At 34.4% G+C, this 140,756-nt stretch overlaps 8 protein-coding genes and 1 long non-coding RNA gene across 16 annotated transcripts; 6 read left to right on the top strand and 3 right to left on the bottom strand.

The window, feature by feature from the left end:
- Positions 1-2,697: 2,697 nt before the first annotated feature.
- Positions 2,698-18,817, bottom strand: LOC129949956 (translocation protein SEC62). Its single transcript, XM_056061705.1, has 4 exons — positions 18,657-18,817; positions 8,631-9,464; positions 8,320-8,573; positions 2,698-3,166 (listed from the first exon to the last, which is right to left on the bottom strand). The coding sequence occupies exons 1-4, from the start codon at positions 18,690-18,692 to the stop codon at positions 3,073-3,075; spliced, it is 1,218 nt and encodes a 405-aa protein (XP_055917680.1). The 5' UTR covers positions 18,693-18,817; the 3' UTR covers positions 2,698-3,072.
- Positions 16,471-17,451, top strand: LOC129949957 (uncharacterized). Its single transcript, XR_008782074.1, has 2 exons — positions 16,471-17,059; positions 17,139-17,451. It is a non-coding gene; the product is annotated as an uncharacterized LOC129949957 (long non-coding RNA).
- Positions 18,818-25,191: 6,374 nt separating the features above from the next.
- LOC129949530 (trifunctional purine biosynthetic protein adenosine-3) lies at positions 25,192-38,495 on the top strand. Its single transcript, XM_056061050.1, has 11 exons — positions 25,192-25,673; positions 32,882-33,129; positions 33,195-33,844; positions 33,913-34,135; positions 34,714-34,861; positions 35,332-35,590; positions 35,777-36,028; positions 36,093-36,893; positions 37,031-37,276; positions 37,335-38,194; positions 38,255-38,495. Exons 1-11 carry the CDS (start codon positions 25,497-25,499, stop codon positions 38,435-38,437), a joined length of 4,047 nt encoding a protein of 1,348 aa, XP_055917025.1. The 5' UTR covers positions 25,192-25,496; the 3' UTR covers positions 38,438-38,495.
- A 6,152-nt stretch (positions 38,496-44,647) lies between these two features.
- On the top strand, positions 44,648-49,841 carry LOC129949781 (mediator of RNA polymerase II transcription subunit 1). Its single transcript, XM_056061427.1, has 2 exons — positions 44,648-47,119; positions 47,174-49,841. The coding sequence occupies exons 1-2, from the start codon at positions 44,833-44,835 to the stop codon at positions 49,342-49,344; spliced, it is 4,458 nt and encodes a 1,485-aa protein (XP_055917402.1). The 5' UTR covers positions 44,648-44,832; the 3' UTR covers positions 49,345-49,841.
- Positions 49,842-51,876: 2,035 nt separating this feature from the next.
- On the bottom strand, positions 51,877-57,151 carry LOC129949662 (uncharacterized). Of its 3 annotated transcripts, none has more exons than XM_056061251.1 (2): positions 57,017-57,151; positions 51,877-53,045 (listed from the first exon to the last, which is right to left on the bottom strand). In XM_056061251.1, the coding sequence occupies exon 2, from the start codon at positions 53,017-53,019 to the stop codon at positions 51,886-51,888; it is 1,134 nt and encodes a 377-aa protein (XP_055917226.1). In that variant the 5' UTR covers positions 53,020-53,045; positions 57,017-57,151; the 3' UTR covers positions 51,877-51,885. The 3 variants fall into 3 exon arrangements, with proteins under 3 accessions (XP_055917226.1, XP_055917228.1, XP_055917227.1); XM_056061253.1 differs by lacking the exon at positions 57,017-57,151 and adding an exon at positions 53,300-53,419; XM_056061252.1 differs by lacking the exon at positions 57,017-57,151 and adding an exon at positions 53,287-53,400.
- Positions 57,120-65,872, top strand: LOC129949661 (uncharacterized). Its single transcript, XM_056061250.1, has 2 exons — positions 57,120-57,696; positions 64,454-65,872. Exon 2 carries the CDS (start codon positions 64,454-64,456, stop codon positions 65,708-65,710), a length of 1,257 nt encoding a protein of 418 aa, XP_055917225.1. The 5' UTR covers positions 57,120-57,696; the 3' UTR covers positions 65,711-65,872.
- A 5,602-nt stretch (positions 65,873-71,474) lies between these two features.
- Positions 71,475-87,366, top strand: LOC129949741 (endophilin-B1). 4 transcript variants are annotated; one of them, XM_056061373.1, is made up of 7 exons: positions 71,475-71,777; positions 71,836-72,269; positions 78,373-78,436; positions 78,772-78,807; positions 78,935-79,125; positions 85,146-85,314; positions 85,391-87,366. In XM_056061373.1, exons 1-7 carry the CDS (start codon positions 71,700-71,702, stop codon positions 85,514-85,516), a joined length of 1,098 nt encoding a protein of 365 aa, XP_055917348.1. In that variant the 5' UTR covers positions 71,475-71,699; the 3' UTR covers positions 85,517-87,366. The 4 variants fall into 4 exon arrangements, with proteins under 4 accessions (XP_055917348.1, XP_055917349.1, XP_055917350.1 ...); XM_056061374.1 differs by lacking the exon at positions 78,772-78,807 and having other exon boundaries at positions 71,478-71,777; positions 85,391-87,363; XM_056061375.1 differs by lacking the exons at positions 85,146-85,314; positions 85,391-87,366 and adding an exon at positions 79,375-79,709 and having other exon boundaries at positions 71,481-71,777.
- Positions 87,367-94,424: 7,058 nt separating this feature from the next.
- Positions 94,425-128,638, top strand: LOC129951408 (uncharacterized). Of its 3 annotated transcripts, XM_056063533.1 has the most exons (7): positions 94,425-94,935; positions 95,006-95,181; positions 122,705-122,820; positions 122,892-123,057; positions 123,117-123,247; positions 127,902-128,039; positions 128,107-128,638. In XM_056063533.1, the coding sequence occupies exons 1-7, from the start codon at positions 94,815-94,817 to the stop codon at positions 128,426-128,428; spliced, it is 1,170 nt and encodes a 389-aa protein (XP_055919508.1). In that variant the 5' UTR covers positions 94,425-94,814; the 3' UTR covers positions 128,429-128,638. The 3 variants fall into 3 exon arrangements, with proteins under 3 accessions (XP_055919508.1, XP_055919510.1, XP_055919511.1); XM_056063535.1 differs by lacking the exons at positions 94,425-94,935; positions 95,006-95,181 and adding an exon at positions 114,311-114,479; XM_056063536.1 differs by lacking the exons at positions 94,425-94,935; positions 95,006-95,181 and adding an exon at positions 120,872-120,986.
- Positions 128,639-130,757: 2,119 nt separating this feature from the next.
- Positions 130,758-137,288, bottom strand: LOC129950508 (uncharacterized). Its single transcript, XM_056062444.1, has one exon. The coding sequence runs from the start codon at positions 137,286-137,288 to the stop codon at positions 130,758-130,760; it is 6,531 nt and encodes a 2,176-aa protein (XP_055918419.1).
- Between the last annotated feature and the right edge of the window lie 3,468 nt (positions 137,289-140,756).

Raw genomic sequence — 140,756 nt, 5'->3', positions numbered from 1 at the left:
CCAACAGTTTGTTAGCACTTATCAAGCTAAGGTCGAAAGAATTGGATATAATTAATAATACCAAAGCAAAAGTTCTTAAGTTCGTGCTCTTCTAGACTTCTAGAGTACTGCAGCCTTGTTTTATTGCTTTATTTGAACTCAACATTAAAAAACTAGAATCAATACAAAAAATATTCCTATTTTTTTGCACTAATTAACTTCAATATTGAAAAAGCTAGTTTTAAGTTGAATCTGTAATTTATGTTTTGAACAGCAGAATGCTTTTTGAATTAACAAATCCTCCAAGAGTAATTCTTGTCACGAAAAAGTTCCTTTATGGTGATGGTTAGTTTGCAAGGCTGTCAGGCAAAGGGTCTGGGTTCAATCCCTGCCTGTGCCAACTAAAATATTTTGCCTACGGGCAATGCAATATTACAATTCTTACAGCAGTTATAGCCTTAGGAATTAAGGGAAGGCTTAAAGTGGAGATATGATGTTCTGAATAAACAAAAGAATGATTGTTGTAAGTGGTCTTCGACTTGTTTTTTGTACATTCATCTTATTTACTTACTTAAGGTTACGCTATTTGGGGACGGAGCTGGGCCTCAACCAACATGCGTCTCTAGCCAGCTCTGTCGATAGCTAGCTGTCCCCAGTTTCGCACGCCAAGTTGGTTGTGGTCTTCACCCACCTGAGTCGCGTTCTCCCTCTACTGCGCCGTCCCTCGGGATTGGATACGAAGACCTTCCGGGCTGGAGCGTTGATGTCCATTCGCTCTACACGACCTAGCCATCTAAGCCGTTGGACTTTAATTCAGCGTCGCTGTACAGCCCGTAAAGTTCGTTGTTATATTTTCTTCTCCATCTATGCATACGGGACCAAAAATCACCGGAAGAATTTTTCTCTCGAAGCATCCTAAGACGCTCTTATCTTTCTTTGACAAGGTCCAGGGCTCAGCGCCATAAATGAGAACCAGGATAATGAGTGTCTTATAGATGGTGATTTTAGATGCTCGAGAGAGGACTTTACATCTCAATTGCCTTCTAAGTCCATAGAAGCAGCGATTTGCAAGTTATTTTTCGTTTGATTACAGAGCAGGCTACGTTATTTGTGTGTATAGCGATGCCTAGCTAGACTAAGTCCTCAACCACCTCAGAGTTATAGCTGTCCATGATGACGTTCTGTCCAAGACGTCGTTGTTCAATATCCTTTTTGATGACATAATATACTTGGTCTTGCCCTAATTAACCACTAAACCCACCTTCTTCGCTTCCGTCGCAAGGTTCAAAAACGTTCCACTGACATCACGCTTTGATCTTCCAATTATGTCAATATCATCTCTAGTGTTGACGGCTGAGTTTTGCACAATTCTTTCCAGAACGATGTTGAAGAAGTCGCATGACAGTGCATCGCCTTGTCTAAAACCTTGTTTGACATCAAATGCATCGGTGAGATCCTTTCAGACCTTGATAGAGCAGCGTGTATTCTCCGTCGTCATTCTGCACAAAGATTTGCCATAGTGTGAATATTTGGTTGATAGTGGACTCTTCTGTTCAGAAGCCACACTGATAACTATCTATCAGGTTGTTGACAAACGGCTTCAGACGTTCACAAAATACGGCAGACAGTATCTTATACGCAATATTAAAGGGACTAATGCCTCTGTAGTTGGCTCAATTTAGAGGTTCTCTTTTCTTATGTATCGGGCAAACTATGCTGAGATTCCACTCATCGGGCTTGCTTTCTTCCGACCATATTTTGCAGACGAGTTGGTGCATGCTCCCTACCAAGTCATCGCCCGCTGCTTCGAATAGTTCGGGAGCGATGCCGTCAGATCCAGAAGTTTTTTTTTACTTTAGTTTAGATATGGTCATCTTCACTTCGTCGAGTAGGGTAGGCAGAGACTTTTGCCTGAGTCTAGTTCCAACAACAAATCCACACCCAAATAGACGCTGTCTTTGTTCTCGGAAGCAGTCGCCGTAGTATACATTGCAGCCTTTTGCATTTGCCCGGTCCATCCCATCGCACTCCTTGGATGGCGGTAATATCTGCTTCGCCGCAGTTTAGGCTTTCCGCTAATTGTTCGGCAGCACATGGTCTGTTAAGGGACCTAACATTTCACGTACAGATTCGAAGTTCGTAGTTCTTGTTTCGTTTACTTGGATTGTCAAAAGTAAGTAAATACCTTAGTTACGAAGCACCAACAAGCCTCGGATACGGATATCCGCTACAAAACTTAATCGCGCTATCACGAATTCCATCGTAGCCGGAAACTTCTTAGCTATCCAGAAAAAACTATTACCAAATGCGATTGTAGTGGAAAATCTCTTACAAATTTGCATTACTGACGGATTCCGTGATTTTTCTGGATTCGTAAAAGTTTCTGATTACGATGGAATTCGTAATAGGGCTGAATATGTTTAAGTTTCTTCTTTAAAATTTATCAACTCTGTTTTTTTGCCTCTTTCTCAAAGAGGACGTAGTTGATACTGTTAACAAATTAATCATATTCAGCTCTTAATCATATCGAGTGAAAGGAAATGGAGGTTTCTTTTACAATTTTTAGATTTAACTTTATTTTCTGGATCTATATGTTTTCCACTTTGAAATGATGCCATGTTGTAAAAATACGTTGTGTTCGCTGCTTCAAAAGTTTAACACCTCTACAAATACATCTATTTTACATTTTTGTTTGTTTGCACCATCAAATACACATAATTAAATACAATTAGGGACATCAATCCACTGTTGTAGAATATTTATTTTAAAATATAATAATTGAATTTTAAGCTTCAACAAATAAAAATGAAAATGTAAAAATGAGAAATGCTCAATAAATGTAAACAAATTGCACGGCTAGTTTGTTTAGATGCAGCGTGTAAACATGCACGGCTGTTCATGATAGATCTGCGAAAAATTGTTTGCAAAATCTGTAATATATAGAACATACATAATTACATATCTTTTGCATTCGATTTAATGTGTTTATATTGTTAGAAATTTGCCATCTCTATTTTTGTTTTGTTTTGATATTATAGAGATTGGCATTTCATATACATAATTATATCGCAGTAAAAAAAAGCATATTTATATCTAGTTGACACTCGGAACGTCTCCGGGATAAATGATTTCGTAGTCCTTTCCGGATACTTCTGAGCCATCACTTTCTTCGGATGATGTTCGTGTGCTGAAAAAAAAATATTATTACACAATTATTATTTCTTTTTATTTAGTTATTTATTTTATTTTTAACTTAATTTGTTGTATAGTACGGGTCAAACAATTCTATTACTCATTCAACCACGTTTGGCTAACGCTGCCATACAAACCAATCGCTACGTGTAAGCTTTTTCTAAGAAAAGACGCTTTAAAGAAAACATCAGGTGGGATAACATCACCACCCTTCAGGCCACAAATAATATTTACAGTATTCGGTGTCATAACCTGACACTGCCAAATAAGTAAGCACTCAACTAGGATAGGCGTATTCTCAAATGAATTTTGCAGAAGCTGTATGGATGAGGAAGAAACAGTTCTTCACCTCCTCTGTCCATGCCCTCCTCTAACTCAAAAACGAAAGTACTACCTAGGAACACTATTAGTTTTAACTATGTAGTTTGCACTCAAAAGGACTCAAGATTCATGTGCTATCACAATGGACCTAAAACTGTGTGTCCTACTCTATCCAGGAGAGCCTCTCAACCTAATCTAACCTGACAGGTCGAAAAGGAAAAAAACATTTCTTTTGACTAGATTTGTAATTTTCCATAATGCCAAGGTAAAAACTCAAAAGTAAATCTTTGAATTGTTTAATGTTCCAAAAAAGTACAATTGAACACATACATAATTCGAAGACAAAATCGAATAGAATTTAAGAATAACCCTAGTCGCCCAAGGATCTTAAACAGTAATGGTCAAAAAATAGGCGACCCAAAAATGGCCACTGAGTTACAAAGATACTTTTACTATGTACGTATGTGTATGGTGGAGGAACGCTGATAGTTTGGGCTGTATGTCACATGCGAGGGATTGGTAATTTAATTGTCATAGACGAAATCATAGACGGAATGCTCTATTTCAAAATTTTGGAGCTACATTAACCGCAAATTGCTGAATGGGTGTTCTAAGCTCATTTAATTATAAAGACCCTAAGCATAAACCTCGAATTGAACAGGTACGGTTGGCTTTATAATTCTGAAGACTTTCATATTCACCCCCCATAGAAGATTATTTTTTTAAATATCTTCTGATTCAGCAGAAAATTTGATTAATAAAAATTGTTCTTTGATTGGTCCAAAAATTTCGCAAAAATTAAACTTTTTATTGAAAAAGCATAAATATAGTTTTAATTTTTTTGTTTTGATCAAAAAAATATATCTAATACATAAAAAACTCCTGTCACAGTGTTAGTTGCCATACTCCTCCGAAACGGCTCAACTAATTTTAAAGAAATTCTGCATATACATTTGGTAGGTCTGAGAATAATTTTTATCTTTTTTTACATTTCTAAGTGCTATAGTTTAATTTCATCAACATCGTACACGGTGCAACGATCTTACGATAGTATTCAGTGACGCTATGTACAATGAAGCATTGATTGTATTGCGAAATACATCTGATCTATTAGACTCTGAATTCAATCGTGAAATACAAATCAATATTGTAAGATGGTACCGATATTTGCTCGCAATGTCCCACTAATTAAAATTCCAACGTTCAGCCTGCCAATTTATAAGCGGATCGCTTCGCACGACCCCGTCTGCGGCACTGGACACCTTGCTCTACCTTACACCTCTTGACATATTTAGCAAACAAATAGCTGCAAGCTCTGCTATTCGCCTCAATGCTTCGTCGCAGTGGACTAACAACAACATTGGCCACTCCGTACTTCTTCGGTACTTAGAATCAATTCCAAAGCACACAGACTACACCATCCCCCAACTACAATTCGACAGAAACTTTGAGATTTCTATTCCTACCAGATCTTTTTGGGAGGACAGGACATTCTTGCAGGAGTCAATCCATTTTTACACAGATGGGTCAAAAACAAAAGAAGGGGTTAGTGGAGATGTGTACTCTGAACGACTGAAATTAAGTCTCTCATTCCACCTTCCCAATCATTGTAGCGTGTTCCAGGCGATAAAAGAAGTCTTGTCTTGGCTCAAAGAAAACGTGATATCAACATCTGATATCCGTATTTTCTCTGATAGCCAGGCCGCTATCAAATCTCTGGACTCTGTTTCTACAAACTCTATAACAATCCATAACTGTCGATCATCTCTAATGGCGCAACAGTTTAATATTCACCTTTGCTGGGTGCCGGGCCATAAAGACAATCCAGGTAACTGTAAGGCCGATGAACTCAGCCCATGCTACCACGTTTGGCTAGTACTGGCATACCAATCGCTACTTGTAAACTGTTGCTAATGCAAGACGCTGTGAGGAGAGCAGGCACCAGGTGGAACAACATCACCACTTGTCAAGTCACAAAAAACAGATCGCATATGTATAAGATCGATAATAGGTGTCATAACCGGACACTGTCTAATAGGAAAGCACGCCACAAGACTAGGCATATTCTGAAATGACTTTCGCAGACCCTGTTTGGACGAGGAAGAGGAAGAAACAGTTCTTCATCTTCTCTGCACATGCCCTGCTCTGGCTCGAAAACGCAAGAATTACCCAGGGGAATTCTTCTTTAACGATCTAAATCATATCGGTATAATCAGCCTCTCACGTTTCGTAAGGGACTCAAGTTGGTTTCATTGAGATTAGGAGAAAGCCTCAAGATTCATGTGGTATCACAATGGGTAATTAAACTGGCCTAAGTGTGTCCGTTTCCATCTTGGACAGCCACTATAACCTAACCTAACCTAACCCACTAATTAATGAAGAACAGAGAACCATTTTTGACCACTTCATGCTCGCAGTTTCGGTAGAACAAGGTGGATTCTTTTTTTTTTGGATGCACCAAGTGGAATTGGCAAAACATTCCATATTTCGCTAATTCTTGCTGAAATACGATCAAATAATGGTATCGCATTGGCTGTTGCATCTTGAACTTTATTGGATAGAGGCAGACCAGCTCATTCAGTATTTAAAGTGCCACTTAATATTGAAAATAACACAGACGCGGCGTGCAATATAAAAAAACAATCATCCATGGCCAGTGCTGAAACAGTGTAAAAATATCATCCGGGATGAATATACTATGGCACACAAACACTTCCCGTTATTCCGCGTTCAACGTACGCTGATGAGATCAACGCGTGCTTAAAATCATCGCCACGGTGGAGTAATGCTGAAAAAGTAGAACTGAAAGGAAGTATGCGTGTTCAAATGCTTTAAGATCCATCCGCTGAAACATTCTCAAAACAACTGTTAGATCTAGGCGACGAAAATGTTACTACAGATGAAACTGGATGCATACAATTACCGGTTGATTTATGCACGATTATTTATTCACAAGATGTTCTCATTGACCAGATATTTTCCCATGTATCGAGACAATATACAAATCATGAGTGGCTGGTAAAAAGAGCAATTTTAGTAGCAAAAAATATTTATGTCTACGAATTGAATCTCAAGATACAACATTTGTTACCAGGAGAAATCTATTGATACAGTTTGTGATGCTACCGAAAATGTAAATTATCCAACTGAGTTTTTGAACGCCTTCAATTTCTAATTATATTGACATTTGTAATTACTATCAATAAGTCTCAAAGCCAAACGATGTCGCTCTACGGCTTAGATTTAAGCAAGATGGGATCACAACAAATATTGTACCCTCTGTTGCATTAAGGGATTGATGATGTTTTTTGTAGTATTGTCATAATAAGCTATATGTATACAATTTTAAAGAATTAATTTTAATACATTAAACAAAATTGCTGTTTTTTTATTTTAATATTTCCTCTTTCACTTATATACCACATCCTTACACACTTACAATAAGTTATTCATTTCTAGCAAAATATTCTCTAGAAATTATTTATATGACAAAAAAACGTTTGTCGGGTCAGCTAGTTATATATTATATAATTTATGTATAGTTTATAGGAAACGGAATACACATTCTACTATAGAGCCTTCGCCTAGAATAGATTAATCTAGGTAAATTATATATTTGGATAAAATGAGAATCAGAACTGCAATAGGTTTCCTTAAATGGACAAATCTGGAAGCCCTAAGGTTAATTATCATTTAAAGAGACAGCAAGAAGAAGGCCACTTTATCTCATGAATAAGGACATTATTAACACAACCCATTATTTTTTACTTTTTAACGTCAGCCAAAAATAAAAAAAAACCCTCGGTATCTACGCTGGACAACATGGTCTTAATAATGCCCAACATTATTTCCGTTATAGATATGCCCCGAGTTTCCGACAATATTCCTTAATAGTCTCTCCAAACGAAGGTTCGCGAAAGGAAGACCTTTGATGTACCTACGCGGTAACAGAATACCAACCAGAAGCGCAATTTTTTACTATTTACCAAGCCCAGCTTCCGGAATGTACAGACAGCTACACTGCCCAACTAGCTGCACTTTTCAATGCTATTTCGATAGATCTTCAAATTCTAAACGTTCCTTGATTCTAACAGAAAACCTTGATATTCTTAAGGGATTATGTAATGTGACAAATAAATGTCCATCTCTCCAAATTTTAAGCACTTGCTTGTATACCCGGACATTTTGAAATTGAAGGTACTGAAAAATGCTACTCGCTACTCACTTATCATCGAAGAACCGAAACTACACCAACTGTTGAAAAAGGAGTTTGCACATCTCCAAAGACAAAAATTGCGGCAATTGGAAAAGCTCTGAAACTTTTCTTCAAAAACGTCAATACGTAGCCATTCGTATCGCGTATAACCCATCATTAAGTAGAGAAGAATGTATAAAACTCTTTACAGTCAGAGTAGGAACAATTTTGTTCACTAGCAATCACTACTATACTCATGAACCTAGAGAGGTATGCCCAAGTCTTGGAACATCTCTTATTATATGACATATTTTTGTTAAGTGTCCCTAGCTGAAAATATCGCCGACGTTCTAAATCCTTCAAATATCAAATTAATCTGTCGAATTGAAGCAGGCACTTCCGTCATCTAAAAAACAGCACTAAAAAACGTCATCGTATGATAAAGAAAAATGAGAATCAGCACGATTCCATCTTTTTGTAGTCTTATATTAACATTTTGGTTCTCACAAGTCTACTTAAACTGAACGTCAAGGTAAAATGTCTTGCTGCATATTAAAAAAATCAAATAGCATAAGTTGTTTGTCATGTTGCTTCCTTATTTATAACATAACAAACAAATTTTGTTGTCTTACCCCTTGGAATTGGAAACTTCTTGTTGACAATCACTACTTTCTCCTCCACTGTTTTCAGCACCACTACTGCCGTTGTTTTTCCTTTGTCTAATTAACATTTCGGCATCGTTTTCTTTAATTTGTTCAATTATCTTAGGCTCCAGTGGAGGAACATCTCCAGCAGCGTCCTCGCCATCGTCGCTATCTCGTTCCTTTTTCTTCTTCTTTGCTTTTTTATCATTTTTGGCCTTTGTTTCCTCCGAAACATATTTGCTCTAAAAATATACATATATATAAGTTATTAATTATAATAATCAGTTTTTAAATTTTACTTCATAAAGTGGCCAGAAAGATGCAAAGAAGCCAACATCTTCTGTTAAATTAGGGAAAATCCAGAAATGCCATTTCGAAGCTGTTACTACCCACACCAAGGTAAATATGACAAGCCTTATTACTGTTAATGCCAAAATGAAGACGAGGAATCCTGCTGCGGCTACACTCAAATAATAAACACCTTTGCGCAAAACAAGCGGCCACAATGGAAACAGGCATATCACGATAGCTCCAAGCAACAATATCAAGCCATATATCCAATAATGAATTGGAATTGGATCATATATCCAAACATATGCTTCAGATCCATCCACAAATACCTGTTCTGGATGCATATCGAGGCGAATTTTTCTCTTACGTTTTTCCTTTCCTTGATTATCGTCAGATTGTGTTCCACCTTCGACGGTTCCATTTTCAGTGTCAGTTACTTTTTCTACGGTAGAGCCCTCATCTGACTTCTTGTTCTTGGTTTTTTCATCTTCCTTTGATTCCTTAACGTCTTTGTTTGACGTATCCTTTGGTTTTGAACTTTTACCCGATCGAAGCTCTTCAATGCAAACTGGAACTTTTTTTGCACGGTGGAAAAATTTGTGCTCTAACATATTATCGAGCAATGCAATTGCATGTTCTCGTGTTGGAAAAAGTGAGTCATCGCCGAGCGCGAATTTTGATTTCATCAACGCGTCAACAGCTTTATTTGCTGTAAAATACTCAACATTGTGACTAAGAAATTTAGTTTTTTTAGTCTTTACATTGCTGCGCATCCATTTAGCAATTTTATATTCTTGCTTAGTTGGTTGATCAGTTTCTTGTTCACCAGGTCCTATATATTCCTAAAATGTTGAAATAAAATAAATATTTATATATAACAGAATGTGATATTAGTCAAATAATTTAATTTAAGGTTTTTAGAGAATAACGATGGTTACCGCCATTTAATAAGTGCGATGGGATGGACCGGGCAAACGCAAACTAAAAGACTGCGATGTATTCTACGGCGACTTCTACCGAGAACAAAGATAGCGTCTATTTGGGTGTGGATTTGTTGTTGGAACTAGACTCAGGCAAAAAGTCTTGAGTTTTAACAGCGTGAGCGAGCGCATCACGACAATCCGCATCAAGGCTAAATTCGCCAACATAAGCATAATATGCGCGCATGCCCCAACAGAGGAGAAAGATGAAGACACCAAAGACATATTCTTCGAGCTCTTGGACAAGACATATGAGCAGTGCCCTAGTTATGACATTAAAATTGTCTTAAGAGATTTTAATGCCAAGCTAGAAAGAGAAGACATCTTTGGTGGCATAATCCGACAACGGATTCAGTCGATCGACGCACGACACTTCTCCAGTATACAGGACCATTCCGAGCGGCCAACATTGATTTGGACCACTACCTCGTTGTAGCCAAGATAAGGATACGGATATCCCGATCCAAGCCAAAACAAGGAAGTATTGTGAGAAGATTCGACGGCTACAATCGCTGCCTGCATTAAGCATTGAAAACCAGTGGCAACATTGCCTTGCAGCCATCAGAGATGCCGCCTTTGAAGTGCTAGGTTTCACATGGCCACCACAGCGAAACCCCTGGTTTGACGACGAATGACGGCAAGCGCACGCAGCGAAACAACAGGCATACAAAACGGCGCTGCACAAAAGGACTAGAGCTGCTCGCGAGCTCTACGAGCAGAAGAGGAGAGAGGAACACCGGCTTCTAAGATGGAAAAAAAGAGAGCATGAGAAGCGCGCGATCGAAGAGATAGAGGGATGTCACAACAGAAATGAGGTTCGTAAATTTTACCAAAAGGTAAAAAAAAATTCCCAAGGATACCAGCCACGAACCGAAGCCTGTAAAGACGATCAGGGGAACATCGTAGTAGAACTGCAGTCTATGTTGAGAATATGGAAAGACCACTTCTCCAAATTATATAATGGCGATGACGAACCGAATTCCGCTGTAAGGGAGATAGAACCACACAACCTAGGCGACACAGATCAACAATTCCGCCTACCAGACCTTGACGAAGTGAAGATAGCTATATCTAAATTTAAGTCAAACAAAGCTGCTGGAGCTGACGACATCGCTGCCGAACTATTCAAAGCAGCAGGCTATGACTTGGTACGGAGCATGCACCAACTCATCTGCAAAATATGGTCGGAAGAAAGCATGCCCGATGAGTGGAATCTCAGCATAGACTGCCCGATAAAAAAAGGAGACCCTCTAAACTGCGCCAACTACAGAGGCATCAGTCTCCTTTACATTGCGTATAAGATCCTCTCTGCCGTATTATGTGAACGTCTGAAGCCATTTGTCAACAACCTGATTGGTCCTTATCAGTGTGGCTTCAGACCAGGAAAGTCCACCATCGACCAAATATTCACACTATGGCAGATCTTGGAAAAAACCCAGGAGCTTCCAATCGATAACCAGAAGAGCTCTACAGAGCAATATCTAGTTTTGGCATCCCTGTCAAACTTATCCGTTTGTGCAGAATGACGATGGAGAATGCAAGCCGCTCTATCAAGGTCGGAAAAGATCTCACCGATCAATTTGATGTCAAAAAAGGTTTTAGACAAGGCGATGCACTGTCATGCGACTTCTTCAACATCGTTCTGGAAAGAATTGTGCAAAACTCAACCGTCAACACTAGAGGCACAATCTTCCAAAGATCCATCCAATTACTCGGATACGCAGATGATATTGACATAATTGGAAGATCAAAGCGTGATGTCAGTGGAGCGTTTTTGAGCATTGCGACGGAAGCGAAGAAGATGGGTTTAGTGGTCAATGAGAGCAAGACCAAGTATATGCTGTCATCAAAAAAGGACACTGAACAACTACGTGTTGGACAAAACGTCATCATGGACAGCTATAACTTCGAGGTAGTTAAGGACTTTGTCTACCTAGGCACCGCTATAAATACAGACAACGATACCAGCGCTGAAATCAAACGAAGAATAACTCTTGCAAATCGCTGCTTTTTTGGACTTAGAAGGCAAGTGAGAAGTAAAGTCCTCTCTCGAGCATCTAAAATCACCATCTATAAGACACTCATCATCCCGGTTCTCATTTATGGCGCCGAGGCGTGGACCCTGTAAAATAAAACCGAGTCTAGCAGAATCATATTTGTGTTCAAAACAAAGGTTTTCTTTTATGAGGAAAATAAGTAGTTGAGTTGAATTGAATTGAAGAGATATTTTTTAAATTGTTTGCACTTTAGTCACGCATTTATTCAAACACTCAATCTTGCACTTTTTGATAAGAATTAATAAAGTTCTTTTTGGATTCACCAATAGCCGAGATGACCTAAGTGAATCTCTACCACGAGAGATGTGTCAATTTTGGTTCATTGTATTTGTGGTAGATGCATAGCATCCATTAAAATTAATGACTATTCCACAAACTATTATTAATATGATAAAATTGGCATACGATTTAATTAATAAAAAATATGCATTACCACGGAAGATGCGGTTTGTTTTTGTACTGCTATTTTTGTGAACATGTTTAAAATATCATATTAGCTTATATTGGTCCATAATTTTTGTCTAAATACACGATTTGCATTTCTTAAGATAAGTTTAATTTGGGGTGTAGAGTAATTTGAAATTAATGGTTATATTATGAGAACACTACTATTTTTGTGAACACAACACTATATATGTAGGTAAGAACTTTGCAGCTTAAACAAACAAATATTTGTAAGTCTTATAACTTTCAAATAACATGTTGCACAAAAATTATTTCTACCTTTTGTAAAGAACATTCATTTTTTAACAATTTGAGCCTTCATTTAAATTGAACCATAGGTGTGACTTAAGAATGGTACAGTTGTTGGTATCCTAGGACTTTTTAGATATAAGCCGCAAACAAAGAAAACTACTCGTAGTTTTAAGCTCAAAATTCTGCTGGCATATAAAGGGTGTCCCAAAATTAACGCAAGATTTGAATTTGCCGCCATTTGTGCAGTGAAGTGTTGGCAACCCTGAAAAAACAGCAATTTGACAGTTAACAGTATAGGGTTATTAAAAATGGAGCGTTACACGATAGAACAACGTGTCTTCATTATTAAAGAATATTTCAAAAATAGTGAAAGCTTGGCGGCTGCAGTTCGAAAATTTCATACAAAATATGGTCGGAATAGTGTTTTAACTTCGTCAACTGTGAAGAGTATAATTGAAAAATTCATGGACAACAATTCAATTACTGCATGAGACACTTCCAGGTCGTGTACTCTCTCGTTTCGGTGATCAAAATTGGCCTCCTAGATCGTGTGATTTAACACCATTAGACTTCTTTTTATGGGGTTATTTGAAATCACAAGTCTATTTCAACAAAGACTAAAAACGGCGTTTTCTATTTAATTCAAATCTTGCGTTAATTTTGGGACACCCTTTATTTGAAAAAAAGTAATACCCTGATTGACCCTAACAACATACCCAAATACAAAGAAATTTAACCAAAAAGTTGAAGTCCAATAATATTTGGCTAATAGTAGGGTATACATTGCCAAAGAGTAAATTGTGAGGTTCTTTTGAATTTTAAATAAAATCACAGGAAGACGAATAATTTATAGATAAGACACTTTAAATATAACGTGATACGTACACACTTTGCAAATTTTGTTAAAAACAATACACTTTAAATTTAATTTCATATATTTACACATATTAAACTTTAAAAAAGAACAAAAATATGAGTTATGCCAAAGAAAGAAACTATTTACGATCGTTTAATTTTGTGTTATTTGCTTTTCATTTAACGTGTTCATATCATAAATAAATAATACCCCATTTTCTAAAGTTGTGTTTGTAGATGTATTCCAGTAAAATAAGTTGAAGAAAGAGATCAACCTCGGAATAAGAGATAGTAAGCTAGAAATTCGTTTCCATCTTCTTTTTGGTATACAAAACATTGTGTACTCTTATAAAATCTGGTACACACGTCGCAAGATATTTACCGCCAAACAGAAGTTATTCAGATAAAACGTGTTTCGCAATATTTCTCGTTCCATGATTTATGACGCAGAAATTTTTTTAGAAAATCAAACATTGTATAACAGCAAATTTCAGCTTACTTTCTTTATTTCGAAATTCTTATTTACTTTAACAAAGTTTAGTGTATAACAAATGTATGTAATCTATTTTTCGAATAGCTCAAATTTAAAAGAAAAGCTGTACTATTCTTTACTTTTCAAATAAATCCATAACACAAGTCAACAAGATATTGAAGGTGGCAATCAAATTATACTTTTTTTAAGTTTTATATAATGTCTTTAATTCGAACCCGACTTCACAATCGATCTATCAAATCGGGATTTTGAGATACAACTTTTATACTTGGAAAAAGTGTACATTTGGGTTTTTAAGGGCATGTAAATTCATGAAACAGTTTTTTTTTTCAATAAAATTCTTGATGAAAAATGTTAAGCATAATACTTATTTTTGAAAAAAACATCATAAGATGTAGGTCTTCACCTGCCTTACATTAATTAATCTTTAAAAAATACTGAAGAGATTATGCTAAAACGGTTCTTAAAAGAAAAAGGGTATACAAGTAATATTTGATATTATAATGATATGATAAATAGTATTAACGTTATAATATCAAGTTTTTGGAATATATGTATATGTAGAAACAAAATTAGAAAAATAATGTTTACAACGGTTATTTCTGAGTTTGAACACATATAATTGAAATCGAGGCTTGGATTCGGAATTCGCACCAAAAATGTACTCTAAAATAAATTATTTAAAAATATAAAGGAATTAAATTAAAGGTTTTTCAATAAATCCTTAAATCCTGGCTTTAGTCGTGCTTATACGTTCCTTTCTTTTCCTGTCCTCAACTATTCTTGTATGCGAGTACAGTTGTTAGGGATTGGGGGGGGGGGTATCTACAGTTTTAAGCCAAAATCCGAGTGTCTAATTTGAGAAAGCACTTTTCATGACAAGAAAAGTAACCGTGCAAACATAACTCTAGATGATATAAGCAGGGATTAACTTGGGGTCTTCATTGAACATTTCCGATGACAGAACTATCGGCCTGTCATCAGATAATTCAATAGAGACCAACAATCAAACATCCAGTCCATGATTCGGTCATCGCAGTTTGGATTTTTCGAGCGGATCAAAATCCTGTCATGAAATTTGACGTTTGTGTTGTATGTAGTGGTGAGCGTCCATTTTCCGCAGTCTTTTTGAAATTAAAGCTTCATTTCGTTTAAATTGTCGTCGAGTACGGTCATGGCAAGACATAATATGCCCAGTCAAGAAAAAAAAACACTGGATAGCGGAAGAGGAGTTGGATTGGATTTTACTATTGTGGAGCCTCAGGGTAAGCATCATGTCACAAGTACTACAGTTTTTTAAGAAGGTCTTTATTTTTATAATCTCCATTGACAAAAAGCATCACCATTGAAAAAATATAAAATCATTATAAGCTTTGAAAGTCCATTCCTTACCTAAACCCTAATTTTATAATATATAAATTATTCCGTCCCATTATGAATTTCATGGTAATCGGATTTTTTACGAATCCTGAACTTTTGTTTGTATTTTCTATCGAGAGGTCATAACAATAAACCAATTTTCTAATTTTCCCATTTAAAGACATTTGCATAATTGTGAGCTTATATTTTATCCGTCGTTTAGCTATTTTTAATTATTTATACATACAGTGCTGCACTTAAATGTTGGTACATCTGGATATACAAACCCAATTTTAAGTATTTAAAAACTTGTGATTTTGCTCAGTAGTTTTAATTACATTTTAATTTACACAATACAACATATTTCCTGGAAAAAGATTATTAGAATTCCTAGATTATTATGTAAAACATTTCCCCTAAGAAAGGAAAAATCTAGTTACAGTTATTTAAAAACAATCTTGCTCTTTAATCTTATTTTTTGTACTTTAATGCTCGTGAACACAATAGGACTGTCCCATAATATAATAACTAATTTAAAGATTACATCAGTGCAATTTGCTGCTTAAGTTGGGCATGCATTTGGGAAAAAATACATCTCGTGAAAGGAAGAGAATTGATTCACAGAGCCTATTACAACTATCGAGTTATGGCAACGGCCTAGTCACTCATAAAGCATCAGTTCCTATCGACCACTAATATTAAGGATCAGTGAGCGTGGTTAGTAGACAGTTGGGGGATCATTTCGAAAGCTACTGCGTGCTGTTGTCATTTGTTCTTTCTCATCTGCTCTTTTTTCTCGTATTAATGTCTTGTGTAGTTATCAACTTATATAGTCTATACGCTCAAGGTCATCATCGTTCAAATTCTGGTACCAAAACAACCGCAACATTACGGCTCACAACATATGTAATTGGTTCGCATAATATTACACACAGGCTATCACACCCACGACAATATAGGGAGCTTAATCCAATCTAACGTTTATGGCAAGAATTGGAAAAACACGTGAAAAAGGATACGATTACCAATAACTATGAACTTAAAGAGGCGTAAAAAGAAGAATGTTTAAATATTGGAAACAAATTAAAAAACAAAAAGATACAATCAATGCGAAATAGAGCGCTGTTTTTAAATAGAAAGTCTAAGCTAATAATCTATCTTTCGTTTTTAACTTCTATAAAAATAATGTTGTGTGAAATAATAAGAAGGTTTTTGTTAATTACTTTTTATCTTAAATCCATTCAAATATTTATTTATTTATTTATTGATAGCAAATGGAAGCACCAATCAAACAACATAATACATTTGTAAAGACTTAAAAAAATAATTTAAGTTGAGAAATCGTTGTGGGCTTATATTTAAGTGCGGAACTGTATACCTATGTAATTAATTTGTAACAAGATCATGCTTATTTTGAGATTCGAACGAAACGTTTATTCGAGTGACTAGATTTATTCGTTCGAATAAATTTGGTTTATTTTGAGATTCGAATGAAAAATATTCATTGCAGAAAATGAACCGAAATGAACAGTAGTTTGGAGATCAGCTGTTCTAAATGATTTGACATTTTGATTTGATTTAGTGTGACCACACTAAATTTTTATTTTCGAAAATTCTTATTTTTAATTCAGAGTTTGTCACAGATTAACAGTTTCTGGATTGAAAAATAAAGTAAAGTTAATAAAGTGATAAAGAAAAACATCCAAGACATGAAATTAAACATTTTTTCAACTAACGTAACCATTTTGGTTTGAATTTTCATGTTGTGTTTATATCGTTTAATATGTTATGTATATTCGTCACACATGGTCACACTTTCAATTGAAATGAAAACAATCAAAGTTTATAAACTTCAAATCGATGTAGATTTTCTTATTTTGGAGAAAGGAAACAATAGCAATAGTTTTGTTTCTAAATTCTAATGGCGAAGAACGAGAACATGTTCTTAGAAGAAGGATTATGGATGCACCAAATTCGTTTGCGTTTGACGATTTAAAGTAAGTACCTATAAAATTGATGTTAAATTATTCTATTGCAAAAATAAATCCTGGTGACTAAATTGATTTTGTTTTGTAGATTTGTAAGGAACTTTCGCCTCAATAAACTGGCATTTAAATATGTCTTGGATGAGCTTTCCATCGAGATACAGGGGGAACTTCTTTGTCCATACCGTAGCACCGTCTTTAGATGGAGGCCCATGGCTATTGAGCTTCACGGCAGCATCTCTTCAAAACCGGTCAACATCTATACGGTTTACAGAAAAACCTTTCGCTACCTGCGGATTCTCCTCCATCAACCTTATCAGGATTTCTTTTTATTCCCTATTTGTCCAATTTGACTGTGTGACTGTGCCCTTTATGAAATAACAAAAAAAAACTCGTCAATATAACTAATTTCGTTTAATTATCGTATAAAAATTGTTTAAACTTACATCTTTCTTCAGCTATTCACCAGAAAATATCTGAACGACACAAAAATGACATTTGATTCGAATCACTCGAAAGTCAAAATTTACTTAGTTTTTTTTTTAAATGAACTTTCGATTGAATCAGCAAACTTTCGAATCGATCGAATCTCAAAATAAAATCTTCTCGAATTCGAATAACTTTCGATCGAAAACGAATCTCAAAATAAGGGTGACTTACAAACTTATACCTATAACAATAAAATTCAAGAATTCGATTAATTGAAATTGCTCAACAACTGTTTAAATATTGAGCCACGGTTGTTAAGCATGACCTTAGTAGTTTATATAAATAGCAGCCAAAAATCTTGAGAGTTTAATCACATTCAACAAATAATATTACGATTGTAATTTTTATGGATTGATTTATCAGATACAGAAGTCATACAACATCAATCAGTTTTCGTAGATTTCACAAATTGTATCTGCATTACAAATAAACAAGCATATTGTAAATTGAGAAATTTCAAAGAGAAACTTGATATTGCCGAGTTATAAGTTTTAGAACTGGTCTAGTGACCCCTTTTAATTCAAATCACGATACTTTTCGGTTGTTTAGGAAAATGCGATCTAAAATATTTTGCTTCAACCAAAAATAAACTCGTATTTCTCAGAAAAACCCAAAGAATCCGGATTCCGAGTTTAGAAAATTGCTGGGATCTTTTGAATTGCTCATTTCTTTCCACAATCTTTTGTAGAGAAAGGCAGGTAGAAAAATGGTTTCCATTCTTCACGTTTTGTTTTATTGAGGAAAATTTGTCTCGCTCGAAAACATAAAGAGACCAAACATTCTGCGTCGTATTTATCTGATCTTTTGTGACATGGCAGATGAGGTGTCAAGCTGCCTTATCAACTTATCTCCTAGCAAATTTGATAAGAATTAATACACTGTTGTAAAATAAATCCACACAAAATAATTGCCACAAGAACTATTTTGTTACCTACAGAGTTCAAAACCAAAACATCGAATTTACATTCTTCTGTGTTCTTCAACAATCGAATGCATCAATTAACAAACTATGAACTTTACACAATGTAGACACAATCAATTTAATTTTGAGATTTTGTCTTAATATTTATTTCGTAACTACTAAATTCACTATTTAAATAAAATTTATGGGTTAACTTACATCCTTGCGACGTCTTGATTTCTTTTTCTCGGACATTTTTTCACCAAAGTTAAATAAAACAGAGGAAATTAAAAAGTTACAGCTTGATTTTGTTTTTTTTTCTGCGGAATAGAAATCGAGGTGGCAAAATGAATACCAGATGGTTTGAATCAGAGAATACAAATCAAGAGAGAGTACAGTTGAATGTCGTCATTTCATTTCATTGCATGTTGAACTGTCAATGGAATTAAAAACGAGAAAAGAGTATAAGGCTTTCTCATTCTTTCGCCAAACGGTACAAAACTAATTAAGCTCGACACAATGAACGCGCGACAGTATGACTAAATTATATAAAACTGGTTTAAGCATGGGTCAGCCTTGGCAGTCATACACAAATATTTTGACAGCTCACCTTACCGTTGGCCTTGGAATTGGGGACATATACGGAACATGGTCAAACCTATTAAACTAGGCAAAATAATCTCCGAAGAAATTAACTGTCATTTGTAAATCATTTGTGAATGTAACAATATAATTGTCTGCAGAGTGGAAATTGATCTCGTCGGAAGAATATCCATTTTGTTCAAAAACAAAAATAGGCTTAATTTTTAATAACCGTTTATTTTTGCTGCAATGATGTTTTCAATAAGAGTTACCGAAAGTCTGTTCTTGAAGGCAAATATTTTCATAAATTTTGCAAAAAGGTTAAAATTTTGTATCTTTACTTTTTGAATCTCTACCAAAAAGTCTGTATTAGGTTTTTTTCTGAACAGACTCCGAGCATATCGAGAATGGTCTGAAGATCCTCTGAACAAAGCGTGATCTGAGCGTTCGGAATTGTTTTTGAAACACACCTGAACACTTAAGCTGTCACTATTTAACATTTCAATTTATTTGTCATTTTCTTCAGAATTAAGATTCCAAGCTTAAATTAAAATGAAAAAAACTATTTAAAATCAAACAAGCATTCGGTTTTTTTTACTAAAGAAATAAAATGAACAGTCATATTTTTTCTCCATTTCAAGCCTCCTGAAATTAAACCTAGACTTACAAAAATATATTTTATTCGTTATTTTTTATAAAAACTTACTTTCTGCACTTATTATTTTTTAACTTTATTCTGAGCTCATAAAACACGCTCTAAACGCGATCAGAACAAAGAAAGAAACACAAATTTCAAGCTCTGGACGTTCAGAGGTCAAAAAGAAACACAATTTTTTGTTTCACAGTTCAGGCTCTGCTCTGAACTAAAAAAGAAAAATGCGTAATATGCCAGATAAATTTGAAGTTGGAGATAGCCTTTTTTTTAATTAATCAGAACACAACTCATGGTGTTTTTTGTACAGTCAACATTATGCACGAAACAGATTAAACCAGTAACAGTTCCAGCACCATTAATAGTAAATAGAGTTCTGCCCAAAAATATTGAACATTTGTATTTATATTAACAAATTTACAGTGCAGTAGAGAAAGGTCCATCCCTGACAACAATACTCGCACACAGGAATGGTTGAGAGTTGTCAGTCACTAGGCCGTAGTTATCAAACGGACTGTTGCGCCACCCAATTTATTTATTTTTAGAGAAAGGTCGAAGTTCAGGTGGCACGGAAAGTAAAGTCACCGAACTTAGAGTGCGCAACTGGAGACATGTAAGCCTTGATTCAAACAGGACGTAGTAAGCGTGTTTTTATGTTTACTGGGTGCTTTGAAGTTTGCTTCTATTGAAGAATGAGGCGCAGCTCGAGCTAAATTTGTCTACTCAACGTTCCTCTTTGGCTCGATTTTAGCTGAAGGTAGTGGATAAAACGTGAACTTAGTTATAACTCGAGCTGCGTATAAGTGTTTAAATATGACCGACGTTAAATTATTGCTGACCTAGGATTAGTCAATGTAATATTTACATTTGGTAAATAGCTTAAATTAAGTTTGATAGATATAGATTTTCCCAAAGGGAACTCACGACTTAAATTACTTTTTTTCCATTTCTTTCAGTTTTTATGTTTGCAGTATGGCGCCAAAATATCAAAATGAAAAGGTTGTCAGCAACTAAAAGCAATAAATTAAGGATTTAAATCTAACAACGCTGTTGATGTTGCTTCTGTTGGTTTAATATTTTGGTTTAATGTTTATTTTCTTCTAAAATTAAGTGGAGACTTGTGTGTGCCTGTTTTACAACTTGAACATTTTGGTTAAGGAACATTTGTATCCTAATTTTAGTACATACACTGCTCGTAATTAGGTTAGCACATCCCCCATAAGCTTAATAGAACTGATCTGGTCGTTGTTGTTTTCAACATGCAGCTCACATTGTGTATCCTATTTTTCTTATCTTTGTATACTATCTCACTGGCAAAGAGAACATGCAATGGAATAATCCCGTTATACGGTTTTTACTGTTTATGTTATTTTGTATGGAAAAGTGACCTTTATTTTTATGTCATCAGGTTAGAATTTGCAAATTGTTTTTAGTTTACCTTCAAGAGTTGAACGCGTAGGCAAACCGCATTTTTGTTGCTTCTAAGTGGTGTATTAAAATTAATATGGGTAGGGAAAAATCGTTATCTGTGCAAGAGAAAGCTAAAATCGAAGCCTACAAGGATTTAAGGCTGTCAATAAGTGCAATATCGAAAAAAATCGGTAGAAGTCGAACAGTAATATCCGCATTCTTGAGTAATAAGTCAGGATATGGAAAAAAAAATAATAAAGGCGGTAATAATAGGGTGATTTCTAAGACTGATAAATGAGCAATTTTGAGAGAAGCATTCAACTCTCACAACTCGGCAGCAAAGATCAGAGCAAATATAGGTGTTCAAGCAAGTTTATCAACAGTCCAAAGAGTGATAAGGAATGCTCTACACTTAAAACGACTTAAACTGAAGAAGAAACCCCCACTTAACGTGGCTCGAAAGGCAATGCGATTGGATTTTGCACGAGTGCTCATGTCATGGAGTTCTGATTGGCGCTACGTTGTCTTTTCTGATGAAAAGAAATATAATTTGGAGGGTCCAGACGGATACTATTTCTACTTTCACGATCTTTGCAAGGAGGAACACCAGTTGGATCGCCTTCATAGTCGGGTGGGGGTGTGATGGTGTGAGGAGCGATCTCCTACTGGTACGTGCGACTTACAGTTTTTGACAGCAAATATGAATGGAATTACTTACAAAAACGTACTTTAAAATGCTTTTCCCCATTTCAAAAATTTGTTTGGAAACTTACTATGGCATTTTCAACACGACAACGCTCCGATCTACACATCCCGGGTCGTTAAGACATGGATTGAGGGACAAAATGTAAGTTTTATTCACCTGACATTAATATAATAGAAAACGTGTGGGGGTTGCTTGCTCGTAAAGTTTATGAGTCTGGGAAACAATATTCGAAGAAACCAGAACTAAACGAAAGCATTAAACTCTCTTGGTCATCCATTTCCTTGGATTATATTGAAAAATTGTACGAGTCGCCTCCCAATCGAATCTATGAGGTCATTGTCAACAAGGAAGGCTCTACACACTATTCAATTTATAAAACAATGTTTTAATTACTAAATGTATAAGTTGAGAAATAAGTTTAAAGCCTAAAAGCTTTAAAAAAAATGAGAAAAGTGATATGTGCTAACCTGATGACTCAAATTGAATTGTTTTTGTATGTGTTTTTATTTTATAAAACAATTAAAACAATAGTAAAAAACGGAAAACAAAAATGTTTGTTTTCTTTAACTAAAAATTGAATCGGCATAAATAAATAATAATTGGTTGGAATCAGTTACGCGAGTGTGTGTGCTAACCTGATGACGCGCAGTGTATTTCTGAAAAATAATAAATAAAAAGACGAAGATGCTATATAAAGTGGATTTACATGTATATGATAATGTAGACAAGTAGAGCTAGGCAGATATATATCAAAACCCCAAAGTAGGACAGAATACACATGTGGTAAATCTTTTTTACTTCCAATAAAATACTAAACTAATTGACATAACAGCGTTGCCGCAAGCCTTCACGAAATTGGTAAAAGAAATAATTCAAAAAAAAAAGAAAAACTCAAAAATAGGAAAAAAATGGCATAATATTTTCGGACAACATAAAAACCTTTCATTAAAAAAAAATTTATATAATGGGGCACGGATTGGTTTCGGCTCAACTTTCCATTTCCACAGCACGAATTTTGACTCGCGGTTTTTTTTTATTTGCTAGATATGTGCAACTAACTAATAACTATATCAATTTTAGAGCGAGGAAACATTTATTTCTATTTTAAATTAATTTTCAAAGTTCACTTTTTTACATACAAACACCCAAAAATGGTTGCCCCCTTACATACTTAGCTGTTAGTATGCCGTGCAATAAATTAAAAAAACATGTTTTAGGCTCAACAAATAAAATACAAACAAAGTAGGGTTAAGTCCGAGAAAGGAATTATTGTTTTCTATGACTAAAGGTGTTGGTGTTTCTGCGCTTTAATATTTAAAACATGTTCTATTGAAATTGAGACCCCTACCTAACTGTAAAAAACAAATCAGAAGGAAATTCGTACTGCGGTAATGGAAAGTCGCCCCGACAAAAATACTAGAATTAAAATGAACATGTTTACTTCACTATAATCTTAACCTCTGCATTTATGGGATTCCTATAATGGAGAGATGAACATCTTCTACATTTTAATTTTATTTATAGCATACCTTTTTAAGCAGAAATCAAATGCAGATAAATTTAAATCAACCATTATCATCGTTTTTGAAGATAACAATTATTCTTAATAACACATACAATTCTTTTCAGAATCGGCCTGAAGAACTTACTCGAAATTTTTACCAAATTGTACAAATACAAACGTCTTCAAATATCAAAATCATTCAAAGTGTTCTATTGGTATTTTTCCCTTCTCATTACCGATAAAAAAATTACCATTAATTTTGTTTGTAACGGGTAAATTTTTGAAGCTTGTATAAGCGTTTATTGAACCTCTATTTAAAGCTGCATAAATTCATATTAAAAAAATTTTTAATTAATTGTACAATGCGTTTCAAATAAAGAAGGGATAGCATTTAAAAATACCTTTTTGGCGTTGAAAGACATTTTAATCTACGGAAACAAATCATTTCAAAAAAATCTACCTACATTTTAAAATCTAAATACCCTTTTAAAATTAATTTAAAATGTAATCGAAAGGATTCAATTACTTATTACATGTATTTGAAAAACTTCGATAATTTGCAATTTAATTACATAAATGTAATCGAAAACAAAAGTAATTATCAAAAAAGAAAAATATATTTTTTGTTTTAAATTCATTCTCAAAGGTTTTAAGCATCTCTGCAATTAAAGTAAAATTCAATGGCTTGTTGATCATTTCAATCAGTTCAAATAAAATTAAAAAATAAAATGAATGATATGTATATACATAATCTTATGTTTATATGCATATTTCAAAAAATGTTATGTAGAAAATTGAGCCTGATGATATTTTAAGGTTTTATTTTTTGAAATCACAACTATCCAAAACTAAGGTAGGTATTTTAACTATTACACTGATTGCCCTAGTCGTCGTCTGTTGATTTCAGTCCTACTTATAAAAAGCTATAGGCTTTTAGTCTATCATATCAGTCTTTGCAAATCATTAATATTATTGTTATAAAAAAATACGAATCGGAAAAAAACATGTTGTTAATAATTTATAGTTATCTTTAGGGTCAACTGATAACCGAATGATCCTCTGCTTGTGGTAATCAGCGGAGAATACAATAAATATCAACAACAACGTCAATTTCAAATTGAAAATAGAACTGAATTTATTTTTTTCGCATCTCTATCTTCTGGTAGGTTTAATGTTTGTATGTATTTTGTATTTTATAGATATAACCTATGTATGATGATGATAATATGAACAAAATAAAACAATTTTTATAACTTAAATTAAAATGTATGACGTGAAGGCATCGATTTATTGCATTATTTAAGTAAAGGAAAATGATATTTAAGTATATAATCAAATTGTTCTGAACTTTGTTACATCTAATTTTTAACTTTTTTACTCACTAGTGCATCTTTTATTTATAAACATTCTTACTAAAAGATGCCTTCCTTAATTTTTAATTTTTTGACAACTTTAAAATTAATTAAAGACATATTTTAATTAAATAATGAATAAAGGAAGAAAAGTGCGTATACGCCTTGGTGAACAACTCATGGTTTATCATCCTCAGTCACAGGAGCTATCAAATTATTAATGTCATAGTTTGTGGTATGAGTTTATATAATATGCTTCTAAATGGAATACAATTTCTATTATTTGCAGTTTTTCTAACAACTAATCAACATCAGCAACAATAGTTTGGACTTATTGAAAGACAATCTTTGTCCAACTTTATTTGTTAATGCACATACAAAGAAAAGGTATTAGTACATAATTGTTCATAAATATTTTTCTTGTAGTACACCAGAACATATCATTTTCACAAAAATAATTAAAAAAAAAAACAATAAAATAAAATTAAATACATTTGTTTTCTTTCCTAACAAAACGAGATGATAATGATGACGTCAAATTCATTTTAGATTATCGTACTCCAAACCGTACTGCTTATCACAGAATTCTCGTGCACAAAGTAAACGAACGAACCTGAAGCTGATCACTTGATCATAGCGAAATCAAATAAGTTTCAGTTCGAAACGAAGATCCAACCAACTTGGTTCTCTGCGCCGTGCCCGACAAATTTGTTTAACACGTGGGGTGCTTATTTGATATACTAAATTGTTTACTGTGCTAGTGCTCGAATTTGAGACCAAAAAAAGGCGATTATCAAAATAATTACATTTAATAAAAATTGATTAAAGTGAAACGAGAATATACATTTTCTTGATGTTGGGAAATCAAAAGGTGTTAGTGATCGGCAATGGAGGCCGAGAGCATGCAATTTGCTGGAAATTATCCAAAAGTGCAAAAGTAGAAAAAGTTTATGTGTTGCCCGGTAGTGATGGAATACAACAAGTGAATAAGTGCGAAAATGTTAAGAATGTTGATATAAAGGATTTTAAGGTAATTCAAATTATGATACAATTCTTAATTGGTACAAATCAGTATAAAACTTTGAATACAATTTTAATACATCATGCATCTCGTATATAAATTCATTCTATAAGAAAAATGTGTAGGCAGAGGCTGAGGCTTGTAGCCAGTAGTTTGAGCGGAGGTAGAACCTTAAAAACCGATATATTGTTTCTTAGTCTTACATGGAAGATTTATGTAAAATTTAGATACAAATATAATATAATATAATATAATATAATAATATTATTATTTAAATGTCTTCAGCTATAGCAATGCACAAAACACATAATCAGGCAATATTTTGAATTCATATTTTGTGTCATTCAAACATAATGAATGGAGGTAGAAGGGCATGTAATATTATGTGCACCCATATAAAGTTGTCAGTGCTACTGGTTTTATTGTATCAATAAAACAAATAGAGTTATTAATTGTCATAAAAAAATTTCATCGTCGGATCAACAAATTATATGCTGATGTAAAAAATTGTAAAATGTAGAAAATAAAATAGAATACTCTTTGAATCAATACATAGAATTTAATAATGTATATTCCAATTCATTTTGCTTTAATGCAATACAATTTGAAATACTAAATTATTACAAATCGAAAAAAAAATAAAAAAAAGCAAATAATAAAGAAAGTTACACCACAAAGAATTATTTATGTATACGACAAAATATGAACATGTACAAAAAGGCTTTGTTTAAACTAAAATATCGGTTGACTTTTTTAGAAGCAGCTACGAACATAATTTTACAATTTTATATTAGATTCACTTCAAGGGCGGATCCAGCTTTTTAATCAGGGGGGGGGGGGGGTCCAGCACTTTACATATAGACGAGTTTTTACTAACGCTTAAAAATGTTCTTTAAAGAAGGCTAACAAAATTTAAATAAAATTATGTGCATCTTAACCTTAAATATACACATTTCAAGGGCTAAAGTGACAACTTTAGTTATTTAATTATTTTAGAACGCTATTGTCCAGCAAGGTATAGGCTAACTATTTATTGTAGCAGACTTTGTTCATATGAAAGCATTCCAGGATTTTAACAGTTTTCTAAATATGCCATATTTAAGGGGAAAACACAATAGTTTTTGCTTTCTTCCAAAAAAAAAATATATTCTTTTTTGTTGCCATTTATAGTACGTTTCCACCAAAAAATAATCCGAGATTTAAGGCAAATGATTTAAAATAAATCATGAGGTGTTTCCACCAAAGAAAAAGGAGATTAATTTGACGTTGTCATAACAACCAATCGTAATTAGTTTTATTTTATTCTTGAACCTATGTATTTATTATTTTTGTATACTTGCATTTTATTTCGTTTTTGATTTCTTTCGTTTTCGTTTTTGAGTTGTTTAGTGTTTATTGTCGGTTCAACAGTTATTCTCCGAAACAAAAGTTTGTTTGATTTGACAAACTAATGTTTCCAAGTAGATTTCAATGAGTTTTATTTGAAATCTTCATTTGAGGAGATTAAATTTTGTATTGTAAATCTGTGAGATTTCAAGGAGATTTGTGACAAATCTAGCTAAATCTCGGTTTAGTGCCCGGTGGAAACGTAGTATTATATTAATGCGAAAAAACCTACACAAATTCAAAAACCCAGAAAAACTACAAAAAATCAAAAAAATGAAAATACTCTGTTGTCAAGAACTGTCTGTTTTTTTTTGTACGTAGTTTTTTCGAACTCAATTTTTGAGAGTTTATTATTACTATCGCTACCAGTCGGCTTACTCGTAAATTGGAGCTGATTCTTCATCTTTACAACATTAAAATTTAAGAGAGAAAAATGTTTGGTTCTTGAATTTAAGGAAATAGGTGCATTTAAGTACATAATTTCTCTGAATATAAAATAAAAACAAACTAAGAAGAAACTTTTGTGTGGCAGCCACAAACTACACGTTTCAGAATCTCTTTTCACTTCAGTTCTCAAGAGATTTAAAGCTTTTATATTAATAGATATTACCAATTACATAGTTTAACAAAAGTGTCACTTTTGCTGTTTTTGGGACAATTATATTCTTGAAACTCGTGTTTAAATCTGAGTTCTTGAAGATCTAAAGCAAATTCCCTTAAAAATGTAGACTTCTTTAATTTGTTACGACCTTAAAAGTTTTATTAAACAGAAAATTAATTTTGAAAGAAATGAATTGCCCGCATTAAATGCATTACAAAAAATAATGACATTTCCGATCATCAAAAATCATCATCAATTTGAAAATTTGACAATCGATAAGAGATTGCATGGAAGACGAGATTATTGAAATCTGATTAAGTTCTTGAGAAAATTTGAAAACAAAATAACGGCTTTATGAGGGGTACCCTTCTGGAGCAATACCAAAAAATGTTTTTCTTTTAAAAAGAAGCTGAAAAAATCTATCGGTTCATTTCTGAAAAAATTGAAAAATTTGTATGGGGACTGCTATTATTTTTAGTATTAAAACATGAAAGTTTCAATCGGCACAGTGGTTTATGCTTTAGGGGCCAGGACAGACATATAGACGGATGGAATGGGACTCACTTTTTTTGAATTTTCTAACATCGTAACGTCATGTTTGATTCGAATTTTGTTACGAATGCAATACTTGCATAGTTCCTATGTGTCGCAAGTAAAAATCACTTTAATGTTCACTATTTATGTGCATACAAAATAAGATGGAGTTGAAGGCTAGTTTCAGGAATTAAAAGGGTACTTAATATAAAATTGAAGATCTCTTATTCAAGATTTCTTTTTAAAAATATGAATATTTGCTCTTTTTCGTAGAAACAAATTTTATGAAAATAATTTAAAGCATTACTCAAATTACAAAAACTTTAAATGTTTTCGACAAACAAACCAATTTTTGGTGAATTTCGTTAAATTACTAACAAGTCTTTACTTACACAACCGAACTGCATAAGCTTTATGGCTCCTATGACCCCCCCTCCCTGGATTGTCCGTTGATCAAAATTTAATGAATTCGTTTTTGGAATTTTTTTCGTCTTGCATATTTCAAGAACTAGAGGAGATATCAACTTCAAATACATTTTGTTATGCAGATAATAAGATGCAGAAAGAACTTTTCAAAAAACTGTGTGATGATTTTTTTACTATTGCAATTCAAAATAAGGGAACATTTTGGTTAACCCAAAATATGTCACGAATCAATAACGCTAGCGACTTCAATCTAATTTTTACGTGATATTATAATTTTGAAAAAAAAAATTCAATCACACGTTTTTTGTATACACCAAAAACCTGAAAAAAAAATATTTCAAAAATCGAACTGACAGCTTTTATACAAAAAAAAAACCTAAAAAAAATTACTAAAAGTTGGTAAACATTTTTTTTTAATGAAATATTTTTTCAATAATTTAAGATATTGGCTTCAAACTAATTTCCTCTTATAAAAAAAACTTTCGGTAACATTTTTATTTCCAACAGTCCGTTTTATCGTGAAAATTACAAATAAAAATAATAAAAATTGGGTAGCGCAACAATCCGTTGTGAACCAGGGCCTAGTGACTTACAACTCTCAACCATTCCCGTGTGCGAGTACTGTTGTCAGAAATGGAAGGGACCTTTAAGGCCGAATCCGAACCGCTAATGTGAGAAAGCACTTTTCATGACAAGAATTACTCTTGAAGGATTTGTCAATTCCTCGCAAGAGCCAGTACCCGCGAAATTTTTTTTTAAAATTAAAGTGGCACAGGTAGGGATTAAACCCAAGACCCCTTGCATGGAAGTCCAACGCACTAACCATCATGCCGCGGGTACTATCTACGCATATACACATAATTGGAAAAAATCGATGGTCGACTGATATTAAAATCAAACTTATTTCATTATGTGCAAAGCATTCATTCTAACTTTTAGTTATTTTTTGGAAAAATTCAATTTAAAAGTCTTTTTTACAAAATAGGAAAACATACAACAACAAACTGATATGAAACGGGTTTCGATTAAAGTATAAGGAGAACTAGGAATGATATTGATTTCAAATTATGTATCTTACCCAAAATATTGTTTTTATTATTTTTTTTTTTAAGTTTTAGACAAATCGACAGGCGGGTACGGATGGGAAGTTATCGGTGTGGGTCACATCCCAACTCTTTTTCTAATAAGTATATTATTAAAAATAAAATACCTGATTGGGTCGCGGAATATTACTCAAGTATCCAAAAAAATCTATTTAACGATATTTCATGTATTTTCAAATGTACCTGCAAAAAAAAGTTTAAACAAACTTTGGTTTACTAATTTTTTTCTCGAAAAATGTTGAAGCGTTTTTTTTTTCAATTAATTTTGCATACACTTTTTAAATTTTGTCTTAAAAACACTTTTGCTATTGGGTTATTTAGTGATTATTAAATATATGTATGTACATACATTGTACATTTGAATTTCGTTTAAAAATGTTGGCCCCTTTTTGAGATATCAAATTTTGAAAAAAAAATTATATTTACTTAAGAAGATGAAATATTTGATTGTTACCAGTCGAATTGTTTTTTCCTGAACACCGATTATTTTTAATAAATATGATTTAAAATCATGAAAATGAAATTTTTATTTAAAATCATGAAAATGAAAATAAAATAAACCAGCATAGGTGTTCATATATGCGTTTCGCCCCGATGTAATGGTTGGGCTCATCAGAAGATGACCATTACACCTTGTCTTGACGCATATTTTCTCGAATAAATCGAGACTCCATATAATTTATTTTTACTTAAAAATCAAAAAAAATTTTGTTGAGAAAAGCCAAGTTAATAAAACAAATTTAATAAAATTGTATCCATTGATTTTTGAGAAATTCCGAATTTTCGATGTTTGAGAAATTTGAGAAATTGTATGGAGACTGTTAAACGCCTTACGCGAAAGTGGGCGACCCACATTTTCCGACTTCTCTACGATCGTAATGTAAAGTTTGATTAAAATCTCTAGTTTCAAATTTTGTAGGAATGTAATAATTGCCATACAGTTTTTATATGTCACAAGTAAAAATTGTGTGTACTTTTGGGAAGATAACTTATGTTTAGGAACGTTTACATTCCACCGGTATGTTATTTATTTTCAAAACTAATCATCGACACTTTAAATCAAACAATTAATTACTTTTACAACTAAGCTTACTTTGTATGCTAATATGAATAATACAGCGATACTGGTATTTTTCAAGAGTTTCTACGTTTTCAATGTTGAGTAACGGATGTTTGTTTGATCGAATAATCTGAAATGAGTAAGATCAATCGATTTGATAGTTTATTATGACTAGTTCTCTATATGTTCCTTTAATTTTCCATAGCACAATTCCAATTTTCTTTACTGTTGACATACATAAAGTGCATAAAAAACGAAAAAAAAACTATTTATTCACAATATTGTGCTTTGGCATCAACTTAGATTTCTTGTTTTTAACGACCATAAACTGTTGTCTAAGTAAGAAAAATACCTATTAACGAAAAAAGAATGTTCACATATTATCAAATTACTGGCAGAAATTGTTTTACGGTTATACCTATTTACAGAATTTAAGCTTGATTTTGTCTGCATAGGTTTTAATCGAAATTTTTTTTAAATTATCTGTTATTTTATTTTAAGCATATTTTAATTTTAAAAGAAAAAAAATATAATTTTACTTAAATGGGTAAAAATAAAAGCTTAACTCCATAAAAAAGAAAAACTCCAAAACTTTGTTAAAATAACGCCGATCTAAGATTTTACTAAATATTAGTTAAGAACGCAATTTCGATAATTTATAATGAAAAACTCCACATACAAAAGAAATGAGGATATGCTAAGGATGTAAATACACAAGATTTAGTAAAGCGGGTTCTTTCTTACATCGTTAAAAAAAGGACCCAAATGATGATGGACAAAAAATTGGGTCTCACATATTCAAATTCCTTTTTGCAAACAATTCCATTGAAATTCTAGAGTAGTCTTTTTTAAGTCCTGATTTAAACCTCTTAGACAATTTATGGGATATTGTTAAAAAGTCATTTTCTCTTTACTGTAGATGGCTGAATTATGTGTCCTTACTTACTTATTTAAGGTGGCGCTACAATCCTGTGTAAACAAGGGCCTCACCCAACAAACTTCTCCATCTAGCTCGGTCCCTAGCTGTTGGGTGAAGAAACCTTCCATGTGGGTGTGGATTCGAAGACTTTCCGGGGCGGAGCATTGGTTTCCATGCACTCTACGTCACCCAGCCATCTTAGTCGTTGGACTTTTACCCTTCTGGCTCAGTCTACGTTGCTGTACAGCCCGTACAGGTCGTCGTTCCATCTTCTCCTCCACTCCCTTTCGATGCATACGGGACCGTCGATCTGACGAAGAATTTTTCTCTCGAACCGACCCAAGGTGCTTTCATCCTCTTTTGTCATAGTCCATGCTTTTGCACCGTATAGCAGGACGGGATGATAAGGGTCTTATATAGCCATACTTTGGTCCCCCGAGAGAGGACTTTACCATTCAATTGCTTTCTCAGTCCAAAGAAACAGCGGTTAGCAAGAGTTATTCCGCGTTTGATCTCAGCGCTTGTGTTGTTTTCTGCAATTACAGCGGAGCCTAGGTAGACGAAGTTCTTGACTACCTCAAAGTTACGTTTGTCCATGGTGACGTTTTGACCAAGACGTCAAAAGCCCCATTGACATCACGCTGAGTTCTTCAGATCTTTTGAAAGATAGTGCCTCTAGTGTTGACGTGTGAGCTCTGCACTATTCTTTTAAGCACGATGTTAAAAAAAAATCACATGACAGCGCATCAGGATTATGTGTCCAGTTGGGTTATTTGAAATGTGAACAATTTTGTTTACAAACTGTGTTTTTATGTTAAATTATATTTACAAATATATTAATTATAAAAAGCAAAGAATTAAATTACTTAAACAAAGTAGTTGAAATGTAAATTTTTAAATAACTTATTATTTTTTAATTAAAAAAGATAATTGCCATTTCAGTTTAATAATATTTTACTAGGAGTTTGCATTTTTCTACCTACATAACTACTGAACCTAGATTAGCAAGATCGCCTCGGACGTTCTGATTAATATTATTTCTTGAATACTTTATTTCCATAAATAAAGTAAATAATAAATACATTCCTGCAAAGATAAAAGTAAATTCGAACAATAATTTGTTCACTACTATGTAAAAGTTCATAATCTTAGCCTTAACCTTAACTTAACTTTTCATTTGACTTGCAGGCAATTGTCAGTTGGTGCAAGACTAAAAACATTGACTTGGTCATAGTTGGACCAGAAGATCCACTCGCAAATGGGTTGGGTGATGCATTGCAAATCAATAACATTCGATGCTTTGGTCCAGGAAAGAGTGGAGCTAGAATAGAGTCTGATAAAAAATGGGCAAAGGATTTTATGATTCGGCATAGTATTCCAACAGCGCGTTTTGAGTCATTTACCGAAGCTGAAAAAGCAAAGGAATTTATCAATAGGTAATTACCTTAAATATACAATGTACATACATACATTTTCTTGAATATATAAATAAATTCAACAGCGCCTCTTACAATGCTCTTGTTGTAAAGGCAAGTGGATTGGCAGCTGGAAAAGGTGTTGTTGTAGCTAAAAATAAAGAAGAAGCTTGTGGTGCCGTTGACGAAATCTTAGGCCAAAAGAAATTTGGTAAAGCTGGGGAAGTCATTGTTATCGAAGAACTTTTAACGGGCGAAGAAATTTCTGTTCTCGCATTTGTCGACTCCAAAAATGTGTCCGTTATGCTTCCGGCTCAAGATCATAAGCGCCTTAAAGAAAACGACGAAGGACCGAACACCGGTGGCATGGGTGCATACTGTCCATGTCCGCTCATATCAAATAACGATATTGAAATTGTAAAAAAGGAAGTGTTACAAAAAGCCGTTGACAGCATTCGTTCTGAAGGAATTCAATACTGCGGTGTGCTATACGCTGGCATTATGTTAACTCAAAATGGTCCTATGGTGTTGGAATTCAACTGCCGCTTTGGTGATCCTGAAACGCAAGTCATACTACCACTTCTGAAAACTGATCTTTACGAAGTTATGAGTGCGTGTTGTGAGAATAAACTGAACGAATTGAATCTCGAATGGGAGAGTGATCTCAAAGCGGTTGGTGTTGTTATGGCCAGCGCTGGATACCCTGAAACTTCAACAAAGGGATGCATAATTGAAGGTAACGTTCATATTAAATAAAGACAAGTTCGTATGTTTTTTTTATTAATAAATGTATACCTTTTTTAGGAATTCCTGAAAATACTGCTCAAAAAATTGTATTTCACAGTGGTGTTGCTTTAAATGCGGCAAACCAACTAATCACAAACGGTGGTAGAGTGTTGATCGCAGTAGCCCTAGGCAACGATCTTAAAATAGCAGCACAAGAAGCTACTTCTATATGTCAAGGAATTAAATTTTCTGGCAAAGGATCACAATTCCGTACCGATATTGCACAGAAGGCCCTCAAATTGTAATAACTTAATCCAAATTTTGGTGAAGTAAAATTAAAGTTGTTATCATTTCGTATCATATTAGAACAAAAATTGCTTCATTTATTTTCAACAACTCATTTACAATATTGAAAACCTCTGACATAAGGAAATAAAAACGATACAAAACAATACAGCCCTTAATTTTTGTTTTGTAAAGTTATTATAATATTCAAAGATCAATACATACTTCAATTGATTTTACGTCAAAAAAGTGAGCAAGTCAGTAAAAATATTCGAGTAATTTATTTTTATTTTGGGAGAATGTAAAAGACATCTTTTTGCTAACCTTCTACTATCTTCTTAATCGTGTCGAATTTGTATGTAGCAACAATAAAGTTCTTATCGGTCGCTAGCTTTTTTAATTTGATCAGAATTTTTATAGTGATCGCGTGCGTGATATCTTCTACCGGATAAAGTCAAATCTTGTCTTCTACCGGGTAAAGTAAAGTCTAACATCAAAGTTTACTCTTCCAACCGCAAACTATCATATTTTCTCTATGCATGCAATTCTAATCAATAAAATATTATCTTTCATTTCCGATTGCGTCTGATGAAGGCAATCTCTATCGTATAGAGAAAGTGGCGTTGATATTGATGCTGGGGATGATTTAGTCCAAAGAATTAAACCACTATGCCGTGGTACCCATCGGCTCGGTGTCATTGGGGGTTTAGGAGGTTTTGGTGGACTTTTTAGTCTTAACAAGGTTTGTAAAAATTAACTTGCTTGAACACATGAACGTGATGCTCTTAGTTTTTATAATTTTTTCTATATTAATACTTTAAATTTAATATGAGTCTTTAAACACAAACGAATACCATAAGACTTAGTCCCGGTATTATGAGCGCATATAACCCATCTTTTTATAAAGATGAACTTCCTCAAAGGGTCGAGCCATAAACATGTTTTTAGATAAAAATTGACTTGGAAAGCTTAGAAGGGTCGAAAGCTTCATATTATTCTCTGAATAGAAAATTCGAATTATCGAAGTAATATCAAATTTGACCGGAACTAGTTAGAAGGAAATGTTTGCTCCTTGATTTAAATGATTTTTTATAAATTACATTTTGACTTAACTTAAACGGTTTAGTCGGCTTAAATAGTACGTCGCGTTCAGTGTGTTCAAGGACGAAAGGAAAAAAGTAAATTTATTTTTGTTTTGATATTCACTAACAGCTACCCTACAAAAACCCTGTTCTATGCGAAGCCACTAACGGTGTCGGTTCTAAAATAAAAGTTGCCTTAGAAAACCAAATGTATGAGAGCATAGGTTGTGATTTACTGGCAATGTGTGTCAATGATGTTTTAGAAAGTGGAGCTGAACCAGTAGCTTTCCTGGATTATATAGCTTGTGGAAAACTTCAAGTGCCAGTGGCCGCACAAATTGTGAAAGGCATAGCCGAAGGATGTCGAGTTTCCAATTGCGCTCTTCTGGGTATGTTTTTGTAAATCAATATAGCCTACTCTCATCTGATCCGGAACTGGCCAATAACTAAAACTTGAGAAAAATGCATTTCAGTAAATTGTTGTCACAGTTAATCGTAATCGAATCTTGATCAGATTTTGGGGAATCTTATGTCCTATCGTATTCGTTATTATTAATTGTATATTCTCTAAACAGGAGGTGAAACAGCAGAAATGCCTTCAGTTTACGAAGTGGGAAAATACGATATTGCTGGTTATTGCTTAGCCATTCTTGAAGACGGGTCGGAACTTCCAAGGTATGATAGATACGCTCCTGGAGATTTGGTTATAGGACTGCAATCAAGTGGTCTCCACTGTGCAGGCTTTGATAAAATCTATAATGCGCTACAAAATAAAGGACTGAGTTTTAGTGAAAAATCAAGCTTTGGAGATCAAAGTAAAACATTAGGTGCTTTATTCATTTTATATTTAAAAAAAAATATAAAACTAAAAGGTTTTTTTTAATCTATAAGGTCAACAACTAGCATGTCCAACACGCATCTATGTGAGTGATGTACTTCCATTACTTAATACAGGCTCAGTAAAGGCCATTGCTCACATTAACTCAAGCTTGGAAGAGGGTCTTGCAAAACTTTCCAAAGACAACTTTAATTTAGAACTTGATTTTAAAAAATTTAACATTCCTGAAGTATATGGATGGCTTACATCAAAGCTTGAAATATGTGAAAATACTCTATTGAAAAACTTCAACTGTGGCCTTGGAATGGTTTTGGTTGTATCCAAGGAATGCACTGAATGGCAGAAAATCTCATGCGCCAGTTTGATTGGCAAAATCAGTGCCACAAATTCTGCCAGTTTAATTAAAATCTTAAATTTTGGATTGGCTCTGAATAATGCATCGAAATCAAAGAATAATAAAGAAAACTTAATAGAAGTTTCCAAATGCGTGTGCACAGACATTGAAGCCGATAAGAGCAAGAGATTGCAAAAAGAAAATCCACAAAAAGCTGAATCGTTTACAACACAGGGCGGGAAACGACTTACACGAGTTCCCAAGACTTTTAAAGACCCAATATTGATAATGGGCACAGATGGCTGTGGAACTAAAATTAAAATAGCCCAAGAAACAAAACTCAATTCAACAGTTGGTATTGATTTAGTGGCCATGTGTGTGAATGATATTCTTTGCAATGGAGCTGAGCCGTTGACTTTTTCCTCATACTTTGCATGCGGAGATTTAAACCGAACGCTTTTTAATGACATAATGACAGGCATAGTGAGTGGATCACAAAAAGCCAATAGCAGTATAATTGGTAAGTAATGAGGTTTGGGTTATTTAACTAAATTTGTACATCCAATGGTATTCTTTATATTTGAAAAGAAAGTTATCTTATATAGATATGGCCACTTATACAGAAAGATGGTTTATAAATCGTTATTCTTATTTCAGACATACACTCCGTTGAAGTTCCTCTTCTATACGAACCCAATGCATATGATCTTGCTGGATTCTCACTTGGAATTGCTGAAAATGATTTAATCCTTCCAAGAACCAATGAACTATGCGAAGGAGATTCTATTATTGGTTTACCCTCTAGTGGGGTTCATAGCAATGGTTTCAGTTTGGTTCATGCAGTCATGAAAGTAGCTGGAGTAAACTTTTTTGACATCGCGCCATTTAGTGGAAAGACTTATGGTAAAGAGGAATTAATTTAAATTGTTAAGAATATTCATTTATGTTTTATTCATTTTAGGTGAAGAATTTTTAGCTCCAACGGAAATTTACGTAAACGCAATAGCTCCACTTCTCTCAAAGGGCATAATTAAAGCCTTGGCACATATAACAGGTGGCGGTTTCATCGAAAACATTCCTAGAATACTTACCAAAGACCTTGGTGTTCGTATCTGTGCGAAATCATTTGTGATACCACCCGTTTTTGCATGGATAGCAGCAAAGGGCCGCGTAACAAGTTACGAGATGTTGCGCACTTACAATTGTGGAATTGGAATGATTCTAGTTGTCGATCCAAAATACGAAGCAGATTTTTTGCAACTTCTACGTTTCACTCACCGAGCAACAAAAATCGGAATGGTAGTCAAAAAATCTGCCAATACTCCTCAAGTGGTGGTTGAAAATTTTGATGATTGCCTACTTAGCACACAACGACTTTTAGGACTTCCACGCAAAAGAGTTGCCGTCCTTATCTCAGGTTCTGGATCAAACTTACAAGCGCTTATCGACGCAAGTAGAAATTCTGCTATGGGCTTGCTAAGCGATATAGTGTTGGTTATTTCGAACAAAGAAGGCGTCTATGGACTAGAACGAGCAGCTAAATCAAGTATTCCTACCGTAGTTTTGTCTCATAGGAAATTTAAAGACAGAGAACAGTTTGATTTGGAAATGTCGAAAGAGTTAGAAAAACAAAAAGTGGATATAATTTGTTGTGCTGGATTCATGCGAATTTTATCAGAAGGTTTTGTTAAGAAATGGAAGGGCAAACTAATAAACATACACCCATCACTTTTGCCAAAACATACAGGCTTGCATGTTCAACAGAAAGCAATTGATGCCGGTGACTTGGAATCTGGATGCACGGTTCACTTTATCGATGAGGTAAGAATAAGACTGCACTTGGATTTTTTATTGTTTGGCTTATTTAAATATTTAAAACAGGGCGTCGATACAGGACCAATAATTGTCCAAGAAAGGGTTCCAATACTACCTGAGGATACAGCAGAAACATTGACACAGAGAATTCTTAAAGCCGAACACTATGCTTTCCCACAAGCTTTGAGGCTTGTAGCAACAGGTACTGTTGGATTAGACAAAAATGGACATTTAATAAGAAGAACGTAGATTAATTGAAATAAATACTATTAAAGAAAAGCAATATAATATAGCAAGTTATTAATAATGTGTTATACTTTCTTTGCTGCCTATCCAACGGAATATCGTCTGTTTGTTATCGTCTATAGGAATTGGGATTTAGGAAGGTAAGAATATCTAGATATCTGGAACCAAACGTAGTCAATAGATATTTTGTAGCTGACCAGATGTGTTTCTTTGGCCTAAACTTAAATGTAATCTTTTACATAAGGGGCCAGTTATAGCTATCAGTAAAATGCATCAGTAAAATTTGAAACAGGAGGAATTTGAAATGTTTTACTGATGAGCGATCATAGCAATCAGTAAACTTACGTCATTAAATTAAATGTCACTTTGAAGTTTCTATTTGAAGAGTTCGTTTTGTTATTCATTTGTTTGTTATCGTTTGTGCTTCTGTGAAATTAAGTTGATCTTATCATGGGTCGTGCAAAAAATAAACAAAATTTATTGATTGCAACAGCTTTGTGTATAATAAATAAAAGATCTTCTCAAAAAATACGACGCTTTCAAGTACACCCGCTTTTCCATGCTCGGAAGATACATGGCGAATATTTTTCACTTATTGAGAGACTCGAGTTGTTCCCAATTAAGTTTTTTGAGTACTTTCGGATGATTTGTTTTGCTAGGAAAATGTTGTTTACTTTCGATCATAACATCGAGCTTCGCGCCTCAGACAATTTTTTTGCTGTTGCTTTCATCATCATCATCATTTTTAATGATGTGATCGGAACAGCAAAAAATTGAAACACGAACAATAAAACGAAATGGAATTTCTTTTGACTTTTGGCAGTCAGCTGTTCAGTAAAATGAAATTTCATCATTAAAAAAATTAAAATGGATTTATAAATTAAATAAAACTTTAAATGCATTGTTTCTTTTTGAAAAAAATACTTCAATATAGGATTCATCTTATTGCATCAATCTTTTGTTAGAAATAAATCTATAACACGCTCAAAAACTAAAAACAAAAATTTTACTGATGGATTTTACTGATAGCTATAACCGGCCCCTAATACAAAAGGTTTGTTCCGAAGATTTTTGGTCAGAAATTGGGCGAATTTATTGTGACTACAGGTCAAAATTTAAACAGCTTTGTGAATGCAAAATTACTCTACAAAGCTCTAGTCAATCCGGAACTGAGAATTGAGATATTAATAAAAAATACAAATGTATAAAATAGGAAACATTTGTTTTTTGAGAACTTGAAATAATGTTTAATAAAATCAGATATAAAATTTAATATGAGTGATTAATATTTAAATACTGAACGATTCTTTTTGAATTTTTGTGTCCTTAAGCCTAGTACATACTTGTGAACCATCTCGTGAACCCGTGCATCTGATAGTGAAACTTCAAAATCAGTGTCCACTAACTTCAAAACCGAGATTTGACAGGTTCAGACAACATAGGGTAGTATTCACATGAGCACGACCAACGAATGAATTACAAAATATGAGTTTATATACGTTTGAATACATATTTCCACACAAATTCTTAATAAAACGATAGCAATATAGTTTCTATTTGATTTTTGATGCATACTTTTACTTTTCAATATCATATATTAATAAATTTATCAAAAAAAATCTATTCATCGCGAAAAAAAGTAGTTGATACGAACTGTAAAACTTTATTCGCGTTCCACATTATCCACACTCGCAACGAATAAAATAATCACGCGTACTAAACCTAAGAAAATCATTCTTGTCTTCATTCTTGTCAAAGTCAAACTTCATTCCCGAAGAATTAAAAACTCTCATATGAAAGAAATGTCAAAATCGGCGAATATTTGTCCATTCTTTGGTCGTGTTCATGTGAATGGTGCGTAAGGGACTTTATTCGCAGTCAACTGAAAAAACGCTCTATATGTACTATATATGTTTTTGGGGTACTACATTCTATAAAAGTAATTTTAAACGGGACAACTAATTAGTTTTTCAAGTGTGATAAACTTTAAATTCGGAACCTTGCTTCACTAACCTGTATTTTGAATTCATCGTAGGAAAACTACCAAAAATATAATTGTCTACAAAATGCTCTTCAGGCAAATCCATCTTGAATTGTATTTTATATTTTAAAAAAGTATTACTTGTTGCTTTTCGAATTTGACAAGGAACCCTTTTATATTAAACATCAAATCGAATGTTTCGGAAAGTAAATTGATCACAGAGTAATAAAGTTCAGCTTTAAGTTGAATACAAAAATTATATATAGCTTAATTTTGACATAACTGAAATTGAGTGTATAGATAGGGAAACGTCAAAATCAGTGTCCACTAACTTCAAAGCCGAGATTTGACAGGTTCAGACAACATAGGGCAGTATTCACATAAGCACGACCAACGAACGACGAATGAATTACAAAATATGAGTTTATATACGTTTGAAGACATATTTCCACACAAATTCTTAATTAAACGATAGCAATATAGTTTCTATTTCTAAAATTATATATAGCTTCATTTTGACATAACTGAAATTGAGTTTATAGATAGGGAATTTTTTCTTGACTAAGACGACAGTTATAGCTATCATTGAAATCCATCCGGAGAATTTTTTGAATCGACATTTGAAGGTGTTTTAATTTGAATAGAAATGAAAATTATATACTGATCGATCGTAAATAACACAAAGAATTTTTTTTTTTAAATAAAAAATGTAATTGCGCATTTAATTTTCTCTAAAAATATATTTTTCTATTTTCCGGACGGAAATTCATTTTCCTGAACAGCTGATACTTTTAGGCTAGGCGCGCACATGCAACTTTTAGTTTCGAAACTGTTTGGTTTCTAATCTGAGCACTATAGACTATAAGAGAGTCCGCGCACATGCAGAAACCATTCGGTCGCCCATTCGAGCAACTTTTTAGTTTGTGTTTTGACACAAATTAAACGATCACCCCAAACCAATTCCTTAGTTTGTGTCTCAAGGAATTTTAGGTAACTGCGCGCACTTTCAACTAAATCGTTGAACAATTTTCTTTAAGTGCAAGAGAGGAAAAAAATTAGGCAATGTTTTCCTTTCACAAAAAATTCTGAGGGAAGAGTACCACCTTACATCTCAATTTCACTAGTTTTCTCTTTAATACATTGATTGCGAAAATTTATTAGTTGCTTAAACCCATAAAAATGTCTGTACCCTACTAAGGTACACGTAACTGCGCGCACATGCAACGAAGTAGTTTCTTTCGTATGTTTGTATTAGTGCATTTCAGTCAAATGATTCTTTAAAGTGTGACGAGGTTAGTAGGATACTTCCAGACGCGCAGAATAATATATCCTTCTCGTAAGTTTGTTTTCATAATTCAATTCGCTACTTTTTAAACGTCAAATGTATTTATCTACTGAAAGGAGGTGTTTATTATTATTTGTAACTTTAAACAAAACATATTTTAATTTTTTTTTATTTTCAGATTATTATGTACTTCAATCATATCAAAGTGCGTCATCGTTTAAAAAATGGAATAAAGCGTAATCCCTCATCAAACGGTACAATTATTTCAAATGGAATTTTGCCTCTCACAAATAGGAATGTTACTGACGCTGTCGCCGTCGAATCCGAATGATATTAACCAAATTGCAAATGGAAATTTATACAATAAAAAGTAACATAAACAATACTGCAACGGAAAAGCAGCCACATGAGCAGAAGTATCAGGAAGAGGAAGATTCTATGATGATCCTAATCGGAGCAAATCTTCATTCGAACATATCTTGGATTTTACCTGTTTATGATATTGGGCTACATCAATAAATTGATGTGTGACCCAAAAGTCGCGTAAGAAAATAATCGAGAGGTAAGATGACGATTTGAATCGATTTGAACTGGAATTAGATTTGTTTTCAGGGTTATGTTACGCTTTACGATGCCTTCGAGAGCTTCCAATCACGCTACATCTATTGGAGAGCTCGAGATTGCTGGAGGTAACCCTCAAGGATCTCATAATCAAGGACTACGGTTGGACATTCGAGTTCACTGGAACAGAAACACGATGTCAGAAACTGAAGTACAACTACTTGGGAAAAGAATCATGCATCGATTATACTTGACATTCGATTGTCAGGAGCCACAACAAAAGCATTCAGAAAACAAAAACATGAAAGATTTGGACAGTGTTCTGCGACAACGTACCATTAATGGTGAGCCAAAAACAGGCAAACCATGGAAAAAAATGTTGATTATTGTCCAAGGTGTTTTCAGTATGGAGGGTTTGATTGTCCGATTGCCTGAGGTAATTGCATTAATGAAGAAATACAAAGCTTATATGCATTTGGATGCGCATAGTGTGGGAGCGATGGGACTAAATGGTCGCGGTATTATCAACCATGGGCTTTGGCAGTGCTGGCGGTTAAATTGATGAAATAAGTGATTCAATAGGCCTAAATTATTTACGTTAACCACGAGATCTTAATCTGATTACTTATTAAGTTAAAAGGAATAAATAAATAATAATAAATAAAGGAATAAGTTCATTTTATGATTCGTTAAATAAGAATGTCATTTATTAGAGGTATGAGAAGGTATAAGCATAAAGTTAGTTACTGAAGATCTATTATATTTCTATCACTAAAAATAAATAAGTAGTAATACCCGTGGCATGATGGTTAGTGCGTTGGACTGTCATGCAAGGGGTCTTGGGTTCAATCCCTGCCTGTGCCACCTTAATTTAAAAAAATTAATTTTCGCGGGTACTACCTCTTGCGAGGAATTGACAAATCCTTCAAGAGTAATTCTTGTCATGAAAAAGTGCTTTCTCAAACAAGCCGTTCGGATTCGGCCTAAAACTGTAGGTCCCCTCCATTCCTGACAACAGTACTCGCACACAGGAATGGTTGAGAGTTGTAAGTCACTAGGCCCTGGTTCACAACGGACTGTTGCGCCACCCCATTTTTTTTTTTTTGAAAAATAAATAAGTAAAGTAAAATTAAAAGATGTTTTATTTTCATTAAAAAAATTAACATCCATCAAAAATGGCAGTGTTAAAAAACGTTTTGGCAACCAAAAAGAAACCAAAAAAGGAAAATCGGAGTCGTCTAGTAGCCACAATTTCGTTGGTGGTATTTTGTTTTGCGCCAAATTGTAAAAATCCATTTCCAGAAATTTGTATTGACTATTAAAAAATATATATAATTTTGAATTCCAACAATATATCTACTCTTTTCTTACATAATCAAAAGAATGGGACAGATTTGAAACAATTTCGTTTCGTGTATATGAGATAGAAAAATGAATAAATGTTTCCTGTGTATTGGTTTATTTCGTTGATTGCTTTTGGAGTTGCTTATGTGCGCGATGTTTAGGCAACTAACGATCAAACTATTTGGTTTCGAAAAAGTTGCATGTGCGCGCCTAGCCTTATGTTCAAAAGTGAAACGAATCGTTCCACCGATTTATGTTTCAATTGCACACAATTCCAATGCCAGATTTCTGTCAGTAAAAATTTTTCGCTGGCTTTCAATCAGGAAAAATTTGTCAATGCCAGACATTTTTAATGGTGGCTATAAACGACCTGTCAGAAAAATTCCAATGTCTGTTTTCAATGATGAGATCCAATGATAGCTATAAATGGCGTCCAAGGTAGATACCATGAATTTAAATAGGTTTTAATTTTCTTAATTCCCTACCAAGCAAAAATCAACATTATACAGAATATAAATATTAACCATAACAAAACTGTTTTTTCATTGCCTCATTCATTGTTCGTTCCACATGTCGAACATAAAGGCAATATATTTCCTCTATGATGTCGAACATGCGGAACGAACTGTTTAGGAAGACCATTAAAAGATGTCATGCCAAGCGTTCCTCTTTGTGATAGTTCTTTTCAAATATATATATAAAAGATGATATAATAAAGATAAACATGTTCGTCTTCACTATAATCTTGACTTAAGCATAAATAGCATCTCTTGTTTTTGCATAAACAAAATGCAGATACATGTTATTCAACTATAAAGCATACAATTTTCACTCAAAACTATTCAATAATAGAATTTGAGAACTTTTCTAAAGAAGTCAACTTCCTAAACGAACCTCATTTTTTTGAGAGCATAAACAAACCTTTTCGAATTAAACGCCAAATATTGTAGTAACTAATTTCACCAGTAGGTGGCTTATGGGCCGCTTTTGACATTTTTGACACTAATTACTTTTTCTGTATAATTATTTTTACTTTTCTTTTTATTGACTCTAGAAAACAGTGTTATTTTTCTAATATTTGCTAATATTTGCAAATTTTCTCAATATATCAAGGGTTTTTAATGAAAATGATATTGAAAAAACTACAAACGTGATTCACTACAATACATTTTAATAATTTTCCAGAATAATTTGTGTTTTAAAGGTGAATAACAAGAACTTAAAGTGATGGATGTCTACATCCGTAAAGTGCTCCGCGTATCAGTGGCACAAATTTGCCAAACAATAGGATATAATTCTTTTCAGTCCATTCCATTGGAATTGCTTGTAGATAGTTTACAGAAATTTCTTCAAGAATTCGCAAGAGACCTTCATCGACATGTTGAATTATTCAATCGCACCGAAGCTAATTTGGATGATGTTGCGCTTTCATTGCAAAGCCTCAATATCAGTGTGGGTGATCTGCTGGAGTACATAAACCATGTCCAACCAGTGAGTTGTAACATTGAAATTCCCCACCTACCGGCTGCAAAGTCCTCCAACTTAAATTTCCTAAAACCAGGCAGCAAAGAAGTACTCACAAGACCTGTTCATATCTATGAGCATCTGCCGCCAATTCTTCGAGATACCGATGAAGAAGATGACAAATCGAATATTGCTTTGGACTCACCAAATTCAGCTGGACAAGCGAATTTAAGTCTTGGTTCTATAACCAATGAACCGACGGATGAAGTGGACAGGAAACCACCAGGACAACAAATAACCGATTTGAATGATTCAAAAACAATGGGTGAGGCAAACAACTCCAACCATCTACCAATAGACATATCGTCCAAATCCACTGTACCGAGTAGTGCAACACGGGAGATTAGTAGTGTGATGATGACTTCAGGTGGGTTTATTTCGCCTGCAATAGAGGGAAAGACTCCAGAATGCGTTATTCCCGATATTGTGGAAAAGTATTTTGGTCTAGATGCTCCTCCCTCTGCAACTCCACCAATTCCGCCTGTGAGTTCTCAGTCCGCAAGTAATCCCGAATCAGCTGTGTCCTCTTCGAAACCAAACTCCTCCCAATCACCTTCGAACCAAAACAATGACCAGAATTCACCCTCAAAACCATCAAAAAATAATCAAAATGCCGATAAGAAGAAAAAGATAAAGAAGAAGGCTTTAAGCAGTATGCCACCAAACAGCATAGGGATGCCTCCCGGCGCTATCACTGACAAGGCCCAACGCAAACGATTCAAAATGCTTCAAAAATCAATGGCTAAAAATGGCTCTGGAAGCAACATTGGAAATTTGAAGAGCAAGAATCACAACATGAGTCATGGGTCGCAGGATAAACATCTGAAGAAGCAGTATAAGCTCAAGCAAAAGCAAATTCGTCAACAATCGATCCAGAAACAAACAGAAGCTGCATTAAGTGCAGTTCCTAATGTCTTTCGTGGTCCTTTGGACAGAACTCCAATGCTCTCTCCAGAAACTGAGAAAATCAAGATGAAGAAGGAATTGCCAAGAGTTCCAGTAGTTCCTCCCTTGCCAGAAGATCTTCCTGCACCTGCAGAACCAGAGCCTCCAAGTTCTGTCTTTGGTTCGCCACCTTTCTCTCATTCCAAGGCAAATCATCAACCGCCAACATCAGGCAGTCAAGACATGAAGGTTACTCCACCACTTCCACCGATGCCTCAGAACGTAGTGGCAGGTATACCACCTTCCCTACTGCACAACGATGAGATTAAGCTAAGTAATGAACCAGATCGCAGTAAATTGAATATATTTAAAAAGATTTCTTCGTCTGGAAGGAAGGAGCGTGGAGAAGGCCCAATTCAACATCCGGATATAAAGCCAGTTACCGGTCCTTCTGGAAGCACAACAATTTTCGGTGACTCTCAAGTAATAAGTCTGCCATCGGGAACAACAATAACTCCAGCGCCACCCTCCGGCTCCGGCCGACATGTATACGCTCCACCTCCATTATCAACACAACAATCGAGTGACTTCAATTCGGTGATTTCAGTGGACGATGGCAGTGGAATCCCAGAGGGCAGTGCTGTTCTCATGCAACGAGGTGATCTTATGATTCAAAAGCCCAAAAAACGTGGTCGTAAGCCGGGTAGCAAAAATCAACCAAAAATTCTCGGTCTAAACACGAAGAAGCCCAAAAAGATGAAGAAATCCTTTTTTGGACACCATTCCTCATCGAATCTTATAGAACCCTTGAATCTTTCTCACAATTCAATTGACAACATAGCAAATATCCCATTGGGAATAGCAAGTACCTTCCCCATTGATGGTGGAGTGAGCATGAAAATGAAAAAAGAGCGCAAAAAGTCAAAGATGGCTAAAGATTCTGGCTTCATGCATAACCATAGCAAACAATCGACGGGGCCTAGTAACAGAAACATGGCTCCAACAAAAGAGGAATTCGGAACAATTAATCAAAAACTAATGATGATGAATACGGTCCTGCAGCCAGCCCCACCGTTGCCGGCGAGTGGTAGCATGTCGTTGCCTGGTAAGTCATCTGGTCGTTCAAGTTCGCCATCATTTTCTCCTGGTTCCATTCCAGTCGATGTAGATTCTGCAATGCGAGCGAAGAAGGAGCGGAAGAAGCAAAAACTTATGAAAGATCAGCAAAAGCAGGCTATGCAGCATGGAAACATGCAGTATAATAGCCATCAGCCTGGCCAACAACCCAGTGGAGTTGGGCGTAGTCCTTCTCCATTCACCCCTCAGAATTTCCCCAATTCCATACCAAACATGGAGGGTATGCCGATGTTCCCATTCTATCCATTCCCAGCCCGTCCCGGTTTGATTCCATCACACAATTTGTTCTCTCAACTACCGAATATGCATAACAATGGCTTGTTTATGCCCCCCTTGATGGGATTCCCTCCCCTTAACCAGTCTATTCGCTCATTTTTCAAAGACGAGAAAACAAGTGCCGCCCCATTACCAATGGCTCCAGAAGGATCATACAGTAAGGTTGCACCCCTGGTGCCAGATACTATGAAGTTAGAGCTTTCGCCAGGTGCAGGATCATCAAAGCCCAAGCCAATAAATTCCCCTAGAAGCGGCGGGCAGGCCTCGCATAATAACACAGAACCAATGTCTCTGTTGTCACCAGGGCATGTTGGTGTCATTCGAAAAAAATCTGACGAACACACTGCGTCCTTGAATGCAAATGTACTCAAAAATAACGAAACAATTGAAGTTTCATCCGACGATTCGGTTCAGGACGAGATGAGAAGTCAACATCAGACCTCGGCCTCGTTTTCGAACCGTCCGGCGGCGCCCTTAACTGGAATTCCTTCAGGTCTCTATCGCCAATCGAGAAACGCTCAGCCACCACCGTCCAATAACAACGATGTTAATATGGTGGAGGATGTCGATCGGTCTTCATCGACAGAGCGCCGGAACAAAGAGCATAAGAAGGTGAAAAAGATCAACAAACAAGGAAAGAAACAATCTCTTCCCGTTGGAGGAGCATTGGCTGAAATAAAAAATACTACAAGATTGGAGCCGAGTTCGGGTGTTGAACCAATGGACGTGAGTTCGGAGTCAGGAAAGAAAAATGACGACTCGGCTAACTCATCGGGCAACACACCCATGGATTATGAGTTGTCTCCAGAAAAACGGAAGGATCATAAAAAAATGAAGAAATTGCTCAAGGAAACAAAAATTAAGAAGAAAAAGGACAAGAAAGATAAGAATAAAAATAAGGAGAAAAACCTAGAGAAGGTTGTGAAAACTGAAAAGACAGAAAAAGAGAAGCGCAAAGAAGAGAAAAAAGATAAGGATAAGCTAAAAAAATTAAAAAAGGATAAGAAAAAGTGTAAAGAAGACAAAGAGCGAATTGAAGGAGATGCAACTGTATCAAGTGGTGGCATAGTGAAGTACACATCATCTGGAGGGGACGGCGCTGGTTCTTCGAATGAAGTTTCATCAGTCATCCCGAAAATTACACTGAAATTGGGACAATCAGGTCATTCACCAACATCACTCAAAGCTGGGTCCAAATCGTCTATCATGGGTGGTGGAGGTTTTAATCTTACAGAACGAGAACAATCTCCAGAACTCGCGCGAATATCCCCCCTCGTCACTCGACCACCCAAGCAACACAAGTCAGGAACTGAAGACATGGGCAGCAGCAATGCTGCCAATACCGTTTCTGGAGCAGGCACAGGTCCTTTTCATCACGCACCTTCGCTATCTGCTTCGCTTAATATCCTCAACGATTCGGTAATAGACATCGATAGCAATAGCGGCGGGCCATCCACTTTTATGCTACCAGCGTCGGCGACAATTTTGGGTGGCCTTGGGTTGCCACAAGCCAGTACAAAATCGCCAGCCAACAATAGTGCAATGGGTTCGTCGTTCCACAGTGCTGCTGGTGCTTCAAGTAATCCGCAACATGCGACGTCTTCAAATAAACACACATTGGCCGCATCATTGATTTCAGAAGCCAATCGCCCAACTTCGTATGTCGATACCTCCACCAAGGACGCTGAAGGCAATCGTGTTTGGATATGTCCAGCCTGTGGTAAAGTAGACGATGGATCACCAATGATCGGCTGCGATGGTTGCGATGCATGGTATCACTGGGTGTGTGTTGGAATTTTGGTGGCTCCAGAGGACAACGAGGATTGGTATTGTCGTGTTTGTATCGCTAAGAAAAAAGGTGTGCATGGTGGCGACAAGAAACGCAAGCGAAATAAAAAGAAAAACGCAGAGTTTTAGAATTCTGTTTCATAATAAAAAGAAATTCTGAATCACCGTTAAAAACAAACAAGTACGGCATTTCAATCGAATTATCAATTAAAAATTGTTAATCACATCTTTTCAAAATAATTATTGTTTGCTCGTATAAGTTATTTGAAACTTAAAATATCTATTCTAAAAATTAAGAAAAGACGTGTCGACAAAAAAAAAATTAAATTTTATAGAATTAGAAAATAATTTATCATAACTTTTACTTCTTTAGATTTAAGGTTAAAAAATAATGTTGCTATTTAGAAATCATCATAAAAAAAATTGTAAAGTTCCATTTGGTAAATTTTGTTTATCTGTTTTTATATTGATTTAAAAATTTGCATATATATTAATATTAAATTTATATTGAGAAATCAATTTATTGTAGGTTATTCTATTCTCCTTCTTTTACTCATAGGTAATGTAATCGATTGAATTGTTTAAAATATTCCAAATTAAACGAAAAAAGTTTTTAAATAAAACAATATGGTTAAATGTTTTTTTTTTAAGGTAATAAGATATTTTATAATTCCTGTCTTCTGCTACCATCAGACATTTGAAGGTAGATGGGTTAAGTTTGATATCATTTTAGCATACGTTAATCTGAAATGCGCGGTAAGGAAGAGTTTCTAAAATGAATACTAAAATTATTCTATATTTCGAGCTGAATGTTGTTTCTGTCCCACATAGACCTTCAAAGTAAGTACCCACTTATACCTTTAAAAGACTGGTTACTTACTTTAGGTGGCGCTACATTCCGGGCGGGCCTCGACCAACATTCGTCTCCAGCCAGCTCGGTCTTTAGATAGCTGTCTCCAGTTTCGCACGCCAAGTTGGCTAAGGTCTTTACCCACCTGCGTGCGCCACCTGAGTCTCGGTCTTCCTCTACTTCGCCGGCACTCGGGACTGGATTCGAAGACCTTCCAGGCTGGAGCGTTGATGTCTATTCGCTCATGACGCAGCCATCTAAGCCGTTGGACTTTAATTCTGTTAACTAGATCAGTGTCTCTGTACAGCCCCTAGAGTTCGTCATTTTATCTTCTCTTCCATTCTCCATCTATGCGTACGGGGCCAAAAATCACCCGAAGAATTTTTCTCTCGAAGCATCCTAACACTCTCTTATCTTTCTTTGGCAGGGTCCAGGCCTCAGCGACATAAATGAGAACCGGGATGATGAGTGTCTTATAGATGATGGTTTTAGATGCTCGAGAGAGGACTTTACTTCTAAGTTGCCTTCTAAGTCCAAAGAAGCAGCGATTTGCAAGAGTTATTCTTCGTTTGATTTCAGCGCTGGTGTCGTTTTCTGTGTTAATAGCGGTGCCTAGGTAGACAAAATCCTCAACTACCTCGAAGTTATAGCTGGACATGGTGACGTTTTGTCGTCCCAGACGTCGTTGTTCAAAGTCCTTTTTTCCCTCATTGACCACTAAACCCATCTTCTTCGCTTCCGTCCCGATGCTCAAAAACGCTCCACTTACATCACGCTTTGATCTTCCAATTATGTCAATATCATTTGCGTATCCGAGTAATGGGATGGACTTTTGGAAAATTGTGCCTCTAGTGTTGACGGTTGAGTTTTGCACAATTCTTTCCAGAACGATATAAAAGAAGTAGCATGACAGTGGATCGCCTTGTCTGAAACCTTTTTTGACATCAAATGCATCGGTGAGATCTTTTCCGACCTTGATAGAGCAGCGTGCATTCTCCATGATCATTCAGCAGAAACGGAAAAGTTTGACAGGGATGCCAAAACTACACATTGCTCTGTAGAGCTCTTTCCTATGGATGCTACGCGGCTTTAAAATCGATAGAGATGGTTGGTATTCATTTAAAGCTCCTGGGTTTTTCCAATATCTGCCGTAGTGTGAATATTTGGTCGATAGTGGACTTTCCCGGTCTGAAACCACACTGATAAGGACCTATCAGGTTGTTGACGAATGGCTTCAGACGTTCACATAATACGGCAGAAAGGATCTTATATGCAATTTTAAGGAGACTGATGCCTGTATAGTTGGCGCAATTTAGAGGGTCTATTTGTTTATGTATCGGGCAAACTCATCCACTCATCGGCCATGCTTTCTTCCGACCATATCTTACATATGAGTTGGAGCATGCTCCCTACCAAGTCATTGCTTGCTGCTTTGAATAGTTCGGCAGCGATGCCATCAGCTTCAGCTGCTCCGTTTGACTTAAGTTTCGATATGGATATCTTCACTTCGTCAAGGTCGGGTAGGCGACCATTGCAAGGCAATGTTGCCACTGGTTTTCAATGCTTAATGCAGGCAGCATAGGACTCCTGAAGAGGTTATTAGAGATTGATCGGAAAAAGACATGGCAGTCTCTTGCGATTGTAGCCTGCTACTGGTGGAAAATGTCAGTTAAAAAATTCCTATTATTTTAAGAGTGCTAAAAGCCCTAAAATGCAAATATCAGACTGTTTTATAATTGTTTGGTATGTCAAATATAAATTAAAAGTGCAAAACAAAACAAAAACAATGTAGTAAGTAAAGAAAAATCAAGTTTCTAGCTTCAGGAAGCATTTTTAATTATTATTTCTTCCATTCTACTTATCATCTCAAGAGCTATATCATATCTATTTTTACAAGTTATTTCCTTACAATCAACACATTCGCTAAGCATACTTTCCAAATGGTTATATTTTTCAGGCACCGGATAGAGAAATCCTTTCGTACGGTCCCTTGTTAAATTTTCTCGAAGTAATTGACAAACTGCAAATATATTAATATCACTTTGACCACTAGCGCAGATGTCTGTTGGTGAAAACGCAAAACAATCATTGCATTCTAAAAACTCATGTTTATGAATAAGCTTCGATTCCGATTTCTGATGGTGGTCATCAACAATGAGTACAGTGTCCAGGTCCACGAACGATACCTTGTTTTCATTTTGATTATAAACTACGTTGTCCATATTCAAATCGGTGATGTAGATTCGAAAGCCATTGAAACCCTCTGAAAATTTGAATGCTCCCTTGAGAAGATTCGATGCTATCTTTAGCTTAGTTATGAAATCACTTGAATACAGATCTGCCAGAGGAACTCCATCAAATGATTGATATATTGTAAAACCACAAGTTGCATAAGTTTCAGGCACTGGAAAACCCAAGGAATGTAAGTGTGGCAAGAGAATTGGTTGTACATTGATATTCATGTGCATCCAAATGTTAAGTTCAGTGTAGTTTTTTGCAAATAATTGTATAAACCGTTGTATTTCGGAATGGGGGCAAAATTGCATACCATCTAAACGAGATTCATTTAAAAACCGTTGCGAAAGCTTCCTAATCATTTCATTTTCATTAACTTCTTCATTTAAATCACTAAAATCAAAATCTCTGGCCAAATATTTGGCAAAAATTTTGTTACTCGAGTTTTTATTATTACTTAAAACTCGATTCTGACGAACACCAAAAAGTATGTTTAGGTTATTTGTTAGATTTTCGTCGAAATGATAGTCGAGGTGCACTCTTTTGCAAAAGTCTGATTGGTTTTCAAAACACTTAGGACAGTTTTTGTAATCGTCGAGAATGTGAGATTGAATTTTGGTGAATTCTTGGCTTTCCTTGTCGATGGGGTAGCGTAAGACTAATAGCAACAGGAGAATGTATTTTTGACTAGGATACATTTGGGTTTTTATTTTTTCCATGCCAAATTTCTAATTGAAATATTTAACTGAAAAATGAATAAGAAAACAAAATTATCAAATAAAAACAAAATAACATAAATACAAAACTTAAAATATTTAAGAAGGAAGAGCTGCAATACTTGTTTGTTTACGTATTTGGACAAAGGTTTAGATAAGTGAGAGAAAGGAACAGATTTGGTCGTAAGGCTAAAGGACTTGTTGTCATGCTTTAAGTTATAAAATATTTGAAAAAGCAAGTAGTGTCGGGATGGAGAATTATAAAATTACGTTTGTAAATTACACTTAAAATCACTCGATATATAAAAGTCTTTGTTTAACTTAAAGTTTCAACGAGGGCTTCACTAAATTCAAACCTAAGAAATCTCTAAAATTTGGTACGAATCCAATACTTGTCTTTTTTAAATTAAAAAGGTTGTCAAACCAGCTGTCACTAGCAAAGGTGATATCAAAATATCGATATTTCTTGTTGATATCGAAAACTTTGCGGTTATACCAAACTGCCATTTTAAGAAACAGATAAGCGATGAAGAAAAATCAGTGGCGCCTATCTATTTTGTCGATGTGTACATAGGGGCGACTTTCCATTACCGCAGCACGAATTTCGACTTGCGTTTTTTTTTTATTTGATAGATATGTGAAAATAAATAATAGCTACCTATATCAATTTTAGAGCTAGGAAACATTTATTTCTATTTTAAATTAATTAATTAATAAAAAAAATGTTGGACTTTGACATTTGTTTTTTTACTAACCTTAAAAAATGTCAATAGGTTATTCATATAATAAAGGCTAGGCAACGTTGAAAAGAGTTAGATTTAAGCTTATAACATATTCAACGGACACAATATAATTGACGCAAAATTTCAAACTAATAAAATAAAATTTTAAAGCAATTTTTAAGAATTTACTACTCTTAAAAGATGATTTAACTAATTTTAAACGATTTTAACATCTTAGTATCTCTAAACAATTTGCTAAAGTGAAAATCATGGAATGGCTACTTTAACTTTTAGCAATTTGGTCATCCATATGACCTTTGTACAATTATTGTTGTAGTGGATGGAATGGTCCGGTCAACAGTTGGGAATTCCAGTTAAATGGTCAGTTTATGCGTATTTACTTTGACGTTTGTCTTTCCTTTTCTTCGTATTTGCTTCACTTCGTGTTTAGTAGAGCTAATATCTCAATATGGGACACGAAAGTGAATTAAAGTGAGGATAGATTTACCCACGATTGCCACTGCTGGAAAAAAAAAATTGTGTCCAAATTTGAAAATAAACATGACCACTTGTAGGTAAAAATTACCAACATAATTCAAGACCGAAAAATTGTAAACACAGATAAATTAATTCATCACATTTTACTTAACATATTTTAGATATCATGCAGATGACTTTTATTTTTTAATTACGGACAAATAAACTCACAAAATTCCTAATAAACTTAATTAAATTACATTAACCCAAATAATGATAACGAAATATCAAAACAAAGAGTTTTAACATGAGATCACAGTATATAAGTTTTTACAATAATTTTTATTTAAAGTAGTTAGGTTCCATTTAGAGAATTTTTACGGCTTTTTAATGTGTAGATAATTCTCTCTGTTCCCTAAGTCCAATTCAGATCAATAGTTTATACTTTTAATAAAGTTAATATTTACACAAAGTTGCTTACATGAGTTTAACCGAAAGTTATCGTTACTCAAATTATCAAACATATTTTCTCGTTTGCGAAAAATATGACGAAATGGAATAAAAAATGGCAATTTGATCAAGCGATAAAATAATGACCAAATTCGGTCACAGATGACCATTGTGGCAATCGTGGGTTAGGTACACCGAGCGAGCAAAGAAAGTAAAAATAATGCACAGATTTAAACATCCGAAAAAGTCTTCGTGTAATAATTCGCGCATCACCGAATGACACTTCAAAAAAAAAAATAGCCAATTAATGCGCATTAAATACATGCTCTGTGTAATACCGGACTGTCACTTTTTGGACATGTTTGGATGCTCGTTTTTTAATTAAAAAACAAACAAAAATGTTTAAATTGGAGTCGTTTCGTAAATTGCTAAATATTTAGTAAATTGCTAATTAGTAGGAAATTTATTATCTTGCGCCACTATAACTTAAAGTTTAGATCTATGTCTATGTATTTTCGTATGATGTTTTTTTAACGTTTGCAACGTTGGAAGGAGTCTTAACAGCTGTCTATGCACTGGGTAACCATGTTTTAGTGAATTTTTATGAAAACGGTTGTATGTTCACAAGTGGCCATCTACATGTTTTTTTAATGTGAAGCTATAATCATCTTGGCTAACCCAAAGTTTAACACCATTTACAAGCAAAACGTAGAATCCAGATCATCCCAAAATTCCGTTCCCATACTAAATTTAGCCAAGCTAAAATTAAGACAAGTATATTACGGGAGAACTAAGTAACTCTAGCTCTTAGTGTACGCTATATGTCCGCTTAATTAGTGGCACTTTATTTATTTATTTCACATTTATTAAAAATTAAACATCTACTACTCCTCATCAAAATATTATTGAGAAAGAGAAAGAAGAAGAAAGAAATTATATCATAAAAGATCCATATTCTGAAAATCTTCTTTTTCTATCCATGCTATTCATCAAATTTTAGTGGATCGGTTGTTTCTGGTACCAGTTTGTTATTATATATATATATATTTTGCACCTATGCTTCTTGCGATTCATTGACAAATCCTCCAAAAGTAATTCTTGTCATGAAAAGTGCTTTCTCAAATTAGCCGCTCGGAATCGTCTTAAAACTGCAGGTCCCCTCCATCCCTGACAATAGTACTGCACACATGAATGGTTGAGAGTTGTAAATCACTAGACCATATAGTTCCCGATGGAATGTTGCGCCACCTAATTTATCAATATCCATGATTTAGAAGAGAGGTAATGAATAATATTAGGTTTAGTCTAAAGTATAACATTTTGAATTCATAGATTCACAAAACATGGCAAGACATTTTTTTTGAAAATGCGTTAAACTAAAGGTTATTTGCTTAGACGTGTGTTTTTAAAGAGGAAACAAAACGAATATTATTTAATGTTATGATCAAGAATTAAGCTTTATTATAAAGGTAATGGTTTGCCATTATGTTTTAAAATGGTTTCGGGCAATTGGCCATTGCGCGGTTGACTCCCGAACTTCCAAACGGGAGGCCCAATTTCCAACCACTTTTTTGCGAATATTTTCTTCTAACCATCAATGATATCCGGCTTATCTGCCCGTGGTAATAAATTTAAAGGAGTTGGAAACGTTTTCCAGATGCAAGTCTTACTGAGTAACTGAGTATGAATCAAGTTAAAGCTGTTAAAAAGACCAACTCCAAAAATCTACCGTCAGATTAAAAATCACACGGCAAATAAAACACCCTATACGTTATTAAAAGGGTTAACCCGCTGTTAACAATAAAAAATTTAAATTGAGTTATTTTTCAACATTTGTTGTTTATTATATTTTTCAGTCTTGCTAGCAAATCACTTTACCTAATGTCAGTAAAATTTTTTAAAGCCCTCTTAAATTCATAAAACGCAATTTTGTGTTGTGTTGATAAGAACAGTTTTCTATTTTAAAGTTCTCCAAAAAAATATCTCTTAAGTTATATTATTATTATTTATTAGCCGTCATAAGTGGAGTGATATTATAATCTTCTTTGTATATAAAAGCTATAGTACTATCATCGTAGATTTTTACGGGGCGGTACTTATTGTTTACGGTGAGATTAGCTATAGCAGTTTTTTTTTTTTGAACTTCCAAAGTTACCTTGAGGCTACGACAAACGTTAAAAACCATCCTCATGATGGTATTATTGATTTTATACATACAAGGATATATTATTATACAGATTGATGAATTAGTCTTATAGCCTCTATTATATTCGCGGTCAATATTTACCATCTTTACTCTTATTTTAGAACTTGAACAGCAAACTACTCAAAGCAGCCGCAGACACACTCACCTGAAGTTTAGTACATTTACACATTTGATACAAAGCAACATCCAGATTTCAAACCAATTCAATTTGTTTTGAAGAGTTCTAGTGTCAGTTAGTGTTTCTTCGCCATCGCCGCCAGAACGAGAACTCATGTAGAGCCGACGACTGCGTGAACCGATAGATATAAACTTATGCACACTTTAAACGGTCAATAATAAAATGAAATAATGTTGTAAAATATAATAATAATATAAGTGATGATTTGTTATCCACAAAAAGTGTATTACGTAAGATTGAAAAGCCTCGAACAACTTTAAGAACAGAAATCTAATCAATTAAAGAATCACAACCACTATAAAATTCCCTATCATATGGTTACATACAATACCCACCTCGTTATTGTGGTCAATTAATTCTAAGTGTATGATGCGATAACTTAGGAATACAATGCGAAATGTATCTAAAAGATAAACTATGTTTTGTCGATCATAGTGCTTAGGATTTAAAAAGACGCAATGTTTTGTAACGAATAACACCGCACAACCTGTTTAGCAATAAGTATTTATAATACAAGCTGTGATAGTATCTCAAACAAAAAAGAACATCAAATTTTCAAATCCAAGTAACAAACTTATACATCAACACCATTTTCAACAAAACAAATTATAATTATTATATCCGTGAGGAGCAGCTAAAAGTACACGGTGAGTCTAAATCAGAACAAATTAAAAAAACAATAACAAACAATAACATTGAATCGCGCAAGTACTGCGAGTATAGAATAGAGGGTCATTTAAATGATAAGTTTTTATAATTTTGCATTTTTGTGTCGTTTTTAAAACTACAGTGATGATAAAAAGTGTTACACCCAAAAACGATGTGGTTTAAGTGACATCTGCTGTCAAACAATTTATAGCAAAAATGCATATTTTGCCATTAGAGAATAAATTGTCTTTTGGTGTCGGAAAGTGGTAGACAAGAAAGATTTCAATGTACAATTCATCTGGCTCAATGTGTACCTTCCATAACAAATAATCTAATGTGACTTAAATAAACTTCCCTTTAGTCATCTAGTTCCTAGTTCCTATAATTTTATTCTTTGAAAACTTTTGAACACGAAGAATAGGTGGCTTATGATGTGTAATCTGTATTTGATTATATCATAAGGTTATTTTTAAAGAGGCTTTTCCAATAAAAGGTTTTATTTATTATAGAATGTTTTTGTACCTGTCTCTTCTGAAGCTGTCGATTTTTGACGTTTGGCAAGTAAAATCTACGCCATCACTCAAAAATATGGGATGATATATCATTTAAGAATCCTTTCAAATTTCTTTAAAATTGCAATTACATAAATGTGTATCTCCATCTGCATAACGCGGAAAAGTAGAGCATATATGTATATGTCAAAACAGTGCTTTACTTCCTATAAAATACTATAACTTTTTGACAGTACAGTGTTGTACAGCCTTAACGAAAGTGTAATGAAATAAACAAAAATAACGTAACAACTGCGAAAAAAATGTAATAAACGTCAGATAACCAAAAAACATCTTTAAAAGAAAAAAGGTGGCTTTAATTAGGTACACAATGTTTTTCCACAGTAAATATTAATATCGGAGTTGAAACTTACTTTTAATAGTAAACTTTGACGTATTAAAATTCTTCAAGTATCTCACTATAATGTAAACAAAATTATTGCAATTAATTGCATGAACGTCACAATTAAAAAGAATTTTAAATACAATTTTTGAAAAAATTTTTAAAAAAAGACCATAGTAACAAAATGAAGAACAAATGTAAGGCTTTTAAAAGCAGACGAAAATGCTCTAATGAAGCTGAATAATGTTGGTCTTCATTAAAATTTTGCTCCGATTTTCTATATTTTTGAAGACGTCGTGCTTTTTGATCTTCTCTCTCTATCCAACCAGTGTGATTTCATTATTTTGCATCCTCTTTGTCTGCAGATACATATAAATGCAAAATAAATTCTCTAAGAAAATTTTGTATTCGCAGTTTTTTTGCAAGAAAAGTTTTCTGACAATGTTATTTCTCGAAGAGTAAATCTTAATTAGTCACCGAGTGCTTGCAGTTTAACAGCTTTAGATTTTTTTCTTTGAAACTATGAACGTGAAATATGAGATGTACAGTAATGCCTCACAATGGATTTGAGACCTTAAGTATTTAACTCGTGAAGCTACTAGAAAAACGCTTTGTTGATATTCAACCGCTTTTTGGAAGAACTACCAAACATAACTTTAAATTTTCTAGTGAAATACTTGAATTATTAAAGGCTGCATTTATTAATCGTGGCCTTAGCCTTTATTTCAATCTGTTCAGCAATTGTTTTATTTCATGATCTAATCGAGTTTTTATGAATTAATTAATAGTTTTGTTTTGTGTTTCCTATTTTTTTTTCACAGGAACTGTATAAACACTACATTCACAGATCTTGGGGTAATTGCATTTGTAAAATTTACATATGTAGAAGGCGTTCCAATCCGTAGCGAAATTCATTGCAAATATTTATGCACTCTATAAATCGTGAGTGAGTGTCATGTAAAAACAAATACTGAATAAAAACAAAACCATGTGTCTATTTTTATAACATCCATAAATGTATTGTTTACACACTTACCGCACGCTTATCGCGTGTTTAGTGATCGCTACAAAAGAGGACAAAAGTCTATGTTTTTGAACTTGTAAATTCCTGGACTTAAAAATATCTCAAATGCTATACTGTATAAGCCACCGAGCAGTAACCTCACGGTGCAACCGCACCACGCCAGGCCGAACAGTGAACCGCGTTCAGTATTCTTGATGGACAAAAGTTATACACGATTTAGACTTTTCATATGTTATTAAAAAAAGTCAAGTATTTAAATTCTTGATAATTTTTGGCTGTCATATTTTTTCGAATATTGAAGTAAGATTATATTGTTAATAAAAAATCATATTTTTGTGGTTTAAGATTCTTGAATTGAAATTAATATTATTTTGAATGAATATTATGACATCCCAAATAATTGTAAAAAATAAACTAGTGTTTATTTATTTAAAAATTGATTTTTTCAATAAGTGCTTATAATCAGTTTCCAGACTAAAAGACCTCAAGTTTCGCTACATTTTCTTGTTGAAAAACTATGAGTTGTTGGTCTTGATTAATTCGTAAAGCTATTCCAAAGAAAATATAAATAATAGCCTAGAATTATTGAAATGTTTACCAAACTTGTTAGAAGGAAGCACTACTATATATCCAACATTATATGATGTCATTAAAACTGCCTAAGGCACAATAAGCTTCAAATGTATCGATTTATTTGTTGTTTTGTAGAAGTTTTCTTGATTAAAAGTTCAATAAAAGCCTTTATTTAGATTTTCCAAATCTTGAGAGAATCCATCATACGAGTATATCTATAAGAAGAAAATAATTTTGTCCACCTAGAATGATTCATTCGATTCACTGTGCAAGCCGACTGTGGAGCTGCCCATGAACGAGAAACAAGTTTTATTTCATTATAATTTATAGTTAAACTTGAAACCATTTAAAATATACCCTTTTCGACTATATAGGTATAGATATACCTTAAAGCAGTACACACCTCACTCAGTGCATTGACGTATATATAGTAGGTAGGTTATTAAGGTGAAAATGAAGATGGTCTGTTGTTTTTCTAGCTAAAATTAGCTTCTGACGTTTCTTTTTATATTCGTATAACCACCGTTTGGAGATCAATTTGAAGTGTCGGAATATAGGTACATTTTGTTATACAGAATTCAAATGTCGAATTCAATAGGTGGCTCAACAGTTAGTTGAGTAATGTTGTCAGGAATGCAGGGCACTTTTCAAGAATTACTCTTTGAGGATTTGTCAATTTTACAAGCAGGGATTGAACCCAAGACCTCTTGCATGACAGTCTTAGGCACTAACGATTCTGCAGAGATTTAACGCTTAAACATAATAAAAAGTATTTTGATGTAACTAAAAGAATCGTTGTAGAACAAAAAGGTTTTCAAAAACAAATTAGACAAGTTTGAATTTTATTTGTGAACGCACCCTTTCACTAATCATCAAACTGTCATTGACAAATTATTCAAAAAACTTAACATTTTCATCATAGTAAAGTACACGAAGGAACAACGTCTATCGTATCGGAACTTGGTCTTAGTGATCGCAGCTAAGATAAGAGCTTTAAATACATATTAAGGTTGTAATTTTTGCCATAGGTCAATGGCTCAATGGGCAAGCAAAATGCGATATTCGTCGTTATTCATTAACACACCATACAGCTGTTTGGTGCGTTTTGCATGCCGGCAGCGTTATTGGACCAAACACCACCACAGGAATTCAATAATAAAAATTTCGAAATATGTACATATATCAAATAGGTTGCGTTTTATTAAAAACAAACGTTGTGAAGTCCTAAAGTATTGATCAATCCCATATGTCTTCTATAATGCAGATTATAGTAATAGTTAAAGTTCCGAGCACAGATGTATGTAGGGGAGAGGGGGGAAGACGGGGGGGGGGGGCAAGACTGGTTACCCATCTTATATCGGGAACCATTGGAAAAATTAAGCGTGACGCAGCGCCGCCATAATAGCTTTTAGTCGAAGCAGTGATGGCTGAAACACATACACGCTTCAGCTTCGGCTTCGTCTGCGTTACGTTAGGCCTGCTTCGAGGTTGCTTTGAATGACATTTATATTACTTCATCCCTCCAAAGAGCAAGTATTTTGTTTGTTGACATTTTTTTACAGCTGATGAGCTGTCAGCCAAAGCAAATGTTCAGATAATTGAACTAGAGCTTCCGTTTGGAGTCACATTACGTTACATTACGTTCTTTTCCTTACGATTGTCAAACGAAACGTGAGGTCGAAGCTTCATTGTGATAGCATGCATTGAATTCCTATGGCTGAACTCGTAAACGTCAGGCGAAGCCGAAGCTAAAGCGTGTATGTGTTTCAGCCATGACAGATCGACGACGCCACTGTTTTTGTGTGTTAAGTAGAAAAAGTAGTAAATTGGATATTTTCTTTGCGTTTTTTCACTTTGGTTGCACCGTGATTGTTCTATAAAGAATAGCATTTCGAAGTACAAATAAACCTATGCACATGTGTCAACGATTCCTCAACTTGTTTATTTGGGTGCGAGAGTATTGTTTTTAGAGGTTAATTTGCTTATTTATTTGAACATGAGAGGACAAGACTGGGTTTGGGGTACTCCATCTTGCCCGAACTAAAATAGTTGCTATATCAATAAAAGACTAATTGCAACAACGACGACTGCAACTCCAACATCTAATAACGGATTAGCAGCTGCAGCAGCACCGTTGTTTAGTTCTCAGATTTTAGCTAGAACTGTCACAGAGCACAGCCAAATATTGAAAGAGAACCAAAATGTCATGAAGTCATTCCTCTTCCAACCTTCACTACGACAATATCATTCCCTAAGTCTGGTTCTTCTAGTTGGTATGATGACACTGAAATGAACTAGACACCAAGTAATCCACAAAAATCAACATTTACCGTAACCACTCCTCAGAAAAATAAATTCAAATAACGCCCTTTCCAGCAACACGCTAAACTTCTCGCGATGTTAAAAAACGAGGAAAAACGCAAGCATAACTTCATCGCCATATAAAAATGAATTAGAAGAGACTATTAAAAAAAAGAAGTTGTCAGAAAAAGAAAAGCAATAAGAGAACTTACGAAAACCAAACAAAACTGCAGCTTATAAAAAAGTCTGCCAACAAGAAAACAGGATCTAAATATGTCGAATCAATAGAGACGATAGTAAAGTTGAAAATACACCATGTTTGTTTTGTAATGGTTGTTATTTGAAGTCGAATGAAGGCTAGGCTGTCTGTGCTGGTATAGAATATAGATGATGAAGATGCAACATTTACTTGCGAATTTTTTTAGCAAAAATAAATCAGGGTACCCTATCTTACCCGACGGAGTGGGCATGATGGGGAGATCTGACCTTGTCTACTTTTTGTCAATTTTCTATTTAATTATTAAACATTTGTTCCTAATTGGAATAAGTTATGTAAGACTGATTACCTAAGATGATTACTGAAATAAAAAAAATTAAGACACGGAAATGTTAGTTTTATTGAGATTCAAACATTAAGTACCCCGTCTTACCCCTCTCTCCCCTATGATTTTTGAATTATTTGTACTTTTAAGTACTCGAAAAGAGTATTTCAATTCCATATCTAAATAAAAGGAACGTCCTAACAAATGTATCGTTACTTTTTGTCATCAAGTGGGTAAGACGTCAAAATAAGTCGAATCAAACAAACCCAACGTGAACACCGCCCACGTATTGTCTAATTAAAACTTTCAATCATCTTTTGATGAAATCGTTGTATGCATAACTATTATTTTTTGATACTGTGGAAGCTTGATCATTACTTTAAGGTTATGTTTACATTCAAAATTTTCCATTTGAAAAAAAAAAAAATATATTTAAAATTACTTTTGTATATGCATTCATACATACATAAGTCGTCAAGTAATCTATGTATATATTAGGTTAGCTCACTAATCCCTTGACCCATAACATCTGTTCTAATTCCGAACAGCATTAAGTTTTTCTACAGTCTAATTTAAAGGGATCAGATTCTATTGCGTGTCTCGCGATAGAGTTTTCACCACCTTGCGGCCGTAAGGAATTCGACCAATTTTCTGATGGAGTTCTAAGTTGATTATCTTATTTCACAAAAAAAATCATAAGGATGTTACGGACACATAAATTCACACAAGTTTGCAACTTATGTATAACGGAGGCTGTCACCTTTCATTACTCCCATAAAAAAGTATGAACTCTTAGTTAGAAAAGAACAGTCGCAGCTTCATTTTTGTAGTTCGTACTACATGATTCGCTCTTTCACGATTTTGACGTATGGTTTTCAAGAAGAAATACCATTTTTCAAATAATCTTGTACTTAAAAAGAGGTTTGCCTTGTTTATAAATGTTTTGTCAGTAATAATATGCAAAATATTCTCTTCCAAGGCGTCAATTATTTTGGGCTTATCTTTGTAGACAAGAGACTTAACATAACCTTGCATGATCTTGGAAGCCACGCCACAGATCAACGATGCGAAATTATGCGATAATGATTATTATAAAATAGCAAACCACATGGAGCATAAATCAAGTGACAGCTGTCAAAAGAACTTTTTCCCAAAAAAGTATTGCCACACGTTTAAAAAAAACACTTGTTATTTACATATGTCTGCAAAAAAGAAAAGCCCTTTTAATTGTAACTTAAATTCAGTAAACTTATTTGTTCGTATTTAATTAGAACTATTTTTGTCTGAATATTAATATAGTTCCACTTAACTTATTAGTTTTACATATGTATGTATAATCATGTACAATTAATAAAGATTATAATTTATTGACGAAATGGGTTTATCCAATAATTAATTTATTTTAATTTTCTCTTTTATTAGATGTCAATAGAACTTTATCATCGCAACACAACCTACAATAATTCTGGAATGGCTTCCCTTAGTAGCCGTTATGAGGAGCTTCTCTTATCGGAGAATCACTCTGATTGTGTATTTATAGTGGGTAAATCCGAGTTCCGTTGTCATAAGCTTATTTTATCAACTGCCAGTCCAGTATTCGATGCGATGTTTTTTGGTTCCATGCGTGAGAAGGATGCCATCGAGATACGTGATATGAACGCAAACATTTTTCAAAAACTCATCTACTATGTCTATACAGGTCGAGTGAATCTTGAGGAGGAGTCGATCGAAGATGTCTTTGAATTATACTACGGAGCTGAGAAGTATCTTTTAAGTGATCTTATTGAAGGTTGCTTGAATGCAGTAAAACAAAAGCTAAGATTTGATAATATTTTACCTGCACTCGAGTTGGGTTTCTACCTTAATTTGGAGCCACTTTTGCAAGTCTGTACACATTTCTTCACTCATTGCTGTCTTAATGACATGCAATTTATGACCTACTTAAAGAACAACTATTTCCACGTTAACAAAGACTGTATCAAGGCCATCATAGCCCACAATAAGGATTTGAAATATCTTATTTGGTTCGTCTTTGAGTGGTGTCATCACGAGTGTGAGTATCTTGGCTTAAAACAAAATGATTGTGACTTGATTATTGACGATCTTCAGCTCGACTTATCGAAACTGAAAAATGGCTACGAACAGATCTGCGCTCAAATCAAGAAACTGTCCAACACTATCGAGAGAAGCTGCTACAAAGCTTGTCGCCCTTTTAAAATCGATTCCGAAGACTTTGAATGGAATGTGACTCTGCGGTGTGACCGTTTCATTTCCCTATTGGGATTGATTATCAACAGTCGTTTGAAGCCACCATCAAGAGCTGTGGTTGACGATTCCATTGCCAGTTCAAATGAATACAGAGAGAATCTGCAGATTGAAATTCGAGCAAAAGTAGCTGCGAACAGTGGAATCGAAGCCGATCGAGTGGTTCTGCAGCATCTCGTGAACAAAGAACATACCAGATATAATTGCGATCTAAACATTGTATGGGACGATGCAGTCATTCTTTCACCCGATGTGGAATATTTAGTTAAGTTAACTTGGCAGCAGAATGCCTTTGGGGCCGAATACCCCTGTAGCGTGCAATCGGATGAAGTTGATGGTATCCAGTTCAATGACTGCAGTCGCCATTTTGGAAGTCTTGTAAGAGGCTTGAAATTTTTGAATTTGGTAGTTTAATTCAGGATAAGAAGTGAAATTATTGTTTTTGTGCTTCCCATATAAATTTAAAATTTAATTTAGTATTTAAGTTTAATATAGTATAACTTAACTTTATTTGTCTTAATATAAAAATACAATGAGGTTAATAAACTTCCATCCGTTTCTTTTTAATCTACATAATATTTGTGTTTTATCTTTATCATTAGTGTTCTTATATATGAATTAAACATTTTGTTAAAGGCTGTGGAGCTTTGACCGTTGATGAAAGATTATAATAACTGGTGAGGTAGGTATTAATTATTTTTGAAGCTTTTTCTTTGATTTATAGAAACTTACAATGAAACATTATTTTATCTGGGTCACAAAATTTCGAGAACTTGTTCTATTGGGGCAGGGTTACTGCTTCACCAAGAGAGTGAATAGTAATAGATAGAAATTTAATTCTATTATTAACAAATTCTTTAAAATTTAAATTTTTAGACCTTCAGTCAAACTGTGTGGTATAGAAATAAGCTGCTTGAAATATATCTGCTTTTTTAATTGCAGAGTATAAGGGTTCCAATATTTTACTTTCTAGTAAATGAATGAATCAATGATTTTATTTATCATTTTGTCGCTGTTTTCTAAAAAAAAACCCAGTTTATTAGCATTCAGTTAAATGGATTTTTAACGAAGAAGAAAGTTGAATACATTATTAAAAAAGCTGATATATTCCAAGAAAACCGGCAATTAAGAACACTTCGGTTAAAAAAATGCAATATATACTTTGTTATGAATAAACAGAAAGTTATTTTTGTATTTTGTGGAAGTGATCTGTAAGGTAAATTTTGTACTCTTTATAAACATACATATTGATGGAAATTAAATTTTTTTCTGTAAGAAATCTACAAAAGAATCTAGAAAAAATGGCTAAGATTTCAGCTTTATTATAAAGAATTATTATTGACAAGAGGCCAACACGGCTAGCTCGAACAAATTCCAGACGGGATGCCCGATTTTCTATCACTTTTTGCAGCAGTTGAGCGTATCTCAGCAATAACGCACAGAATATTGTCTTCGGGCTTCAATTCGTCAAATGCTTCTGAATAAATTCTTCAAAACTACTTGATACTTATAGAACATTGTTTTCAATTTGAAATTTTAAAATCTATCATTTGGTGAACTTAATAGGACTAAAAGGACTATAGTTCGATTTGCTGAAAATTGTATTTCGTGGTCTTTGGAGTCGTATACTCTATCGACTTAAACTAAAGTTAAAACGAATACGAATCGATGGTGATGTTATTGTTGCATTTATTATTGAAGCAGCAAAACAAAATAGTTAACGTTTTGTATGGTTTGTCACTGAAAGATTTATAAACGTAAGCCCTTGAAGATGAAGGCTGAATTGTTACATTTCTCATTTTGTGTATAGAATAATAAGGTGCCTACACAACTCAGGCATATTCTCGAATCGGTTTCACAAAAAAAACAAAAGTGGCTCGCAACCAAATATCTTAATGAAGCGAAGGACTCTATTTACTTTTTTAATATGCTCAGTAGAGGACCTGCAGCCCTGAAGTCAAACAAAGCTGCTGGAGCTGACGGCATCGCTGCTGAACTATTTAAAGAAGCAGGCGATAACTTGGTAGGGAGCATGCACCAACTCATCTACAAAATATTGTCGGAAGAAAGCATGCCCGATGAGTGGAATCTCAGCATAGTGTGCCCGATACATAAGAAAGGAGACCCTCTAAACTGCGCCAACTACAGAGGCATCAGTCTCCTTAACATTGCGTATAAGATCCTCTCTGCCGTATTATGTGAACGTCTGAAGCCATTCGTCAACAACCTGATTGGTCCTTATCAGTGTGGCTTCGGACCAGGAAAGTTCACTATCGACCAAATATTCACACTACGGCAGATCTTGGGAAAAACCAGGAATTTCAAATCGATACCCATCTCTTTATCGATTTTAAAGCCACGTATGACAGCATCTATAGGGAAGAGCTCTACCGAGCAATGTCTAGTTTTGGCATCCCTGTCAAACTTATCCGTTTGTGCAGAATGACGGTGGAGATGCACGCTGCTCTATCAAGGTCGGAAAATATCTTACCGATTCATTTGATGTCAAAAAAGGTTTTAGACAAGGCGATGCACTGTCATGCGACTTCTTCAACATCGTTCTGGAAAGAATTGTGCAAAACGCAACCGTCAACACTAGAGGCACAATCTTCCAAAGGTCCATCCAATTACTCGGATACGGAGATGATATTGACATAATTGGAAGATCAAAGCGTGATGTCAGTGGAGCGTTTTTGAGCATTGCGACGGAAGCGAAGAAGATGGTGGATGGATGGATAGTGGTCAATGAGGGCAAGACCAAGTATATGCTGTCATCAAAAAAGGACACTGAACAACGACGACGTCTTGGAAAAAACGTCACCATGGGCAGCTTTAACTTAATTTTAATTAGCAGAATTAAATCTTTAATAAATATTATTTAAAATCATGAAAATTAAATTTTTATTTAAAATCATGAAAATGAAAATAAAAATAAAATAAACCAGCATAGGTGTTCATATATGCGTTTTGCCCCGATGTAATGGTTGGGCTCATCAGAAGATGACCATTACACCTTGTCTTGATCTTGACGCATATTTTCTCGAATAAATCGAGAATCCCTGTAATCCGAGCTACAAGGAGCTACTGTGAATTATATAGTTGCTACAAGTCTTCAAAGAAGATAAATTATAAAGTAAGTAGTAGAGGGTCTTGCACATGAGAGCGAACAACGAATGAACGAATTTCAAAAAGTCAATATCAAACAAAAAAACATTTAAATCATAAGAAACCAATTGACACTTTTGTTAAGATAATAAAACTTGAATTTTGTTCTCTAAAACGAGACAATTTTTTAAAAACAATTTGGTAGTAATGAATTGCAGTGTGGTTGCTACGAACTGTCAAACTCTATTCGGGTTCCACATACCATCCACACTGTAACGAATAAATTGTTCGCGTTCAACTTTATATTAAAATTGTACCACTCTTGTTTTGTTTGTTGAAAAGGGCAACTATAAATTGACAATTAATCGCTGTCTGCGAATAGAAATAAAGCTCATGTGAAAGAAAAGTCAAAATATGCGAACAAAAACACTCTATATAGAGTACGCAGCTATGGTTCGCACTTAGTAGCTCATGTGCAAGATGCTTAAATGCATGTTTCGAGTCCAAAGTCAGCAAAAACAGATACTTTTATTATATAACAACAATCAAACTTGTAATTAAAAACAGCTGGAACCTTCTTCCGTATAAGACTAATAGTTTTGCATTTGTCAATATTTAAAACGAGACGCTCCATTCGTTAGATAATATTGTGTCTTCTTGCAAAAGTAGGCAGCTAGATGTAGTGTTGATTTTGTTTAAAAAGTTTAGTGTCATCAGCATATATTTATAAGGATAGAAAATTTTTGTTATGATCGAAACCAAATCATTTTTAAATAGAATAAATAAGATGGACCTAAATATCTGCATTGGGGGACACTGGAGTTCACAATAAACAGACTTAAACATTCATTACGAAATATTACACTATATTGGCAATTTTAAGACGTTAAGACCTTGACGAAAATCATTGCACTACAGAGAAAGGGAAATGACAGTTCATACGATTGACTCAAAAGGTTTAAGTATCACAGATAGCTTAGCAATAGGTTGTAAGTTAATTTCATTTGTATGAGCTTTTTGCGCCATGGAATTATAAATAAGCTCTTTACCTCATAATTGGAAAAAGCGAACTTCATAATGACGTGTTAAAGAAAATATATAAAGAAATAGAGAACGGCTACTCGAATTTTAATATGTTTTGTGAAACAGAATGTTCACTTTTTTAAAAATTAATATAATTAGATGTTTGTTGGAAGTTTGAAATTGAAGAAAAGTAGAAAAACAAATACTTCCAGAAATTATCTGGATTAGATTTAAAAACAGTTCTAATTTTTTGTATAAACTCATTATGTAAAGATTTTAAATATTCATGAAGAACGTTCTATAAGTATTATCAGCTCTTGTTTGATTATATTTCAACCAAGCTTGTTTCTTTTGTTTTTTTTTTTTTTTGAGCTTCTGATAAAAGAGTCGAATTATGGTGGTGCGTGCAAGCTTTTTTAAATGGAATAGTTTTATTAAACAATGAAATCAAAATTTCACTTGCCAAAGTTAAATTCAAGTTTGTTATAAGAATAATTGTAACTATACATAAAACACAAAAAAAAGTCCAGCGGTGCCAGATCAAACGATCTTGGAGGCCACGCTACAACAGGCCCATGATGCGTTCTTTAGTCGTACTACGGCGAATGTGGAATGCCTTGCTACATTCTGTCCTTCCCAGCCAGTGCCCATGATGCGTTCTTTAGTCGTACTACGGCGAATGTGGAATGCCTTGCCACATTCTGTCCTTCCCAGCCAGTGCCAATATTCAGGAATTCAAAACTAATGTGCACCAACACCTCTTTTCAACTCCTCTTTCCCCCTCCTAGTGCTCACACTGTGTCTACATAATAAGGGTAGTATAATCCCCTTGAGTATGCGCTTATTATACAAAAAAAAGTACACAATTGAAATTGCATTAGGATAGATAATTACAAAAACGGCGCTCCCTAGCTTTGTATTATAACGGTGTTTTTTTATACGTTTGATTTTCAATCTGACAATACTTTTTTCGAAGTTGGTTTATCTGACAGTTGCTACCTGATATAAGCTTAGTTTAGTTTTGTGTCGCCGTGGGCCTGTGGCGTGGTCTCTATTTTTTTGTGTGGGGTTATGTGACATCCCCTGTCTACGAAGGTAAGCCCGAGACGATTGACGGCTTGGAAGAGAATATTCGGTAGGTCAAAAGTGTTCAAAAACTGGAGCCGCCGCCACTTGCCCGAAATGCTTTATAAAACTTAATGGCTAAATTTTATTTTTCTCTTGTCCGTAATATTAAATTATGTACGTTTTTTTACCCACGTGTAAAAAGTTAATTTTTCCAGATCCAAATCAAGTCTTAACATTTTTTTTTATTTTTCAAAACAAAAGATTATTTGGATGTTCTATTTCTGTAAAACTATACCAACATATTATGTTATTTTTTTAAATTCATTAATATTTTGATGTTCAACAGTGAATTAGGTTTTTTAAAAAGTCGCCCTTCTTTAAATACAAAAATGCCTGAGGAAAATTCTTTTAATTTGTGTTTAATATGTTCGTTAAAAAATGTGTAAAAGACAAGCTATTAGCTCGATTTTCATAGTGGCAAATATTATTTTGTTTCTATTTTACAGGTATGAAAAAGTAAGTTTTAAACTCATACAATTCGTTTCGCTTTGAAAAAAAAAGAATTACATTTATAATAATTGTTTTTAACATTGAAAATGCGAATAGTTATTTATGTAAATAAAACTCATATTACATTAAGCTATATTTGTTTTAATCGTTTCTGGAATCACTGTCAGTTTGGCAGCTTTTATTCTCTGCCAGAAAGTCGAGATACTCGTGTGAGTAACTTGAAATTGCCTAGTGGACGTCTGGCCTAAAGTTTTAAAACGTATTGTGAATACAACCAATGAAAAGCTAATAGGACTCATTCACAAAAATCTTAAAAAGTTGTTGTCAATTTCTGCGTTCAACACATTTGTTATTAATTTTTTAATTTTCTGATTGGTCAGATTTTAAAAAATGTATATTAAAAAATTAACAGCAAATGTGTTGAACAAGGAAACTGTCAATTAATTTTCTCTTCCATTTTTACTTCTGTTTTATTATTGTACTCCAATCTTCCATTCCATATTCATAGCACTGCATTGCACTTTTATGTACTGTGTGCTGGCGCATCGCATTAAAAAAGAAATAATAAGAAGAAAACGACATCCAAAGTCCGAAGGAAAAAATATTCCCACATATAAAAGAGCAGTCAACTAAATTATTGAAAAGAAAAACAAATTGTTATTAATAAAAAAGTAAATTGTAAATATAAGTTTTCAAAATGAACATGAAAATGCCTGATTTCAATATGAAAAAACTTGTAAAAGAGGCTGGGAGCACTCTTTCCAGGGTGGTGCAGGTGAGTTCTTAAATGTTTTCATAAAAATCCATGTCTAAATAAATTTAATAAATTTTAGCTAACCGAAGAAAAGTTAGGTACATCAGAACGCACCGAACTGGATTCGGATTTTGAAAATCTCGCAGAAAGGGCAGAGTGTACCAAAAACTGGACTGAGAAAATTGTACGTGATACTGAATCTGTTCTTATTCCTAATCCTGGAAACAGAGTAGAGGATTATATATTTGAGAAAATCGAAAAGCAGAAACCATCACGATTGTCTAACTTGGAGTATCTGGCATTGGATATGATCGAAGCAGGTGGGGATTTTGGACAGGACAGTGCCTATGGAATGGCCCTGATTAAAGTTGGTCAAGCCGAACAGAAGTTGGGTAATTGCGAACGAGATTTTATTGCTTCGACTGGTATATGCTTCACACAGCCTCTTAGAAAGTTTCTCGACGGCGAAATGAAGACAATCACAAAGGAAAAGGGAATCTTAGAAACGAAGAGGTGAGTTCTGTTTATGCATGCTTTGTTGCGTCATATTTGAGTCAAGTGTGATTGTATGATGATGATGGTTGAATAACTTTGTTGCCAGATTAAAATAAAAATGTCTGTTTGAGGTTGGCATTAGCATAATCCCTTCGTATGTGAGTTTTTCATATTTATTGAAACACTTCGTCTTCTAAACTACTTTATGTGATAAAGGAAAATAAAAAGTATTTATTTCCAACAGAACAAAATAAATAAGTTTAAATAAGTTTGTTGGGGACGGTATAAATGGATTCCTCGACAGCGAATCGAAATGCTGTTTTTCAAAGTTATGTATAAAACTTTTAGGCATAATTCCGGGTGTCTTACGTCTGTATTTAAAAATAGTGGAGATTTGGAATATTGTGTATAATTTCAATTAATAAATAAACAAAGGTAACGAAAAAAGAAGCAGTAATGTTTTTGCAATAAAAATGAAATTAAATATTATTTCCATCAATTACATTTTACGCGATATTACAAGAGTTATTTAATGTGTGTTGGTTTAAATTAATAAATAAAAAAGAGGTTAGAATGCGACCCACACTGATAACTTCCCATTTGTCTGCTTTAAACCTTAAAATAATATTCATAACAACATTTTGCATATATTGAAAATTATTTAATTTTAAAATTTATTTTTTCTAACGAGATTTTTAGTCGAAAACCAATTTTTACTAATAACAATTTAAATTTAATTAGCATTTCTTGAAAGTTTTTATTTCTTATATAAACAATTACTAACTGGATTTTTCTAAGACAATTTAGCACAGAATCAAGTTATATGAAGTCAATTTCTTCATTTATTCACGACATATCGATAATCACAATTTAATAAACAATGTAAAACAATATTTATCAATTTTGCAATTTTAATTTGTATGAAATAACTAAGTTGTATGTTTATACAATTATTTTATAATATTTTATTTTTTTTTTAAGCTTTGGTTCCGAGGTTCGTTTTACACTTCAGTATTTTAGAAAGTAGTAAGATCAGAGGCTCATTATAGGTGCATATGTTAGTTGTTAGTAAAATAAATACAATTAAAACCTAACACACGCACAAAATACTAAACATAAGTAACTTTTAACTATTAGAGAACAAAAAATAAAATAAGAACGTTTACGATAGTGGATAGTGGTTCTAAACAATGATTTTAATCCCACCTTATTTAAATTTAAATCAATCGATGAATAGTTTAAGTTATAAAAAATGCTCATTCGACTTAAAGCTTAATTCTTCTCATAGTTAGTTCTATGGAAGTCAATATTTATAAAATCAAATGTACGCAGGTGATGAGTTCCGCCTCCGTAATTCAAATTTAACACGTCTTTGATGGAGAGATTGCATTTGAAGAAGTAAAATACGATGTTCATAGGAGGCAGATCATAAGGATCATCCCAAGGAAGATCGAGGCCAACAGCAAACCCTGTGTATTCTTATCTTCAAATTTGACAACTGTCAGATCGGGAGTGCTAAAATTTGGACATAAAAACACTTTTAAATGTTTCTTAGCTAAAATACTAATTTTAATTTTGGCATTCCTCATGCAAAAACTGAGTTTGTATTCGGCCTTTTCGAGAGCCCCTAGACTCTCCTCGCTAATCCTCAGAAGGCAAGAGGCGCTGGTATTCTGCGGTTTTTCTGCTTTAACTAAAGCCCAATCGTGCATGGGGACCAGCGGATTTTGCCTCTAAAGACCGCGGATCAGGTCCTGTCCGCTTGGCTTTACGCTCATGAGCAGCAACCAAATGCGAGCCTTCGGTTTTCTAGGGATGTCCTTAGCTGGGATAACCTTGAGCTTCAAGCCCTCCCAGTCATTGCTAACCTTAGCAATGCTTTCACTAAGGAAATCCCTAGAAAACCTGTCCGCACACTTAATTACCCTATGCCCCCTGAGCATCTCGCCAGAGTCAAAACTAGGGTAGGGGCTCTCACTGTTTGTTATAGTGTATGAAAACTACATCTCAGAGAGCTTGCCCTCGATAGAGTTCCACACGTTCAGCAGACCTTTGCTGTTTGTGGAGAGCTCATCCACAACTGCTACGTGTAGGTCATCCCTGACAACCTTACTAAGAGTACGCAGTTGCACTGCTCCAGAAGATGGTGCTTTCACTGGCTTTGACCGGTCGTCAAGCCTGCTCTTTTTCTGAGACGTGCAGATCTCTACCTGAGATCTGTTTCGCTTAACGGCCTTTTCTCGGCTGGCCAGAAGATTGTTGTATACATCAACAACCTTCTCTTCATTTTTGGCAATCTTGGCAAGAATGTGAGAGGCCGTTTTGAAGCGGTTGCTGAGAAGAGCGCCTTCTGATGGTTTTTTGGTTCCTCGAGTTGTACTGCTACTCGAGGGTTTCGGTTTTGAATACGGTTTAGGAAGTATAGGAGCGCTATGAATAGCACTGCCTATACTTTCTGTGGTTTTGGGTTGCTCACAAGTGCTGGAACTACCAGCGCTAAATGAACTCCCCTTTAAAGTCTCCTGGCTGGAGGCCAAGAGTTCATCCTCCAAGTCTGTGGAGGGTTCTACGTTAGGCATGTCTATTTCGTCCATTTTGTTTAAGTTTCTTGTATTTTGGTCCCACGAGTAGGTCGGAAAAAAGAGGTCAGCCCCGGCAGAGCCGATATACCGGGGTAAGGCAGAAGATAAGACGGACCCTGCCAAGGCATCCGAATGGGCTCGTTAGCCACTGGTTTGCCCCCCAGCCTTTCATTCTTCGGCACCGATTATGTAAGACGCTCACACCACTACTGAAATTAGGGACCCCGTATCTATGGTCAAATTGCATTGCTAATGCTTGCTACTATTAAGGAGTAGGAAACTTCAGCAATTCAGCCTGACCTTAGCTGTTCTCCATCTTGACAACGTGCAAGACAACTGTGGTGATCATTACCGCCCGGCACCCACTGGGACGGTTTGAAACGAGGATTTTTGCCAGGCAAATCTGACAATGGCAATAATTTTTGTTTGTTTATTTCAAATCTTTTAACTTAACAAATTGAAGATCAGAAAAAATAGCATACAAAGAAAACAGTATATATTCTTTTAAGTACAAAACTTTTATTTATGAGAAAATAAGTATAAAAAATATAATTTTTTTTGAGAATTATTTTTTCAATCATCATCTTCGTCGGTAGAATCATCTTCCTCTTCTGGCTCAATTTCATCCTCAGATTGTGTATCTGTAATAAGAAATCATGAGAGTATCAAACGAAATTTTTCTTCATGAATGACAATTTCTTCAATCAGAGCAGACAAAATATACCTAATTCTGGAGTATCCTCCAAAATATATTCTAATACATTTTTGTAATGTATCTAACGTAAATTTGATAGGTTTTTGTAAATTAGTTTTCCACAAAACACACCAGATTAATGTCACTCGTAGTAACTTTTTTTTTTTAATTTTAATTCACGTAATAAACATCAAAATCGCAAAATAATTTCAGGCGTTACAAATACGTTGTAAACGAAAAAACAACTGCGCGATCAGCTGTCATGGGTCATGGCAACAGAACCCACAGTGGGGACGGAGTGAGTGAGTCAAAGATATAGAAAGAGTGAGAGAGGAATAGAAGCGCAGGAAGGGGAATACCGACATTTTTGGATATTAATATTTAATATCATAGTCAGATTAATTCAAAATTAAGTTTCAACTTACTACACTGAAGCAATTAAAATGATTGTACAGTCTGGGGCCCTACTCTGTAATGCGTTTTGAAAGCCAATCCGATTCAAATCTGATATTCGATTCGTTTATGAATTCGTTCTCTGTAAAATGTTCGAATCGAATAAAACAATCATCTAGTACAATTTTACTTATGTGTCCTTTAAAAACGACCTTCGAATTGCAATTCGTTCCCTCTCTGTGGTTAGGTTAGGTTGGAGTGGCTGTCCAGATGTCATTGGCGCATGTAGACCTCCAGGGTCCATTGTGATACCACTAATGAGGTTACTCATGGGAGAGAAATAAACTCAAACATACCATTTTGTACTTTTAATAAAGTTAAAGAGACACATCGTCCATGCAGCTACTACAGAAGTCATTTGTGTAGACCCCTAGCCTCAGAGCATGTCTTCCTATGAGGCAGTGCCCTGTTATTACTCAAATTGTAGGCCTTATACTTTGTTTGCTCAGGGATATCAAGCCTTTTGACCGTTTTAAGTCTATGCTTGGCCATATTTGCTTGGTGGCTAGGCAGGTGGTACTCTGTGACCATCTAGCATTTGTTGATTCTAGAGCATATTGTTTGAGAAGATATTTGCATGTAGCAAGTGGTGTACCTATGTTATGTTTTTGCATAATATTAGGCAGAAGTCCGTGATCGGTCTTTGAACCGTCTGTATAGAAGTGTACCACATCGTCTTCCAGGGGTCTCTCTTCTTCCCAGGAGGATCTTGAAGGGATGAACACATGGAAGCTTTTACCGAATACCATTTTTAGGGTGGTATAGTCTAAGCGATCTGGGATGGATCTGAAACTGTCTAGAATAGTAGTATGTCCAATATTGTTACTGTTTCATTGATAGGTGGCTCTAAGCACAAATTAGTTGGCTGCCACCATTTTAGAGAAGATGTCAAGAGGTGTTAGGTTTAAAAGCACTTCCAGTGCTGCAGTTGGTGTTGAGCGAAGTGCTCCTGTGATGCACATACCTGCTGACCGCTGGACTTTGATGAGCTTATTTAGATTAACCATCTTGTCCAGTGCGGTCCACCATACGACAGCTCCATAAATGAGTACCGGTCTGATTACCGAAGTGTATAGCTAGTGGGTTATTTTTGGAGAGAAGCCCCATTTTGATCATATGGCCTTTTTACAAGTAAAAAGCGCTACAGTAGCCTTTTTTACTCTTTCATCAATATTTGCTTTCCAATTTAGTTTTTTGCTTAAAATGAGGCCTAAATATTTAGCTTGGTCGGAAAAGCTTAATGGTATTCCTTTAATCTTTGGTGAGCTAATCTGAGGAATTTTATATTTTCTCGAAAAGAGTATTAATTCTGTTTTATGTGGATTGACGTCCAAGCCACATTGCTTAGCCCATTTTGTTAGCCTATTGAAGGCATTTTGTAGGAGTTCCGAGAGAACTTGAGAGTGCTTCTCAGATACAGATGTTGCAACGTCGTCAGCATAGGCAATCATCCTGAAACCCTCTGCTTCCAATGATGTAAGTAGGTCGTTTACTACCAAGTTCCATAAAAGAGGCGAAAAGACCCCACTTTGGGGGGTGCCTCGATTCACCGAACTGATCGTAGTAAAACTTCTCATACTAGAAGTTATTGTCCTGCTTTTGAGCATGAGACTTATAAGATCTATGAGTGATTTCTATAATTTCAGCTTATCCATTGCTGTTGTGACTGCCTGGTAACTGACGTTGTTGAAAGCTCCTCGAATACCTAGGATCGCTACAAGGTTATATTCTTTGTTTTCGAGGGAATATTCAATAATACGTACCAGCGAATGAAGTGCTGATTCTACTGATTTTCCCTTAGAGTAAGCATGTTGAGCTGTGGATATGAGACATGGTTTTAAGTTATGTCTGATGTAAATTTCAATCAATCTTTCCAAAGTTTTAAGAAGGAAGGATGATAGGCTGATTGGTCGCAGATCTTTAGGGTTAACGTGGGAGGGTTTCCCTACTTTAGGATTGAAGACTACTTTTGCCATTCGCCAGTCTTTGGGAATATATCTCAACCTTAAACAGCTTGTCAGAATGATTTCCAATGGTGGAATGATCATGTCTGAGCATTTCCCTCTCTTGGTGTAGAAACAAAATTTTCGTTTTCGAACGCTAATGACATTCGGAAACGCATTGCCTGGTACGAAAAATCCGAATGCGGATTTGTCATTCCGTAAGTACTAGATTTCTTATCCGTATTAGAAATAGAGAGTACAAAATATTCGTTTTCAAAACAAAGTAAGGCCCCTGGATATAAGCGATTTGATTTAACTGAATAAACTATTTTATTTATTTTGTCTGCCACAAAAGAATGTGTTACATTTTTTCAAATTAATACAAAATTTCAAGCCAAAAAGTTGTTTAATATATCTTAAGTAATTTTATTTTTTAATTTTATTTATAGGTTAGATTTGGATGCTTGCAAAAACCGGGTGCGCAAAGCAAGGAGTATGCTGGGTCAGCAAAGTGTAAGTATCTTCGTTATCAAGAATCTATCTTCTTAAGATCGTCTTATCAATTAAATACTTAGATATTGTTTTTAAGTTAACTATCTAAAATTAAAAAAAAATTAACTAATCAAGTTTTTGAACAATAAAATTAACATAACAATAACATACAAGCAAAATACAATTTTTATAGAGCGAAATATTATATATTTATTCAAAGCTTTATTGTTATCTAACATCCTAAGGTATATTTAGTTATATCAAATATGTTTGCTTGGCCAAGCATAGTTTTCTGTGAAAGTTTAAAAAAAGACTGTTAATATTTGTTTATTTTGTGCTGCTTGGAATAACCACAGAAAGATGGTATTTCACCAGAGGCTGTTTTGGAACAGGTATAATTATTAAATACTAATTATGGATCCTTTAGATTTCGACAAATATCTTATGTTGACCCAAGTGTACTTTTTCTTCTTTTTTTAAATACTAAACATTTGTTTTATTTTTTTAATTTACCGACAGGCTGAACGAGATTTACGTGTTGCTCAAGCGGAATTTGACAGACAAGCCGAAATTACTAAACTTCTATTGGAGGGTATAAGCACTTCTCAAGCTAGCCATTTGCGTCATTTACATTCCTTTGTCGAGACCCAGGTACGATACTACTCGCAGTGCGTCCAAGTAATGAACGACCTTCAAAATGACCTGGCAAGGTAGGTGAATATTGAAGCATTGTTTTTAAAATTGAATTTGTTTAGAATGTGCTAGTCATGTTTTTGATGGTAGAAGCAATTTTTTTATTTTCTATTTTTTTATTTTTCCTCCTTATACAATTTTCTCTTCATTTACATATAATTTTTTTATTTAAATTCCAATTAGAAACATTATTACATGATTTTTATTATTATATAAAATAAAACGACAAAAACAAACGAAAAACAACTTCCTTCCTTGGTTTGCAGCATGCGGCCACACACGCCTCGCTTACGTATAAACAGCGAAGATGTAGATGGGCCTCCCACTGTCCATCCCAGCAGCGAACAAACCATATCCTCATTAAACAATCCAAATTCGCATATTTTAAATGAAATGAATATCACCTACGACACAAGCGATATATCCATACTTTAAACAAAAAAAATACATCTGATTACACCGGGTTCGGGTCTTTTCTAAATGTTATTCGTATTCGAAAATCAATTCTATCTTTATTATATCTCTTGTCAAATACATAATTACACACTATCTTGTCTTATTATATTATAGTACTGTACTTTTGTTCTGTGTAAATATTTTTCTTTGTAAAAGTATTTTGTAGTTATTATTGTTATTCTTGTAAACGCTTATAAAATTTAAAAAAATTATAGATACCTACGTAATTATATGAAAATTGATGCGCATGTATTTAATTTCCTCACTCAATTCTATTCTCTACAAAATTAATTTTTTTATTTAAACTTCTATTAAAACTAAAACTTGACTTTAAATTTATTTATTTATGAATTAATATAAAACTAAAAAGATAAATCTATTAAAAATATTAAAATTGTTGCCTATTAATAAAAATAAAATTATATATTAAAGTCATTATAAAAACATACCTGTGTTTACTCTTGCATTTTTAATCAAAAAGTTTATTCCATCGTTATTCTTTTTTCTAATTTGAAATATTTTAAATCTATTTTACAAATCTTTGAAACAATTCTTGTAGCCCTAACTTCAGGTTATTTTTCTTTAACTATGTCTTTTTAAGAGAAACACTAAATGCTACAAGCTTTTATTCATAAGATTTCTTTAGTTACCCCTTATTTTAATTCAATTCTCTTTTAACATAGTTCTCTTTAGATAGATAATGCAAATTTTGTCAGTGTTCAGGATGAGGTTTTGTTGTGCATTTACTAGACTTTTACATGACCTATAGGTGATGGATTTGTTGTGCCTTCACTAGATTCCTACAAAACCGTTAGTGGTTGGCGTGAACTAGTCTCTTTTCGATACACAGTCCCTGGCCATATTATTAGACGCACTTTAGATTTTATGGAAAATCTCAATTTCCAGCAATTTTTATCAGGTTTTCGATTATTGTAATGCATTTAAATTCTTTTGTATGTAGATACAAACTACTTCCTAAAAATAAAGCAACAAATTTAAAGAATTTTTTTTTAAATTAATATTTTCAGTTTTTTTGTTGTTATTTTTGTAATTTTGTTTCAATATTTTGTTGAACATCCTTTTGCTTTATTAAGAGCCTCAATTCTGCGCGGCATACTTACAACGCATGATTTGACTGTTTCTTGCATTTGTGGGTTTTGATTCTACACGTGAATTACTCTTTCAATTAGTGACCACATCTAAAGCTACTTCCCTCTTTATCAGCTCCCACACGTTTTTAATTGGGTTTATATCAAGGCTGTTTCTTTTCCAGTCCAACAGAGGGAATTTTCCTTCCCTTAAATAAGTTTTTATGGACCGGGCTTTGTGGTATGGAGCTCTATCTTGCATAAAAATATACATCCATTTTTGAACGTTAAAAATATTGCGTATAATCTAATAATTATAAAAATTCTGCAGTGCGTCTAATAATATGCAACTGTAGTTAGAACTAATTAAACATGCTGATCATCATAAAAGCAATATGTACAATATATACTCATATACAAGTAGACAAGAATTTAGCACATATAACGATCTTATCTTTAATTTGTTTTCATAATTTGGTTTAAGTTTTATTTTATTTACATTGCTTTTATATAACATTAAGATTTCATAACAATTTATTATATTATTGACATCTGTAAGAAAAACAAAAAAGGAAATTAAGAAACATAATTTTTTCCCTGGACACGAATGAAGCACATTCTTCGGTTTTTGATAAAATGATAAAATACTGCTAGGGACTAGGGACTCATTTATTTTACAACACAGCAGCTATTTTTCTCGGCAAACTTTTAACCAATTATATTATCGCTACGTAAATGCTTGCCAAGCATTTTGGATTTCCCCCCACAATTCAAATAAATTTGTTGTTTTTTTTTTTTTTTTGGTTAATATTACCCGTGTTTTTTTTGGAAAATCTATCAATAGTATAGAAGGATTTTACATGAATAACAAAAACAATATCCGCAATATGAATACTACCGATAAAAGTTAAATGGCGTTTTACTTTTTTAGTTCAGAGTCTGAGCGAACAGAGTAGAGTTCTGAGCAAAGTATGTTCAGAGCTCTCTGATTTAATTATGAAACAACTTGAGCACTAGACTGTCATGATTTGAAATGTTGCCTGTTTGAAGGCGTTCAAAATCTTCTTTAATCAAATTAATTAAAAAAAACAGTCATAGCCGTTGGCCCATTTGACGGCTGAAATAAATTTGATTCATAAAAATGCTATTTGCAATTCGTTTTTTTTTAAATTATCTTTACTTCTGCACTAGAGCGAACAGCCTATTCCGCCATTTTTATTTTTTTGACTATGATTTTTTAAATTTTCCAGCGCGCTCTGAACATGTTAAGAACTAAAAAAGAAACATGAGTTTGGAGCTCTGAACGATCAGAGCTCAAAAAGATACACATTTTATGTGATTTCGTTCCCAAACGTTGGTACGATTGATATTGCATTTGTATCTCGATGGCTGTGTTCGTTGAGTTGTTGTGCATTTGGAATCATGTGTTTTCCATTTGGGGGAAAAATCAATCTGTTACTGTGGATATTATTTAGTTTTGTTATTGAAAATTGACTAACTGGGCTTATTTTGCAAGAGAAAACAATAGAAAAGATAATTATGTATTGCTTTGCTTCCACAAAGGGTTTATCTCAGTTTAGATTAAATAAATCTTATTGGTGTTTCCACCGCACAAGAAGATTTACTCAATACTCGATCGGAATCAAGTCGAATTAAGCTCATTTCAACATTCAGGTATGTAAAGAATTGAGGCGAGCTTGAAGCTCGCTTCAACACAACATGTTAATGTAGTAGTCTACGAACAAACCCGTTTCTTGATTATATTTTATGTCAAAGCTGCATTTGTTAAATGAGCTTTTTTTATAGAATCTCAATTTCCAGATGTTTTTTATTCTTACCATTTCTTCTTGAATATTGTCAATTTTATTAGTTTCAGTTAGTTGTTTTTCGCCGAAGTTAATTTTAACTTTTGATTTTCACAAAACATTCTTCTATTTATGTTGTTTTTTATTATTCTGACAGGTCTTCTTTCAGTTGTACCAGTTTTTAAATACAAAAATCTGGCTGCTGTCGATGGGTTTTCTTGGGAATTTCCTACTATACTATTTATAGAATGCCAAAAGACACGTTCATTATGCTCAACTTTATGATAGATTGTTCATGCTACCATAAAACGTCGATTTTATTAACGTCTAGGACACACTTCGCTAACTTTAAAGTGTGTTTAGGGTCGTTGACGTGCATGCAGTGCCATAATATCGTCGAATTTTCTTCTCGGGTATCATATGCTCCACCAGAATATCTCTTTACACCTTCTGATCGATTTTGGTCTCAATCTTCATTATAAGGTTAACACCGCGCCATGCCATGCAGCTCAAACCATAACGTTGCCATCACCATGTTTCAACGTTTTAATCGTGTACTTTGGATCATACTCTCTGCTTTTTGCACGCCAAAAATGTTTTTTTTCTCCATCTGGTCCGCACGGAGAGAACTTGGATTCATCACTCCAGAAAAGAGTGATTGGTTGTCCTTTATGAGATTTGGCAAACTCTGACCTAGCTTTCAATTTTTTATGTATAATAAATGTCGGAAAATAAAACAATTTAAGTTCATATGTATGTATGTATATTTCATTTCTGTTATAAAATAACATGAATCAATGCATTTTTATTCACCTGCAAGAGAACTAATAAAAATCAGTATTAAAAGTTAGTTGAACAGGTCGAATCAAACCCGAATGTAGCGAGAGGTGTTAGAGAGTTTGGTTCTTTAAAAAAAAAAGGAATACAAGGACCAATTTGCTACAACCCTCAACTCACTTGGGGCACCTACTCGCGATGGAAAAGAAAAGTTATTGAACGACGAAATAAACATATAAATACTATCAAGGAACATTGTACGTTCTCCTCTTTTCTACTACGTTTCAAGAACTGACTTAAGATTACTGGAGTTCCATACAAAGGAATCATGGGTTGATCGAGGATATCTTGAGTCAACATAACGAATACACGTATTATAGTCACACGCCTTAAAAACTTGCACTTAAAACCAAAAGCTACTCCCGAGGAAAAAACTTACTATCACTGTAATATCCTTTTCTGCAAAGGTGCTGATGACTGAACTTAATCATATCAACCTATCTGGGTTCCGTCAACACAACCTATTACTCCAGGTAACCTGGCCTTTAAAAAAAACTAGTTTCGTCCGTTTTGTGTCTCATCGGATGACATGTTGAGACTGATCCAGGTTGGACATAATTTGTCTTCAATTGCTCACACAATTTCTTTTAATACTAAGGATACCGAGGAATGTGACAGGCCTAAGTCAAAATCTTTTCCTACGCTGCTCTGATAATTTCCACTAGCAAAATATCTAAGGGCAGAAGCAAATTTTAGTATAGCTGGGATTAAGGAGGTGCTTGCATTTTTAAATTTTCCTTCCAACTTGTTTAAAACTAACAAACGTTTCCTTATTCAGTCGAAAATATGATCTGAAACTTAAGGAATTCAATAGAATTTAAAGAACTTTCAGTAGGTATAAAATAATTTTTCTACTTAGAGATGATTAGGGAGTTCCAAAAAATTAGAGTTGTCTCGAATATTCTTGCGCAGTCGAAGCATTCTTACTTTTTTTCGGTAATTTTCGTTTTCTCCAAAAAATAAATCTATGTTGCTTATTATTTAGTTTATATTGTTTTTTTTTTTTTAATTTCATTTTTTGAAATTTCATGAGTTGACGTTTATTTATGCCTGTAATTTTTTTGTAGGTAGCACTGAATTTCGAACTCGAATTGCCAATCGTGCTATGTCGAATGTGTTAGTTCCCTAATAACAAAATATCTCACTTCGAACGTTCGATTCGCCAATCATAATAGGGGTAGTAGTGTTCCGTTAGCATTAAACACTTCGATTGGTAACAAATCAAATAATCAGCGATTGGTAAATTATCTGCATACTATGTACGTCTACGATTATTATTTTTAATATCAATCACCATCTTAGAGTTTGATGATATTAAAATAGCATCATAAGGAAAATTTTATTAAATTAAATTCATATTTTCTACTCACTAGTTTTGCACTATTGTTGAACAAATTAATATGAAGTAGTTTTATGTTTAGATGACCAAACAATCTGCACAAAACTTAAACAGGACATCTATATAAAAACAGAATATATAAATTTAGTACTGCATCAATTGTTTGATTACCCTCTATCCTAAATTATATTTTTATTCGCGATTAGGTCATGAGTTAAGAAGATTTTATTCACCTTTACAAATTATTATTCTAGTACATTATTTGCAATGAATTAAGAAGTCGTACACATTTAGGGAAAAAAATGAACACTAATTGTCCACTTTTCTCAATAATGCCTTAAAAATACATTGCCAGTAGATACATACATATTTTGATTTCAAGGTAATCTTATTTAGTTATAACTGTCGAATGTTAGCTATACATACTGCAAAAAAAATAAACTTTGTTTCTAAAACTCAAAAATACAAGACAACTTCATTGGTCATCATTAATTTCAACTCACAATCTATAGTCTGGGAGGCCCCACTCGATATGTACCTATCAACTCAGGCAACACTTCAAAAGCCGATGAGGAAAAAAATCGCGCTGCCGATATGAACCCTGACCAAATGAAACGAGCCCGTGTTCTGTGCTCTTATGACGCAAACGACCATACAGAACTTAGTCTTACAGCAAATGAGGTAAATTAAATATATAATTATTTCCATTGTCCTTCAAACAGATTTAAAAACAAACTAATGCGTTTTCTTGAAAAAGGTTATTTTCGTCACAGAATGTTCACCACAACACAGTGATTACATGTACGGTAAACAAGGCTTAATGAAAGGCCTAGTGCCGCGTGCGTTCCTTGAAATGCTTGATGATGACAACATAAACGAATGAAAGAACTTAATATAGTAACTAAACTTTACTACTTATTATTTAAAAAAAATTATTATCACACAACTAAAACAAAATTATATATCAATTCTCGAAAATGTGTTCCAAGTAAGCAAAGCATTTGTTGTTCTAGATAAAAACATTATTGTCCCAAATTAAAACAAAAAAAAAATATAAAAATAAGATCTCTAGACAAATATTTATGTGTTGTAGACATTGTTAAGTAATTATAGATTTTAAAATATATATTTTTTGTTAAACAAACATTTTTCTTTATAAATCAATTTTGAATTGGGCTTCCAACAAACAAATTGTTTCCTTGTTTTTACCAAAATTTAACGAGCTTGCCAGTAGAATAAAAATAAATAGAATTAACTTAATTGGAAATAACCTAACTATGTATAATAATGAAATTATTAAAACCTTATTTCGAATTTTTTTTATCAAAAGAGTAGAATTTGCATTCGAACAAAATAGACCCGTTTGGCGATAAAATCGGTTGTTTTGGCAATACACAAAATCTTCTAGATGAATTTCATAATATTGAGATTAAGAGAAAGCTTTATTATAAACGCTATTTTGTAAATAAAAGTAGATAAACATCTACTTTGCAAAATTAAAATATTACCAATGGTCAGCTTTTTTAAAGTAACGTTCTAGACAAATGGTATTCAATAAAAATATAATGTTTACCTTTTAGTATAATTATCTTATATTCCTGGATAACAAGGCTAAGCCCAGATTATTCTGATCTTTATTATTCTTGAATTTTTGTGGCGCAGCCTACGACTTCCTGAAGCATATCTTGTGAGCGCTTTCTATTTGATCAGAAATTGCACTAAAGTACAATCGTCGTTACTCGTTTAAATACTTTGTCTATACAAAATATCTCGTTTTATTTGATCGATTTTGTTAACGGTACGAATATGGTTAAGTTCTAAAACTCGAATGGCATGGCAATTGTTCCTAGGTCATCGAAATACTCTTTAAAATCAAATTAAAAGGTTTAATTTTCTATATTTTATTCTCGCATTTAATCTCAATTCCAATTATGTGTTATTATATTTTACAAACAAATCAAATATAAAACTTATTGTGCTTTTTGTGTAACCTTAAGTATTATTTATGTAACCCAATAAAGCTAGTGCAATTAAATTGTGTCAATTCAAACAAATAAAAAACAAAAAAATAATAAAGCATAATATTAATTTAAATTTGCATACAATAATTCAAACAACGAAGAGAAACATAAAATTCCATTAATATAAACTTTATACTCATTCAATGATAAATATTGAATATGATAAAACAAAAGGTATACTTTAAGCTCAACTATTTCTTCTTGATGTTATTTTGACTTAAAAAATTGTTAAAAATACTCTTTTTTGTGTAATTTGAAATTGATTTAGACAATTAATTAAAAGAATTCTAATTAGAAAAAAAAACTTCAATTTGTTTTTATTTTGCTTCTTATATTATTCTTATATATTTCAATGTATTGAAACTATCTCTCAATTTAAAAATGAAAACAAAAATTGTGCCTCGTGCGAGTGGCAATAAATATAACAATTAATAGTTTTTAAGTATCATATATGTATTATTATATAACATTGAAAATGAGTTACAAAAATAATAATTGAATATTTATCAAGATAATTTATAGGTTTGCATAATAAATAAATAGAGTACAATTAATATTATTATATATGTACCTACTCATTATTTATAAAATAAAGTAGGTAGACAGAAGTTGTAAAAGGCATTAATCTTGCCATTTAGTTGATATTACTATATTATTTAAAATAATTCATTTAAAAATAAAATTATAACTGAAAACTGTGTGCATTGTAAAATTGTTTTTTTTTTTCTAATTATTTTTAAGATTATTTAAAAATAATCGATTATTACCAGAAAATAAAGGAAGAACGTCATAAGGTGAGTGCAGAAGCGAACATTTGAAGTGAAGTGTAGACGAAGGAAAACATCCTGTAGCCAAACGAAAAGCGTTTAGAATTAAACATAAAATCCTATAATTTTGATATTCATCATTTTAAAATACTAATATTTTGTTATGGTTTTCTCACAAGGAACAATCTTCTGGGTATATTTGTACTCACAGTTACTCTAAAAATTGGGGTACACCAACAAGTACAAACTGTTTATCTGTTTAAAATTATTAAAATGCAATGTTTTCAGTAAATGTTTTTTTTATTTTCCCTTATTCAATATTTTATGTCATATAAACATATTACTTTTTATATGTCATATAAAAAGAGTTAAAATTGAAGTACTCAAAAAAAGGTTCAAGTTCAGAATAGTGAATTAAGTAAAGATAATTTAACACTAATCGATAGGTGTGACACCACATCAACTCATACCGGTGGGGTATTGATATAATGTATACGCGAAGTGAGCTTAGAGCTTCAAAGGCAAAGCAATTTGTTAAAAACATTCATCTTTGGTGGTCATTAAACAAGGTTTACTGTAAAAATTTTACCTGTGCTACTGTTGGTATGTATAGATCTCCAAGTTCGAGCTTTAGAGATTTATGGGGTTGATTCGGTGCATTAGTAATATTTTTTGACTTAAGGCCGCATTTGAGACTGTAAGTAAAAATATTTTAATGATAAAAATGACCAAATATGGGGTTAAAAACAGAGAATAGAAGTGATTTGAACCGTATTTAAATAATAGAAAGCAAAGGGTGAAATGGTAAAACTTCTGATGCGATTAAAATAACCTTCGTTGTCCCTGAAGGTTCGGTTTTAGGAACGCTTTTATTTACTATCTATATAAATGATCCTAGAAGCGTTGTAAAACATAGCAAATTAGTTCTGTTTGCGGTTGTTAAAATGTGCAAACGATGTTGATGTTCAATTTAACTAACAAGAAGACTTAAATCATATTATTGAGTGGCTTATACAAAATAAACTAAAACTAAACATCGGAGAAACAAAATTAATTAATGGTGCTGAATTAGAGAAGTGATGACATCGATATTAAGATTGGTGGTATTTAAATTGAAAAAAAAAAAAAATGAAATTAAGTAACTTAGGTGTACTAATGGACCAAAATTATTGTTCGGTAATTATATTGAATACATTTGTAAGAGAAAATAGCTAAAAAAGGATTTCTGAAAAGAATAAGAAACCCAGTTTCCACTATTAGTGCAATAAATATTTACAACGTAATTGTAAAACCTCATTTTGAGAATTTTTTAACTGGTTTGTTTTAATGTTACTTACTTACTTAAGGTGGTGCTACAGTCCGGGGCAGACCTGGGCCTCAACCAACAAGCGTCTCCAGCCAGCTCGGTCCCTAGCTAGTTGTCTCCAGTTTCGCGCGCCAAGTTGGTTGAGGTCCTCTCCCACCTGGGTGCGCCACCTGAGTCGCGGTCTTCCTCACTGCGCCGTCCCTCGGGATGGGATTCGAAGACCTTTCGGGCTGGAGCGTTGATGTCCATCCGCTCTACATGACCTAGCCATCTAAGCCGTTGGACTTTAATTCTGCTAACTAGGTCAGTGTCGCTGTACAGCCCATACAGTTCGTCGTTATATCTTCTCCTCCATTCTCCATCTATGCGTACGGGACCAAAAATCACCCGAAGAATTTTTCTCTCGAAGCATCCTAAGACGCTCTCATCTTTCTTTCACAGGGTCCAGGCCTCAGCTCCATAAATGAGAACCGGGATGATGAGTGTCTTATAGATGGTGATTTTACATGCTCGAGAGAGAACTTTACTTCTCAATTGCCTTCTAAGTCCAAAGAAGCAGCGATTTGCAAGAGTTATTCTTCGTTTGATTTCAGCGCTGGTGTCGTTGTCTGTATAATAGCGGTGCCTAGATAGACAAAGTCTTTAACAACCTCAAAGTTATAGCTGTCCATGGTGACGTTTTGTCCAAGACGTCGTCGTTCAGTGTCCTTTTTTGATGACAGCATATACTTGGTCTTGCCCTCATTGACCACTAAACCCATCTTCTTCGCTTCCGTCGCAATGCTCAAAAACGCTCCACTGACATCACGCTTTGATCTTCCAATTATGTCAATATCATCTGCGTATCCGAGTAATTGGATGGACCTTTGGAAGATTGTTCCTCTAGTGTTCACGGTGGAGTTTTGCACAATTCTTTCCAGAACGATGTTGAAGAAGTCGCATGAAAGTGTATCGCCTTGTCTAAAACCTTTTTTGACATCAAACGCACCGGTGAGATCTTTTCCGACCTTGATAGAGCAGCGTGCATTCTCCATCGTCATTCTGCACAAACGGATAAGTTTGACAGGGATGCCAAAACTAGACATTGCTCGGTAGAGCTCTTCCCTATAGATGCTGTCATACGCGGCTTTAAAATCGATAAAGAGATGGTGGGTATCGATTTGAAGCTCCTGGGTTTTTTCCAAGATCTGCCGAAGTGTGAATATTTGGTCGATAGTGGACTTTCCTGGTCTGAAGCCACACTGATAAGGACCAATCAGGTTGTTGAAGATTGGCTTCAGACGTTCACATAATACGGCAGAGAGGATCTTATACGCAATATTAAGGAGACTGATGCCTCTGTAGTTGTCTTATGTATCGGGCACACTATGCTGAGATTCCACTCATAGGGCATGTGGACCATATTTTGCAGATGAGTTGGTGCATGTTCCGTACCAAGTCATCGCCGGCTGCTTTGAATAGTTCGGCAGCGATGCCGTCAGCTCCAGCAGTTTTGTTTGACTTAAGTTTAGATATAGCTATCTTCACTTCGTCAAGGTCGGGTAGGCGGAATTGTTGATCTGCGTCACCGAGGTTGAGTGGTTCTATCTCCCTTACAGCGGAATCCTGTTCGTCATCGCCGTTATATAATTTGGAGAAGTGATCTTTCCATATCCTCAGCATCGACTGCGGTTCTACTACGATGTTCCCCTGATCGTCTTTACAGGCTTCGTCTTAACATGGCAGTCTCTTGCGATTGTAGCCGTCTAACGTCGAATCTTCTCAGAGTACTTCCTTGTTTTCGCTTGGATCGGGATATCCGTAGCCGTACCTTGGCTACAACGAGGTAGTGGTCCGAGTCAATGTTGGCCTCTCGGAATGTTTGGATATCCTGGATACTGGAGAAGTGTCGTGCGTCGATCGCAATGTGGTCAATCTGGTTGACGGTTGATTGATCAGGAGATTTCCATGTCCCCTTGTGGATATTAAGATGCGTGAATTGCGTACTAGCTACCAGAACGTCTCGCCCCGCAGCGAAATCGACCAGCTTGAATCCGTTGTCGGAGGTAGTGTCGTGCAGGCTGTATCTCCCGATTATGCCACCAAAGATGTCTTCCCTTCCTAGCTTGGCATTAAAATCTCCTAAGACAATTTTAATGTCATAGCCAGGGCACTGCTCATATGTATTGTCCAAGAGCTCGAGAAATATGTCTTTGGTGTCTTCATCTTTCTCCTCTGTTGGGGCATGCGCGCATATTAGGCTTATGGTGGTGAATTTAGCCTTGATGCGGATTGTCGTGATGCGCTCGCTCACACTGTTGAAACTCAAGACTTTTTGCCTGAGCCTAGTTCCAACAACAAATCCACACCCAAATAGACGCTGTCTTTGTTCTCGGTAGCAGTCGCCGTAGTTGATATCGCAGTCTTTTAGTTTGCGTTTGCCCGGTCCATACCATCGCACTTCTTGGATGGCTGTAATATCTGCCTTGCAGCAGCTTAGGGCTTCCGCTAATTGTTCGGCTGCACGTAGTCTTTTAAGGGACCTAACATTCCAAGTACATATCCGAAGTTCGTTGTCCTTATTTCGTTTGCGTGGGTTGTCAACAGTGAATCCGTCCGTATCCGAGGCTTGTTGGTGCTTCGAAACTTAAGGCATTTTTACGTGGCCAGGAAGGGGAGCCAGATAAACCACTCATTACAGGCCTGGGCTCCAAATATGTCGAAGAAGCTCTATAAGGTGTTCAATAAGTAGTTCAACCTTACTGGAACTGTAGACGCCACCGTTGATTCTATCTCGAGAATTCGTCCGCTGCAGCCTGGATAAGGAGAGGTGCCTTAGTGGAAACACCTCTCGCCCCTCTCTCGTTTGCTGCCCCCAACAACTTTTCACTGGGGTTGGAACCCAATCTCCAGTTGAGGTACTAGGCACTCGATGTTCACAGCGGGGAGGTGAGAGTAGGAGTTGATAGACAGAGGTGTGTTTTGAGAAAAACCTGTTTGTTTTAATGTAATGATATTAATATTATAAGATTGCAAAATAAAGCAATGCGATGTATTTTAAAATACAGTAGATATACGTCAATTCGATATATGTTGAGTTTATTAAAATGGCTATCTGTCAAGCAAAGAATTGTTATGATTTAGTGTTTGTATTTAAAATAATAAACAATCAAGTGCAAAATTATCTATTTCTTTATTACATATACAACCATATGCACTAAGAGACAAAAATAATCTCAGACTTCCTAATGCTGTTAGTGCAAATGAAAAAAATTCACCTATATACATATATAAAGAATATCAGTTATTCAATAGTTTAAATACTAAAACCAAAAGTGAAACCAATTTATGTAAATATGTATAAAATAACTGTAATAGAATTTGTAATTCGCAATATAATAAAAAAAAATCAGTATTGTAAAAAAGGGGAGAGTACGATAACTCTGGCAACAAAGTTTAATGACGGATTTGTATAGAACAGTTAAAAACAAGCAATATTTTTATTATTGGAGGGGGCTCTATTTCCCCCCGTTTAGGCGGTAGGGGCAAATTAAAAAAATAACTACCTCGAAGTTATTGCTGCCCATGGTGACGTTTTTTTCAAGACGTCGGTGTTCAATGTCCTTTTTTGATAACATCATATACTTGGTCTTGCCCTCATATACCACTAAGCCCATCTTCTTCGCTTCCGTCACAATACTCAAAAACGCTCCACTGACATCACGCTTTGATTTCCAAGTATGTCAATATCATCTGCGTATTCGAGTAATTGAGTGGATCTTTGGAAGTTTGTGCCTCTAGAGTTTTGCACAATACTTTCCATCGCCTTGTCTAAAACCTTTTTTGACAACAAATGCATCGGTGAGATCTTTTCTGAATTTGATAGATCAGTGTGCTTTCTCCATCGACATTCTGACCAAACGGATAAGTTTGACAGGGATGCCAAAACTAGACATTGCTCTGTAGAGCTCTTCCATATGGATGCTGTCGTTCGTGGCTTTAAAAACGATAAAGAGATGGTGGTTATCGATTTGAAGTTCCTGGGTTTTTTCCTAAATGATGCCACACTGATAAGGACCAATCAGGTTGTTGACGAACGGCTTCAGACAATGTAAAGGAGACTGATGCCTCTGTAGTTGGCTCAATTTAGAGGGTCTCCTTTCTTATGTATAGGGCACACTATGCTGAGATTCCACTCATCGAGCATGCTTTCTTCCGACCATATTTTGCAGATGAGTTGGTGCATTCTCTACCAAGTCATCGTCTGCTTCTTTGAATAGTTCGGCATCGATGACGTCAGCCCCAGCAGCTTTGTTTGACTTCAATTTAGATATAGCTATCTTCACTTCGTCAAGGTCGGGTAGGCGGAATTGTTGATCTGCATCGCCTAGGTTGAGTGGTTCTTTCTCCCTTACAGCGGAATTTGGTTTGTCATCGTCAGAGGTTAGCTTAGATAAATATTTTTAAGAAAGCCAATAATATTTAAGGTATGTTCATTAAAGAAATTTCCGCTTCAGCAAACACTCATCAACTTTTTAGAAAAAAATTTAGCATTAATTGCACCCAATTATTTGCTGTTCGGTTTTCCCATATTGGAATAAAAAAAAAGTTACTTAAATCTGTTTATTGCACTCATTTAGTTGGTATTGTGTGTAGCCATATTTCCTATTTCTATTCCTTAAAGATGCTTTACACAAAGGAACTTATTTTTAAAACATGGTTCCCTCAAATTTGTATTCCGAAATCTAACTACAAACTCAATTCTAACTCTAACTCTAGTCTTGCAACTAACGGACTGCTTAAATGATAAAAATATTAATTTAATTGAGAAATCTGAAGTAGCTGAAGTTGGCAATGGAACTTCAAAAGTATGCTTCTTGTAGCATTGTCTGTACAAAAAAATACGCCTATTGTTTCGACTTGAACTTCTAACTTAGCCAAAAAAATGCTATAAGCTGCTCTAAGCAAACTACAGCTGAAGAAATGTTCTGTTTTGTTCTTTAACAAAGTATTGAGTTACACTTTTGTCCATTTCTAATTATACTTAACCAGTTACAGCTCATATTGCGTTCGCAAATAATTTAAATACACAAAAAAACATCACTTATAAATCATTAAATATGTGTTTGGTCAATCTTATTTCATTTAATATACATTTACAACATTTATTTGGATTGAAATTAAAAAGCTATACAAATTTTCCAATTTAAGACCATGTCAGCACTTCAGATTCTGTTCGGATTGTTTCGTTTTTGAACGAAGGCCAAAATGAATGACGTTGCTGAAATCCAAAGATGATACAAGGGAATATAAAATCAGCATACGTTTTTCTGATTATCATTAAAACTGAAACAAAATTGGTTGATTAAAGAAATTTATAACTAACTACTGATTTTCTTGAGCTAAAACATTTTATAATTTGTAACTAGAATAATGGTTTATTGAAGTTGATCACTTGTAAACAATCTGAGTAATTTTTTTAATTCCGATAACATGAACATTGAAAAGCTATCGACCTTATCGATGATTTACCATCACTAGGTATTAATTGTTGACAACTAAATTCCGAACCCAATCTCAATCCAACTCCAATCCAAACCTAACCCTCTAAACAACAAACTGAAACCAACCACGTTCAAACAAAACCTCCATGGACGATGGACCGTGCCGTGCCATGCCGCGTACGGTGCTCATCGAGCTCGAGCAAGTAGAATGAGAATCAGTTCAGTTCGTATTTCTTTTCGTAGTCTTGTGGGCAGTCGGGGTCTGCGCTGCGCAACTTATTTGTTTTTATATTTCTCTGCTCGTCAATAAAAGAAAAAGTTGTTCTGCAAACAAAAAAAGAAAACAAAATACTTGTCTTTTCAATTCTAAAACACAAACCCCGAATGAATACATCGCGGATTCGCCTCCCTTGAACGCAAGAAACAATTTATTTTTATCACGTTATATAGACTTTGGCTGAGCAAGTCCAAGTAGTGTGTTTGTTTTTAGTTTAGTGTAATCTTTGCACAAGTACCTCTAATAGTTGCAAATAGTGTCAAACAAGAATAACATAACATTTTGTTTTTATTGCTGTTGTAATTACAAGAAGAAAAAAGCTTCAATATGTCATTATTTCGTGTAACAACTTCTCGTCTGCTGTCCTCAATATCTTCATCGTCGTTTCATGCTAATATTTCCAATGTAAAACTAAACTCCTCAACTCCAAACAGAGGAGGATTTCTTGGTAGGTTATTCTTTGTCATTTGAAGCTCAAGCTCGAAGCTTATTTACTTTTTTCTTCATTAATTTTACAGGAGTTATTCGGAATCCAAATCAACGTTTTATGAGTGCAGTTGCTTTAGTGGGAGCAAGCCAGCAGTTGAATAACTCATTTAATCAGCAGAATAATTTACCAAATAAAGTTAAGCAGTACTCCGGATTGCAATCATATATGATTCAATCCTCAACAATGGCCCGGCTAATCCATAATGTAAGGTCTTTTTTTCTTTTTTTTGTCAATTGTTTTAGTATGTTTTCAAATATGTATCTAAAAGAGTGAGATAGAAAAAATCAATAGTCTCCGGCCCCGCAACACTTCTCATTTCTAGCATTTCTGGTGTTTTACTAAAACCAAAAGTGGTGGTGGAGCACCATAATATAAAAATACTATATTCATATTAGGCTACATAGATCGCATATTCAGGTTCTATAATGACAGAGGCGGTTAGTCTAGTAATCATGTGGTATGTGGTTATTTTTTGGAAGTATAATTTCACAGTGGCGTCTAAGAGAGTATTAAGAGGAATCTTATCATTTATCATTTGAACTTACTCCGAAATCTATGATATTCAAGAATGTAGTCAGATTCAAGTATTGATATGTGGGGGAACTGTTCTACGCAATCTATTACCTGAAAATCAGCCGTTGAGTATAACAAGCACTTTCCCAAACACAAGAACTACGAAGTATTAATATTGCCCAATAGTTTTAAAAATTTCTTTTTAAATTACTTAAAATGTATAATGATATGTGGAAAGCCCATATTATAAGAACAAAGTTTTTCGTCATGTATAATGATTGATAATCCCTACCAGAGTACCTTGTTAACAAACAAAATTATCTTTTATTTATTTTCAATTCAAGTAATTTATGATTTTCTGAGCTTTCAATTGAGTAGTCTTTTATTTATGGAAAACACCTGTGCAAAAGCAGACAAGTTCTTGATGTTAGAGGAAATAATTGCACTTAAAGGTTCTCAGGGTTTTATTTTTCTAATTTGGAAGAACTTACATTTTTTTAATTATTTTTGGAAGTAACCAACTAATTTTAAAATTAAAACATCTAAAATTTAAGGAAGGAAATTTGAGAGCCTTCAATGGTCTTACTAAGACTCCCTAAATACATTTTTTGTGTTTTTTTTTAATAATAGAGGAAGGTAGAGCTTATGAAGTTTTGACAGAATATAGATTTTGATACCTGGCGTTCCTATATTATTTTTTGGTAAAAATTTACTTAAAATTTCACCGATTTTTTAACTCCTCTTTAAAAATCGTCTTTGCTTCAAGTGGAAACTACTTTTTCTTCACATCATCAAATCTTTACCTTAAGGAACCTACATAGTTTAAGAACAACTTTTTAACGATTAAACATGTTTTGATTTAAACAACGTAGGAAACGAAGTTGCCTTTGGAAACCGGTTGAATACTTCTAATGTTCCTAATTTTTAACTCTTTAAAAATCGTCTTTGCTTTAAGTGGAACCACTTTTTTTTTAACATCATCAAATCTTTACCCAAGTCCACCTATTTTAAGAATAACTTTTTAGCGAAACGTAGGAAACGAAGTTGCCATTGGAAACCGGTTGAATACTTCATGTGAACCTTTTTTTATATTCAGCACTTAGTTGACAAAACATTTTAAAGCTCGAAGATCGTTTGTAACTTGTTTAATTTGTATCGACTGCAGCACAGGTTTTTGAAAGATGAATTTTGGGATTAAGATGACCCTAAATAGCCTGAAATAAAATATCAAAAATACAAAACTATATAAAGTTTTACTACGTTAGTGTCTTATTTGACTTATGCTCTTAAATTTACCGCATTATCATAAAATAGATAGCATTTGATAGTATCTTTAAAAAATTATTCAGTCTCCGGTTCGTTGAGTAAATTTTGTATGGCTCATTAATATTTTTTTTTGTTTTATTATTATCAAAGTCCAACTTTTAATTACCCTAGTCATCATCGATACTTCGTTAAGGGAAAAACTAAATAGTGCTGTTTGCTTAACTTTAACCAATGAATATCATTGGCCGATGTTATATGCTTTTATTATGAACCATGGCTGACCAATTATCAACCGATACATATTTCTTAATTACTTTCTGACCTTTGAAAATAAAAATTGTTTAACTATTATTTTTTTAATTTCTAAAGCAGTTTTTATTTAACTTTAAGAGCTTTAAAATAATAAACAATTTCTATTGATGATTGCTAATAAATTACTGAAATAAACTACAGTACCTTCTCGATTATCGCAACTAATCAAAACAAGGGTGGTTGCAATGACCGAGACTCAATTCGAGATGCAAAGTGAAAATCAGTAAATTAACACTTATTTAATTCAACATGAATAATAAGAAACAAAAATAAAATAAGTTAATTCATTTAAAGATATAAAAGGAGATACATAAATACATAATATGTTTACATTATTAATATTTTTGGAAAAATTGAACTTTTTTAAAGTTTAGATTTAAATTTTTTTTGAATGTTTACATTTTTTAAATCGCCGTTCAGTAAGGGCTGAATTCTGTTCTGTTCATGCATAAAAGACACAAAAAAAAACGTATAAAAAAGACATACCTGTGACCGGTTTAATTTTAGAGCCCGTTCACACCGAATCGTCGGTTTTGCCGTATCGTCGATTTTACCGTATAAGCCAGTGTCAATATAATTTAAATGGGTATATTCAGACGATACAGCATTTAACTGTATACGGTAAAATTACCGATTAGGTCGATTTTGTCATTCAGTTTTGTCTTGTCGTTTTTGGTCGTACGGTAAAAAAACCGATTCGGTTTATCGTGGCAATGTATTTATAGACAGACGATTCGATATTTTGACCGATAGTGCGTCATTTTTCGTTGACGATACTTGCGATACCAGTATATTACTATAAATGTATTCCAGTCCATCTTCATGCGTCTTGATGCACATACGATACGAATGCAACTGAAACCGAGTACTGTGTAGGGTTGAATAAAGGGTACGGCTAAATTACCGTACCGTCTGAACACTCAAACCGAAAGACACCGAATCGAGAAAATATCCGATACGGTAAAAATATCGAATCGTGTAAACGGCTCTTATTAGCTCAGGCACAAAAGTAGAATGGAAGATGGAACCATTGTTCAAAGATTGTTAATGTCATCCAAGCATTTTTATTTACCTTGCTTACAACGGGCATGTAGTCAACATTTTTAAATGGTCTTGGGATTACAGATTTACCGATGATGAATAGCTTAACTTTGTATATACCGGATGCGTTGGTGCAGGCCAGAAACGTGATTCTTTCTTTGCTAGTCTTTCGAACAGGAGCTGTCGGTTCCTTAAAAACTAATAGGGTTTTGTTGGACATAAGTCATTAGAATAACCCAGACTCATCGGAGTTATAAATTTGATGAAAATCAAAATCGAGCTCTCTGACTTTTTCCTTAAATTTAATCAAGAATGGATTTTCAAGTGGCGGTTTGTTCGAAAGTTTTTCTCCACAAATTTTCAACCTACGAATTCCGTGTCTTTTCTTAAGATTTGTAATCCAACCATTGCTCGCATTAAAATATCGTAGCATCTCTTTAATTTTTTCATGCAATGGGATGGCCTTTGTTTTTAGGACCTAGCTGAAAATTAACAGATTTTGCTTTCTCTGATTCAGCTTGTGTTTTTTCGAAACATAAGCGACTCACTGAGCAAAATTCATTAAAATTAATAAGAATATTTTGCATTGTAGATACATAATATGTAAATGTATATTCATGCAACTTTATCGTACCCATTACTCAAAAGTAGCGGTAAAATAACTGCCGACGCAAAATGTAACGCAACAGCCAAAAACGAAAATAGCAAAGAACCTGGTGCCTGGTTATGGAATTCGTGGTGAATGGTTTTGATATCGAGTTTACCATTTTTCAATTATTGCTTTCGCTTTCACGTTTTTCGTTTTGAATTTTGTTGTTTGTTGGCGAGTTCAAATCCGATAGCTTTTTTTTTGGCGGATTCGAAGGCGAAAGACTGTTAATAATTGTTTACTGTTCGATTTCGTGGATTCTTTCTGTGTTGTAATTATATACAAATGTGATATCTTTATTTTAATTTTAGAATTTATCCACTATCCACAAAAAAATATGAAATTTCGCATAAATAACCATAAATTTCACAAATTCAATCCAAACCAAACAAATTTATTTTGGAAAGCTGTCAAATCACTGGAATATAGGAAGAAAATTCAAACCAGAAGTGTCAAATCACTGGAATATAGGAAGAACTATTTTTGCTTCGATACGATCCGCCGCGAACATCATAATCAGGCCCCTGTGTAAATAAGGATATGCATATAAAAACCCGTGGCATGATGGTTAGTGCGTTGGACTGTCATGCGAGAGGTTTTGAAGGGTACTGCCTCTTGCGAGGAATTGACAAATTCTCCAAGAGTAATTCATTCGCAAATTCGCCGTTCGGATTCGGCATATAAACTGTAGGTCCCCTCCATCCCTGCAATTTCTCGCACACAGGAATGTTTGAGAGTTGTAAGTCAATAGGCCCTGGTTCTCTACGGACTGTTGCGCCACCTAATTTATTTATATAAAAACAAAAGTTGCACTTATCGAGTCAATTGTTTTTGATGAATTGCGATTACCGCGTCAATAATGATAAAAAATCAGCTGTTGCGTTAATCGAGAACGTACTGTATATGGTCTGTTTAGGTTCACTAAATTTCAGTAAAATTTTAATTTTAATACTGACATTTTTAAAAAGTATTGACAAAACAACTTTAGCTTTAAAAAAGATTGTTTCTTTTTGAAAAAATACTTGAACAAAGCTCAAACATGTTCAAAAATGTAAAACAAAGATTTCACCTGCCATATAAACAAAATAAATGCTTTTTTGAGACAAAAAAAAGATGAAAGATGTACATTATCATCCCGAAACAAATGTTATCGCAACACTTAATTCTTGTCTTGAAAGATCTTCAATTTATAATCCTCTTCTAATCGATAAAGGCTAACTTTATAAGCTATAAGTGGATGGTTCATTCCCTAGTATATTTGTTAATTGTTTAAAGCAGCAACAATAATTTAATATAGTTGTATGTAAGATGAAAAAATTGTTATTTTCTATTTTCTTTTATCTCAAGAGCTTATTGTACGACTAATGCAATAATCATGTCAGTATATTTGAATTTTTTTTCCAAAAGTAAACATTTGTTTGTCATAAGTTTTTTGTCCTGACCCACTGTGTTCTGAGTATACCTGTAGAAAGTTTTGACTTTTAACCTTTTTGTATTGCTGCATTTCTACACACGTGGTTGCTATTATATTTATTTATTTATTAATAAAGTTTCGATTTTTAAAAATTAATGATAATGCTATAATTTCAAGAAATAGAAAATCATATCTCAAAGAATATTGTGACTGTTTTGGCTTTTTTGTAATTTAAGTTCTAAATGTATGCTTAAAAATGTAAAATGTAAGCCAAAAAAAAAAACGTTCAAAGTACATAATTATTATGTATGTGTGTATTTAGATTTGATTGAATTTGTATTTTGGCGCTATTTGTTGGATGCCGCCATTCGGCCAACGGGTCGTGTATCTTTTGAATTTCTTGGCAAGTCTGTACACTATGAAAGCATTCACTTTTGTGGACTTTGAACTACCATGTGCGTGATCTTCGTTTGTAATTGTCTGGTTCTGATCGTTTCTTTTTCGTATTCATGTTTCTTAAATTAATTTCTTTTGTTTTTTGTTGTTGATTTTTGTTCGTTTGTTCTTTTTTAAGATAAAAGAAGTTATAAAGTATACAGTTGCGTATACATATGACTATGAGTATTTTGTGGTCGCTCTCAGGCTCTCAGCCATCATAACTGCTAACTCAATTTAATAAAGAATTAATGAAACAATGTTTTATTTCATAGATTGCAGGTATATTGGAATTTAATTTAGGCTTATAAAAAACAAGTTAATATGGAATTTGTACTAAATATTTTGTTTCTTTAAATTTTGTCTTGAACGTAAGATTTTGTTTTTTTTTTTTTTTTTAAAAGAGAGCAAGCATTATCAAAAAAGATGTCTTCATATTTATAAATAAAATTGCGGAATTTAAGTTTTTTGACTGATTTTATTCAGTTATGAAAAAAAAGTAATTTAAATCAGTATAAAATGTAGTTTACTTTTGTCTTAACGCTTTCCGGGGCACTACTAAAAAAAATTAAGTACATTTTTTGTAAAGATAACTTTATTTAGGTCCTGTTATTATAAATATTATGAAAAAAAAAAAACAAATATACGTCGCAGGATTCACTGTAAGGACTTGGTACAACATTTATACCACTGGACATTAAATATATTCTTACGCGTCCACATATGGCTTATTTTTTTCTTTTGAACACAGCTTTTTTTTCGGTTGTAAATCTGTACGATGGCAAAGATTAGTTGTAAGATCCTGTTTGAAATCTTTTAGAGGTAAACTGTATTCTGTATATCTTGCCAAGATATAAGCATTGACCACAGAAACATCCAGAAAGTGAAAAAAAATCTATGCCACCATTCCTACTTTTCCGATCAACCTCATAATATTTTTTTCAGTCGGTTAAGTTTGTTCACGATATTTATGTGCGTACCACCTCAGAATTTCAATTTCTCGTTTTGTCGTCTTTGAACTTTCACGCGTGATTTCGGATCTTGAAAATTTGACAGAACGGTGACGGCCCTTTTATCCATCCATTTCATATAAGATAAGCCGTTGTCAATAACTTGTCAATAACTTGCCAATCACGTTCCCCCTCTTCAATTGCTTATCACTTTTGATATTTGTTGGTAAAAATTTACGATTTTGACGCACTGTTCCAAAAAATCCAAAAATGGTTAAACTTTGTAAAACTTATTGACCTGGATATCCTGTTTTAGGCATAAGCGACGAATCGTTCAAGTGCAAGTTTCCCAAAAGCCAATCAAACTTTCTCACTGGCATAACATTAGCAATGAATGATGAGTTGAGGATGAGTGGACCAATAATCTCTATAGCTTCCTTGAGGCTCGATACCCATTAGAAAATTGATTCCAATAAAAGCTTTTATTTTAGACTCATTTGTTGAAGTAAATGGTTTGCCCGATTTCCAGCAAAAAGATTGGTTTGAAAAACAATGTGATCAATAATTTCTTTTGTAATTATATTACTAAATATTGAGAAAGCATCATGGTTTTCTAAACTTTCGATTTCATCGGCTGGGCCATGTTTGTTGCCTTAATATTCACATGCTGGTTGCATTGTATGCTTTTTGCTTCAATTTGGTGGAACAAATGGCACTGGTAAATTTTTTCTCAGCTCACTAAGAAGAATTTCACTACCAAAATCATCAAGTGACTAGCAACATTTTGACCACTTTTATGATCTTCAAGAGCTTCGACATTTTCAATACTTTCGTCGTCGATTACTATGTCAAACATGTCATGTTGAAGACCACTGTCTTCGTTTACAAAAACGTCTTCAATGATAGATTCGTCGTCAGATGGTATCTCTGCCAAAGGTTCTTTTAGGTTTTTACGAACCATATTTCTGAAACTTCGTTTCTATATATGCGCAGTGGTATAATTTTAGCAACCATTACTTTGAACCTTAACAGATAATAGGGATTTGAGTTTTTATGGCAAAAAATGTTTTAATCGAACAGATATACATAGTTGAAAAATAAATAACTGTTTAACAAAATTAGATCACAATCAAAGTAAAATCAAGAAATTGTAAAAACCGTTTTGACATTTCGATAAAGTGGACACAAACTACTCAATTATTTCATATATTTATCCCTCTCACACTCAAAACATATTTTTTTTCTTGTAGACTTTGGACAGGTTCAGGCGACATAAGGGACTTAAAAGTGAGGCAAGTTTCTAGCATCTGATTGGCCAGCTGCCAAAAAATTACCTTCCAATCAAGAAAAGTTAGTCAAGAAAAATTTACCTTACTACCAAGTCAAGTCAACTTATGTCAGAATGACAATCGATCATGTTTTTTTTAATTAACTAAAAGTTGAACTTTATTCCTCAACGATTTATTTATTTTTCGCACAATTTCATTTAATATTTTTTTGTAAAAGGGTTTCTCGTCAAATTGGAAAAGAAATAAGTAATATTTCTTTACAATAGGAAATGCAAATTGGGATGAACTTGTAGTTTGCTTCAGGACTGTTTTGTAGACAATAATGGTTTTGGTCGTTTTTGTACGGTAAACTGAAGGTAGAAGTTATGGAAGACAAGTTTTGAGGTTGAAGTTTATGACACTTAAAAACCTAACTAATTGGATATGGTTGATCAGCTTAACTCGTCGAACCAATTGGAGCTCCAAATGAAGCGTAGGAGACAAATAATGTCAGAATTTTTTAGAAGGCTGGTATCGTTGAAGTAGTAGCCTCCAAGGTGGATTCTACGTCTTTGTGATAAGGCAGGACATGTGCACAGAAGATGAGAGATTGTCTCCTCGTCCATGCAACTCCTACAAAAATCAATTGCAGGGGCTCCAAGTCGAATAGCATGCCTTCCTATCAAGCAGTGCCTTAGGTGGTGCTTAAATTCAATCTTGCAATACAAATAATTCCACCACGTTCACTTAACCGTAGCGTTTTTGTTGATTATGGTAACTTTTTTTACATTTTGTAATGCATATTATATGAACATATTTTAAATTGACAAAAAAAGTTCATGACGATATTTAAATTAAAAAAAAAAAAATCACTATTGTTGTAAATTCCTTTGTTACGATTGAAGTGAGTGTAGGGATTCATAACTGACGACGCAAAATCACGTTTGCGAAATGCTATTTAAATCATGACTCTGAATCACGCAAAATGTCTTTTGAGTATCCCATTATTTTTCCTTGCACTTGCCTTTTATTACTACTGTTAAATAAATAAATAATGTAATGATAAGAAATCGAAATAAAAACAAATTACATTTAAAGCCCTGTTGCAACTAGCTACAGTACAGGACAAAATAAAGTACACAAAGTTTGAATTTTCATGATTATGCTATTTTCGCATAAAATGTAGTAGGTAAAAAGGTGTAGGAACAATTTTTTAAAATTTTTCTTCATTTTTCAACCGCTTTAAATACCTTACCATTAAACTTAAGTGGAAGGAAAGTAATTCTTTCATCAAAGACTCATTTTATTCTAGGCAAAAAAAGTAAGCACTTCAATTTTGTTATAATTTCAACATTAACAACAATTCAATTGCAATAAAAAGAACCTTATAAATGTGCCGTTATGTTGACAAACATGTTGGCACAGTTTTGGGACATTATCAACATTGTGTAAGAGCGTGAGTGAAATAAATCGAAAAGCCGAATATTTCATTCAAGTTAGAAATGTTGTTGTTTTAGACAAAAAAAGGTATTTCTAATAGGGAAATTGCTAAAAAATTTAAATACTCGGTTCGGTAAATGATAAACTTGGTCGCGGTAGAAAGAGAAATACAAGTTCCTACGATGATCGCAAAATTATACGCGAAATACAAAAAATCCAATGATTTCGACTCGTTTTATTCAAGAAAAGACTGGAGTAAATGTTTCGCAAAAAAATTCCTGCGAATTTTAAACATTGCCTCAAAAATTCAAACATACATTCTGGATAACTTACTTCTTCTTAACAAACTTAAAGTTGACAAGTTATCAATCATACAGTTGCACATTGCTACACATGCACCTTTCTTATTGTTTGCAACTATTTTTCTTGCTCAGAAAATAAAATATGGGGTAAACTGATGTTTTTGTGTTTTATTGAGTGTTAACTGTTAAAAATACAAACAAAAAAATCTCGAATTTTTATTTTTTCGAGATTTTTTTCTAGATAGAGTCTTTCGAGATATTTGTTAATTCTGGATTTTTGTGGATTCAAGATTTTTGCGTTCTAGATAATTTTTTTTTTATTTTCGAGATTTTCGGCATTCGAGATTTTTGGCATTCTAGATTTCGTCATGATCCCGTTTAAAAGAATCAGGCCTCAAAAATAGTTTTGCTCAACGACGCCCTTTAATTCAAAATCCGAACAAAGTTAAACGATTAGAGTTTGCAAAAAAACATCAGTAAGCCGATTTCGTTTTGGAAGAAGGTTATTTGGAGTGACGACAGCAAATTTGATCTTTTTGGGCATAAGCAGCGCTCACGTGTTTGGTGTAAGCCCGGCGAAAAGCTTAACGACAAAATTTTCAAAAAAAAGTTGAGCATGGAGGAGGGAGCATTATGGTCTGGGGGTGTTTTGCATGGTCAGGAATGGGAAAATTTGTGCGAATCGAGACAACAATGTCAGCAGATGTCTGCATTGATATAATCAATGAAAATCTGGAGAAATCGTTGCTGGTGGTGGGTCTGCAAGATGACTTTGTCTTTCAACAAGACAACGGCCCTTAGCATCAAATGGGGTGGCGCAACAGGGCCTAGTGACTTACAACTCTCAACCATTTCTGTGTGCGAGTACTGTTGTCAGCAATGGAAGGGACCTACAATTTAATGCCGAATCCGAACGGCTAGTTTGAGAAAGCACTTTTTCATGACAAGAATTACTCTTGAAGGATTTGTCAATTCCTCGCAAGAGGCAGTATCCGCGAAAATTAATTTTTTTTTAAATTAAGCCTGCAGGCGTCGCGCACCAAAATGTTACACCAGTCGTCGCGTGAATTACATATGTAATCCATTTTAAAATTAGAATAAAACCAAAATGTTTTAATTTTTTTAAATTCATTTTGGCTTTAAAATGTAATTACATGTTATATTAAGTAAAGTTAACTAACTGTTCTAATCATTTAACTGTAAGGACTAAAAGAGACGAAAAATCCCCACCACTAGTTTCTTAGGAGTGGATTACAATAGTAATCTGCGCGACGACTGAAGGGTTAAGGTGGCACAGGCAGGGATTGAACCCTAGACCTCTTGCATGACAGTCCAACGCACTAACCATCATGCCACGGGTACTACCGGAACTTAGCATACGGCTAGGAAAACACAGGATTTCTTTCGTTTTTCCAAGATCAAACTACTCGATTGGCCGGTCTAATCACCAGATTTGAATCCAATCGAAAATTTGTGGTCTATTTTTGACTCCAACTTCGAAAAAGGTTAGGTTACGAATCGTGACAACTTATTTGACACCATACATACGTCCTGGGAAAATATTGATCCCCAACATTTGAATAATCTCGTGGAAAGTATGCCAAGGTGTCTACAAGCTATTAGCGATGCTTAAGGAGAGCATACGAAGTACTAAATAAGTTTAATTCCAATTTTTTATTGATTGCGTACTTTATTTTGTCCTCTACAAAAAAAATAAATTTTGATTGATTTAAATATTTCTGTATCAATTTTGATTTTTTTAACAAGTATTCAATTGGAAAACATGAAATAAAAACATTAATTTTCGATATTTTGTTTTTTTATTATTAGCTTATTAATTTGTCATCCATTATAGCACCAACATAAAAATTACATGGGTGCGTACATTATTTTGTCCTGTACTGTATATGTAAGATAGATAAAGATATTTATAAATTGAAACTTTGTAAATTTGTTATTAGGAAATCGATAAGTTTTGAAAACATCGCGTCGTTAAGGATTGTTTGAAAACGAAACAAAAACAATAAATAATTTTCGTCTAGTGAAAAGTGAAACGATGAGAATTGGGGCATTCTTCTCATCGAAGCTTTTCTAGAATCGAGTCGTTGTTACGAAAATACGACCTAGACATTTTCAACAGCCCTTTTGAGTGGATATTATTATAAAGGCCCTTTCATGTATGTACGTACATATCTTGAAAATAATTAATTAAATAAAAAAGTAAATAAGACATTCTTAGATTAGAACTTATAAGAATTTAACCATTGATTGAACTGATTCATAGTTTTATATCCCAATAGTATAAAAACAAACAAATAAGAAAGATATATATATTTACTATTTACTGTTTAGTTTTATTTCCAAAATTTGATCTGATTTATTGCTCTTATCACACAGATGTGTCTGGCTTGGGTGGTACTCGTATCATAATTAAAGTCAAGTTAAAACCTACCTACAACGTAGCTACCCAAACAGCGCGGCGATAAGATAACGAGGAAAAAGAAGCTATACAAATTGAATATTGTGTACAATCATCACCCTAGGCCAATAGACAGACACATCACATTGATGTAGACTCTAAGTAACGAGCTTTTCTTATCTGCTTATTTTTTAATTGCAGATAACCCCCAATTGGCATTACATTAATTTTCTTATTTAAGTACAATGAGCAATTTATCCAGCAATCAATTCCTTTCGTTGCACTATGGGTAAGAACTCTCTAAAGTGTGGAAATTTTACCTTTTTGGAGATTGGTAAGCCTTGTTGGTTAAATTTTTTGTTAATCAAACATTCAGGTTAAAGTTGATTGATTCTGAATTATTCCTATTATTATGGATAAGTTTTCATCGTTTGTCATTTGTCTTTTTGTTTAGTTCCAAAGCGTATGTTTTGCCTGAGCCCATTTGTTGAGTTTTCAAATATGATTCCTCTTTTTAGTTTTTAATTAGATCTAGATAGATAAATAAATAAGCAAGAAAAGACAGTTACAAGAGCTTTTTTAGGACTGACTTGCGAGCATTTACCTGCTTAGGGTATAAAAACAACTTTTACTTCTCTCCATGCCGAGGGAACATAGACCAGGTAAAGACAGCTTGTAAAAATTACCTCGAGGATTGGTGCAATTATGTTAGAAGTCTCGGCTGGTATTATTCCAACTGGTCCTGCAGATTAAAATGGTTTTGAAGCTGTTGAGAGCCCATTGTAGTTTGTCCCTTGTGATCAGACCTTGTGGGTATGTTGTATTGGAACTTGAACGTATATAACTGTTACCAGTTTCGGTAAAAGAACTACCAGGAAAATGAGTATCCAGTAGTAAGTTCAGCGATTCATTACTTGAATTTGTCCAGGAACCGTCTGCATTTTTCAAGCAGCTTGGTATCACTAGACTAGTTGAAAGAATTTAACCTAGAGGCTTCACAAAGGGATTCTTTGTAAGAGTCCCAGTGAGAGGCCAGTCTTGCAGCTTTGGCTGCGTTCAAAAGTTTGCTGCATTCTTTCCCGAGCGATTCAAGCTCTGAAGCCCACCATTGTGGTTTCCTCTTTCCTCTTATGTGTATAAGTGGACAAGCAGTTTCCAGCGATCTGTTCATAGCTGAGGTGAGGTCATTGACTTTTTTGTCAAGTTCATTAGCATTTGAGGAAGGGCTAGATAGTCCGGGTTTTAGTAAACCTTGTAACGAGTTCTTGTATGAAGCCCAGTCAGTTTTCCGATAATTTCGAAAACTCAATGGATTTGGGTTTTCATTTCAATTGTATACTATTAAGATTAATTATTATCCTCTGAAACGCTCATTAAAAATTCTCCTCTTATAATTTAGGATCAGTTTGCAGTACATATAAAGTTTTTTCCCTATACACAAAAAAGGCTTACTAGACTCTTCTTATACTAGTTGTAAGCCTTAAGAAATGGATCGAACAGAACAATATTTTATCTAATCTACAGTCTGGTTTCAGAAAAAACTTCAACGATCGATCACGATTTTACTCTATAGTCAAAGCGTTTCAAGCACGTAACAAAAAGGTCAGGGTGACGTTGCTGGGAGTTCATCCTTCTGATAAGCTCGTTTTGGTGGTTGTTTAATCCTCCTGTGATCTTCCTGGCTGTTTCGAACAGATACTTGTACAAGGTGATTATTTTGGCTTCGTCGTAGACTCTTTTGTTGCTAAAGTGTCTCAGCTTCTGGTAGTTGAAGGAAAGTCCAGTGCATCTCCGTAGGATTTTCCTTTCACAGGCGAGAAGTTCTTTCATGGCTGTCTTTGAGATTGTGAACCACACCGGAACCTGTAGGCGATGATGGGACATAGCAATTGCAATTGCTTGTAAATTAGCAATTTGGTTTGCTCTCCGAGTCCCGTTCTTCTTTTGGGGAGCGGGTTAAAGCGGTACAGTGCCAAATTGGCCTTTCTTAAGACAGCTCTAAAGTGGGGGTTGAATTTTAACAACTCGTTGAAGTGAATACCCATCTGGGAGTGAGATAGAAATGCTCCTGCACCTTATCGCCGATCGATCTCTACCGTTGCTGGACCTTCGGAAACAGACTAGTTCCGATTTCGTGGTGTTGATTTTTATTCTCTATTTCTTATAGAAGTGAAACAGTCTGCTAAGATGGGACTCTATCTTCCTGGCTGCGATTCATCGGCGAAAAGAAGTATCTCACAGTCGCTGGATGCGGGTTGGTCGCTGGTCAGTAAGCTGAAAAGGAACGGTCCAATTTTAGAGCCTTGAGCTACTCCTGCTCTTATGAAAATGAAGATTTGCATTTTCCCAACTGGACAAAGAAGTTCCTAGAAAAAAGAAATGAAAACAACATTTTAATTAGAGCGGATGGAAAACCAAGTAGGTGCGGCTGCAGTTGTTGTAGAATTTTACTGACATTGTTGAGGAGGGAGACGGGTCTGTAATTGTTGATTTGACTCTTTTCTTTGGGGTTGCCATAATTTTGGTCATTATCCATTGTTGTGGGAAGTAGGAGTTGTTGAGGCAGTTATTGAACAGTCTCTTCAGCATGAAGACTCCATCGGGTCCCGCGGACTTCTTAGGTTTTAGGATGCTGATTATTTCGCTGAAATCTTCCTTTGTGCACAAATTTTCGTATTCGATGGGGTCCTCGGCTGGGTTGGTTTGGCTGAATGTCACTTCTTCATTGTTTGGTTGACCAGCTCTTTAAACTAACCTCTTAATTTCCATTATTTATTCAGGATGGTCTCAGGGATACTGATGATCAATCGGTTATCTTCATATTGTAAAAGATGGGGATTTTCTATCAACCCAACAAAATCCAAAATAATGGTATTCGCCCGTACACAAAGCGCTTGTAATGGAAGAAGCTGGAAATATAATGGTACGCAACTGGAGGTAGCAAAAGAGAAGAAATTTAATCCAACATCAAATATTAATAAGATAATATTTCAAGGATTCACTGAGTTATGAAGATATATCCCTAATCTTTAAAGCAAGATGTGTAGTTCTCAACTTAAATGGAAGTCCTTATAATGGTGGTTTTAACCAATTCTGTAGTGCAACTTAAGATCAAAAAAAGATTGTCTATATTTCATTGGTATCTGTCCAATATTCAAAACTCAAAGACGCTACTTTTCGTGAAAAATATTCTTACCCTACAAAAGATTATAAATTTCCTTAACGAGAATGATTGGAGAATATTAAGTACATTTCTGAAAGATATTTACAAGTATAGATTTTTATTATTAACAGAATTCTATTAAATTTAAAAACATTTGTATGTACATAAATTTAAATATTCTTAATTTTTTTGACATATTGTCTGACGGCACAGCCATAGCATTTAAATTCAAAATATTGTATAAAATTCTTGTAAATAAATGAATTACTTACTTATTATAAAGCTTTTTAACGTCGACTTCATTCAACAATGATGCAATTTCATTTTCGTTCAAAAAACCCGTTCCAAGAACATTTTTTTCTGATGTCTTTAAGAATTAGACATTTACCCATGAAGCGAAATTTTCTCTCACTTGTCGATTACATAAGGAGCATATTATTGGTAAATCCTTTCTATGTGGAATAAATTTAAAAGGTACGAGTTCACCACGCAGCTTTACCATGATCGAAATCTCCTCTACGCTATATTCATCTCCACTTTTGCAATTAGGTGGTACAATGACTTACACTGCCTAGCAAGTTTCATCGATTCTATCCTGACCTCTCTCAAGTAGTTTGAATCGCCACTATTTTCGGTAACCAGTAACTATCCATATTTATCTGCGTGGCAGTCAGAAGACTCTTCTAACATAGAAGCGTAACAATTTGTCCACATCTTCATCTTACTTCCCTCATCATACTTGAGCTGCATATAACAAGATTGATTCTGTTACTTCCTGGTGTGAGCGATAGTTTTGTTTAAGAAACACCAATTTCAAGATCCGCTGATGGCAACTTTTGCACTTGTAAGCTTTTCTCTCAGATGCCTTTCCATATTTAAATTGTTTATGAAGTTCACTCCAAGGTATTTGAACACTTTGACAATCTCTATACTCTCATTAATGTAATTCCCTTCTCCATAACGGCAGTTTCTACCCCTTCCGTTCTTGAAAATAATGATCTTCGACTTTTCCATGTTTATTATTAGGTTCCATATTTTGCAGTATTTAAAAATCCGTAGAACCACAATATCTTTGGCAAACAACAGTGCTTTAATTAATTTTCCAGCGTGTTCGATACCAGCAGGAAAGAAATCGACTAAGTCTTCAATAAGGAGCGAATTGGCTTGGATCATGGTACAACGTTGTCTGACGCCCGATTTCGTTCTTAACCATTCCGACCTTTTTGTACCATTCCAAACTGCTACATTAGTATCCATATATAGACTTTGCATGACTCTTCCAATTCCCATACCAAGGAAATTATAGAAAAGAGCTTTACTTAAAATCCACGAAAAACACGTATAACTTCTACCTTCTTCTTATAAATGAATCCGCAATGCTTTTCAGAACAAAGATATGATCGATTGTTGAGTAACCGAATCTAAATTCTGCCTGAAATTCTTTTAAAAACTTATTTTTATCAATCCATTTATTGAGTCGTTTTTACAGAATAGCTGTAAATATTTTACAACACGAATTTAAATACGATATTCCCCACATACCAGCTTCCTTTTTTGTGGATCGGAAAAATGATTGATTCACTTGATTCTTGAGGAATAATACCTGTTCCCAACACCTCGTTGTAAATTGTAGCAGTAAGCTAAAAAAATAAGCGAATGTGACTTGTTCGCATTACTGTTTGCGATTCGCCAAGTTGACGTTCGCCTTAAACTTCAAAAATCTGGCGAATTGAAATGTCGTTCTATAACAATTGGCGAATGCTCGCTTTTATCTGTCATAATCGGTCGAATTGTAGTTCTTGGTGAGTTTTTTTTTTTGAATTTGAAGTAGTTGTCTAGATTTTTTGTTGCGACATACAAAAAATGAGTGGAAATCGACAAAGGTAAGAACAAATTATTTATTAATTATTACAAAATTATTAAATAAATTATAATTACAACTAATGGAGGCAAGCCCCGACATTGCCAAAGGTGTCGGTACGTTTGGACCACAAATTAGCTGATACTTCCAGTGAGTTGGAAGCATCTCTTAAACTTCTCAACAATCTGCAGATCATGATTTTTTCTTCTTTATTTGTTACTTCTTCATTTTCGTCCTCGAAAAACAATTCAACGCTGCTAATTATCTTTATTTTTATTTACTTTTTTTCACAAAAAACTCACAGGCCCCGTCGTAATAGATTCGTAGTACGAACCCCGAATAATTGTATCATTGGTCCCGTCATACTAAAAAAATTTGCTACGAAATTCGGAGTTCGTGAAAATTGGTATCACTAGCCCCAAATGAATAGGAAGTTTGGCAGTTTTTTCTACGAACAATTATTTTGATCGGAGTTTTTAAAACGAACAAAAAATTCAGCTTGCGAAGATAAATTAAATAAAAATAAAATATATGAAAAGAATTTACTATTGTTTTAATGTGAAAGTGTTTACCTATGTATGTTTTTTTTAATTTTTTTTTTTGAAGGGCAAATAAAGTTATCACAAATAAAATTTAATTCGAAAGGCTTTATGAAATGCTTCAAGAAAAACTTGAAATTTCCAAAGAATTTTTCAAATATCCCTAAGGAGGAAGTGAATTCGTTTTGGGAAGCAGTAAAAATAGAGTTAAATAGCTTAGGCCCACCTTTTAAGGACACCTCTAGCTGGAAAAAAGTAAATTGAATAAATTAGTCCAAACTTTTTTATAATTTAATTTAATTCTTAAGTGTGGTTAGATTGGAAGGCATAAATCAAGAGGAAAATGGTTGAGAACAAAAAAGAATGCAAAGCTACGGGTGGGAGAGCAAATAGAATGCATTTTTGTAGCAGCCTCGAAGAAGGTGTCATAAGAATGAATGAACTTTGACCAGCGGAATAAAAGATCCACAATCTTATATATTCGAAAATTCTTCCGAGCCTTTAGAATCAAATGAACCTTGTGAAAAGAACCAACTTGCCGATGTTTCGATGTTATCAGATGTTCCACGGGGTCTTCCAACCACTTCGCGTCAATCATATGATTCATCCAGTCTTCGTGTATTTTCTTCATTTATTGCAAAGATTGCAACGACAATACTATCAACTTTTAAGATAGGTAGAAATGGCGATCTCAAGGCAACCTAGCCTAAAAATAAGAACAAATCGAAAGATGAAAAACGAACGTTTGTTTAATTTTCTTATTTTGACACATATCAGCTGATTTTAAAACTCCGAAATTAGTATTTCTGTGTGGCAATGCTTTCTTGAATTCGTTCGGGGCTTATGATGTAAATGTATTCGTATTCGTAGCGTAACACAATTTTCGGGGACTCGCTACGAGGGACTCTGTGATAGGGGTGAATATTCTTCAATCTGACTTTATAGATATTAATGACAATGAATGACGTTTCATTTTCAGTTCTTAATGTTGGCAATTTTGTTTTTAAAGACAAACTTCGCCATTGGTAATAATACCACCAAACTTTTAATTCGAATTTTCGACTCGCGAGTGATAATACGCCCTTTTTAAATTGACGGTTCCATACTTACGAAATTCCGCTGGTATCCCATTGGAGCATGCCGCTTTTCGTCCTTCATTTTGTTTATTGCTGCATTTAATTTTTCTATAGTTATATCTGTGTCCAATTACTACATTATAAATATCCGGAGGTGCAAAATTAAATGTTTATAATAAATGTTTTAATTATGAAACTGAACTTTATGATTTGATATGGTTCAAGTTTAAAATAATTGTGTCCCACTGTACACCAGTCACAAATAATGAACAAAAATATGAACACAAAATTGAGTTGAAGAATTAGTCCAATCAAACAAATTGTTTCCCAATTGATTTAGATGTGAACTGCATATTATTTACATACAAAGAGACTTGCAAAAAATATGTTTCAAATCCAACCAGGGATCATTTTAATTATTATTTTATTAGTTGGGTTTGTATGTAGTTTCCTATCAAAAAACAAATTGAATTCAATCCACCCATCCGATGCCTATATATGTACGTCGAGGTGAAATTAGTATTCCAACTTTGTAAATTAGAAATGAATTCCACAGGTGCAACTTTTGCTAAATAAATAAGCTGTACCTTCCTCTATACCTACAAATGTATATTCAATCAGTACTCTTAGGTTTGAAGCGAAAATAATACAGAATAGAAGTAGAATTGGCTAAAGCCTGACAAGAATTTTATCATAACCTGGAAGACATCATTCATAATGAAGAACAAGTGTCGAAGAGCTTAGAAACGGACACAAAATATAAAACAATTAATTAATATTATTTTTGAAGCAAAATGGGATTTACTTGGATTTGGTTCTGGAGAAAAACAGAAAATGAAGAAGAAGTGGAAAATGTATGTATGTTTTGAAATTAGAAGAAGAAATCCTTTTTTAAAGTATGATGTTCAGAATAAAAAATACGTTTTGTGTATAGTGAAAGCGACATCAAAAAACAAGCGAAAAAATTGGATTTTTAAGTGACACCTGTTAACAGTACCAGATAGAGGGCTTTCAAAAATCTTGAAAATTTGTATTCTTTAAGACGGATGTCAATGAGTGCTAAACATTAGTTGGAAACGATGTGTTTTATGTGCATGAAAAGAAAGTGTAAACAAGGGCGGTTATTTTACAATGAATATAATATAACATAAGTGTTTTAATTCCAAAAGTTAATATTTTGCTTATGAAACAGGCATATACATACATACATATACATACATATGTTTGAAATTGGTTTCATAAAACACTGGGCGCATTCACAAAGCTAGTGACTACGTAGTCAAAATTCAACTAGCTTTGTAAATGCAAATTTTTTTTCTTTTTAAATTCAATAATATAATATGATTGATAAATACCGAAAGATTCATTTCATTTCGAATTCTTGTGTCCTTACCGAGCAGCTGATTGTGAAACGTCAAAACCAGTGTCCACTAACTTTATAGTCGAAATTTTTACACTTCGTTTGTAGTTAGATTTAGCCAATCAGAATTCAGAACCCCTCGACCAAAGGTTGCCACATTGGTCATTGGTCATCTGTGACCAAATTTGGTCGTTATTTTTTCACTTTGTCAAATGGTCATTTCTTATTCCACTTGGTCATATTTTCGGAAACGAAAAAAGATGTTCGACAATTTGAGTAACGAAAACTCATTTAAGCAACTTTGTGTACATAAAAACTTTATTAAAAATATAAACTCTTGATCTGAATTTAACTGAGGGAACAGAGAAAATTATCTACTCATTACATAAGCCGTGCAAATTCTCTCTTTTAATACAATTATTGTAAAAACAAACTCTTTACATTTTTATTTATGCATATAGAATTTTTGAAACGACTGCTACTAGTTAATTAATTTACACCTTAGTGATAATAATAAAAAAAATGTATCCAAAATAACTCCAAGAAGTTTTTTGTAGGATTTCAAAATTTCAATATTATCTTTAATTCAATTTTTTCTAACTTGGTTCAAAGATGAAGTATTGAAATGGACGATGCATATATTTTCAAAAAAAAACACAATCGAAGATAAAATTGACATTATGCGAATTTTGGAAAAAGTCAGTTTGTTTTATTTTTTGGAATAGTTTGTTTAAAAAAATAAAGTAATAGACTTAATTTTAATAACGTGCTGGGCGAAGAGCTTCAAAATAGTGTCTGGAGAGTAATAAATTTTGTTAAATTATGTTATATGTAGTACTCGTGGCATGATGGTTAGTGCGTTGGACTGTCATGCAAGGGGTCTTGGGTTCAATCCCTGCCTGTGCCATATGAATTTCAAAAAAAAAATAATTTTCGCGAGTACTGCCTCTTGCGAGGAATTGACAAATCCTTCAAGAGTAACTCTTGTCATGAAAAAGTGCTTTCTCAAACTAGCCGTTCGGATTCGGCCTAAAATTGTAGGTCCCTTCCATTCCTGACAACAGTACTCGCACACAGGAATGGTTGAGAGTTGTAAGTCACTAGGCCCTGGTTCACAAAGGACTGTTGCGCCACCCCATTTGATTTTTGAAATTATGTTATTGCATTTACATTTCTTAAGCTTATAAACTTTGATCTCATCTTAAAACGCTTTACTTTTATGTTTCGTTATCTTTATTCGGGTTAATCAAATTTAAATAATAATTTGTACGTAATTAAAAAAATGTCGTCTGCATAATATTTAAAATATGTTAAGAAAAATGTGAAGAATTCATCAATCTATGTTTACAAATTTTTCGGACTTCAATTAATTATGTTCGTCATTTTTACCTACAAGTGAGAAACGCTACCCATACAAAATAAATAAATTAAGTTGCGCAACACCCTGTAGAGCACTAGAACCTAGTGACTTATAGCTCTCAACCATTTCTGAGTGTCAGTCCTTTCAGGGATGAAGAGGACATACAGACCTTTAGCATGACGTGCTAACCATAAAACCACTTATGTATGTTTTAAAATTTTAAAAAGTGGGTAGCCCTGACTGTCGGTGCTTATTTTGATAACCTTTTGTTGATGATTTTATATTCCGTTAAATGGACTTAATTTTCAATAAAACAAATGTATTCTGTTCTGAATTTATTAGGCATATCAATTGTAAAGTTGACTTTATAAAGTGGAGGATTATTTTAATCAACTAATTTATAGTTCCTGTTTTTTGTTTTGTTTTAACATAAAACTGCAATATTTGTAGATGGGGGGTTTCAGACGACATAAGGGAGTTGAAAGTAACTCAAGCTTCTAGCATGTGATTTACCAGCTACCAAAAAATTGGTCAAGAAAAATGTCGCTAATTCTATTCAATCAACTGAAAGTTGAACTTTATTACCTGTGATTTATTTATTTTCTGCACAATTCAATTTGATACAAGTCGAAGATGGAATCGCAGCTTAACTGGAGTATTTTCTAGACAATTATGTTTTTTTGTAGTCTTTGTAGATCAAATAAACGTAGAGGTTAGTGAAGTAAAGTTCTGAGTTTGAAGACACGTCTAAAGAATGCAGTAGCATACAAATGAAGTTCCTCATGTTGTCTGAACCTGCCCAAAATAACAAGTATTCCTTTGCTATCAGCAATAATTTAAAATGAACGAACGTGCTTCGTAGTTAGCAATGTTTAATTTTCCATGAAATAACTGTCAGGCTGTTGTGATGAACCCAAGTAATGCCTTCCAAGATATTATGTTACTGAGTAATATTTTGACATAGCTGCTTTACTTTTGGACTGCTTCCCACCTTAATATAATTTACGATTGAGCCATCTCCGGAAATGTTCTTAAACATTCATGTCTAATACACATGAATGGCAAAAAATTCAAAGCTTACTCTTTCTGGCTTGAAACAAAGAACTTTTCTATTCCCGCAGTATTAATTGCTTTCAATTATCTTGGCTAAAATTCTGAATCACTAATCCTATTGGCTGCGTTCAATCGCTTATCCGAATACCTTCTTGCTTAGTGTTTTACGTTAACAGCTGAGATGTCATAAAAGGTATCCAAGAATTTCTGGGGTATGTAGGTATCTGAAAAACAAGCTGATTTCAAATGTTAGTTGAAGTTGTATTTGAGGATATATGTATATTGTTTTTTTTTTTTTTTTTGTTGTTATGTTGAACAGTTGTCCATTTAATATACTCTCCGAGCAATGAACATACCACTTGGAGAATTTCGCTGAATGCAAAATGAGCAGAACTCTTAGCTAAATTAAACCTGGCTCCAGCTGATAAGAAACTTTCTTGCTTACTCAAGATCCAACAAAAAACAACAGTTTTTCTCCAAGTTAAAAGTTCTTTTATTTTGCTGCATCTTTGTGCACGAGATCCTAATAATTTGAAATCATTAATAAGCAATTCATTATAGATATCAAGACTAGTTTGCTCACATTTTATTATCTATTCTAGTTGATGGTGCCCCTTGAATGGTTTTTAAAGAAGCGTTGGATAACCAAACAGATATATCATGCAACAAAAGCTCTTGCGTTGGTCCCACCATTAAGCTTAAACCTGAAATGAGATCGAAATTCTTCCAAACTGTATCTAGGTATTATCACTTCAGAAAGTCCTCGTTCCTGTTAGGATAGTTTTCTGTTAAACGTAAATTAATAATCGTAGAGAATTCCAATTGAGCTAGAAGGAAATTTAACATAGATTACAGATGAAGGTTATCTCTTGTTTATTAAATTGTTAGACACCTATCAATTGATCATCGTCCGACAAGCAGTTGAATTATCCATTAAATGTTTTATCTTACAACAATTTTGACTTCGAAGCTGTCTGCTACTTGTGAACAGCTGAAAGTAGTTTTTATTTTTTGACAGCTAACTCGTTCAACAAGGTATCTAAAAATCCTCCTTTCCAAGAACGCAGCCATTAATATTTTGTAATACATTTCATCATTTAAGTGTTTTGAACATTAAACTAAGTTTGTTTATAATTTGTGATCGAACTTTAGATCCTTACTTTTCACTTTTGGGTATACTTAAGAAGAAGATGCATGGAAAGAACTTGTATCAGGGCTCCAACTTCTATTGCGTCGATTTACTCTGAGAATAACTACAGCCCATAGGAAAAAGCAATGATCTGTTGTTTGTTAATTTAAATAACAAACTTTTGAAATGCATTTTTATAGAGACTAGCTTTTTTTAACAATCTGTAATCAAAGTTTTGTACTGATTTTTCTGGTCATGACTCACTCCTTACTAAAATGTTTTGTTGCCTTTGTCTAAATGAATCTGAATTTCGTTCCGAATGTAATGAATTTAATAAGTTTTTGTTATTTTAAAGCTTTAGACTTAGACTTAATTTTTTTGTAATCGGCGCATACTCAAAAGGTTTCTTTGCATACCTTTAATATACCGAATACATCAGATAGCATTAGGCAATGATAGGGGAATATGGCGAGACAACCAGCATTCGCGTAGTACGGCTAAAAAACTAATCTCTGTATTTCAAATTACGGCCGAAGCTTATGGTGAAGACTTAACTGATGGCCATTCCATTGAATTATTTAAGGGAAAGAATGCAACTGGCTACTTCACTAGATCGCAGGCCGTTAAAGAATGGTGTTGGAAGAATTTTACCACGATTTTCGAGGGACGTAATTGAGATAATGATGTTATAGTCGCTAATCAATTTTGTTTTTTGTTAAATGCTGTCTAAGAGGCTTAAGTAAGGTTATGGGGCACCTGCCAAGAAATAGGAGTTATACTCAAGTTGTAAACTTATATGGGTTTTGTAAATTGAAGCAAAATAAAAAAGATAGCGCTCTCGACATGGGTCTTAACATAGCCCTTCAAAATAGTCTAGAGACGATAAATCGCAAGATCTAGGCGGCCAATTGATCGGCCCTTTATGTGAAATAAAGTGTCCACAGAACTCATTGCTACGCGAACTGTCTTGCATGTAGCACCGTGTTCTTAAAATGACATGTCATGCAAGTCAAGCTCTCCCATTTTGTGCAAAAAAAGTTACAGCCAGCCCACAATCCCCAATAAAAAGAATGACTTCTTTTGGATGCATAGGTTGCTCTTGCAAAGGTTTTGGCTGCACATCAATATAACAAATGAGCTTCGACAAGTGTAAATCAAAATTTAATAAAATGTTCATATTTTGTCTTTGCAGTTTCAAATCCGGAGAGAAGGGATGTAAAATTGGAAACGTTTTTGAAAAGAAAAACACAAATTTATTGTATTATATTAGAAATTGCAGTAAGGAAATAATTTACAATTGTAGGTTTCAGACTTGTATCCGTCCAAAACAACATCTTATTTGAATCCAACGAAGAATGTATCGAAAGCACTCATTTTCAATAAGATAGCAAGATGTCACACTTTATCAAAGTGCAATAATCTTAATTCCTAAGTTGAACTATGAGTTCATCAGTGGACCTATTGCTACGAAAGGCGTACTGCTGGTTATTATTTAACGTTCGTTCCTCAATATTTGTCTTAAAGTGATAATTATAAATTTCTATAACCTTGGAAGAAGGGACGTCAGTGCTTTCGGTCGATAATTTAAGCAGATTCGCCTTTTTTGGGGATGGGCTGAACAAATACTGGTTTCAAAGTAGAAGCAACGATTCGAAAAGATGAAAAGAACTGGCCATTTTTGTACTAAATAGGGCATATAAGTTTATTTGTATAAATGTACGTACGAAGCTTCACAACTTTATACCCACATAATATAACAATGTAGTAAGGGTCTACTCAAACAAAACAACACAAATAAAAAAAAACACAACAAACTTTTCTGCTGTTCTATATAAATTGCACTACTGTATACGTTCGGAAAGGTCCTATTAGATGATGATTTATGAATATCTATTCAATGTTTAGCAAGTTTAATAGAAAGACACCCCTTAATATACTGCGTACGTATTAAGCCTTACTAAGTCAACATATTAATAATATACATACATCTATGCCTTATGTTTACAGTGGGTATGCAGTAATATTTACCATTGCATTAATAACTTTAAAGATCAATTCAAGGGTCAGTTAAAACAAAACAAAACATTGCATTCTTAATGCGTTACTATTTATTTCCTTTTGCATTGTTTCTATAAAAAGTTATAAATTATTTAGCATTCAATTTTCTTTGCATATCTGCAAAACTTATAATTAAATTTATGAAAAAGCACCCATTCTATTTTTCGTATTTTGTCACTTTAATAGACCTAACCAATATTTCAATACTCATTTCATTATTTCTCTCAAATATTTCTTTCTAATAAAACTCATAGTTATTTGCATACACCTGGGTGTGAATAAAGTTTCTTTTAGTGTAGCCCTGGTTTTTCGTGTAATTTGTGTATTTAATATTTTGAAAATTTAATATGAAGTTAAAAGTTCAAGAAACTGAACAAATAATGCTTTCAAAAGCTAATTTGGTACATATCACTTTTTATAATTTTCTTTTTATACACATGTGTGCATAGTTTTAAACATTTTTTTTCGATTATTGAACTTACATTGTTTTTATTTGACCATAAAGAATTTCTTTCTAATCGGGAATCCCGACTGAACACATTTTTTTATTTGATTCTTAAGCTTTAGGCTTTCAAATTAGTAAAATAAACATATGTTTGCATTGAAATTATTTCTTCGAATCCCAGTGAAAAAAGACATCAACCAAAGAGAAAACAAGCTAACATTATTAAAGCAACTCAAAATCATATAAATTGCAAATTTATTACCAAAATATTGGTATGGTTCGCCAGACGACGGGCGCAACGAAACAATCAAAAGATAATCATCATCGATATGGCTCGGCAACTTCTCCAAAATCATTTTTAAAACATAATGGCAAAACCTTATCTTTATAACAAATCTAAACTCTTGGCCATAACATTACCTTATAAGCATTTTCTTTCTTCTTGAAAACCACACGTCTAAAAAAAACTTCACCCTCCTCATGTACGTGACAAGCCTTGTTTTGAACCATGTGTTAAATTAAAATTTATTCTATATATTTTACTATTGCATGGGCTTACATATATAGCGTCATAAGATATGATGCTTAATTTTTCCGGAAAGAAGGTGTCTTTTTAAAGTTGTCATATTTTGACATTGGCAAGTTAAAGCTACGTCATCACTTAAACTGGAACCATACATTCCTTAACAACATATTAAAAATGTTAAAATTCACTGAAACAAACAAGAAAAGATTTCTGATCGTTCTATTTCTCCTGTGTCTTGTGATTTACTACCTTTAAAGTGTCTTTTTGGGACTAAGTGGAAGATGAGGTCTATGCCTAATCCTCACAATTGATTTAAGATAATAACGATGGAATTTGTAAATTTGTAATTTTCTGTCGCTCGCCATCCAAGATAAATGTACGAAAGGTACATCAAGTTTTGGTAAACTCCACAATAAGACGCACACTATGTGTCGTCGGTGCGAACGCAGCTCGTACCATATCCAAAAGTCTAAATGCTCCCAATGTGGATACCCAGCTGCCAAGTTGCGTTCATACAACTGGTCGGTTAAGGCTAAGAGGAGGACGACCACTGGAACTGGTCCTATGCGTTTCCTCAAGGTTTTGTGTAGGCGCTTCCGCACCCGTTTCCGTGAAGGAACTCAAGCTAAGCCAAAGAAGGCAACGTAAACTATTTAACTAAGCTTCTTTTTACAATAAAACGTAATTTTTTGATTGAAAAAAAAGTTAATGAGGAAAAACATCTGCTATTTTGCCATTGTTAATTTCATACCGTCTTACAATGAACTAAATATCTATCTATAGTAATCTTTAAATACAAAATACTTATTTTTTAAACATTAATATGAAACCACTTATTGGAAAACCCTATTATTAACAATAATTTGTATCATAATAATTTGTAGCTATGTATTAACCTAAACATCAAATCATTTAATAATTAAATACCAATTGCTGCTCGCTGAACCGTATAAAAATTAAGAAAGAAATTGTCTAAAATAATGATTGGCTTTATTCATATCGGTTATTAACTCCAGAAAACATCCACCTCAATTAGATGTGTCTTAAATCTAATACACATAAGTGTTTCTTATATAAAACATATTACAAAAATTAAAACACACGATATTATCGAAAGCTAAAAGAAAGAAATTTATATTTATTTACAGTCAACCATGACAGCTCCCAAAAACCGAAGGTCTATCATAACCCGAGATATCACTAAAAACATGACTTTCTTTACTGAATGTACTGATAAAATTGAATGGGACTCAAAAACTTTAACGTAAGTATTAAAATAAGATATTTCATATGTTCACGCATCTTTTAATGGATATTATTTGTATTTTTGTGTAGCTTCAAAAAACCTACTGGAAATCCTTTGGTATTAATCATGTCATGGTTGTTGGCAAAACAGAAGCACTTGAGAAAATATGCAGAAATCTATACAGAATTGGGATTTGATGTTTTGGTGGTTCATATTACTCCTTGGCAATTACTATGGCCAACCAAAGGCACACAGGCTTGTTTCTTTTAATAGTTAACGGTTTTACATGTATTTGAAAATGTAAATTTTTGTAGCTTGTGGCTGCTGATACATTAAAATTCTTAGAAAATAACTCAACATACGCACCGATTGTAGTGCATGGATTTTCTGTTGGTGCTTATCAATTTGGAGAAATGATGTTGATGATGTCCAGAGATATGAAGAGGTATGAAATGTTGTTTATCTATAGATTTGAACGCATATGAAAGTATTTAATATCATAACTAGTATTTTATTCTTTTATCCGATCGTTTGTAGTTTATAGTCTGTTTCTTATTAAGAGAGGAGCTCATTTTAAGCTCACTCCATAGGTATTTCATTGTTTAATTAAATAACTCTTACGGGCTCTCCTTCAACTGTATTGTTTTATGAAGATATTATTCTTTCTACAGTTTTGGGAGTGCTTAGGTCAATTGTCTTGCGTGACATTTAATTGACATTCCCTTATGACAAAAAAGCTTAACATCTAAGTTAAAGAATCCAAATTCGGTCCAGAGCACATAATTTTCTTTTAATTCTTGGCTCAGCTTCAGATGAGGGAAAAAACTAGCACAAAATCATTGTGCTTCCACGAAATCCTTAACTGTCTTCTGCTTGTATTTGAGATTAAATTTAGAGGTCTTTGATTGTTTTTTCCATCATATCTAAACAAATGTATCTTTTTTTAACTTAAGTTATTTACTTTGATTGTTCCAATTTGCACGGTGGAAGTGTTTGGTTGTAAAAGTAAACCTTTTTGAGTATGTTGCTTGCTCTGACTGTAGTTTTTTTTGACAGTTGACAGAATGGCTGCGTTCAATCTCGTGTTGGATAGGGTATCTTGGATAAGCTTCGAAGTCAAAATTGTTGTAAGATAAGATAAGATTGTTTAGTTTTATTTCTAATTCCTTCTCATCAAAAATTGACCCATGTTATTCAAGAACTTTTGCAATTTTTTGAAAAATTGTTCTTGGCCGGGTTTTTGGGTCTCGGAGCTGGTCCTTTCTTTTTCTCCACTCCTCCAAGAAGAGCACAATTTTCAACCTAAGAAAAGGCAATAAAGTTGTTCTTCTTTCGGGTATTGAATCATCTGAGAGAATAGCTTACCTTTCCTTTCAGTGACCTTATTTCCTTGTACCTCCACAAGCTGTCCGCGTCTGTTTGCTTTTATACATAAAATCAAAAAATTTATATTTATTTATTTCCACAAGATTAATATACAGAGGTAGTCAAAAGTATTTACACAACAAACTTTTTTGTATACATTCATTTGAAAAAGCCTTTTCTTATTGTTGTTGTTGTTGCAGTGCAACGAAATGCTGTTGTTTTAAGCCTTATGTATGCCTTAACGTCGGAAGTCTATTTGGTAAGGATAACGGTACATAGGGAAGAAAACAAAGCAAATGAACTGGTGATTAGCGGTAGTCAAAAGTATTTACAAACATTTTGATTGTATCAAAAGTATTAACACAAAACTTTAAATTAATTATTATACTCCAGATTATTGATAATTCTTAAATTTTGAAGTTTAGCTTAACTAATCATTTTTACACATGAAGTTAATAATTGGTTACATCTCCTTTGGCATCAATAACTGCCTGCAATCGCGCAAAGTCAACTGTTAATTTGGACCAAATTTCGGTTATTTCACCAATTGTGTCATAGCGTTTTAGGTACTTATGGAATGTCCTCTGACGTTTGACGAAAGCCCAAACACTTTCAAAGATGTTGACGTCGGGGCTCTGCGCAGGCCAGGGAAGAATAACTTGATTTACTGCACTTAAAAGTCATGTAGGCAACCATCCTTTATGACATGGAGCATTGTCGTGTTGTAAAATCCAGTCGATAGTTGGAAAAAGCCTATTGCTCGATACAAAGGCATGGTCATTTAAGATTGTTGTGTACACAGACTGCTTAAGATTGCCCTCAATTGATACCAAATCTCCAAAACCGTAGTAAGATAAACATTCCCAAAACATCACCGTGCCACCTCCGAATCTGTTTACCGGCTGAATTACATCTTTCTTTTTCTCACGTTGTAAATGCATAGTGTTTACTAAACGAGCACTGGAATTGAAATGCAGCCTAATCTGTCCACAACACATTATACCAAAACTGTAGAGGCTTTTGGATGTACTCCAAGGCAAAAGAGAGGCGTTTCGCTTTGTTGGTTTCAGAAATATCGACCACTTTGCGCACAACGTACGTGTTTATGTTAATTTCTTTTAATTTCCGGCGCAGTGTAGGATCACTAAGCTTAAACAAAATAGAGTATACATTTTTTAAATAATTGAAATATTAATAAATTATATCCATAACTGCGGTTCAAATATTAAAAATATCAATAAAAGTCATTTATATACCTCCAGAGAAGCTTATATTGTATATAGCCTTACAAACTGATTTAAAATGCTTTCCTCAATTAATTGTAACGCAAATATTTGTAGCCCAATTCATTTTTTATGGAAGCAATCGAGAATCTATGTAGTTGTTATGGAGTTTTGCTCTTTTTTGTCATTAATGAAGTACAAGAGTACATTTAAAAATCCGATGGCTGGTAGTAAGCTTTTCCATCTGTCCTACTCTACTAACCTCCTTCCGAAAGGATAGAAATCAGCACGTTCTTGAAAAAAGCAAATGATTTATCCGACCGACCAGTTTAAGAAATCTTTACATCGTTTTGAATAAAGTAAGCTGCTAAATGTATAGATTATTTTCGAAGGAACAAGTTTCTTACACCCGTTTATCTGGCTTTAATGTAATCGTCGTCGAAACTTGAAGTAAAAAAGTTCTCCAATAGCCCACTTAAATCCCTTGGAAAGAATTCAAAACAGATCTCTACAATTTAATTCTTATACCGCGTGCCTTATTGCTGGCATTCTTTTATATCATTTTAAGGCCTTGATGTCTGATTCTAATTAAAAATTAAATAATTTGTTTTGTTAGCATATATTTTAAAGCCCATTTTAATTTAAAAATATAACTACCCAGTATCACTTCTACTGACATATAAATTTGAAATGACAAATTAATATAGTCTTAGCTAAACCACCTCACATAAGCTTATATTTTATGCAAGAGTCCCGTCGTTATATTATCTCTTCAAATTGCCATTTGAAAAATTGAATTAAACCTTAAAAATAATCCTTATAATTTTTGGAAATTCGTTAATCGTAAGAAGAAATCATGTGGGTAGCCTAACTTAATGACTGATTCGGCATCAAATAGTAATGAGCCGCTTCAAAAATGCTTTTGTAGATTATAATACTATTAGTTTTCCTAACACATCTACCACTGTTTTAAATTCCCCCACTTAAATTCTATCAATTTCGTCATAAGTGAAGATACTGTCCTTAATAGTATCCTATAACTTGACGAACGTTTTAGTCCTGGTCCCGACGGTGTACTATCATCCATTTTAAAGAAATGTGCTGCGTATTTAGCACACCCGTTATGTGTTCTTTTTACCACGTTTTTAAGTAACTCGCTTTTTCCTTTTATCTGGAAGCGCTCCTTCGTAATACCAGTGTACAAAAAATGTCCTAAAAACGAAATAATGTGATACCTAAACTGTTTGAGTCAATCGTATGTAGCGCGTCCTTCCTTCTCACTGTAGTTCAATTATCTGTGATAACCAGCATGGTTTTGTTAAAAAGCGATCAACTGTTACTAATCTGTTTCACTTTACGTCCTTTGCTTAGATGTTTTTGAAAAACGTGAACAAGAAGATTGTATCTTTACTGATTTCAGCAAGACCTTTGGCAAATTGTGTCATAAAACATTACTTTTACAAAATTCGTCTCACCTAATACATATTATATGCTGATGGCATTATAATTAAAAAAAAAAAACTCATAATCTGACTGTTTTCTTCTGCAAGAAGACTTAATATTATTCAGAGAATGGTGCAATGATAATCGTCTTGTTTTAAAAGTTTTCAAATGTAAATCCAATCCTTTTAGTTACATGTTTGGTTTTTGTCCTTTAAGTAAAGTATATATATTTTTTGACTTGGGTGTTGTCTTAAATTTAAAACTAACATTTAATAAACATATTAACTTCGTAGTTAAAAAAGCAAATAGAGGTCTGGGTATCATTAAGAGATTTGGTCGTGATTTCCGTGACCCATATGTTTTAAAATTAGTTTTTGTTTCATTTGTGATACCAGTCCTGTACAGTATGATCACCTTACTACGCCGTACACGTCACAAGACTCGAAGCCATTCAGAAAAGATTTTTGCGTTTTTGTCTACGATCCCTTCCGTAGTTTCATGATACAATACCGCCTTATTCACAAAAACTTTCTCTCATAAATCTTCCTTCTTTGACAAATCATAGGATGTACTTGCAGTTTTGTTTTATTGTTTGAATAATAAACGGACAAATTTCATCACCATCAGTTCTTGGTAGTTTAAACTTTAGTTTTAGTCGCTTAAGTATAAGACTCCAGAATCCATTGAATAATAATTTTAGCAGATCAATCTATGGTTTACATAGTCCCTTCAATCAATTAATTGAAATCTATTATACAGTTCACTCTTGCATTAATTCACAAAATGATAATATAAAAAGTATAAATTGCAAATTAATGTTTTTCAACAGTCTAGTTTAAGAATTCTAACCCCTTATTTGTGCAGCACTTTTTCATGACAATAATAAATTCTTTATAGTTTTGCCTAAATATTTTAATGGTTACCCAATGCAGGTACTGGTACTTGAAAGTGTACAGCTCTGATCTTACCTATTGTATTTGCTATGGCTTATTAAGATTATTGGATATATATTTTTTTCCAATACGAGGTGATGTGTTTTGTATCAATGTTTTATTTTCCTTTTCGTAGATATCAGCCGATTTTAGACAGAATGATTTCCCAAGTTTGGGATAGCGCTGCCGATATTACCGAAATACCAGTTGGTCTACCGAAGTCAATTTTTCCCAAAAATCCGCGAATGGAAAGTGCATTGCGTAATTACGTTATGTAAGTAATATATTATATTTTCGCTTAATATGATTAATCACAACTTACATACATTATCTTTGTGCAGGTACCACTTAAAAACATTCCACAACCAAGCTACAGTCCATTACATGCGATCGAGTCAAATGTTTCACTCAACATTACTAAAAGCTCCAGCTCTATTCCTTGTATCGAAAAATGATGTGATTGGGCCAGAATCTTCAAACCGTGCTGTTACCGATAACTGGGAAAGAGCCAATATTAAAGTTGAATTTAAATGTTGGGAAAACTCATTACATGCTGCACATTACATTAGACATAGAGATGAATATTTATCACTGTTGTTCAAACACTTGGAATATACTGGAGTTTTCGAGAACTCTTCAGTGAAATCACGGGCAAAGCTATAAACTAAACTAAAGCAGAAAAATACTGCTATATAAATATATATATTTAAAATTAGAACAAAAATATTTTTTAAAAAATCTGTGATTCATTACGATGAACTAATTTTTGAAATTACAATATAATATTATTTTAACTTGATTCTATTAATGTTATATAGTCTTACCTATAATACAATTAATAAATACATTTTTATTTTCGTTTTTTTTTTTTTTTGAGATGAATCTTTTTGTTTCTTTAAAAATTCTGTTTATTGATAATATAATAAATATTTTTTGAACAATTTTTAGCAAAGTTCTTCGAAACAAAATATTCTGTTTTTTGTGCTTATTTGCAATAATATTTTAGATATAAGCATCGGGAAATCTCACATGTACGGAACAGAAATTCAAAACGTGAATGAAAATTTCAACAATTTTTAATTTTTTTAGTTTCAAAAAGTATACATTTAAGCAGATGTTTTTGTCACATATCGGAGACCTCAAACGGTGAGAAATTGAAAGTAATACGCCTGGAACTTATATTTCTGTAAACAGGGATTTTTTCTGACATCTTGACATATTACTCTTTTGGTTTTACTCCACGGTTTCGAAAAATACAAATTCAGAGCAATCCATGTCTCTTAGATCTCATCACGAGAAGCATCGTGTTAAACTATTAGTTTTGATGCACTTCGAAATTCATGTTTCATCCTAGAATCCTCGTTTTAATGTGAAGTTGTTAATGACTTGGACCTAACACCTTATTCTAGCACTTTGAATATTGTTACACTGATTTGAGTATTGGCCAACAAATACTGACATATGTAGTAACAATTTTTACTAAACTAGTTTGTAAAGCGAAGAAAGTTAAGAAACATCTAATGTGTAGTAATATAAATAAGAATGCAAGATCAGTCCCATCAAAACAAAAATAAAGCGTTTTAACGTTTGTTATTTGGACCTCTAGTTTGCTTTTCGTCCTTCAATAACTTATTATTCCCACGAAAAAAGGCTCGCTTTACGTATGAATTTTATATAAAAAGTGTCAGGCAGAATTTGAATTTTACAATATAATTTGAATTAAAAAAAATAACCGCCTATTCTGCTATACGATTCGTTCGAATCTTTCGATTCACGTGAATGATTCGTTACATTTACTTCAAAATATTTCTTGACATCGTGCATCCTTTGAATGCAAAACTTTAACAATAATTATTATTGGATTTCTAAAGGTAATCTAATTGTTTAAATTTTATTTCGCTATCAATTTATAAGCATTTTCAAGCAATTTCTTTTATCCTGGCGGATAGCAGAATACGAACATTCACGTGAACGTTTAGCAGAATAGGGCTGAACATTTGAACAATTGAAAAACGATATTTAAAGTGGATGATGATGTTTCGAACAAAATCATCTTCAGTTATGAAGTTCATTATCATCTTGATAGCTTCGTTAAGTAATTCTTGGGAAACAAATGCATCCACAACGTGTGATTGTTCGGGGTGTAAGTTGTTGAAAGTTAGTTGTGCTTTGCAATTTTTTGAATTCAAAGGTATACTAAAACAAGCACACTACCACCAACTTCTTAAAAAAGGAAATTTATTAATGAAAATCAATCTGTTTATATCTACAAAACAGTCATAGATTTAATAAACTACTATTTTCCAGAAAATGACGCCCAATTGTCCGGAGTGCTATTCCTTTCATACCCCAATCAGGGTTGGAATCATATATCCTGGTTACAAGAGGAGATCGAGAAATCGAATTGAGATTTCGATCTAGGGGTGGATAGTTGGCTATCATTCTTTTGATAGTCAAATTGACTATCATTTTCATTCCGTCCGTGTAAGATGATTCAACTCTATTCAATTCGATTGAACAATTTCAAATATTCAAAATTCATTGTTGCCTTGGTGAAATTTTAAATTGATTCCTGTTGTGACAATTTAGTCACAGCGAAGACTTATTTGTGAACGCAGTATAAATACAAACTTGGTATTTTTTCGTTACGTTACAAATCCTTTATTTTAAAGAAATAAGTATTAATAAATATGTATAGGAGTTCAATAATGGTCTTACTTACTTAGTCTAATTTATGATAAATAGCCACCAAGTGGCCGGCAAAAGTTAAATTTGTAAATTTATAAGAAACTTGCCTCGTGGCTTACAAAAAATGGCGAAGCTATATTCCCCTCGTACCAACATTCAATCAAACCAAAAAAAAGGATGTAATTGTTAAATGTTGAATTATAGTTTGTTTGATGATTGAATGTTGGTATGAACAGATTATAGCTCCATCTTACACTCGGTTGGAGTAACTACAATTCTTTTTTAGGATGTGTACACATCCCTCTCAACACTCCCCCTCGGTAGTTTCTCCTGGGCAAGTGTTAGGGGGGGTCTTGATGTCGAGGACAGCTAGCTTGACTGCGGGTCTTTCATACACCCCATTCGCCGTCTGTACGAAAGCGCTTCGTACTTGATTATCTTTGGATGATCTTTTCACGTTTACTATTCGCCCTTTCGGCCAGCTATTCCTGGGATTAGTTGGGTCCACAATAAGGACTAAGTCTCCCACTTCTAAGGGTTTTGCCGGAGTGAGCCATTTTGTTCGTCTGGTAAGCGTAGGTAGGTATTCTGCTATCCAGCGCTTCCAGAAACGGTCCGCAAACTGTTGTGAGATGAGCCAATTTTTTCGCAGTACTGTTGCGTCATCGTCGAATTGTGCTAATGGTTTTGACCCACATTGTGATCCTAACAGAAAATGGTTAGGAGTTAGAGCTTCTGGATTGGTTGGATCTATTGGAATATATGTCAACGGTCGTGAGTTCACTATGTTCTCAGATTCTATTAACATAGAGCGAAGTAGTTCATCGTTTGGGTTTCTTGATGGCATAATAGAGTAGAGAACATTTTTAATAGATCGTACTAGCCGCTCCCAGCTACCGCCCATATGTGGCGAGCCAGGGGGTATGAACTTCCACTGAGTTATTGTGGTGGTGAAGGTTTCCATCAGTTTATCTTTCCGAATACTGGCTGCGGCTTCTCTCAGCTCTCGTTCAGCCCCGCAAAAATTGGTACCATTATCGCTGTGGAACTCAATCGGTGTACCTCTTCTGGCTATGAAATTACGAAGGCAAAGGATGCAAGAGTCCGTTGTCAGCGTATGAGCAACTTCTATGTGAACCGCTCTAACGGTGAGGCAGGTTAGAAGAACTCCCCATCGCTTTTCCGTTCTTCGCCCTACGGTGACACATAAGGGGCCGAAGTAGTCCACGCCAACATATGAGAAAGGTCGGCAGAACGAAGCTAGTCTCGCTTGAGGAAGTGGCGCCATAATCGGTGGGTGCGGCCGTGCTTTGTTTATTTTGCAGCGTGGGCATAATTTCTTGATAGCTTTGAGAGCGGATCGCAGTTGAGATATATAGAATTTCTGACGAAGAGTGTTGACGACGGTTTCATCACTTTGATGGTTAAAATGGCAGTGAACATCTTCGATAATTAGCACCGTAATTCGATGGTATCTTGGAAGAATAACAGGCAGTCTGAGATCTTGATTGAGTTCTTGTTTTAGAGAAATGCGTCCATTAGCTCGTATAAGATGGTTTTCATCCAAAAATGGGTTAAGGTTAAAAAGTGGGCTACTTCGTTCAACATCACGGTTCATTGTTAGATCTGCAATTTCTTCGGCGTATACACATTTTTGAGCCTCTCTCACCAATGCATTTTCGGCTGACTGTAGTTCGCTTCTTAATAGGGGGCCGCTCACTTTGAGTGTTTTATTCCTTCTGGTTGATGTATTGTTAACAAAACGCAGGGCATACGCGGTACTCCTCAGTAATTTTCGCCAGGTGGATATTTCGTGTGACCGAAAGATGTTTTCTTGGCCAATATTGTGAACTGATACGAAATGTGTTTTCAACTCTTCGATTGTAGAGCCCACAATCACCTCTTGTGGCCACTCGTCTATGGTTGATTTCAAGAAAGTTGGTCCGTTGAACCATCTACTCGTTGATTTGAGTTCCGGCGGCCTTTGCCATTTCGTGGCTTCATCGGCGACATTCATGTGTGTGGGAATCCATCTCCATTCTGTTACATCAGTGAGCTCCAAAATCTCACTCACCCTGAATGCAACGTACTGTCGGTATCTTCGGTGGTCCGAACGGAGCCAACAGAGAACAGTCTTGGAATCTGACCAGAAATATCGACTCTTGAAAGTGATTCCGTGCGAGTCTATAATACTTTTAGCAAAGCGTGCTCCGAGAAGTGCCGCCTGTAACTCCAATCGCGGAATTGTAAGTGCTTTAAGAGGGGCGACTCGAGTTTTTGCTCCTATGAGTGCTGTCTCCGTCAGTTCGTTCTTCAAATTTCTAATGTAAGCCACAGCCGCAAAACCGTTTTCGCTTGCGTCAACAAAGATGTGCAGTTGAATTTCAGACCCCCAATCGGATGAGACATAACATCTGGGAATACGTAGCTCTTCAATCTTGGAAAGATGATATGTCCATTTAAGCCATTTGTGGTACTCCTCATCCTTAATTTCGTCGTCCCAATCGATTTTAGAGCGCCAGATTTCTTGCAGCAGGATCTTGACATACATGAGAAGGCATGCTATGAGGCCAAGGGGATCGAATATTGTCATCATCACCCTTAGCACTTCACGCTTAGTTGGGCGCTTAGAATCAAAGAGAATTTGTCTTTGATTTCGATCTGAGGTGATCTTAAAAGTAAGGCTACCCAGAGGAGTGCACCACCACATTCCAAGCACTTTTTCTGTGCTCAGCTCAACATTCAAGTTCATGCTTAGTTCTTCTGTTGGTGTTGATTGTAGTGCTTTTAGAACTGCGGTTGAGTTTGAGACCCAATTTCTAATGTGAAATCCGCCTTGGCTATGGATGTGTCGTATTTCCTTTGCTAACTTGATCGCCTCCTGTTCCGTTGGTACACTGTCCATGAGGTCATCTACATAATGATTTTCTTTGATCGCGCGGACGGCTCTCGGAAACTCTGCCGCAAACTTATCGGCATTTGTATTCTTGACGAAATGTGCAGCACATGGAGAGCACGTTGCTCCAAACGTCATTACGGTCATTATGTAAACGTCAGGTTGCCTGCTCTCGTCACCGCCCCATAGGAATCGTTGGAAGTGCTGATCGTCCTCTCGAATACCAATCTGGTGGAACATTTCCATAATGTCTCCACAAATTGCAATCTTATCTTGCCTAAACTTGTAGAGTACGGAAGTCAACGAGGTAAGTTGATCAGGACCTTTCAGAAGAAGTGAGTTGAGTGAAGTACCGCGCACCGCAGCTGCCGCATCCCACACAATACGGATCTTCCCGGGTTTGTTGGTATTTTCCACCGGGAAAACTGGTAAGTACCATGACCGCTCTTGATGTTTCATCTGCTCTTGGGGTGTTATTTTACAAGCATAACCTTTGTTGACATATTCGTTAATTTTGCTTTCCAACTTCTTAGCTAGAACTGGATCGCGTTGCATGCGTTTCTGCAGGCAGAGTAGTCTTCTCCTGGCCATGGGATAGCTGTCTGGTAGCTGTACTGTATCGAATTTCCAAAGAAGTGCGGTTTCGTATCTACCATTCTTAAGTACTGTGTGTTTTTGAAGCAGGTCTAGAGCTCTGGAATCATCGTCGGAAATTGGTACCTTTGCTGACTGTAGAGTTCCAAAGTTGTCGTCGCAGATAAATTTGTTTACTAAACTGTGCAGATCTACGCCATTACATTCACAAGCGTGAAGACTGAAGGATTTGTCTAAGTTTACTTCTCGTTCGGAGTTTTTCCCATGAAGAACCCATCCAAGTCGGGTTTTTGTCGCAACGGGTTCATGTCGGTATCCTTCTTTGGATTTTAACGGGAATCCAAGCTGTGCATTGTTAACGCCTATGAGTATTCTTGGTGTAGCTTTGCAGTACGCAGGAAGATCGAGTCCCTTTAGGTGTTCGAACTTCTGCTTCAACTCATCAGGATTCATTGTTTGTGTTGGCAAGCACAGTTTGCTGACAGTGTGAATGTCTGCTACTTGGAATCTTTCGGGATTTGTAGAGGTGCTAGATATTTGCAGGCTGATTAGTTCAGAGTCGTTCTCATACCTTGACGTATTTCCCGTCCACTTTAGACATAGGGGCCGAGGAGTGCCTTGAACATTTAGTTTCTTTGCTATTTCTTTATCAATCAAGGTTACTGACGACCCGTCGTCCAGAAATGCAAACGTTTTTATCCTCGTTCCTCTCCCATAGAGAAAGACTGGGACTACTCGGAACAGGACCGGATCGGTGACGTAGCTTTGACTGACAGATAGTTCTTTGGAATGCACTCCTACGGTTCCATTTGTAGGTGAACCTTGCCCAGCGTTGACGTTGTGGAGTAAACGATGGTGTTTGCGGGTGCAATTATTTTCTCCACAGATCGACTCGGACTGACACCTGCTGCCCAGATGGCGCTTCAAACATCTACGGCATAAGTTGTGCTTCCTCACTTCTTCCCATCGGATTGTTCGGTTAGCCTCTTTAAATTTCTTACACTCCGCAACTGAAGCACAAACACCTTCACATATGTAGCATTGATTTTCTTGTCTGGTGTTGCCGGTGTAGTGCGCGTTCACAACCGCTTTATCTTTCCACCCTTTTTGTGCCTTCCTTTCGACCACGTTAGTAGACGGAGCCGTTGCCAGAACTCCATTTGCAGCTTCCGCCAGCGAAAACATCCACCTACTGAAGTGCATGAGTGTACATGATGACAGTGATTGTTTATGTATTGCCCAATTAAGACGAAGGCTTGGCGGGAGTTTCTCTACTAGTTCTTGGGTGAGCATTGGATAATTAAGATGGTCAGTAATACCGCAGGCTTCAACTGTAGCGCAAAGATTCTGAACGGCGATGGCAAAGGTGACGATACTATCGAGTTTTTCTGCCTTTGGGGGTGGTGTCGAACTGATTTTCCGGATCAAGGTATTGATAATTAGTTCTGGTCTGCCGTAAAGCATCTTCAGAGTGTCGATTACCCGTCCGACGCAATTTGGTTGAATTATTAGACTCCTTACCGCTTCCAATGCAGAGCCTTTTAAAGCTTTGTGAAGTCTGATGAGATTTTCTTCATCGCTGAATCGGCCCAGTTCCGTGCTCCGGTTAAAACTCGCAATAAAAAGTGGCCATTCTGAAGGGTCACCATCGAAAGCAGGAAGATCTCGGATTAACTGTCTCGCAGCTAAATTGTTCTTCGTTAAGAAGCTATTCGAAAACGTACATTCTGCGGCGTTTTCAAACGATGATGGATGGTGAGTTGAAGCCGGTAAATTTCGTGTCAATGGCGGAGCTGCTAAACTATGGGGTATGAATTCTCGTATGTTGTCAAACGAGTGAAGTGGCTGAGTAGAATCTGTCAAGTTTCGAATTTCTTGATTGTTATCAGGCAGATGATGACGAGTGGACGACAGAGATTCCGGAGCCCATCCGTTAGAGCGGTGAAAGATTTGATGAGGCAGCGAGGTGGGCATTAGTAGTGGTAGTTGTTGATGTTCCTGCTTTTGGCAATATGCTGACTCACGGGACTTGGCAAATGGAAGATGACTAGTTGCAGCTGTTGGTCCTGTTGGCTGTCGGTCAAAATTGATCGATGATTGAATCCCAGAACAGCCCCATGATTCATTAATATTTTGTTGTTGAGGAATACTCGGAGGGAAGTGGTTCGGGTTTGCATCCGCGTTTGTCTTTGTGTGCGAATAAACCTTTTCCATGGTTCCTTCAATCCATCTTCGCGAATTCGTCTTAACAACTCTATTTCTATCTAAGCATTTCACTTCATCGACGATTTCACCTTCATCGCTAAAGAGATCATCTGCCAGACTCATCGCCTTGTATTTTTTTGATATATATTCGGCATCCCTTTGACGTCGTAACATCAACTCTTCCTTATCTCGAATTTCTATCAACTGCCTTTCTTCTTCAATTCTCTGCAGCTCAATTTGAAGCCGCTTGTTCGCTGAACCATTGGGCGACATTGATTCGTTTGAACGAAATCTAGTTTTTTGTTGCAACTGTTCGATGACGTAGTTATCTTTGTTCGTTTTGTTCCTCAGGGACGATAATGGCATGTTATGGGAATTTGTCATTAATGTTTGCGCATTTGGCTGAGACGTCTTTGTCTGTGGAGGCATTACTGACGGATTGACGGAACTAATTGATGTGCCAGCAGCGTTTGGCTGATAGAAACGTGTCGTTGAGGCGGGGGAGGCTAAAATATGTTCACACATAGCGTCATCCGCCGCCGCTCTATGAAAATTTCCACACATGGCGGCAGCTTCGGTCGCTCTATGCGCAGGAAGTTCATAAACACAATTAGTTGAAGGATCAGATACACTCCCACGCACGACGGCGACGTCGGTCGTACTATACGCAGGAGATCCATAAACGTATGAACTCGATGTATCAGATGCATTTCCACACATTACTGCGACTTCAGTCGTACTATGCATAGGAAAATGTATTGAGGTCGTGGTTGTATCATTCACATTAACGTTGTTTGGTTCCGTCGCATTAGCTATAGCAGTAGTTGTTGCTAACACTGATGACAATAATTGGACGCTTGCATTTAAATTGGCTTTAGTAGTAACCCACCCCACAACAGATGCAGAATCCGTTCCTGAAAAACTAGCTACAGAAAAACTAGCTACGGACCTACCTTGGCAAATTCGGCACAGGAAGGCCTTGTCTCGGATACTGCTGTTGACGTTAGCGCAACTAAAGTGATTCCACATTTCACATCGATCGCACTGCACCATGTCTTCAGCGGAGTCGGGTTTGTCACAGCAAGAGCAATTGAATTCCTCGTCTTGCTCACTAGCAGGTGGCTTCCTTTTGGGTGGCATTCTGGTCAATCCAATAAGATTTGTAAAATGTTGTGACAATTTAGTCACAGCGAAGACTTATTTGTGAACGCAGTATAAATACAAACTTGGTATTTTTTCGTTACGTTACAAATCCTTTATTTTAAAGAAATAAGTATTAATACATATGTATAGGAGTTCAATAATGGTCTTACTTACTTAGTCTAATTTATGATAAATAGCCACCAAGTGGCCGGCAAAAGTTAAATTTGTAAATTTATAAGAAACTTGCCTCGTGGCTTACAAAAAATGGCGAAGCTATATTCCCCTCGTACCAACATTCAATCAAACCAAAAAAAAGGATGTAATTGTTAAATGTTGAATTATAGTTTGTTTGATGATTGAATGTTGGTATGAACAGATTATAGCTCCATCTTACACTCGGTTGGAGTAACTACAATTCTTTTTTAGGATGTGTACACATCCCTCTCAACAATTCCTATAAAATATCTAAATACAAGTATGAAATTGGTTCTGTTTGAATACAATTCTTAGTTCTCTTTCTTTTTTTCGAATGTCATAAGCTTTGTCAGTTGTTTTTTTAAGGAAACAAAGGGAACTAAGAAAATGTTCCAGTCGTTTGTGTAAGCGTCTGGTAGCTCTATTCGGAATTAACATATTTGTTTGAAAATGACTATCACATTTTTTGTGACAGCTTTTTAGGTATCAATTTGATTATCACCTTACGGATCATATTGTGATTTATTTATGATGTTTCATTCCTTTAAGTAAAAATAATCAAAATTGTCGGTATTATTGTAAATTAAAAGGTGAATATTTAATTAATTATCATAAAAAATATCCATTCCTAACAAAAAGCTGTTGAGTAGGCGGTTTTCACAATGGGAAAAGGCAGAAGTTGTACGCCAAAAATCCGAAGCGCTATTGTTGAGCTTAAGCTTGCTTATCATACCTACAAATTGCAACCCAGCTTAACTGTTCAAAAAAGATGGTGTTACGGTGCCGTTGCCCATTTCCGTAATTATAAAACCACTGACAATGTTGCGCGCCGATAGAGACCACGGAAAACATCAGTTCCCAAAGATAGAAAAATTGTCCGCCTATCAAAAGCAGATCCTAGAAGAAGTACAGCAGTCATTCAGCGCTAAATAATGGACGATTCTGATATCTGCACATATCAAAAAGAACAGTTGCCCGTCGTTTGGTTGAAGCTCGACTTCATGGACGGATTTCACGTAAGATTCCAATGGTCACATGTGTTCAAAAACAGCGGCGCATCCAGTTTGCCAAGAGACATGCCGATTGGACGGTGAATCGATGGAAATTTGTGTTGTGGAGCGATGAGACGAAGATAAATCGCATTGGTCCCGACGCGACGGCAAAAAGTACGTCCGACGCCCAAAATGTAAGGAACTTGACACAAAGTACATTTCACCGGTAGTTAAACATGGCGGTGGTTCAGTCTGCGTTTGTGGATATTTTTCTTGGAACGGTGGCGTGGGACCCATTCATCGTATTAACGGAATTTTTAACAAAGAGAAATACGTTGAGATATTGGAGAACATAATGCTACCGTGGGCTGAAGAAAATATGCCGGTCATTTGGTCTTTTCAACAAGACAATAATCCAAAGCATACTGCAAAACTCACAAAACATTTTTTTGATCAAAATGCTATGTGAGTATACTTGACTGGCCATCGTCAAGTCCGGATTTAAATCCTATCGAGCGTCTATGAGATGAAGTCAAAAATGCCGTAAGCACTCAAAACATTCAAAATTTGGATACTTTATTTTGAAAGAGTAATGTTAGCCTGGTATGCGATTCCAGTTAAAAGATGCCAAGACCTAATCGAGTCAATGCAAAGACGATGTGCAGCAGTTTTGAAGCAGAGAGGATTTCCGACAAAATATTAAACTTTTTAAATCACAAAACACAACGGAATTTTTTGTTTTCTTACTTTTTTGACATTTTTCTAAGTTTATATTTAATTAGTTGGCTCAGCCAAATCAGAGATTTAAATTTAAAAATATTTTTTAAAAAATATGTTCCTGTGATGATTTGAAAAATACGGTTATATTTGCCAAAAAAATATTTCAAATTTTATGATCATAATAAATAAAAGTCAATATTTGAAGAAACCGCTTGCTGCATCGTATATATCGTCCTCTTCAAATCGTACTTCTTGGCTTTCATACATTTGCTTACCAGTTGCTTCAATGCCAATGGAGCCGTCATCATAAAATCGTCCGTCCATATGATTTTCAGGGCTGTAAGCATACCCGTCATCGTGTTCGGTCCCTTCGACAAAAAATGCAAAATTCCGAAAATATTGAATTTTCCCATATTGTGCCTAAACAGTTCTTTGTATCTAAAAGTGTTTCAGATAATAAAAGTTTTTTTTTACAGTTAAATTTTTCTTAAAAGATTCCTTTAGTCAAAAGGACGTTTCATCACTCGCGAGTCGACTAAAAAAATAAGCAAATGTGTATGTGACTTTTTCGCATTACTGTTTGAGATTCGCCAAGTTGACGTTCGCTTTAAACTTCAAAAATTTGGCGAATTCTATAATAATTGGCGAATGCTCGACTTTATCTTGGTGACTTTGACAAAATCATAGTTTTTATTTTGAAGTAATAGTCTAGGTTTGTTCTTGCGACAGTAAAAAAAATGAGTGAAAATCGACAAAGGTAAGAACAAATTAAATAATTATTAAAAAAAATTATAATTAAAACTTTTAATGGTATAGCATTAAAAGAACCAACAACGCCCAGTTCTTAAAGTTGGCGGAGCTAATGGAGGCGAACCCCGACATTGCCAAAAGTTTCAGGGACGTTTGGATCCCAAATTATCTGGGGCCTGATTATGAGGTTCGCGGCGAATCGTTTTGCTAGCGAGTTTGGCATTTTTCAATTATTGATTTCGATTTCTTCGTTTTGAATTCGACCAATTAACGAATTCGAAGGCGAGTTTGAAATGTCATAATGTTTGTTGGCGAGTTGAATCCGATAGCTTTTTTTTGGCGGATTCACAGGCGAAAGAGTGTTTATTATTATTCAGTGTTCGATTTCGTGTATTATTTCTTTATTTTTATTTAAAAATGTGAGTTAGCTTTATTTTAATTTTCTTATAATTTATCCACAATAAAATATAAAATTTTAAAATTCATTCAAGGAACGACAAAAAACGATACAAAAAATCGACATCAATTTTTGGCTCTCGTCGAGTTTATGAAAAAAAAATAAGGGCATTGCAACGGGAGCACTCGTCAGTCCTGAATATCGGACTAAAACAAATGAACTGTGGGACAATATTTCAAAAGTTTTAAATAGCTTAGGACCCCCTCGAAAAAATGTTGAAGGCTGGAAGAAAGTATGCATACATTTTGTTCTTTTAACCCTATCATGCTATGATTTTTTTAGGTTTGGAAGGATTTCAAATACAAAATAAGAAAAAAACTTCGTCACAACACCAAATGCATCCGTGGAACA

Source organism: Eupeodes corollae, chromosome 3 (assembly GCF_945859685.1).
Source record: "Eupeodes corollae chromosome 3, idEupCoro1.1, whole genome shotgun sequence".
In the NCBI taxonomy this organism is placed as follows: domain Eukaryota; kingdom Metazoa; phylum Arthropoda; class Insecta; order Diptera; family Syrphidae; genus Eupeodes; species Eupeodes corollae.
The sequence above is the reverse complement of the archived record's forward strand: the minus strand, read 5'-3'. Positions and strand labels throughout refer to the sequence as shown.

What these genes read in the sequence shown, in the direction of transcription:
- LOC129949956 (XM_056061705.1), bottom strand. Translation starts at nt 18,692, where the DNA reads ATGTCCGAGAAAAAGAAATCAAGACGTCGCAAGGAT. An exon ending in AATCAAGACGTCGCAAGGAT is followed by an intron (nt 9,465 to 18,656) that starts GTAAGTTAACCC and finishes TCAACATTTTAG; the next exon opens with GAATATATAGGACCTGGTGA. An exon ending in CTTTCTGGCCACTTTATGAA is followed by an intron (nt 8,574 to 8,630) that starts GTAAAATTTAAA and finishes GTATATTTTTAG; the next exon opens with AGCAAATATGTTTCGGAGGA.
- LOC129949530 (XM_056061050.1), top strand. Translation starts at nt 25,497, where the DNA reads ATGTTGGGAAATCAAAAGGTGTTAGTGATCGGCAATGGAGGCCGAGAG. An exon ending in TTGATATAAAGGATTTTAAG is followed by an intron (nt 25,674 to 32,881) that starts GTAATTCAAATT and finishes TTTGACTTGCAG; the next exon opens with GCAATTGTCAGTTGGTGCAA. An exon ending in TTCCAATTGCGCTCTTCTGG is followed by an intron (nt 35,591 to 35,776) that starts GTATGTTTTTGT and finishes TTCTCTAAACAG; the next exon opens with GAGGTGAAACAGCAGAAATG.
- LOC129949781 (XM_056061427.1), top strand. Translation starts at nt 44,833, where the DNA reads ATGGATGTCTACATCCGTAAAGTGCTCCGCGTATCAGTGGCACAAATT. An exon ending in TGGTAGCATGTCGTTGCCTG is followed by an intron (nt 47,120 to 47,173) that starts GTAAGTCATCTG and finishes GTTCCATTCCAG; the next exon opens with TCGATGTAGATTCTGCAATG.
- LOC129949662 (XM_056061251.1), bottom strand. Translation starts at nt 53,019, where the DNA reads ATGGAAAAAATAAAAACCCAAATGTATCCTAGTCAAAAATACATTCTC.
- LOC129949661 (XM_056061250.1), top strand. Translation starts at nt 64,454, where the DNA reads ATGTCAATAGAACTTTATCATCGCAACACAACCTACAATAATTCTGGA.
- LOC129949741 (XM_056061373.1), top strand. Translation starts at nt 71,700, where the DNA reads ATGAACATGAAAATGCCTGATTTCAATATGAAAAAACTTGTAAAAGAG. An exon ending in GTATGCTGGGTCAGCAAAGT is followed by an intron (nt 78,437 to 78,771) that starts GTAAGTATCTTC and finishes GAATAACCACAG; the next exon opens with AAAGATGGTATTTCACCAGA. An exon ending in TTAGTCTTACAGCAAATGAG is followed by an intron (nt 85,315 to 85,390) that starts GTAAATTAAATA and finishes TTCTTGAAAAAG; the next exon opens with GTTATTTTCGTCACAGAATG.
- LOC129951408 (XM_056063533.1), top strand. Translation starts at nt 94,815, where the DNA reads ATGTCATTATTTCGTGTAACAACTTCTCGTCTGCTGTCCTCAATATCT. An exon ending in TGGGACTCAAAAACTTTAAC is followed by an intron (nt 122,821 to 122,891) that starts GTAAGTATTAAA and finishes ATTTTTGTGTAG; the next exon opens with CTTCAAAAAACCTACTGGAA. An exon ending in ATGTCCAGAGATATGAAGAG is followed by an intron (nt 123,248 to 127,901) that starts GTATGAAATGTT and finishes TCCTTTTCGTAG; the next exon opens with ATATCAGCCGATTTTAGACA.
- LOC129950508 (XM_056062444.1), bottom strand. Translation starts at nt 137,288, where the DNA reads ATGCCACCCAAAAGGAAGCCACCTGCTAGTGAGCAAGACGAGGAATTC.